The 140,858-nt window shown below is 34.8% G+C and overlaps 5 protein-coding genes and 1 non-coding gene across 8 annotated transcripts; 4 read left to right on the plus strand and 2 right to left on the minus strand.

The window, feature by feature from the left end:
- Nucleotides 1-6,277: 6,277 nt before the first annotated feature.
- On the plus strand, nt 6,278-27,673 carry LOC121410561. Its single transcript, XM_041602731.1, has 2 exons — nt 6,278-7,012; nt 25,402-27,673. The coding sequence occupies exons 1-2, from the start codon at nt 6,954-6,956 to the stop codon at nt 27,671-27,673; spliced, it is 2,331 nt and encodes a 776-aa protein (XP_041458665.1). The 5' UTR covers nt 6,278-6,953.
- A 1,982-nt stretch (nt 27,674-29,655) lies between these two features.
- On the minus strand, nt 29,656-66,969 carry LOC121410562 (pseudouridylate synthase 7 homolog). The gene is made up of 9 exons (XM_041602732.1): nt 66,905-66,969; nt 66,200-66,262; nt 61,631-61,756; nt 40,895-40,956; nt 37,167-37,318; nt 36,814-36,949; nt 36,041-36,157; nt 35,570-35,639; nt 29,656-29,816 (listed from the first exon to the last, which is right to left on the minus strand). The coding sequence occupies exons 3-9, from the start codon at nt 61,753-61,755 to the stop codon at nt 29,753-29,755; spliced, it is 726 nt and encodes a 241-aa protein (XP_041458666.1). The 5' UTR covers nt 61,756; nt 66,200-66,262; nt 66,905-66,969; the 3' UTR covers nt 29,656-29,752.
- A 9,300-nt stretch (nt 66,970-76,269) lies between these two features.
- On the plus strand, nt 76,270-97,240 carry LOC121410563. The gene is made up of 2 exons (XM_041602733.1): nt 76,270-76,768; nt 92,088-97,240. Exon 2 carries the CDS (start codon nt 92,233-92,235, stop codon nt 95,644-95,646), a length of 3,414 nt encoding a protein of 1,137 aa, XP_041458667.1. The 5' UTR covers nt 76,270-76,768; nt 92,088-92,232; the 3' UTR covers nt 95,647-97,240.
- Nucleotides 97,241-107,154: 9,914 nt separating this feature from the next.
- On the minus strand, nt 107,155-131,861 carry LOC121410565 (pseudouridylate synthase 7 homolog). 3 transcript variants are annotated; one of them, XM_041602736.1, is made up of 8 exons: nt 131,515-131,652; nt 129,536-129,724; nt 128,098-128,639; nt 127,723-127,810; nt 125,802-125,900; nt 120,768-120,894; nt 108,632-108,740; nt 107,155-107,427 (listed from the first exon to the last, which is right to left on the minus strand). In XM_041602736.1, the coding sequence occupies exons 3-8, from the start codon at nt 128,637-128,639 to the stop codon at nt 107,328-107,330; spliced, it is 1,065 nt and encodes a 354-aa protein (XP_041458670.1). In that variant the 5' UTR covers nt 129,536-129,724; nt 131,515-131,652; the 3' UTR covers nt 107,155-107,327. The 3 variants fall into 3 exon arrangements, with proteins under 3 accessions (XP_041458670.1, XP_041458671.1, XP_041458669.1); XM_041602737.1 differs by lacking the exons at nt 129,536-129,724; nt 131,515-131,652 and adding an exon at nt 131,825-131,861; XM_041602735.1 differs by lacking the exon at nt 129,536-129,724 and having other exon boundaries at nt 107,310-107,427; nt 131,515-131,650.
- Nucleotides 112,463-120,140, plus strand: LOC121410564 (G-protein coupled receptor 52-like). The gene is made up of 2 exons (XM_041602734.1): nt 112,463-113,064; nt 117,534-120,140. Exon 2 carries the CDS (start codon nt 117,562-117,564, stop codon nt 118,672-118,674), a length of 1,113 nt encoding a protein of 370 aa, XP_041458668.1. The 5' UTR covers nt 112,463-113,064; nt 117,534-117,561; the 3' UTR covers nt 118,675-120,140.
- Nucleotides 131,862-132,106: 245 nt separating the features above from the next.
- Nucleotides 132,107-132,226, plus strand: TRNAL-CAA. The gene is made up of 2 exons: nt 132,107-132,144; nt 132,181-132,226. It is a non-coding gene; the product is annotated as a tRNA-Leu (tRNA).
- Nucleotides 132,227-140,858: the final 8,632 nt, after the last annotated feature.

Raw genomic sequence — 140,858 nt, forward strand, 5'->3', positions numbered from 1 at the left:
TATCACTGTTTTCTAATGTCTGGTGCTTGTGATGGTTGTTGCAATTTCCTTGTTGTCTTTTAACTATTTTTTGTTACTTCAAAAAGGTGAATATGTTTGGAAAAAAACTGCATGTCTCAAGTTGTATTCATAAGTACTTTAAGTGTTGGAAATAGAATTTTTTTCATGAGAAGTATTTTTCAACAGTGTTGTGCCTATTGGGCTAGTTCTGTATTTTACTTTACAAAAAAACAATCAAAGTATCATATTCATATTTTTAGAGACATAAGAAATACAAGCCCTGCTTTTATTTTAGGTTCCACCACTTTGGGTTTTTTTTTGCAGAAACTTCTTCTCCAACTTATGTACTTAGTTACTGAATACTTTTTAAATTTTCTATACATGTTAACTTTTTCAACTTTATATTGTAATCCAGTTATTCTTTGTTTATGATGTATGTATTGTTATGAATAATTATTTTTCTTTGTTTATGATGTTTGTATATTATGGATTGCAAATGAAAACAAGTGGAAAAAAATAAATTCAAATAAACTCAAATCAAGAGTGAAATATGGAGTCAATATTTTATTACAATACATGACATGTATAATATAACATGTAAGTGTGTGTCAAGTTTCTCTTAAGTTCCTAATTGTGTGTGGTATATGACCCTTTCTCCTCTTTTACATCCCCAATATTGCTCTCTATACAATATTTGTATTATATGTGTACATATTTGTTTTCCATATGTTGATCAGAATTTTTTATATATTTGGTTCAAAAACCTGTATTTTATTTGGAAAATTATGATTATCTTTTTTTTTTGAAAATTCAATGTATTTCAAACACATGTGTTTAATATGCATCCTAAAATCTGGTATTCATAGGCAAAATGTACATGTCTAGTCCTGAATCTACAAAGTAATAGAAATATTGAAAATGTATTTTTTTGTCACTATGGATAAAATCACCTTTTTAGGGCAAATAATAAAGTGAAAATTCAGGAGACAGGCTTTGAATAGACCCTTATGATATTTGTAAGATACATATAGATGTCAGAACTCAGAAGGGATTTCATTTTGTAATATGAAAACATCAATGAGACATGGAAGTGGAACTAATCTGATTAATGGAACAAGTTGGATTAAAATAAATAATCACATGAAATAAAACAGTCACTGGCCTCATTTAACCTTTGAAATATTGGAATATTAGAATACATCAATGTAAATTATATTATTTAACTTTTGTAAAGTTACATGTATAAATAGGCACAGAATTTGAGAAATGTGGAATAAAACTAAATTTGAAATGATGCTGAATTTGCAAAATTCAAATGACTTGATTTTATTCTATTGTAAATACTATCTAAAGTAGATTATTTCAAATGACATATGACTAATGAAAGTGACTTAATGATGGGACTTTTATCCTACGAAATAACTTGTGATTGCACAGCATTTAAGCTTGTAATAAAGGCACAATTGTAATATGATCTGTGTCTTATTTTCCACTGTTATCATTAACTTCAGTGAATAAACTTGAATTGTGTAAATAAATGTGTCATACACTTTGATGCAAGAATTAATACAAAATGTGTACATAACTGCAAGTAGTAAGGAAGTAATGGTTAATATCAAACTATACAGAAGTATGAAGAATATATTGTTATAAATCTGGATTTAAGTGTGTGTTCAATAACCTATTTATTAAATGATTGGATTACTTGGTGGTGTTTAATAAACAATATACTTGCTTGACTGGCTTTGCAAAAAAAAATGTCTATATAATAATATTTCATCAGTCATTGGTTTGCTTTCTTTATGTGCATTTACTAGTTCATTATCTTGAAAGAAATATGTATCTCATTTGTGTTTAATTTGATGTAAATACCATCTCTATAAACTGCTTTTGATATAGAATGTCCTGTCTAAGATGTAAAGGCAATTTTGTAGTGCTCTGTACAAGGTTATAAACTGTAAAAAAAATGTATAGTTAAATGTAATGTGTTTTAATCAGAGTAATTAGTCAATGTATTCATGATAATGTGGCATATACCAATATATGAAATCAATAGTCAATTTTTCAGTTTTATCATTCAAGCAAGGGACTTTCATTTGATAAACATGAGAACCAAATCCCTTTGATGAGAGAGAGGATTCAATCATTCCTGTTGAGGTCAGAGTCTTGATCTACCTTAAACATACTGGTTACCTTCATTATCTCATCAAAATATCAGAAGTTGCAAAATGAATGAAATCTTAAATCTCATTTTACTTGAGAAGTGTTTAACACAAATGATATTGCTGGAATCACTTTGTGAAATCAACATCAAATTATGCTATTATCTAACTGGTTTTTATTTTTACTTTTCAAAGCTCAATTCAATAAAGAAACCCTTTTCACTTACAATGTACAGTATGCTTCAAGAGATAGTTTGTGTTTCAGTTTTATCCCACTATTGGTATGGATTTTTATCACAAGACAGTTTTAAAGAGGGGGGGGGGCTAACCCATGCCAAAAACTCTACTTTTTTGTACACTGTTTTGGAAAAAAAAATTGGGGGAGGGGCCTCCAGCACCCCCCCCCCCTTCGGGTCCACTGCCCCTGAAGAACAGTCAATTATGTAAACTAAGCATGTTCTTGGCTATATGTGATATGAGCGATGATAAAAGGGTGCAAAACTCGTCCACTCACCACATGGGCTGCTATCATTTAGTCTAATGCCATTACCTCCATCAAGATTTTATCTAGCACCCATTTGGTCCAATAACTGTTTGGTCCAATCATCAATTTGTCTAATCACCATTTCGTCTATGACTACTTCGTCTCATAACCAGTTGGTGTAATATCAATTTCATTCATTTTGCACAATGAATACTAAGTCCAATTAGACCAAATGGTTATGGCTATTGGACCAACAGGTTATTAGACGAATTGGCAATTAGACCATGTGGACAGTGGACGAACCAATGGTAGACCAAATGATAGTAAACGAGTTGGCAATTGGATGAATTGGCATTACACGAATTAGAAACAAACAGTTAAAAGTAGTTGGTACTTATGATATCCAAAATAGGCTTAGTTTCAAAATATATAAAAAAAAAACATGAAAATCATCTCCATATACTGCATTTCCCTTTGTTTCTCACACCTTCTTTCTGCTCCGTTTTTCCCTTCCCCGGCTATGGAACTTGTGTATTTCATGCCAGAAATTATAAAGTTTGAAATATAAGAAGTAATTTTTTAAAAAGTATCTTGACAAAAAAATTTGCGCTCTTTTGGTCAGAGAAGGTAAACTCTACCACCACTCCCGAATCCGCATAGGCTTTTACTGCTTTTCAGCAAACAGTTTTTAGCAAGTATCTGCTCAAGGGGGCAGGTATTAAATTTGCACCGTGATATATGCAAAATTATACACAATGAAACTTTATTCTACATTGCTCCCATCCATCTCCTCTGTCTTGTTTTGTGTCATTAATTTCAAATTATGAACATTTTCGAAGTTTCTTAATCATACAAAAGAATTGAAGCGCTTATTTTTGTTCCTCCCAAAATAAATCACAGAGGTCTCCATCATTCATGTGCATGGATAGGAAAATTCCCCTTTTCTAGCCTGAATCATCCCTTTGACATTTTGAGCTCCTATTTTCATAATCATTTAATCCAACAAATTAGAGCAGGTTCATGTTTAAAAAAAATTTGGAAATTTCAAAGCATCAATGCCATTTGCGGGAAGGAATATATTTCCTCCCTACATACTCGTCTTTCACTCTGTTCTGCAAATGAAAAGAGGCTAAATCTTTTGCTATCCAATCTGATCTGACCAAGGTAGGCATTTTATACCATTACTGCTCTCAATCTTAATTAAAACAAGGCAAAAGCAATTTTGTGTCTCGCCCACTTATGAAAATAACCAGAGAATTCGTGATTTGCGAGGGCACACAACAGAATTATATCAAAACTTCATTGTGAAATAACTGGGATGGAATAACACTTGTGATAAGATCCTTCATAAAAACTTTCACGTTGACCTGAAAATGACCTATGACCTTACCATGTGACCCCCGACTGCACATAACATGCAGGTCCCCCAAGTCCATCTACCATCCAAGTTTGGTTGAAAAGTGACTTATAGTTGTGGAGTTGTGTCACTAGGTTTGTGACAGACAGACGACGGACGCATAGGCGGATCCAGGGGGTGCCCGAGGGGCCCGGGCCCCCCCTATTGGCGGAGCAAAAAAAAAGAAAAAATGGAAAAAGAAAAGGAAGGGAAAAGAGAGGAGAAAAGAAGAAAGGCAAACATAAGAGGAGGAACATGATTGAATAAAATAGCACGAGGGGAAGACTTTGAAAATAATTTTTTGAAAAATCTATTTGTTAGGATATAAAATTTTTTGCTCGCGCTTCGCGCTCTTATTATCTTTTAGGGGATTTGCATATCTTGCTCAATATGGAGCTTGAAATATCAAACTTTGAAGTCAATATACAAAACATATTTCAGCTGGGAAATTGAACTTTCATTATTTTGTTTGATTTACAAATTGATTTTAAAGAAGTGCTCTGTAAAAATGTCTGTGTTATGGTCTGAATATTATCATTTTCTGCTTGCGCTGCGCGCTCGCAAAATTTGATTTGTCAGGTACCTATTATTTTTCTGTATTCCATAAAGTTCTCAAAAAGTTCCCTATTCAGGTCAGATTGTCAAAACGTATCAGCTAGCGCTGCATGCACGCTAGCAGTTTGATTAGTGAGTTATGTATATCCCAATATTAATTCTAAATCAAACTACTTTGATGACATTTTATCAAAAATTTCGGCTCGCGATTTCCGCTCGCATTGATAGATATTATTTTATGCATAATTACAAAAGTGCTTTAAATGTCCAGTTTTCAGGCCATAATATTAACAGATTTCGCGCTCTCATGCTTAGGAAGAGAAATAGGAAGATAGTCATCATTTTCTTATGATGACATAATGCCCTTAATAAATGTCCCGGTCCTATGTAAAAACTCAAAGTAATAATAATAAAATACATCAGCTCTTTTTTAACTGTCATCCATCACGTATTAAAATTCTCCACAAATTGTTTGCAATACAGAGCTTAAATTGACCCTTTGTTAGATCGGAATATCATATGTTTTTAGCTCGCGCTTTGCGCTCGCTTTATTGATTTTCATGATAAGAAAGGTACTTAGAATACCCAAATTCTTAAGCACACGTTAATTCAGATACGCAGATTGTTCTCTATTTAAATCATCCACTTTCAGATCACAATATCAAAACGTGTCTGCTCACGGATAAATAACTTTTTCATGATTTTCAAAACATGAATAGAGTGTCCAGAATTTTTCCGCTCGTGCTTCGTGCTCGCATCAATAAAGTTTAGTTTATATACTTAGAGTCCTTCGAAGATTACAAAAAGTGCTGAGCATTTTCATTATTCAGGTAAAAAAGGTCAAAATTTTTCAGCTCGCGCTTCGCGCTCGCAATATTTGAATGTTGAAATATGTAACGTCTTCATGGCTAAATGCAAGCAGTCCATAACAGGTACAATTTCGAGCAGTTCAAAACATATACATAAATTTTCTGCTCGCGCTCTGCGCTCGCATTGTTAATGTAAGGAAGATTCCCACTTACTCATCCTTTTCATGATTTACAAAACTAATTGAATGATAGAGTGTCTTGTTCAGTAGGTCTAAATCTTGAAATTTTTTACTCACGCTTCGTGCTTGCATGTTTAATTATATACCTATTCTGTTAAACAAAAAGTGCTAAGAATTTTCATTCCTTAGGTAAAAATGTCAAAAAATTTGGCTCGCGCTTGCATTATTTGATTTTTGAAAATGTGTAACGTCTTCATGGCTTAATTGCAAGCAAGTATTTAACAGTACCTTTTCCATCACTTCATTTCTGCTCACTCTTTACGTTCGTATAAACTTGCATACACATCTTTTTTTCTTCAGGAAGACAAACATTTCCCAGAATGTTCAAAATTTTAGGAAAAAGTACATAAGATTTGCAAAAAATTTAGCTCGCGCTTCGCGCTCGCATTATATAAATAAGGGTTATGGTATTATACATTTATGTTTCATAAGAATAAAGCTAAAAAGTGACCATTAGGACTACCCCTTCAAAGAAACAAAAAATCATATTCGAGCAGCCGATCGGGGAAATATGGCTGAAAAAATTCGGGGCCCCCCTATTGGCGAAGGCTGGATCCGCCCCTGACCTGGACAGACGGCATTTGGATCCCTAAGTCTCGCCTTCACCTCTGAAGGGCGAGACAAAAAAAAATCACACTTAGTGAAGAGAAATTAATTCAAATTCCTCAATCTTTCACATGTTTGGGGTGCTCATAATTTCTTTCAAAAACAACTTTTTAGATCTTTGCATTTCAATCAAATTCACCTTGTTAAGGGTACTCAAAATGCAAGATACCTCTTCTTTTGACATGAATTTGACAAGACATCGAAAACTTTGCGCTTTGTGCAGGAGGTGGGACTCCTCCCTCCCTGCACCCTTTGCAACCCCTAAGGAGCACAGCCCTCTCCAAAAATTAAATCCTAGCTACGTGGTTGGGAGTCACATGAATACATCATATACATGCTGCATTGATTGTATTCCATAACTGATCAATATAGAAAAGAGTTCTAAATATTTGATCATATTTATTGTGCTTTTACATTGACAAAATAGAATAGAGTCTGCATTATTAGACTACAAACAGCCTGGGAATTCCCAGCCACTAGCTGTCTGGAGCATTACAATTTGGGAATCCCCAGTGTTTATGCACATACTGTACTGTCATTTGATAAAAAAAAATGCAGGGTTATCGTAAAACATTCTAGAACGGTGCTTGTCTAGAAGTGTGATATCAAAACAACCATTGACTTGAGGCATTAAACCGTGACTTGACATTGAACAGTTTCAGATAAAGGAAATGAATTCTGCTTCCACAAATCAGCCATGGGATGACTGTTCCATGGATGGAGAAAGAAAACAAGCTCTACAGGAAATTATCCACTGGCAGGTGAGTTTGGGTCATCAAAATAAAAACATGAAAATAGGATTACAAAAATATTGATTCATTTTGTGTTTTTTGTGTTTGTTGTATTTTCCCATCACAAGTAAAATTGGCATATCATCAAGGCTGCCCAGGACTATCATGGTGATCTCATTTTTCACATAAATCACAGATTATATGTCGATTTTCAAATTAAAACAGCATAATGAATCGTGATTGCAAATGCACATAACACAAACACAATCAGCGGTGAACTGTTCAGTGTTCAAAATATAAAGCTTTGGCAGAGATGCCAAGTTCAAAAAAATGTTATGCGTGAGATTTTCATGACTCGACGTCTCTGTGCGCGCGGCCAGTATACCATAGAGTTAATGTTTAGGTTTACTCTATGGCCAGTACTTACACTCGTACGTTGCGAAAAGGCGCGCGCGCAACGCTCGCGCGCATGAGAAATGGGCTTCAAAACTATGCGATGCACGCACGCGATTCATCGTATCACGTATGGTGAGACTACTACATATCGACCACCTCTTGTGCAACCGACCACCTTGCGCGCATTAAAATTATTGCGTATTCCAAACAATACGCGCAGGAGAGTAGGCGCAGTGTCCATAGAAACGTAAACGGTAAGAATCGATTTTACGAGAAAAAAAAGAACAGAAAGTACGGTAAATATTTAGTAGAATTAATCAAAATTGTATTGACCAGACCCAAACCCCGCTGAAAAACCAAGAAATCCGATAGGAAACGTCTTTAGAACAAGTATCCGTCGTCAATCGTCGAATCATGTGCCGGAGCTCGCAATGGAAGTAGTGAGACGATCATTTAGCATGTTGACATCACAGAACTGATTTGGAAGAGTCAAAATACTTCGCCACAGGCACAGCGACAAGAATTAGTGTATCGTGGGTGGTCGGTTTCAAAAGATGGGTGCAAATGAGCAAATGTAAATTCGCTGAATTCGTTGTTCGTCGATACATACGCTGATTGAATCGGAGTCGCCGTGAGAAACATGGGAATCTGATCTGCTCAATTTTCTGCACAAATGAGATGAAAACTGGGTAAAATTGATAAATATTTTCACAGATACAATGCTTAGAAGATTAGGTGGTCGATAAGGGGTAGTTCCAACCATACTAGCTGTGCGCTGACTGCACTCTCGATTCGTCTCGCGTGCCGGCTAGACGCGAAGGCGGTCGGCCAGTCATATAATCTGGCGAACAATGCTACTTTTTCTCTTTTTTTTTCTGTCGGGTCCCGATGCATGAGAAAAATGGGTGCTATGCGTGAGATCGTGAGACGGACCCTGAATGCGCATTGTGCGTGAGACTTGGTAGCTCTGCTTTGGTAATCAACCACCCATGGGTGCATTGCATATCAGCTGTACATAGAAATCACAGACACAATGCACTTACATCGATGGTGGTAATTGATTTAGACCTATGCAAAGGGGTAAAAAAAAATGAATTTATCATATGAATTCATTTGACACTTATCAAATATATAATGACTTTCATTCGAACAGAATGCTCAGTAGTGAGCATATTATTTACTAAGAAGCTATACTTACCTTTACCATCTCATCAAATTGCTATTCGTTACCCTGACTCAAATAGCCCCTGGTAAAAAACTCCCCGAAAGAGGCTAACTGCAATCAGGTAGCCTGGGAAACCCGTCACGGGACAAACCCATAAAACCCCCTCGCCACATATAAGCCTCCTCTTTCGTTGCCAAGGAGGGGCGAGGTCTGCTGGGGAGGATGGGTGGGGAGCTATATATAGCTTGTTAGTAAATAATATGCTCACTACTGAGCATTCTGATTTACTACACTGCGCTATACTTACCTATACCATCTCATCAAATTGCTAGAATAGCACAAAAAAAAAACTGGAGGAGATGCAAAAACAAGACCCTTTCCAGACAAGTTAGCATAACAACGATAAAGAAACTGATTTACTACAAAATGGAGTAGTCTCCCAACTGGAGAAGCTAATCTAGGAATAAAGGGGTAAGAATCATCAACCACATTAATGAAATATATCAACTGGAAATAGCCCAGGAAAAATTAGGACAAGACAGAACCGCCAAGGCAAAACCTGTGTCTTGGCTATTACATCAGATAAGTAATAAGATACAATGGTATTGGAATTGGTCCAATAGGTTGCCTGGAGGATCTCCTCCAAAGAAGTACCCTGAAAAAGCGCCCAAGATGCTGCTATGCCCCATGTATCGTGGGCTCCAAAGGACCCTGATAAAATGGCATTTTCTCCAATAATAATAACATAATAATAACAATATTTATAAAGCGCAACATATCCATCTCTAAGAGATGCTCAAGGCGCATACAAATAACAAATAACAAAAGAAAAATTAACAAACTAAACATAAGAATAAAGAACTAGACTGTAAACTGCTGGTATGATTTAGCAGTATGCATTAAGCATCAGGTGAGTTTTAAGTGCTGCCTTAAATGTAGAAAGAGTATTAGCTGTCTGAATAGATAGCGGTAACCTGTTCCACAAAAAAGGTGCAGCAGATGAAAATGCTCTATCCCCCCAACTTCGTTTAGTAGGTATTTCTTTGAGCCTTACATTATTTGAAGAACGCAAACCAGAACGACCTGAGGAATGGGTTAACAGAAGCGATGAGATGTAATCAGGAGCTAGATTATTTTGTGCACGATAGGTTAAGAGGAGAATTTTGTAGATTACACGCTGTTGAACAGGGAGCCAGTGGAGGGATTTTAGGATAGGAGTGATACGTGAGGATCTTCTTGATTTGGTCACAAGGCGAGCAGCAGTATTTTGGACTTTTTGCAGTCTGTTAACTTGGTTGGCGGGTAAACGAAAGAGTAAAGAATTGCAATTGTCAAGATGTGAGGTAACGAAAGCATGTACTAACTGTTGGGTGGATTGAGGTGAGAGATATTGTCTAATTGTACGGATATTTCGAAGATTACAATTAGCTAGTTTCACACAATTCGAAACGTGAGACTCAAATGACATGGCAGAATCAAATAGTACTCCAAGATTCTTAGCCTGATGTACAGAAGTTACACGGGCAGAGCCAACTTGGACATGAGATATATGAACTTTACTAAGCTGTATTCTGTTACCAAATAAAATGAATTCTGTCTTTGCATCATTTAGTTTTAAGTGACTCTCAATCATCCAGTTCCTTATATCAGCTATACAGTTTTCCAGTTTTTGTACATTTTCATCTATTTCCGTTTGAACTGGTCTGCAAGTGAAATAAAGTTGTAGGTCATCCGCATACATATGATAACTGACACTATGTCTCTGTACAATATGTTGAATGGGTAGTGTGTAAATATTAAAAAGTTGCGGACCGAGAACAGATCCCTGCGGGACCGAAAAATCTATACTTACTGAGGCAGAGTGAGCATCATGTATACAAACTTCTTGTGATCTATGACAAAGATAAGACTCAAACCACCTTAAAACTATACCACTTAGACCTATTTCTTTCAATCTATAAGACAAAATGCGATGATTAACAGTATCAAAGGCACTCCACCCGACCTGATCCCCTGCACTAACCATTGAGTAATTGTAATTGGACTAACAGGGCTGTGAGGTTCTATTGAACTAATGAACAGTTGGTGGGAGGTGCGAATACACCAATCAATCCAATCAATGTACCACTTTAAGGCACGTACGGGACTTCATAACCTATGTTCAGAATCTGACGAGAGATTGTAAAATCATCTTGTTCACCCCAGGACTTGAACCTTGGACTCCAAGGATGCTAGTCAAGTGCGTTATCCATTCAGCCACGATATCCCCCTAATGGCTGGAAGAACAACATCACAGGATTTAGATGTTTCTTTTTTATTCTTAGCTAGGAAATCAGGTCTAGGGATCGAGCGGACTCTGTCCTTCTCCCAACAAATATGACCTGGTCTCACTGTGAGTGCATGAAGCAAACTACGTCTTTGACTTGAAGCTATAGTCAACAAGAAGGCTGTCTTAATGGAAAGATCAAGAAGGGAGCAATTATGTATGGGTTTAAAGGGGGATTTGACTAGGGCCCGAAGGACTCGTGGAAGGTTCCATTTGGGGAAGAGTCTTCGGCTGGGAGGATTTTGTTAAGAAGAGGGATCTTGTTAGTCTGGTAAGGACAACTGAATTGAGGTAGTCTCCCTATTATGGAAGCCTGAATGAATGGCTGCTATGGCTGACCTGTAACCCCTTATAAAAGAGACTGATAAACCTTCGTCAAATAATAGAAGAAATCTGCTATCTAACTTAAAGAGGCAAGGTGGGATCAATCTGTAAACTGCCACACATCTGAAGTATCACTAGAGTCTAGAATCATGAGTGTTCTAATTATGATGTATATTCATGCATTCATTGTTTTCTTGAAAATTCAGTGAGCTTCTCTTTGTTTACAAATGACATTGTGCAAATTTCCTGTAGAAAAATTTATGACATTGATGGATTTCAATATAGTTACGATTAATTGGACGATTGATTGGATCAATCATAACTCTTTGTAAGACAGGGCCCTGGTTTGAGAACAGACCTGTCATATCATCACAAGATATAACCTTTCTGGTGGAATCCCCAACAAATCTAGAATTGTCTTTTCTATCCTTTTCCTACTATAGGATCAACTCTGCCATGTGCTTGTAAAGTGTCTACAAAAAAATCTTCTTTTCTAGTCTAAGTCTTCATACTTCACACTTCATATGTTATGCAGCTAATAGATGCCATCTTTGTGACATCTGTGTTGATATACGCTACTATCAGAATGTAGAAACTTTATGTGTTTTTTGGTTGGATTCCTCATGGGTCTTGCAAGGAACTTCTTACTACAGTCCCACACCTTGGACTTTTTGTGATACTTGGAGCTAAAAATGTTAGTGAAAGTGAAAGTGGATCAATGTGGAGAAATGTCCTTGAGAAGTTATTAGTTAACATTCCATTCCTGTAAACATAGTCTTCGCTTCAAAACAGAGTACTACTCTATCAATGCTCTTGCTGTTCACATAAACCTGTCATGTCACTTGGGTCTTTTCCTCCGCTGCAGACTTCACTCACATTAATTTTCAACAATTTGCTTTTTTGGATTATTCCCACCCATTTCTCATTTTAAACCCATATTTTTTAATATGCCAACAAAAAGGGAATCTGACGACATTGCCCAGCTTGTCATCGACAAGCTCGAGAAAAGTAGTCAACTAAAAAATTTGTAAAAGATGCAGTTACAGAGGCAATGTCTGCAATCATCACCCGGCTAGAGATGCAGGAGGGCCGGATCATGGATCTTGAGGGGAGGATAAAGGCCCAGGAGTCAGAGATTCAACTACATAAGGAGGCAGAAAAGAAATCAGTGGAAAAGATGGCAGTCTTGGAGCAAAGAATTGATGACCTGGAGCAAAAATCCAGGTCACGCAACATCAGGATCCAAGGAGTTCCAGAGATGAAAGATGAGGATCCAGAGGAGGATGTCTTTGACATTGGCAGGAGGATGGGGGTCAACTTGAGTTCATCCGACTTTGTCCGATGTCATCGACTGGGTCCTCCAGTAGACAAATGAGCAAGGAGAAGTTCTCCTCGTCAACTGCTAGTGGAGTTTTCCAGCCTCCGCACCCGAGCTCGTATTATGGGAGCCAGATCAAAGTTGAAGGGCTCAAAAATCTTTGTTCACGACGATCTGACTCCCACAAGACAGAAGCTACTTTTCAATGTTCGTCACTCACCGAAAGTTGAGCGGTCTTGGAGCAACGATGGAAAAATTTTCGCTGGAATTAAGAACACGGGAGGCGGACTTACGAAAAAACTCATCACATGTGATGATGATATTTTGAAGCTTTGAATTATAATTAATGCCTATTGTAGGACATCATGCTGACCTATATGCCCACTTTGAAAAAAAGGTTATTTCCTTGCAAGCCAAATCCCATGATAACCCAAAATTACTTTTCTTTTTCCATTCAACTTTCCTTTGTAATTTCCTTTGTGTTTTTTTTTTCTTTCATTGTTATTTCTATTACAATCTCTAATCATCTTTTTTGTTTATTTTTTTCATTTGCTTTTGTAAGTTATATAATATGTTCATTTTATTTTATATACATTATTGTATGTTTTTCTCTTATATATTATGTGTGCATCTTGACATTCTTCCTTTTCATGCTGACATGTTCTTTATGGCGCAAACAGTTAGATTTCACTTGAAATTGTATACTCAACATCCAAATGATTAGTATAGAAGAAGCCATTTGTAACTCCTTAGAAAATAATTCAAGAATACTAGAGCTTAGTGATACTGATGATTTAGGACATGCTTCTGCAATTAACTGTCAATACTATTCAGAAAATCAGTTTATTCATAGTTTTCATAACAATCTTGAAATTGCTACTGTCTTGCATTTAAATATGAGAAGTATGCCTAGGAACTTTGATGCATTTAGTACACTAATTGACAAATTTGAAGATAGTAAAACAGTGATTGGAGTCACTGAGACGTGGTTCTCGAGTGAGAATGACTCAAATCTTTATCATATTCCTGGTCATAATCTTGTGTCTAATCATAGATATGCTAAAAAAGGAGGTGGAGTCGCTTTATATATTCCAGATTCAGTGGACTTTCAATTAAGGGATGAGCTAAATATGATGGCTGAGCATATGGAATCAATATTTGCAGAGTGCTTCATTCCAGGAAAAAGAAATGTTTTATTTGGAGTTGTGTATAGACCCCCTCAGAGTAACTTAGAGAGTTTTGTGAACGAAATGCATAGTATATTTTCAAACCCACTTTACGTAAACAAAACAATTTTCATAATGGGTGACTATAATATAAACCTCCTTCAGTGTGATGAAAATTATCATTATGATGCATTTCTTAATATGATGCTGTCTTTTTCCTTAATGCCATTAATTATTAAACCAACAAGGGTAACTGAAGCTTCATCTACGCTCATAGATAACATTTTCTGTAATAGACAACCTTTTCCATCCTCAGGGATCATTGTATCAGATATTTCAGATCATTTCCCAATCTTCGCTCGTCTAAACTTGGATAGAGGCTGTAGACAAGAATCCAAATCAATTCGGAAAAACACTTCCGCTAATATCGCAAAGCTGAGGGCAGCATTAATGGAAACTGACTGGAGTGAAGTTCTTAAAGAAAATGATGTTCAAAAGGTTCTTACAAAAATTCATGTCTCTGTATAATAAAAATGTACCAATTGTAAAGCAAAGTAGAAGAAATCGTAAAACTGTTCCTATTATGCCATGGGTTAGTGCTTCTTTGTTGAGATCCATTAACAAGAAAAACAAGCTGTATTATTCGTATAAAGTGCGTGGTACTGAATCTTCACGTAAACGTTATATAAATTATAAAAATACGCTTACTTCAGTTCTTCGTACTGCAAAGAAATCATATTATTGCACTCAATTTCAAGCAACAAGAAACAATATCAAGGGAACTTGGAAAGTGATTAAGAAAGTATTCAAGTCAAAGGAAAAGATATCACATGTAAAGAGTATTGAAATTAACGGTCGTGTGGTGGAAGAAAGGAATATTATAGCAGACAACTTTAATGATTACTTTTGCAGCATTGGTCCAAAACTTTCACGGGCAGTGCCACTTTCTCAGCAGACTTACAGAGATTTTATGAAAGAGCGAAATAGTAAAAGTTTATTTTTCTTACCAGTAGTTCGGGAAGAACTGCTTACCATTGTGAAATCTCTTAAAAACGGGAAAAGTCCCGGTTATGATGGGGTTACTAACAACTTCATTAAAGAAATTATCTTAGGAATTATTCAACCCCTACTTCATGTCTTTAATCTATCAATGTCATGTGGGGAAGTTCCTACTGACATGAAAATTGCGAAGGTCGTACCCATTTTTAAGAAAGGGGACCCTCAATATCTGAATAATTACAGACCTATTTCTCTATTGACTGCATTCTCAAAGATTCTTGAGAAAGTGATCTATGTTAGAACTCTGAAATTTTTCAACAAGAGTAATATATTTTCTAAATTTCAGTTTGGCTTTCGTGAGAAACATACCACCACCCATGCCTTGCTACATTTTATTGATAAAGTATCACAATCCATAGACAAAAAGATGCATACAATTGGTATATTTCTTGATTATTCGAAAGCTTTTGACACAGTAGATCATGATATTTTGATTGGCAAGTTATCACATTATGGTATCAGGGGTACAGCATTGGACTGGTTCAAGAGTTACTTAGCTGACAGGAAACAATTTGTCTCGATAAAGGATGCTGAGTCAGGTTTACAGAATGTCACTTGTGGTGTTCCCCAGGGATCCCTCCTTGGTCCGTTATTATTTATTGTGTATATTAATGATTTTCACTATTCCTCTGATATTTTATCATTCATTTTATTTGCAGATGATTCAAGTTTGTATTATTCCCACAGAAATCCTGAGACCCTTTTAAAAACAGTTAATAGTGAACTGAGGAAAGTCACTTTGTGGATTCAAGCAAATAAATTATCTCTAAATTTGCAGAAAACAAATTACATGCTTTTTAGCAACAGGATTAGAGAAGTTCCAGGTGATGTTATATTTAATGATGTGTTAATAGATAGAGTAAAGACGACCAAATTTCTGGGGTTGCATATAGATGAAAAACTGATTTGGAAAACCCATATAAATCATCTATGTAAGACATTATCAAAAAAATTGTGGTGTAATATACAAATTGAAATCCTTTTTCTCTACTGATATTCTTTGTATGATGTATTCAACACTAATTCTCCCTTATCTCAATTACGGTGTTCTTGCATGGGGTAATTCTCTTAAAACCAATCTAGAAAGGGTGTACTTGATTCAGAAAAGAGCTTTAAGAATTGTTTGTAATGTTAACTATCGCTCGCATACTACCCCACTTTTTTATGAGCATAGAATTCTTAAATTACAAGATATCTATGATTTTCAACTTGGTACTCTAATGTATGCATACAATGCAGGCATCATGCCACCAGCTCTGGTCACAATGTTCATGAAAAATAGTGACATACATAACTATTATACACGAAATGCTTCTGCATTCCACTTACCAAAGTTACATACAAGTTTTGCTTTTAGGACAGTTGTAAATACAGGACCCAGGTTCTGGAACTCTCTCAATTCAAATATTAAAAAATCGGTAAGCATTTATACTTTTCAGCGTGTACTTAAAGGTTATCTTCTTAACTGTTATTTGTGAGTTGCTCTAGGTTAAGATATGCTTTTATATACTATGTTATTTTTTAATTTTGGAGCCTATAAAAAACTGTATATAAGACTGGAGAATGTTATGATATATCAATATTAATTTATCTTGTATCTTGTCTAACTGGTTTCTTCTGCAGAGGGTCAGCCCATGTTTTTTTTTTCCTATTCTTTTCTTGTGTATCTTTTACCTTTGTCATGTTTTGTTTTTTAATTTACTATTTTACATACGATCTTCCTCTTTTTTTCATGCCATGTTATCCATACGTATTTCTTCTTCCATCATATATCCCTTAATTATATCATATTGTTGTTAGTTTATTAGACTTCATAATTGTACATTCAAGCAATGTATTCTTTTTTTTTTTTTAGTGTGTTTTTTGTCATTGATTAGTTTTAGTTTTTCTTTTTCTTGTGTGTTTTATTGTTGTTGCTTTTTTTGTAGTTGTTTTGTTTCTCTTGTATTTTTAAGGATATTACATGTACACACTGAATACTATTTAGTCATGTACTTGAAACAAAGGAGACCCTAGCCTTACAAGCCTTGCTTTTCAGGGGTTCTCCTTGTCTTTCTCTCAATACGTAATTAGTTATTTGCTGTGTTTCTTTTTTTTCTCTACTGTAACAATGATTTATGGTTAATTGATTTTCATTTGTAGAATGTGAAATCACACTTGTAAGATAAATGTATGTGCAGACAGAAAGATGAATAAATATCTTATCTTATCTAATAGTTATTTTGGATGGAATCCTCTTTACAAAACACTTGCTCAACCCTTTTGATAGTTGTTGGATTGCTGCAAGGTCCATAGTGACTTTTTGATATCATACAAAGGATTTCTAGATCAAACATTGAGGACTTCATGATTAAACCAATGACATTTGCAGAGTAATGAATATCGTACAGATGTTGTGGAGCGTTGTGGCCCAGTGGATTAGTCTTCCAACTTTGAAACAGAGGGTCGTGGCTCGAATCCCAGCCATGGCATAATTTCCTTCAGCAAAAAAAAAATTCATCCACATTGCACAGCACTCAATCCAAGTGAGATGAATGGGTACCTGGCAGGACTATTCCTCGAAAACCCAGGGTAACAATATCCAAGTCTTTGGACATAATGTGATATGTGCTATACAAGAACTGCATTATTATCATTAAAGGGGAAGTTCACCCTGAAGAAAACTTTGTTGTAAAAATAGCAGAAAAAAAGGTAAAAAATATTGGTGACGGTTTGAGAAAAATCCATTAAAGAGTAAGAAAGTTATAAGAGTTCAAAGTTTTGGATTTGTGACGTCATAAACGAGCAGCTGCCCCATGTGTTATGTAATATAAAGTGCATGAATTTCATTTTTTTATGGTTCCCGATAACATAATTTTGTTTTCTATTCATGATCGGGTGTGTAATGATTTGTCTATTGATATACAAAAGGTACAGCGAAAACATTCTCAATTTTCTAAGAAAAAAGACATCTCATTGATATTTTACCATTCGCTATGTAGGAATGCTGCTCGCATATGACATCACAGATCAAATAATTGAAATTCTAATAACTTTTTATTTATTTGATAAATTTTTCTCAAACCTTTGGCAATATTTTTTATTATTTTTTCTGCTATTTTTACAATAAACTTTTTCTCAGGGTGAACTTCCCCTTTAACCAATTCCTAAGGAAAGTTGCAGGCAAAATTTATGAGATACCATATTGGCCTTCAATTCGATGTAGGAAAGAATTGACCACCCCTTGTACACTTTCAGAACCAGTTTGTTGGATCAGCTGGTAGAATGTACTTCTCACAACCAGGAGGTGTGTGTGTGGGGGGGTATTTGCTACTACCCTGTTTGGCGTTCAACATTTAGAGGATAGATCCTCATCGATCTGGAGCTGCACAGTGGCTGCCGGCTCACAATCAATAGGGTAAAAAGAATTTTGGAATATTTCTATACTCAGATTTCTATTACAAACAATAAAATATCTTAATCACAATCCCTGATTGAGAACTCTGTGATTGTATGGGGAATCTTTATCATTGGAACACACAGTAGATTATTAAATGTCATAATCATTTCCAAGGAGAAGCTGATATCATTGTGGCAAGTGTGGTAGAATCTGTCTGAGCATTCGAAGACCACTCCCTAAACCACATCTAAACGTTACTTCTGTCATTCCTTTATAAGCCAATAATAGAGTAGATACATACCTCAGATGCCACAAAAAAATCAAGAATATAAAAAATACTAGGTCTACATTCTACACAAGTGACCTCAACTTTGTAAGTAATCCAAGTTTGGCAAGTTTTACCATTATGCCTGTATGATTTGCCTGGTATGATTTTGGCAACCTCATCCATCACCACTATTTCCTCCTTTCTATGTTCTTCTGATATGAAAAAGTTTCTTTTTTTTATTCTTTTTTACTGCACATTAACTTGACCACCTCAATATCACATATTGCTGTGGACTTGGAACAGATTTCAAATAATGAAATGCAATAGCAAAGAAAGTCTTTCCCCTACTGGGACTTGCTGAAGGTGGGGAAGGGCTAGTGTTAGATTGTCAAAAGCCCCGGTTATGAATATGAGTGGGGGCCCTGAATTCGATGCATTGAAAGTAGGCCTGGCAGCCCCATCCCCCACCATGAGGATTCCTATGACTTTCCCCGTGGCCCCTTTCATTCCTGGCGTCACTACCAGAGCGAGGGAAGGAGGGGGATGACCCCTTATGTTCATTATAGGTCTGTGGCTGGGGTATGGAGCTAGAGCTAGCATATGGAGGTCTCTGGGCTTGGCCCTGGACTAGGTCCTGGTGGACTAGGTCTACTCAAGCCTCAAGGAGAGCTTATAAAATGTCTTGTCAGCTGTGGTGCTGGCTGAAATAGACTTGTCCAATACTTCTTGAAAGTATTGGAGAAGTCTGGCTGCCCCTTTCTCAATCATCTTGAGAGCATCTAGAACTTTAGCCCTCCTTGCCCTTGTGCATAGCAATTAGCAGTGTTGATCTTGCTGCTTGCTCATACTGGAAATCAGCGATTTTTGTGAGTGACTTTAACAATAAGTTCTTGTCATTGATAGAGACTCAAGCCCTCACTACGAGCGGTTAACAGGTTCCCCTAGTACATCGCGAATATCATACCGCTCCGGGCGGCCGCGTCCTGCGCTGCAAGCTGATAGTCGGCTGAGCGGTAACCAGTGCCGCGGAGACGGTTACGGCCCGATCTTAACTTCCTCGCTCCCGCATCCCCGACACGGAAAGCAACGTCCGGGACCGAAGGGGTGCACAAAAGATCCTCAGTCTTGAGCGGCAAACCGATAATCCTTTGAGACTTCTTTACTGATCGGTTTAAGCCGAGAGTGTTGCTTATCTAAGTTCGGACGTCCCGAAAGCAGGATTTATACGGAGCGTCCATCTTGATCGCAGGACTGACTTCGTCCGAACAACTAAGGGTCGAATTCAGGCGGAAGATTGACTACTCTCGCGCGCTCAGCTCATTATTTCGCTAAAATGGTACTGTCTTCGGCCCGAATTAGAGGGCAGTATTTAGTCAAGAGCAAGGCTGACTGATGCCTGTTCCCACTAGCCGGAGTATCGCGTTTGAGTAAGCCAGAACTCTCTCGTACCCCTAATGGTGATTCTCCTCGATCGAATCCCACTTGCTGGGCAGCTTGCAGGGAATGCAAGGAGCTGCTATTAGAATTTGATGGGGAGAAATCGCCCCCAATCTCTTCTGCGAGATGAATCGGGTCGGTGGTAGTCGAATTCCGAATCAGATTCTCCCACGATGGAAAACTTTTATCTACGGCTAGTACGAGGCGAGTTATCATTAGCCCCCACTTCGGCCTCTTCCGATTTATCCGTACCCTGGTCTACCTCCCGCCTATGGGGCTGGGTGTCTGATTGTGTAGTGTCATTAGCCGGCGTTGTCTTGGCCAGGTTATAAGTGTTAGAGTTCTTGTTCTTCTTCTTTATCTTGGCCGCCTTATCATCTTTGCTGTTATTATTTCTCGGCTTTGTCTTGACCGAGTTATTCTCCCCTTTATTGAGATCTTTTGGGTTGGGGGAGGCTTGGGAATTATAAATGTATATGTCAGTTATTTCTTCAGACATCGTGATTCATAAAAATTGCGTGGTGGCTAAACGTTTCGAGTGTACTCAACGACGTCGCGGTAACAAAAGAGGAAGCTTATATGTGGCGAGGGGGTTTAATGGGTTCGTCCCATGATGGGTTTCCCAGGCTACCTGATTGCAGTTAGCCTCTTTTGGGGAGTTTTTTACCGGTGGCTATTCGAGTCAGGGTAATGAATAGCAATTTGATGAGATGGTATAGGTAAGTATAGCGCAGTGTAGTAAATATTTAGGACATAAAGTGAAGTTCAATCACAAGATTCCACAGCTCGATGCTTACTTTTCTTGCTCTTCGACTACGTTAAAAGCAATTTTTCATCTAAAGAGGGCACAAGATTTATATTCATATCAAGACACTACAAGGAAAAGGCTAGGCACTGAAACTATTTTACACACAAATCGATGCGAAGCATTACGCGAAGGCCGCAAAGTGCAGTCTTTCCATTGTATAGACTGTGGTGTACCGTTGTTGACAAACAAACAAAGCTTGTACTGGGCTATTCCACGGTTACTCACGTTACATTTGGAGACACCTTGACTCATACTTGGAGCTGTAACTCCATTATTATTGATAGGAACTAAACATCTCCTTATCACAACAAAGTACACAGTCTGACTATCCTTTGTACAAAAACAAAACTTGGGAAACTTTATTATGCTCCTGGCAACTCTTTGGAATGTGTCGGTTACTCACGTAACATGATTTGGACATGCATAAAATGAAAAGACTCCTCATACAAGGCTTTTATGAAAGTTGATTATATCCATTTCAAAGAAGTTTATTAGGGAGACAAACTTTGTATATAATTTTAAAAAATTAAAAAAAAGAACACGTGGTTTTTACTTGGGGTGCAAATAATATGGTTACTCACATTACGGTTACTCACATTACATTTTGTCCATGTATGGATAACAACGCACATGTCATTAAAAATTCAATACTGTGTGTACAATTCATTGCTAGCCATGCTAGGAACATCAAAAAAGAGATTTTATACCAAAAATTGGAACAATTGGAGCTTTATTACGGAGTAGGAGGGGAAAAGTCTGATTTCACTTACTAATTATGCATAAATTAGCATAATCGCTTTATACCAATTTGCATGAAATGAATTACTATATAGTATTGTAGATTATGTCCAAAACAAACTGCGCGCAAATTTTCGGAGTGATCGTGGGGCCAATTGCCGAGATCTCAAGGGGGGCCTGGGAGGCCCCCCCCCCCCCCCCCGGGCCATATTAAGTCCCAAAATACCCCAGCCTAGATAGGGTTACAGGTAAGGACATTCAATGTGTTGTTCGAACACTCTTTAAAGTTTGGTGAAGCGAAACCAAGTCTTACTAATGCACTCTCGCATTGTGAATACTTCTACTAATATTCCTTCTTTTTTTTGGATTGTATGACCACTGATATTTTGATGAACAAAGAGTCACATCAAAGAGGTGTACCCTCATTTTGCTTTTAATTAATAAAAAATAACTTCACAACGCACCATGAGACTTAAAACTTGACATCCCACAGAAAATGTTACCTAACTGAATAATTTTTACAGGTTACTCACATTACATGATGGTTACTCACGTTACAAAATTACTCATGTTAGTTTTTCTTCTTCATTTTTGTCTCACCTGCGAAGCAGAGTGAGACTATAGGCGCCGCTTTTCCGACGGCGGCGGCGACGGCGTCAACATCAAATCTTAACCTGAGGTTAAGTTTTTGAAATGACATCATAACTTAGAAAGTATATGGACCTAGTTCATGAAACTTGGCCATAAGGTTAATCAAGTATTACTGAACATCCTATTAGAGTTTCATGTCACATGACCAAGGTCAAAGGTCATTTAGGGTCAATGAACTTAGACCATGTTGGAGGAATCAACATCGAAATCTTAACCTGAGGTTAAGTTTTTGAAATGTCATCATAACTTGGAAAATATATGGACCTAGTTCATGAAACTTGGACATAAGGTTAATCAAGTATCACTGAATATCCTGCATGAGTTTCACGTCACATGACCAAGGTCAAAGGTCATTTAGGGTCAATGAACTTTGGCCGAATTGGGGATATCTGTTGAATTCCCATCATAACTTTGAAAGTTTATGGATATGATTCATGAAACTTGGACATAATAGTAATCAAGCATCACTGAATATTTTGTGCAAGTTTCAGGTCTCATGATTAAGGTCAAAGGTCATTTAGGGTCAATGAACTTTGGCCGAATCGGGGGTATCTGTTGAATTACCATCATAACTTTGAAAGTTTATTAGTCTAGTTCATTAAACTTGGACATATGAGTAATCAAATATCACTGAACATCCTGTGCGCGTTTCAGGTCACATGACCAAGGTCAAAGGTCAATGAACTTTGGCCGAATTGGGTTTATCTGTTGAATTACCATCAAAACTATGAAAGTTAATGGATTTTATTCATGAAACTTGTACATAAGAGTAATCAAGTATCACTGAACATCCTGTGCGAGTTTCAGGTCACATGATCAAGGTCAAAGGTCATGTATGGTCAATGAACTTTGGCCATGTTGGGGTTTTTTGTTGAATAACCATCATATCTCTGTAAGTTTATTGGTCTCGTTCATAAAAAGTGGACATAAGAGTAACCATGTATCACTGAACATCTTGTGCGAGTTAGAGTAGTATTCAAAGTCAGCACTGCTGCTATATTGAACCGCGTGATGCAGGTGAGACGGCCAGAGGCATTCCACTTGTTATTAAAAAAAATTGTACTTTTTAATGAATTCGATAGTCATCACCGTGTCAAAGATTGTTTGAAGGAAGAGAATTTAAAATCCCACCAATTAACTGAAGAATTTTTCTCTCAGAAAACAAAGTCAGTTTTTTCGGTTACTCACGTTACATCACCTGAGCAGGTTGCAATATTCATTTTTGAAAGAGTACTACAAATTTACTTGAAAAGCTGTTGTGTATTTTAAGTAATTTGACTATTCTAAACTTCAGAAATATATAAAGTGGTATGTTGTTGCAATAACCTAATGGTAAAAAGGTATATTTCATTTTTCACTATTTTTCTTGTATTTTGGTACAGAATGGAATACACAACTTTTAACCATTTTTTTCCAAAGTACACATATGAAAATAAACTTTTTATTTCTTATTCCTGAAACTACCATGTATGAAGGACTTAAAGTATCAAAAATTCAAGAAAATATTGAATTTGAATTTTTAAGCTCATGTCCACCCACCTGTGGAATTGCCCTACTGCTGATTTCCTTCAAGGCATGTTTTTTTATTTTTCTATTTATTTAGAAATTTGTCATTGCTTTAAATGCTTTCCAAAACAGTTTTATCATCACCAAAAATATTCTTAAAGTATGTTTTCGAAGGTATCTCATTTATTGGTGACCATATTTTTACAAGTAATCATATAAATTGCTTTTACATTGAATTTAGACAGTTATAAAATTACCAACGAGCTGAATTTAGGTTGTGATAATTATTAGCGCCACCATCAAGATTCCTTTTATTTCTATGGAAGAGACATGTGAAACCACTTTCCAGGCCGAGGTACGCGATTTTGCTAGTTTCTAATGAATTCTAATTTGTAAATTAAAATATATACAGTCATGTAACTACTCACGAGGAATGGCCCCGGTGAGCTGGAGCAAGTTTCGGCAAACATTACTTCTGTAATGAAGCGATATTTGATGCACTCCGCCATACACCGGGGTACTACAGTACAGCATTGTGCAGTTGTACGGTAATAGTGTACAGTTACATTGTTGTCATGGTGATCACGGTCGTACGATCGGTGCGACAATCATGACAATGAATGGGGACAATGATCACAACGCCTATTTCCTTTCTTTTGATACAATCTAATGCCAATAAGAGTAAACAAATTATGTTATACTTAAGAATTTAAGTATACTTTTCGACAGCTAACTTACACAAAAGATTAGCTTATAGTCCCAAAACTCGCCCTGGTACACACGGTGATGGTGGTGTAGGCTTATTACTCGTCCATCACAGGCACAGCGCAGTTCATGTGCAGCGCATTTGCAATGATATTGCATGAATTTCCAAAAGTGAAGATAGCCATTAGTTTTTGTATAATGATCGAGCAATGTTGGGGGAGAGCTAAAATCAAATTTATGGACTTTGATTCTTGTGATTAACATCAATAATTATAATTAACGTAATACATAATTTTAATGTCATTAAAATGATTTTATAATTTTATTTTCATTCATTTTGTATTTATTTACCGGGTAGTAGACCGGCAAAACGTTAAAATTAAACATAGCTAACTTCGCTTCGGACGTAGCTAGTGTTCGGATTGTGTACACAATCATGTCGGTCGCGGGCGGCTACAAAGGCCTTCTTAAGCCGAAGAAAAATACAAGAAACTTAGCAGGAAGGACAAACTTGATAATGCAAGAGAGAGGGTGGTTTGGAAGTTGGGGGAGGAGAAGATTGAGGAAATTGTGAATACCTTTTCAAAGGCTGACGGCACTGCAAACAAAGCATAAGATCACTAAAAAGAAAAAAAATCTGTACAAAACATTAAAATATACTTGTACACATTTGTTGGTAACCCAGGGAACAGCGCAAAAAATAAAATAAATGATTCAACAAAATGGCGGATTATTATTTGGTACCCCAGGGTACCAAATACTGCATCATTTACTGACTTGTCAGATTTGTTTTCTCTCAAAATTAAGCAATTCATCATTTCACTAAAAAAAAAAACATATTTCACTTTTCTCAAAAATATTTCTTTTTTACAAAGAATCATTTTACTCGTTACATTTTCAATTTAAGAGAAACAAATCATTTTACTTCTGTTGGATAACACATACGGCATGCTGTATAAAATTGTACGTAAAATTCATTAACCAAAATCACTTCCCTTACATATCCTTACAACGCCACCCCCCCCCCTGCTGGAATCAAAACAAATTTGTATGCACTTTGTTTAAAATAAAAAATGTAACAAAATGAATATTTCAACAAATGTTTAACATTAATTTATGGTAATATTAATATTCTAAAGATTGTTACCTTAAATTTTGTATCTTTTCATGTAGGAGATATACTATGGCACATGCTTTTGCATACATCCCAGATCTAGACAATCTCACTCCTGGGCTATTGGATTTACCCCTTGCGTTCAACAAAGGAGACCTGACTGGCAACCAAGAGGCACAGGCCAAACGTAAACTAAACCGACGGATCCCTCTGATAACAAGAGAACTTAAAGACCGTCCAATCCGTCATGGAAACAGAAATTATGTAGGTATGCTGCATTACAGACTACAGGAGAAGGACAAAGCCATTATATGTTGGGAAAAGACAGTTGAAGAGGATCCTACAAACCTCAATGCCATTAAAGATCTATGTACTGCATATGCCAAGCTTGGAGACCACAATGAATCAAGTAAGTGGCACACACATCTTGAAGATATCCAGAGCAAACTATCTGGCAATCCAGATGAGGAAAAGCTAGTGAAAGCTCGGTGCCGATTCGAGCAAGCCTTTGCCACATGCTGGGACCTGCACACACAGACATGGACCAAAGGGATAATGCCAATGGAGCAAACTGTGAAGAAATTAAGGGCAGCTCTGGAGTATGCAGGAAGTGTTATCAGCCAGGATGAGAAAGAGGATTGGTGCTTAGCGATTGGGCAAGCCTATGAACGTCTATCTCACAGACACAAACGTAACAACAACATTCCACAATATATATATTCAATTGATATGGCAGCTAAGTATCTACACTTTTCCATATCTTCCTCAAAGCACACCTTGCACAGGGTAGAGGCATGGGGTGTCCTTGGAAATGCCCTGAAGTACAATCCAACTGATACACGTACTTCTATACCTAGATTTATCAGGAATAAATATAAAAAATATTGGTATGAACCCTCACTGTGTTATGACCAAGCACTTTATCTTGACCCTGGTAATGCATGGGTTTTGGGAAACTATGGTCATCTGTTATATATGCAAAGAGAGTATCCAGCAGCAATCAAGAAACTAAACGAATCCATCATGAAGGACCCGAGTCCTTCATCGTGGTTCTCGTATGACACCCTATCCAAAGTATACAAAGAAATAGCAAGGAACACAGATGACAAATGCCAGAAAGAAAGCTATCAACGTCTAGCAATTGAGAATTCACAGAAGGCAGACAGTTTTAATCCCAATCCTCGGACTAAGTCTCATAGAGGTGAAATAGCCTTTGACATGGCCAAATCTTCCTCTACTGATCAAGAAAAGAAATGCTATTCACTGCAAGCCCTTGGACATTTTACTGAGTCCTTTGAGATCCAAGATGGAATGGACATAAGTGATGCCCACTTCAAGCAGGGTAAATGTCTTTTAGACAGGGACAGGTGGTCAGCAGTACAATCTTTCAAAATGGCAATTAGTACCAGCTGTAGAAGTACTTATCAAGAGAGCATAGTATCTAAGTATTTGCTTCCAAATTACTTAGACCACTATAAAGCTGAACAAAAACCCAAGAACCTTCTTGCAGAGTTGGCCTTCTGGATTACTGATGCTTGTGTACAACAACAATCTGCAACCATCATTTTCGAGAACTTAGGTAAGTTGGCCCGAAGGAAATTTCAAAACGAAATCCTAGATGTGATGGAGTACATAGTATTAAAACAACCAACTGTGAATAGTGTGAGTGGAATGATCACTGCAGGCTTCATCATCTTAAGAAAGACATCTTTCAAGAGAGAGAACTATAAGAGATTACAAAATCTTGAGAGTCAGCATAACAGCAGGATGCATTCTTCAATCTCTGTATGCCCATCCACTTCCCTGCCAGATCATGTGCCTCCAGAAAAAGCACAGAATCCAAACTGTGAATATGACTTCTACGTTATTACACCAAGTGAATGGACTCGATGGGTACAATACAGTCTTCTTGCTGGTATGGAGTGCGATTTCTACTCTCTGAAAGGTTACTATCAAGAAAGGGATACACCAATAGGCAAAATGAGGCTAAAATCTCAAGCAGAAGCCATCAAAATGTCTGCTTACATCCTCATAATACATTCAGAGTCTTTCTCAGACCATAGAGAATGCCAGCATCTCTTTGGGATTGCATGCCAGGCTAAGCCAGCCTCACGCATGGCCCTACTAAAACTCGACAACACAGCAATTGCTCAACACATGGCTCATATTGAACAGATATTCGATTTTAGTGGGTATCAGACGACCTCAAGATGGTTTGATCTTGCTAAATTTCTGATGCCTAGGTCATGTACCACCACTGCCACTACTACGACATCCACTAAAAATATGGCTGCTACTGCTACACCTGTACCTAATTGTGACACAGATTAAAATTAACAAGTTTAACAATTGCAGATAACCAATCTGTATCTGGTGTCATCTCATGGTGGTCATCATAATGTCATAAAAAGTGACTCCAACAGATGGAACTATGATTAGGGTAGCTGAACTATTTTCATAAAATTAATTGATCATTTTATTATACAACATGAAAGGACATACCGCTAATATCTATGCTTGCTTGGCAAATAACACTTGTATTTAATAAGTGTGACTTTTAAGATTAAATTTAATTTTCTGTAATAGATTATCTATATCAGTTCAATCAATTTGACATTCAAAGTTTAGCATGTAATATGATAACTGACAATCTTATATGGTGAGGAGGTCGTACTGTATCATTATGCATAAAACATGTAATTAACACTCAATTGTGTCTATTTCAAATAAACCACCTGGACACCTTCAAAAAATATTGCTCAAGACTGCAGCATAAAATCACAGTTCAAGAGCATTTTTTAATGCTCAACTTCCATGGGCTTAAAAGAGTATTATATACCTCATACTAAGATTTTTGTTTCTGATTTGTCAAAACTGCATCATGTGAAGCAGTGCTATTTTGTCTATCATCGTCTCAGGGGTTTGACTTACTGTCCATTTTTTCTATCAAGCCCTCTGATAGTACTCGTAACCCGTGAGGGCGGCACCACAGTTTGGGTTTCTATGCATGCATCTAGTTTCCTCGATGGCGCACTGGAGCTGGCTGGCCAACTGGTTTTATCAGTTGTCCTGGCGTCAGCAGCAGAGCATGCCCAGGAGTGCAGCTTGTTTAAATTAAAACATGAAGGAAAAATGTGGAGAGGAAATATGGATATCACTATGCCAGCGTGAAGCGCCAGCTTAGCTTTTAATGTAGATTTAGACATAAAAACAAAACATTTGAAGTGATATAACCTTGAACAGGATGGATATTTTAATAAAAAATATATTACTAAATGATGCTAGCATGAACCATGAACTGATTTTTTTTTCTGATATGAAAAATGGATTACCAAGATAAATAAAAGATATTGGATATCCAATGAAACAATGCCAGCTGATTTTTTTTTATTAAGACCTGACAGACTTTAAAAAGGCAACACTATTTTTGCACTTCTTGTAATGATGAAAATGAAGGGTATCATGCTCAACAAATTTTGATATTCAAAACATGAAAAGTAAAACATTTTTCAATAGGTCCAAAGAACAAACTTTGTATCTCAATAGATAATGTGAGTGCAAAGCGCGAGCTGATTTTCATACTGACCCTCTTGGGAACCTTTTAAGCGCTGTCCAAGACATAAGAATATCATGAAGATGATATGGATCTCACTAAATGAATGATGTGAAGTGCGAGCCAAATTTTTTAATGATTTAGAACTACAACCTGGTCATTTTAATCACTGTCGGTAAAAGCGTGCGTGACATTTTAGGTGGTGTACATTATAACATTGGGACATCTAATCAATGTCGGTAGATGAAGCCCTTGGGAACAGCACTGCATAACCCGACATTTACATTCTAATCACTGTCGATACATGAGGCAGTTGGAAAATTCCAGAGTGAACTGACAGTTTATCATTTTCTGACAGGCGTAGATCTAACTAATTAAAGAATGCGAGCGCAAAGCGAGCTGAAAATTTTGGATGATAGACCTAAAATCGGGACATTCTAATCAATGTCGGTAGATGAAGCCCTTAGAACAGCCCTGGGTGACCTGACATTTACATTCTAATCACTTTCGGTACATGAGACAGTTGGAAAATTTCAACGTGACCTGACAGTTTATCATTTTTCTGACAGGTGTCAACCTCACTTAAGTTCCCTACATACTTTAGTGAATCGGTTCCTAAAGTGATAACTTGCTCTTTGGAATGATATTACTGATACACTTAATAAGAGCCATTTCTCTTATTTGGTATTGCTTTTAGCCCCAATTAAATCACCCCCACCATTAGAATATTCAATTTATAAGCATTTTGGTGCTTCAAAACATTTAACTTATCTCAAAATGACAAATAAAATAGATATATGCTTGGCCTGATAAGAGCCCAGTTAAACATGGTATAAAATTGGTTAATATGAATTGACTTACCAGCTGACATCAGTTGGTTTGACAACACATTTCCTGTATGCACCAGATAGAGACAGATCCCTGGATTGATAGAAAAACGAATAAACCTCTCAAAGAGAATATATCAGGCTGAATGCATGAAAATAAGCAATTGCTTGCAGGCTTTTGCTTTTAAAACAAAGGCATAAGAAAGAGCTTTTGCTTTACAATTAACATGCAATCACGGATAAGTAATTGCTCTCAAGTTGTATCTAAAGTAATTAGCATGCATAACATCATGATTCTATTTTGTCAATTTATAATTCATGTCAGCTGTATTATTTGTGAAACCTGGAACATTGTATTTGGCAACAATAAAGCTAAAATTATGAGTCCATGAAAATTCAAGATAAAAAAGAGCAAATGAATTGAGAAGTGGTTAATCTGGCCTGAAAATAGTTGGCTTCAAGAAGGATGTTTAACTCTATTCTAAACAGAAACTTGCTATACATCTCAGTAGAAAATGGGCCAATTACAAATGTATATATAGCAATTACATTTTTTTTCTAGCCACCTGCTAGCCCTTTGCTTACAAAATGGGAAATTTCTGCAATTATATCATTTGCTTGCTTTGTGCTAACATTTAGTTTTTCATTCAACTGTAGTAGTCATGCTGGTATGAACAACACAGTGCATATAAATCATCTAATCCTGGCCTAACCATGGTCGAACCCTGAGCAATCAAGCAAAGTGCTAGCTTGCAAAAGGCTAGAAAAAGCATTTTCTATGTATTACCATTTGAACAATTGTCTACAGAAAAAAAACAGTATTAATGCACAATACATAAGTATTCTCTAATTCATACTGGATTTCAAACAGTTTAATAAAATTACCAGTTGGTATTCAATAAAAAAAACTTCCAGTACATGATTGTCAAAGAAATAAGAAGCACATAGAAAGGTAAGGATTGCTCTATCACACCCAAAATGAGCATGATTTTTCTGCAAAACATTACATGTATGTTTTGATACCATTCTGTAAACTATGTATATAGTACCAATTGTAGCCTGTTGCTGATCTAGATGAGGATGGGTTTGGTGGATATGTGATCCCTTTTATACCCTAGATTGAGCATGGACACTTTGTTTATCTTATTTTTTTCTATCTAATTACGTTTTAATTTCTATTTTTTTTGGTTATCTTGTTGATGAGTATAGGGTTTACTGTTCTATCTTGTCAGAAAATCATAACCTTGTGTTCCCTCTCTTTCATGAAATCCTGGGGCAGTATTCTGAATGTAGTTTTTTTCAATTATTTCATCTTTTTTCCAATATTTTATCTTTTCTCAGAGATGTAACAGAATTGGTATTCTGTTGGATGCCATAACATTTGTCATCAAAATTGTCATAAATTATAGCGCACAAAATAATAAGCGAATTTATCAACGCAAATAATCCCATTCCAAGCAAAATTATGATAATATTTATGACAGAGTCTAGCGGTCATAAATCATTTTTCTTAGTACCATAATATCCTGATACCATGCTGACCATATGCCACGTACCTAACAACATTGCTTAGATTAGATTGTTGTATAAGTTTTACTCACCATCCATGACTATTTAAAAAAACATATGCCTGACTAACAATCCCTCTTTTCTCAGCCTTCTGTCTCTTCTTTTAAAATAATACGTGCAGTCGCATAAAGTCAGCTTCTGCACTGAGGATACATCCTATGTTTTTTGGGCCTTCCTACTGATTAGATGGGCCCCCACTTGGAGCTAACAGTGATTTTGATTGGTTTGTGTGAAAAGATGGACAGGAACTTACAGAGATATAACAGAGAAAAAAAATACAATTTTCATATCACATGATCGTGACAATCATAGCAGTGTCACATCTTCCACAGAAATGAGAATATTTATGACACTTTCCAGAATACAATAACTGGATATGCCCATGAGATGAGCAGTAAGGTTTTGGATACTTTTTTTAATTTGCATTGTTTGTTGTATGCAGATGACACTATCATTCTATTATTTTAACCATAAATACTAGCAAGACTAAAATCGTTATATTTTCTCTAGGGTTGGTGAGAAAAATACAAATTTTCAACTTTAGTGGTGATGTTTTGGAGGTTGTGGATGATTTTTTCTATTTGGGAGTTAGATTTAAGTATAATGGTACGTTCAAATTAACAGTCACAAAGCAGGTATCCCAGGCAAGGAAAGCTTTGTACATTTTATTAGCAAAAGCAAAAAGATTACAACTGTCAATTGATACACAGCGTGAATTATTTGATAGAATGATTTCTGACATATGGGTGTGAAGTATGGGGCTATGAAGATATTGCTCAAATTGAAATTTTTAACAGAAAGTTTTTGAGAACAAATTAATGGATAAATAAGTTTACTCCAGATGCCATGGCATATAGAGAAACTGGGTGCTCCACTTTATTAAGTCATATCAGTTGTAGATTGTGACAGGTGAGGAGGACAAGTGTACTTTCTTGATTTATAGCTTGGTTTTTAATATGCACCAAAATCCAACTATGCAGTTCACGTCAAAATGGATGAGTTGCATTGAAGATATACTACAGAAAGCAGGTTTTGGTGACATATTCTCATCACAAGGGAAGGGAATTGGGACTGATTGGTTTCTAAAAGCCTTGAAGTTGCGTTTAAAGGATATGTCCAAACAAGATTGGCATGCAACAACATGGTCTAATCATATTTGTTTGAATTAAAAGATGAAAAAAGGAATTGGGGTTTGAGACATATTTCCTAATCTTAAGAGACACTGATAAAATTCAGATGCAGGTCTCATAGGTTATACCCGTCAATGACAATCAATTTTCTTGAGAATCAGTGAATGATGATTTATGTCCTTTATGCTTGCTGAAGGAATTTGGAGATGAGTTCCATTATTTATTTGTGTGTCCTTTCTTTAGTAAAGAAAGACAGATTTATATGCACAAAGAATATTTTATAAGACCATCGAAATGTTGCCCATTGACTGTGTGACACAGACAGCCAAGCTCCACACAGCTCAGGGCAGCGATTTGGAGACCGCTGATTGGTTCATCGCGCAGATGTCATGATCACATGGTCACAAATATGATTTGGCTGAAAGGTATGCAAAAGTATTGTAGCGATAACGATATCCAGCCATATTTTCTACACTTAAAATGGTCTTGGTTCGTGAACAGATGTTCAAGTATCAATAAACAATTATCAAGATTTGGCAATTTTGTGCATATCCATGCAGCGCTCCAAAACCCTGCACTCCATCGACTTTGTACACGTTGCGATAGATTATGTAAACTCTGACGAATACCATGTGACACTGGCGCTATTCTGTATGATTTTGACAGAAAAGCAAGAAGTAATCAAAATATGCTTACATGTGCGATATTGATAAGAAAATAGATCATCCAAAACTGCCTTTCCTTTAAATAAGCAAAAGTGAAATTCTATTCTTGGTAGGAGGTGATGGAGAATTGCAAACTTGTTTTGATGCCATGTTGTGCTGGACACTGGGATGCTTACAATTTGAATGCTTACTAAATTTTCATTCATAAATTGGCCTGCGATTGTGGCTGGACGTATTGTGTATTCGGCAAACATTATGTTATTTGTGTATTCTATATGTGCTGGCGACCTGTGGGTAGAAAAAATGTCATCCACAATATATGCAAGGCTGGCACAAAACAATGTAACAGGGCCTTTACTATGCAACTTGAGTGATGAAAAATAATGTCAATGTGAGCGATGGAATACTAGTATATATATATATATATATAGACCCATTCTGAGTAAATGGTAATGTTGCTTTCTGGTAATAAAGTAGAAATCATAGTATGTTACATTTTATACAAATAATAACCTGATGTATATAGCATATGATTCAGATATATGCAAGCAGATTGTATTCAGCACATTATTGACATGTTGGTATTAAATAGAGGAGTTGAAGTCCTAAATAAGGATGTAAAAAATACATACTGAACAGTCTACTAATGTATTTCATCTTACTACCTCTCATAAGTCATATAACAAACGAAAGTTAAATTCTATATCAATCTGAGATGATAAAAATTGTAGCCTTGTTTTGATAGAAGGCTGTAATGGGCACAGGGAGGCTTGCACTGTGCATGCTTATTATATATTCATTCATACTTTGGCTTGTGACTGTGGCTGGATGACTTCACTTAAAGCAAAGTGTATGTCGACTGCTGCGGCGACTGCTTTCCTATCTGTTGGTGTAATAGATCGTTGTGAACTATATGCAGGACTAATGACCCATTCTTGTGCTATATGAGATTCTCACTGATCTGTATTCCCACCAGCTTAAATTGAAATCCAAACTTTTTCAATTGAAATTTTTGTTGTAAAAAAACATTTGAATGCAAATTTAATTATTTGTCAAGATTTGATCATTATAGAAATTTCTCTCCCGATATTGAAAATATGTGGGTTACATCATCTAGCACAAGAAATGATCACTAGTCATGTATAATACAAACAGCTTTATAAAATAGCCCTAATCAAGGCATGTGGTATGTGAAATATTTAATTTTGATAAAGAATCATTGACTACAATCAATGCCTATAGGAATATTACTGCAATTACTTGAGCATGGATTGAGCAATTCAAGTAGAACAGAGTGGAGGGGCTGGTAAGCATTACATACCCAGTACAAATTAATTTTTATTGCAAGAACAATATTGGTAGTTATGGTTATCTTTTGCCTCCTTTAGATTTCAAGATACATGTTCATGTACCTATTACTCAGAATTATTTGTATCTTATCTAGAAATTGAAATAAATCAATCATTTCAAACACTATTCGTATATTCGTAAAAATTACTGAAGTGTTTTGTCATTTATTAATTTATTCATTCATTCATTCGTTTGTTCCTTCATTCATTCAGTCAGTCAACTTTGCTTGTATTTTTCTCTGTCTTTCATGTTATCCATTCATAATTTCTTTTTCTCACTGATAAATTTTGTCACAATGCTAAAATGCAATAGCCCCATCTATCATTCACTAATTGTATGACTAAGTTCAATCTGTGAATATAAACAGCAGTATACTGATGACAGATCACTTTCAAAAAGACTAAGTTCATAGCTTGAATTAATTGGTAAATTGTGCATACTGTAGGATATGTTCCAATCGAAATGCCTTTCAATCTTAAATTACTGGCCCACACTTACAAAGATGGAATATTTATACAAATTTTTTAAGACAGAATATTTATACAAATTTTTAGATTAAATAAATGGGGTAACTATGGGTAGTAAAATGTGACACCATTTTTCAACATGGTCCGTACTAAAACTGTCTGGTAATGAGAAGCACAGCAGTTTTCTTTTTACATTTAATCCCCAGACCAACGTCCTAGAATGAAAAGGTTAGCAAGCAATCACAAGATGGCGATGACTACATACATAAGATCATCATCATCATGGCATGTTCACATTGCTCAATGTACCCACTATTAACAACAGAATCAACAATCAAAATTTCATCTTTCTCTTTGGTCTCATCCCACATTGTCTTATCCTACTATGTCCACAACCATATCATCATCTGGGGAGCGGTTCATCATGAAAGGACTTGTCAGACATTTTATTTGACAAGTGATGTTTTATTCAACAGTTACTATGGTAACAGTACCTCTTAGCCAATCATAATCAAGGAAAATGAATTTGCTGATGAAACACTCCCCTGGTCTACAATATTTTTCCTGGTGTTTTAAACAAGTTGGACTGAATTTTACATAGCACACTCAACCTGGATACAAACACCTATAGGGAGCATTAATCGTTTAATCATTGATTTAGCCTACCTATTGGAATTTTTCAGCATCTCCACTGTCAGACCATCTTTGGCAAGCTCTTCAGTAAACCATTTTCCAGCTATATAGTCATATCAAAATGAAAAAATGGAAAAGGGAAGAAATCACAAATCATCTGATTTTTTCAATGAATAGTGCGTGCATCAAGTATACATCCATCTATAGGCAAAAATAACAATGTCATAATAACGACAGCATCATTAGATATAATGCAACAATGCTCAGCAACAATTGACATGGTCCTTACATGGTGAGAAGAATAGCATCCCTTATGCTAAGAAATACCCAAATATTCCTTCAAGTCTATAAGAAAAGAAAGAAATAGTTTAAGACTGTGAAGACAAAAACCATGATGATTTTATTATGATTTCAGGATTTACCAATCTATAGAAAGCGTTTACCTAATGTGTATGTATTTTTCTCTCTCTTACTCCATCTTCTAATCCTATATCTGTCTCTTACCTTGATGTACAGGGTATTTGACACCATGTCCCGGTAGAGGTAAGACCACATCATAAATAGTAAAATCATTTTCATTCTCTTCTGTTACATACTCCACCCTGGGTAAAGCAAGAACTTCTAAAAATGAAAAGAATATCAAATGTGTATTTAAATCTTGCTGCTTATCACATGTCAGACATTTCAGAGAGGGGTACCAACTGAAGTCCAAACAATTCTCATACTGCAATATCTGATATTCACATGCTAGGGACAACATACTTTTGTAAATATTTGTGAAGCATTACATCAATATAAATTTTTGTGCATTTATGAACATTTTTGTGAGAAGAAAGAGTTTTTCACATGTTCTCATGCATCAGTATTTTAGTAGGCCTTAATATCTTTATACTGAATTTCAGAAAAGGGACAAGAAGACGCTATTTACCTATTCCAACAAAAATACAGGTTATCATAGCTCCTGCTACTCCATGCAACAGTAAGTCTATATTGGAACATAATTCATATAATTTCTTTGAATGCATTCGTCAGACTAAACAATGACACCTATCCTCATGAATTCATGTCATTGCCAATCAGAATCAACAATCAAAATTTCATAACTTTCTGTTTGGTCTCATCCCACATGATCTTATAATACTATGTCCACAATCAATGCCAAAATTTACATTTTGTATACACATTCATGTAACCATATTTTAAAAATTACTTACTTAAACCAGCCTTAAAAAAAGGACAAGTGTTAGTGTAAGCTAATAAGAAGGAAAAATTATAACCATTTTCAACGCTTTTTTGGACTAGATCCCCAACAGCCGCTTTGAAGCCATCCCTCTGTAGCCTTTGTGTGACAATGACATTCCAAATATAACTCTGATAACTGTGCAGGTAGATGAGACGTGTATTGCGAGGAATCTGTATACACACACAACAAAAAAAAAATGAGAGGGAGGACAGACAGACAGACAGACAGAGAAACTATTATTTAAACACTACAAAATCTGACTGCATTAAAACAACAAATGTTCCCGTAAAAGTAACAATTCTAACATTTGTATTGAGTGAAAACAGAGGTAAATTGCGAATGCAGACATGCTATCAGTAAAAATATATTTTTAAAAGTTTTACTCACTGAATAAAATGATGCCTGGTAATCATTCCTTGACTTGAGTAAGCCTCTTAACAGCTGCTGCTCAACAGAGCTTTTCTTATGGTGAGGAAGCATCTCTAATGTACTCTTAGCATCCCTGGTATTCATCCAATGCTCTCTCCACCTGTTGTCATCTTGAATTGAAACGGAGATAAAGCAGACATTCCGGCTCTTAATATGAATTATGGCAACCATCACAGAATGAATTCAAACAGAAAACAAATGGGGCAGATAAGAGATTTGTGTTCAATTTAAAATCATGCATTAGTCCTTTGAGTAAACATATTAAATTTGTTATTGATTTGCATTCAATTGCAACTCAACAATCCTGCAATGTGTTACTTGTTCATACTTGGACTTCTGTTTGATTTGAAATATCAACATGGACTTGTGTTTGATTTGAAATATCAACATGGACTCGTGTTTGTTGGAAAGTAATTTTCTTGCAACATCAAATTACATGCACTTATGAACATGAAATGAAATGTGGCAAATGACCATGATTCAATATGAGTATGGTTATTGTTCAGTATAGCAAAAAATAAGGCATTTATTATTAGACATTTATTTTCTGTAAGCTAAATGCCACGATATAATACATGCACACACATACATGTTTATTTAAGAGACTTTCAATTTTTTCATTTTTAACCAGTCTCTATCATTTCATGTGATATTTGCTTAAATTGTCAAACCTTCCTACAGCGATATGAATTAAGAATTCAGTTTGAATTTATTTCATATTAAACATGAAAGGTAGAATTTGAAAATTATTACAAAAAAATTACTTGATAAACTTGGAATGATCTATGGAATAAAACCTTCTTAAAATGGTTTAACACAATAACTAATACCTGTAATTCCCAGGGCTTTATACACATTCCATCTAGTTACATTAGACAAGAAGCTAATTTAATCTATAATCTATAACTTTTTACAATAAACATGAGACATAAGCCTAAAGAATAAATAAAACATTAAAATTTTTCTATTCTTTTAAGCTGTGACATGGCAATTTTTCACACTACTTGGAAATCCAGGGGAGTGTTAAACAAAGGTGAACATTATGAAATCATAAACACTTGTCAATATCATGTGAGTAACATCGTCTCACATCATTGCTGACCAGTATAGGATGCTGGAGCCTTGTTACAAGAGGTGCAGAGATGATGTAATCATGATGGCAGACTGCCAAACATTCCCCATCCCAAGGTGCCTTAATTGAAACCAAATGCCATCAACTGGTATAACCTGTGCCCTGTTTCATAAGCATCACTCTATGGTTATAAGCTCCTGAAACCATAACATTTATTCACAGAGAATTCATTTTTTTGAAATCCATCTCTTTAAAACTAGATTAATAAAGCTCAGCCAAGATGATTTAGGATAGCCAAGAACCTTAAAAAGAATCCCACATTTATTTGATTCTAATGAAATTGAGATGTTGCAGCATTCTTCCAAATAATGATTCATTGATATATGGCACAACAAAGCTGAGCAACAATTTTACGTCCACAGCCAATGGGATATGGGGCATCAAATGTTGTAGAGGCAACAACTTTCATTCTGGAGCATGGCAAGAAAAATCTGCACATGGATCAAATTCTATCCAAATTAAATGCTAAAGATATACACAAAATGCTCAATTTAATGTGTGTGTTCTGCATGAAAAACAACTATGAATCTTGCAACTATGTAAACCCCTCAAAAAAAGTTTTGCAACTCAGTTTTGGGGATGATATCTGTTTGGTTAATGAAGTATAAAAGATTAAACTGGTTTCATTGGAAAGCTGAATTATTCCTCTTTACAATGACATGCCATTTGCTGTGATTATGTAATCATGGAATATGCAGTCACCATGAACATTGAGAAAAGTCAGAAGTGAAATGTTGCAAAGTGCATTGATTTCTAACAAGAGTCTCCATTTCTATAGAATTTCCACCATGCAGGCCGGCCGGTGACAGTGAATGCACTCGGTCCATCCTCGAAACAATCGGAAATTCGCTATTGGAAACGACGCATTTTGCAACATTTCATTTCTAACATTGCTGCGTATTATCATGTCTGTGTATTTCATGATAACACTAGCATTACAAATGACGCATGATTGTAAAGGAGAATAATCAGGCTTTCTAAAGATATCACTTTTACACATGATGATGGCACATTAAGAAATTTATTGGCACTCAAACTTGCAGTTTGAGTTGCAGAACTCAAACATGAGATGGCAACGAATTTTACAACATTTCATTTTTGACATTGCTGCATATTTATCATGTCTGTGTATTTCATGATAACACAAGCATTACAAATGACACATGGTTGTAAATAGGAATAATCATACTTTCCAATGGTACAACTTTTACATATGATGATGGCTCACTAAGAAATTTATAAGCACTCAAACTTGAGTTGCAGAACTTTTTTTGAAGGGTTTATATTTAGCATTTATAAGACCCTGTTATATTAATATTCATTATCTATAAGGATCAATATTAATCTCTCAGCTGTTAAGTGAACACACCTGCTATTAAAAACTCTGAAATGTCCATCCCTTCCAATTACCTGCAAGGGGTAAACTAATTAATATGATCAGGCCAAAGCATCTATCAATCAGCCCTACCATACAAACCCAGGTTGTTCATGGGTTAGTATACAAATAATACACGTAAGCGCGTGCATGCAGGGCCAAATAATGAACGATGTGCGAGAAGAGCCAATGGATATACCGCACCGAGGTCCGCAGGACCGAGTGCGGTATATCCATTTGGCGAGTGGAGCACAGAGGTAATTTTTTAGGTCCTCTATGCACAAGAATGCATGCATTGTTTGTTTTATACAACCCCCCATGCTACTGAGTTGCCCCAAATGCTATATTTTATCTAAATTCTAGATAATTCAGGTAATTCCAGACCTCGCACTATCCTGACGTCAGAGTGCAGGATAGTACTTACCGTATGACGTCAGAGTGCAGGATAGTGCGATTCGGATGCAATAGTGCAATTCGCTGAATATCATGTGATCCAATTACAGAACATTCTTTGGAGCTATTCTAACACCATTTGTGAAGGGATATCAACATTATGAAATAATTTGCAGCCCCAAGGGGAGGGGAATCTCCTGACTTATATCATGATGCCTATGTTCTGTGATGACGTTGAAAATAAGGGGCTCTTGAACTAAATCCAGGTCTTAAAATGGGGGGTCTATATGGGGGGGTGTGCATGTTTAATGAGTGGAAAGTGTTCATCTAATTGTGTACTACACTATGTCACAAAAGTTCTTCATCTCAAAACTGTGAAGTGTCGCAAAAACAGAAGAATTGGAAGGATTCTAGCATCAAAATTTCTGTGGCTTACAGGTAGTACTGATTTGGAATTGAAAACTAGGCCTGAAAATGTGGGTGTTTGAATACACAATTATAGCAATATTTCATCAACATTTAGAAAAACTTATCCGAAGAGTGACTTTTTAAAGTCATTTACTAAGGTTAATTCTACTTCATATAAATCTGAATTTGAAGTATTTTTTGAGCTCACATTAAATTTTTAATTCTTAGTTGTTGTTTTTTTCACTTACATATACATTTTTAAGAGGCAGGCTAAGTAAGAACGATATTCAATAATTTTTTTTCACCAACATACATTTGTAAGAGGCATGTTGAATGAAGAACGATATTCAATAAATTGACAATTTCATATCATCTTACCTCCTTCTCTTGGTTTTAGGATCAGGTCTACTGCTGTCTCCCATTGATTCAGTAGTAAGGCTCTATATAGGTAAAGAGTCCATAAGAAAAGGACAATATCAAAAGGAGACCAAAAAAACACAACATCAACAGGGCATAGAGAGAGGATGATTGGAAAATGAGATTGATAGAGGAAAGAAAGAGAGATAAATGTAGAGAAACATCAAAAGAGGTGGTGATAGATGTGTCCAAGTTTCATGAACTAGATCCATAAACTTCTAAAGTTATGATGACAATTCCTCAAATAATCCCAACATGGCCAAAGTTTGACCCTAAGTGACCTTTGACCTAAATCATGTGAAGCGAACCTCAGGCAGGATATTCAGTGATACACTATTACCCTCATGTCTAAATTTTATGAACTAGGTCCATATACTTTTGAAGTTATTACAACATTTCAAAAACTTAACCTTGGTTAAGATTTCGATATTGATTCCCCCAATATGATCTAAGTTCATTGACCCTAAATGACCTTTGACCTTGGTCATGTGAACTGAAACTAAGGCAGGATGTTCAGTAATACTTCCCTACCCTTATGTCCAAGTTTCATGAACTAGGTCTCTATACTTTCTAAGTTATGATGACTTTCAAAAACTTAACCAAGGTTAAGATTTCAATGTTGACGACGCCGCCGTCAGAAAAGCGGCACTTATACAAAAAAAACCTAGACAAAAATCCATTAGCCATGAATATAAGTAAATAAAAGAACTGATATCATTTGTCATTAAGTACTTTCACCTTAAGTTATTTTTACCTCCAGATCAAATGACTGAGGGCTGAGAGATTAAAACTAGCACATCAATGATGTGGAGCTCATCCGGCATCTCACAACAAAATTTAACACAATTTTAATTTCAGCCCAGTTGACACTGTAGTGAATTATATTGGTGGTTATAAATTGAAGATATAGAATTGAAATTGATAAAGAAATGACATAGAAGTATTCTTTTGTGATCTATGAATAAATTTCATATGAATTAAGTATTAATAATTATCTAATCAAGTTTCTGAACTCTGTGTAGAACCTTGGTGAACCAAATGTAGCTCTTAGATGGAACAAAATAACCAAGGTCAATCAACAAATAAATAATATTTGTGAGTTTTGAAAATATATGAATAAAATTAGCATATTTATTGAGTTTCAAAATTCTATGTTGAAATTTTGTATCACCACCTCGAGCTATTAAAGCAAACACAATTGAAATTGATCAACAAATGAAGAAGAAAAAACATCTCTTTGTAATTTTGTGTAGAAGTTTGGTGAACCTCATAAAGTTCTACAAAATGTAAGAAAAAAAGCAAAAATCGGTCAACAATTAAAGAAGAAAAAGCATTTTATGTGAATTTTTAAAAATATGAATGAATTAATTTCCCATAAACTAGCATAACAATTGTTCTAGTTAAAATTTCGATATTCAGTGAAGAAGATTGGTGAACCTCATGAAGCTCTACCAGATGGAAGAAAAAAAAAGAAGCATTTTATGTGAATTTTTCAAAATTTGCATAAATTAATTTCGCATAAATTAGCATAGAAATTGTTCTGGACAAAATTTCAAAAATTCTGTGTAGAAGTTTTGTGTGAACCTCATGAAGCTCTACCAGATGGAAGCAAAAAATTCAAAATAGGTCAACAAATAAAGAAGAAGCATTTTTTGTGAATTTTGAAAAATGCGCATAAATTAGCATATTTAATGAATTTCAAAATTCTGTGTAGAAGTTTTGGATCCCCCACCTAGTGCTATCATATAAAGCAAACAGAATTGAAATCGGACTTGAAATGGCAAAGAAGTGGCATTTTGAAATTGTGGACAAACGACGGACGCTGCGCCACGGCATAAGCTCATCTTGCCCTTCGGGCCAGATGAGCTAAAAACAGTACATTTTATTATTCATGTATCAACCACCTGGTTAGAAAACAATGAAATAGGGATTATCTCTGTCCTGGGGACATAGAATCAAAGTTTATGGGTGTTGTAGTAAACATTCTACAACTTTTTTTGTCAAACCCTACATGATTAATTTCACTGACCTGGGGTCATTCCATAAAGCTGATTATAAGATACATACAAATTTATACAACTTTAATACAGAGACAAATTTATAGACTTATGCCAATATGTGGAAATATGATTGAAAAATTAGGTTAAGGAACATGTGCAAGGCAGCCAACTGTTCATGTGTTTAGTTTGTTCATCAAATTGTGGTCACTTTTGCGGAAGTTTCATGTAATTACAGACCAATTAGTTAGAAGTTTCTCGTAGAGAATCCACCTTATTAAAATCAAGAGATAATCCATGCAGAAAAGGTAAATTAAAGAGCCTCATGATCTCACTATTTAAAGCAAGATACACTGAACAATGTAGAAGATCACTCACTGTTCACACTTCTTCTAGATCTCATTCACATTCATTTAAAGAGTGTACTCCTTATCATGTCTGCATCATGATATTCAGTGAGAGCTACCAAAAACTTGTTACCATTTTTAATCATTGACATAAAGCCTCTAAAAAAATTTTTTTTTAAGGTTATCTTCTCAGCCAGCTTACGTAATTACAGCTATTGCAATTGGCATTTGTAACATACTCTTTTTCTCAATAATTTTGTTTTATGTCACATCGTTGATTATCACAAATCAATGCTAAAATTTAATCCTTATTGTGTTTTGAATATATCTTATTATGTTGGCAAAGGCAGAAACCATGATTGGGGAAATGATGACTAGATGTAATAAGCACTATATCATCATGTTGTAAACACTGTGAAAGCGAGTCGACATGGACCCGCATCAACATGTCATAAAAAGGGGTCTATAAAGCCTAAGTCGAGGTTTTAAAGCTTACTTGAGAAGTTTGAAGTATCAATCCACAAAAATTGGTGCAAATTAAAAGTTTACTCAGCTTAGCAGCGCATTAAATTAATAAAAGATGCAAAAGAAAATCAGTGCAAGGCCCTAGCTATCGCAGACGCTCGTTGGATGCGCATTTTGTATACTGTAACATACATGCATGCACAGATCACTGCGAAATTAAGTGTAACTGAAGTTATCGATTAATTTTATTATTTTGTTGCCAATTTGAGGAGCTTTTGTTTGTAGGCTTGTAGCACATGTGAACGAGCGTATAACACATAAGTTGTAGCAATTATCGCTGTCGCAATTGGTGATTCTCAAATTGGCTCTGAGCGTGATTGAGCAATGCTTTCGAGCTTTAGAGACCGGAGCACACCCATGTCGTGTTACAAAAACTTAAGTCTCTAGAATGAACATGGATTAAATTTTGGAAGTGAACTCACTCTAGATTAATTGAAATATATTGACATATTAGTAATTAAAACATGTGCAGTGTCTGAGAATTAAGATTTTAATGTGAGGTTGTGAGCTTGTTCACTGACTTTGTAGTCCCATGCAAGCTTTATGCAGATGCTACCTGTACACGGTGATGGAATTTCGTACACGTGCACTGACTTGACCGTGCGTGTACATGTGTACCCGAAACGGGCTTACCTAAGAGTAATGCGGATAATTCAATAAAATTTGCGTTCACAAACTCCGAAAATAAGCCGCATTATTTTTACGAGCGCCCGTCCTGAAAAAGGTGGATAATCGTCATGACAACTGGACACGCCCCCTTCATTGCGGTTGTGTTGGAAAAGGGTGACTTTGTGACCGCACCATGGCAATTATCCGCATTATTTGGAAATGCGTTCATAAATTAAAAATCTTGTCCCGATGCAGATAATAGCAGCATCAAAATAATGCGGATAACTCTGGTCCTCCTCCAATTTTACGACCAAATAATGCTGCTATTAGCCGCATAATTGGGTTTATGAAAGGGGTATTAGAGTCCCAAAGGAGATTATCCTTGATCAATCAGAATATACAACATGAAAACCCATTGCTTATAGGAATCACAGATTGAGTCAAAGACTATATATAAACATTTAAACCAAAAGTGTAGACCACTGTCTATCGACTGGACATTAAATCTGCATCATCTCAAATCAAGACAAAAGTAAGATTTAACAGATTTTTACTGATTTACCAACAGAATGCAAAAGGATATTTTACCCTCCAGGAACATTTAAATACCCTTTAAGAACTCTCTGATATTCCATCAACAAATAAAGGAAATTGTTTTCTTTGGAGGAAAGTGGAAAACAATGAAAGACAAGTGGGGACTGAAACTGAATGCAACTTTAAAGTTTACACACGAAGAAAATTCACGAAAGTGATTATAGACAAATTATATATGGATGGAAATGTATTGTCTTTCTATACACAAATATGTCACTAAAAAGTCTTATAGATGTCGTGGAAATGCAAGAAATGAAATTATTAGACACCCTTCTCAGCCCCCCAGACCGACAATCACGCAGCCGACTAACGGTCGAGAATAATGACGTCACACAATCGACGAGCTCATCATCTCTCTGTGCATCATGCATTGAATCACCTTACTGACCTGTTCAATATCTTCTGAATTTACCGTTTTCTTCATGTAATGTGATATTCAATTTCTATTTTCGACAACTTCAGACCAAACGTGAATCAGAACTGTGTTCCTTTGCCCATTTTTATTGAATTGTAGACTGTAAAGACCCAATTTTGTCCACTGCAGTCGTCATTGTGTTGCTGACAGTTGCTCCACTCCAGTCAGTGAGTCGCTGCCCAAATAATATATAGAGAATCTCATCAAGAACTTGAAAATCAAAAGCAGTAATTAAGAAGTAAGGTTTAATAAATACAGGACTGAATAGAATCTCACATGAAATAAAAAGAGGAAAAAGAGCTGGTAGGAACGGGGAAGGAATATAATTTTTAAAAAAACATCCCGAACCCCCAAAAAATCAAAGAGTTTCGAACCAGGATCCCCGCACTCATGAAAAATCAACGTGCGTACAGATTTGTCCATAGACCATGTCTCTAACTCCGCTGGGTTCATAATGATATATAAACAAAGTGCGTTCGCTGCTGTTGCCTCGCAATGCTTCGGCAATCCAACTGCAATTCCAATCATTTCGCGATGGATATTGCCGTGTTTTTTGTGGTTTCTGAACTTGCTACGTAATTAAATTTCATAATTTTTATTCAGTCGTGAAGATGAATGTCTATGCTTTATATTGATAATAATATCAATGTGGTGCAAGCATGATTTCTAAGTGAAAATATGCTTTGTTTATTCGCGTATATTTCTTGAAAACAAATAATTTTTTCAAAGCTAAATATCGGTTACCAAAATATGTTAAATGTGCATTTCATTTTACTGTTGTTCAGAAAATTCAAACTTTTATCTATGTAATAAGACCAATCTTGAGAGGAATAAACAATTCTAAGAGCAAAAAACACTGATTGGAAAGATCGTCTTCAATGGGCTGCTGTCAGCTCAGCTGCTCACTGCTCTTGGTGTGACGTCACTCAGCTAGAGCTCGCCAGAGGACGGACGAAGGCAGAAATATGCCATGAAAATAAGTCATTTTTGAGAGCTGATTTCTGCAAACTCTCATCACTATTTCAAAAAGTGAAGTTATATATCTGATTAGTTATACTTCCCCTTTACAATGATGACCACAAAAAGTCATTATAAAATACTTTTGATTCTTCGGTTGTCTACTTTAAGACTGTTCAGAAAACAAGTGGAACCCTCTGGCTGTCTCTCCGGCAATATAGGATTTGATATAACAGAAGAAACGTGCGTACAGAAAAGTGAAGAGATGTAAATCTGCAACTGGAAATCCTGCTGTAATCGAAAAAAAATAAGAGACTCTGGACTAAATATCAAGAGATTTCTCGAGAAGTGAAGCGCGTATGTAAATTTTCCTACAATGACTATGTACACAACCTTGCCATAAATGCCAACAATGATCCAAAACGGTTTTGGTCGTTCGTTAAGGCGAAACGTCGAACTTCTAATGTCAACAACTTTGTTTATAATGGTAACTCGTATGATTCTGCTGATATGATCGCAAAGGCATTTAATGTGTTTTTCTGTAGCATGCAGAGAAGGCAGAATCCGGCCGTGTTTTGCTGCCCTCTACGTTCGGTCATAATATAATGATCACGGTGATTCATCAAATCCAAAATGGCGGATATTCGGAAGTCGTCGACTGCACAAAACGATGTCCGAAAAGTCCCCAAATCAGCGATAAAATCCCATTTAACAATAAAATAATGCTAACAATATGAAAGGTGAGAATATATTCATGATGATTGTTTCCCTAAATATTTTATGAGCTCGAATCTCTTCGATTAATATGGATTTTAAAGCAGCGCTAGCATTTTGATATCGCTACTCGTTGCGTATTGGTTTTCTATGTAAACGGAATTGTCAATTTTTCTTGTACACAAAGTCTATGGGGAAACAGAATTTCCGTTTTCAGACATGCTGAAACGGAATTTGAGATTTTCTGAAACGGAAAAGGCAATTTTTAGAAACGGAAAATCACTGTCCCTAGGTATGCAGGCGGGACAAAAATGATCTGTAAATCTCTATTCTACTTTGGCTCTCGAGATGAAAATACATGTTAACATGATATATTAAAGATGCCTTCAACCATCTGAAAAATCTGATTTGATTACATCATACCTTAAGCCCTTTTCACAATTGATGTACGACCATTTGCGACCTTTTTTTCGTGCAACAGGCTGCAACAGGCATTAATCGCTAGTCATCTCATAAGATCGCACAGAGGCTTTCACAGTTGCAATAGCTGTCGTACAACAAAAACAACCAGTAAACCCTGTTGCACAAGTAAGTCGCATATGCTCTTATTGTGCTCGTGCGATCACGTGCAAGTGTTGCATGAGGGATTGCGAGTGGAACGGTCGCATACATGTGAATGAAACGGTAGTGCAATGTTGTAAGCCGTTGCGATCAGTCTTGCAACAATCTTTTTGGCCCATATATTATCGCACCCAGTCGCAAGACAGGTCTCTGTACATGTAGGTCGCTAGCACATGTGCAAGTGTTGTACGACCTCCAGTCAAGTAAATGTGACTACTTAGTTGTGCCACCTCTTGCACCAAGTCGTACAACGTTGAACAACACTCGCACGATGATCACAAGAACCGATGGTACGACCCCGGGTAAGGCCTGATGCAAGTGAATCGATCATATTTGATCGCGTTCGGATTTTGAACATGTTCAAAGTTCAGATGTGACCAGTCACGACCACCTCGAGTTCGTGGGACCGTCTACAACGACTGCGAGTGCTTGCAAGACACCAAGGGATCGATCGTGCAACAACAAGAAAAACTGTTGCAGGCGGTCATAAACTGGTCGGACGTCAATTTTGAAAAGGGCTGAACGGTCGCATACATGCGAATGCAATGATAGTGGAATGTTGCAAGCCGTAATTTTGATCGGTCTTACAACAGTCTTATATTATTGCACCCAGTTGCAAGACTGGTCTCTGTAGGTCTCTAGCACATGTGCAAGTGTTGTACGACCTCCAGTCGACCAAATGCGTCTATACTTACTTGTGCCACCTCTCGCACCAAGTCGTACAATGTTGAACAACACTGACACGATGATCGCCCGACCGATAGTACGACCCGATGCGAGTGAATCAATCGTATTTGATCGCGTTTGGATTTTGAACATGTTCAAAGTTCAGATGCGACCAGTCAGGACCACCTCCGACCACCTCGAGTTCATGCAATCGTCTACAACGACTGCGAGTGTTTGCAAGACACCAAGGGATCGATCGTGCAACAACAAGAAAAAACTGTTGCAGGCGGTCGTAAACAGGTCGTACGTCAATTGTGAAAGGGGTTATTCATGTAGATAAGCAGTAAGCAGTCCAGCATTCATAATAGTATCAAATATGATGACTTGCATGACTCATGCATGAATGAAGAATCTGTTACATATTATACCAGATAAAAGAGCTCTACAATTAATGTGATTTGTCTATAATATTTGTTAAGTTATGATAAATTATCAATACCTCTTGGTTTTGTTTTCTGGGACGTACTGTATGAGGGTAGAAGTATTAGACCAAATGTCAATTCACTCCAACCAAGAAACAATAAAGGAGGTGAGTAAGCCTTTCAAACATACTTCTCAACTTGTCATAGAGTCTGTATAATGATTTATCAACTTATACTGCCATTTCCCCAATCAGAAAAGAAATGACGCAGATAAAACTTTATCGAATAAATATGCAAAATTGAACCTTTACTAACGGATAATTTCATCACAGCTTGCAGTTAGTCATCTCAACAGCCTATTTCAGATCCTATTACACACAACATTCTCTCTCACCCCTTTACAGAGAAGTCAAAGATGGTGTCAGTCAGACTACTATAAATATGATAAAATGTTTTAGTGATAAATTGATCAAAGATATCAACAAGTTATACATGGTCAGACCTTTCTGAATTGATAAGATAATTTGTTCGGTGAATGCAACCCTTGGACGTACACTTTATCCTATATGTATGTTGCATGACAGTTTATGACTGTTTTTATTCATTGAAGAATTACAACTACTGGTAATTAATGTGGTAATATTACTCAGCACCCTACCAAAATTCAGCTTTCACAAAATTTACTATTTATAATCAATTACAAAATTAAAATGTAACAAGATCCAGGTGCACTCAATGGCTGGATATTCCTAAACAACCCTACTTATTGATTGGAGGTCATATTGAGTCAAATAAAGGAAGGAATGCACATTAGACAAAAAAATGGAGGAATAAAATGAATAATTTTGGGACTATCATTCTAGTGATCATTCTCCTACTTGGTGAGGTATGTCCAAGGCGAATACTTTGTCAGATTGATTTCATACTTGTTACCATGGCACTTTTGTTCTTCCCTGGATAGATAGGGGGCACCCCTAACCCTCTTCCTCTCATCTTGGACCTCCAGGGGGCTCTATGATGATTCACCTGATGAATCATGCGACAGGGAAATACAGCTTGTCCTATAAAATCACAATCATGGCTTGTAATGTGTATCTGATGACGAACAAATGAAAAAAAGACATGAGGTAAATGCCAAATCTCTCCTCGTAATATAGAGAGGTTGACCCTGAATTTATAGTCATAAAACTATGATCTAATTGATAATAGTTTTTTTGCAATTTGGCCAAAATGGGGAAAGGGTGGAGAGTGCCAGGTTATTCTGACTAATTGGGGCAAAGACAACCTTTAACTTTATAATCTACACAATGACTTCATACATCTCTTGATATTACAATACAAAATAAAAGTTAGAGAAAAAATGGCTAAAATAAAGACCGTGACAGATAGAGGAGTGGGTTGAAAAGTGTTAAAAGGTGATTAAAGCATCTACGCTACCAAAAAAGTTACCAAATTTTACTTTCCAAAAAAATTGTTCACAAAAAAATAACTATAGGGCACCACCTATATAGATGACTTCATGCATTTTCTTTATTTCTTTTATTTTTTCTTTATTTCTAACAATTTGTTAACCCACTGAGCATTGAAATAGTAATACAGACAGTTCCTGTAGCTGAAGGTTTAACAGAAATAATCAAACCAAAAATTGTATCTAAATTCAGTTGTTTTTTAAGTTTTACTTTATTAATGTCGCACCAGCAAACACTAGCTAAAACGCTATTAAGGAGGTTCATGATTACTCTACATTATGTATTCTATGAAATTGTTCATTCTCTTAAGATGTCATGTCATATCAACATAAATCAGGCAACAAGTAAAATATTACGGTATACATCCTAATCCCACAAGGAACTTGCAAGTGTATTTTCATTACCAATCCTTACATTTCACCAAAGAGAAAACAAAGGGGAATGCAGGAAAAGTAGCTTTTGAAAGATGCATTATAGTAATACATTGTAGAATCCGGCTAAAAGATGATGTACAGACATTTGAAAAGGTACGTTTCAAGACTAGCTGAGTTTCAGTTATCCCTCCATGCACAAGGCTAAACCCTCTAGCATAAAGAGGGAGGAAAGGTGGAGGAAATAAGGAGCTGACAGTCTCTTGATGATAATATCAGCTGGATCTAAACCCTGTTTCAAGAAAGTTGAAATTAATCTCTGGTTTCAAGCTATTATTTAAGATACTAAAGCCAAGCCATTTCATTGAAATCAAACTTGCAATAGAATTTGTAGCAATTGCTATCAATATTAAGTGATGTGAAACATGACACTGGAACACAAATATCTTCACCTTTCTCCCCAGCATGATCCCCATCCTGTACATTGTTCTCTCACCTTCAGATTGAGGTAGACAGATGTAACTGTAATAATGTCTTTGGTTAATGTACATTTATTTATATCAAAACATGTAATGATTCGCTTTCAGCTGTTCAAAAAAATACAGTGAAAATACAAAGGAGAATTTAAATTACAAATATAATGAAAGGATGAACTGTTGGTAGCTTTCGATACATTAAAGAAATATGCATTCAAGCAAAAAAAAATGAAATATGCCAAGAAGAAGATATTTTTCAAAGATTTCCCAATCCCAAGAAAGACTAATTTTATATGTAATTTTTTTAAGTGGAGTTACTTTATATGATAATGATGTAGTTCAAGCTCTATAATAAAATGAGACTAAAGCATTTAGATCAACACATCTAAGCCACGACACTTATTAGAGACAGGGGGGCATGAGAAAGGAAAGGATATTCTTCTATTAAACAAAAATATATGACCATCAGAATAATGTTTTGTTTTGTTTTGAAATACAAAAGTACAGTGAGGAGGAATGCCTTCTGAACATGAACATGCATGAAATATTACACATCTTGAAGCAATATTCTTACACTGATATTTCCCCTTATTTCAAGGGGATCTCCTGGTATTGGGCCAGTCCTGGTATATGTCATACAACGGATTGACGTGTAATGAAGTTATTACATGCAGATCATACAATAATTGCCTTGTTAGAGTATCAAAGGGGCTAAAGGGTGGGAATGAAACAGCTGCAGTTAAATATCAAAAGAGCATGTAAAGGACAGCACTCACAGACCTGAGGAGATTTGCTCTGAAAAAAACCCACAGGCTTTTAACTACCAAATCCTACAGTTCAATGAAATGAAAAAAATACAAATGATGCCTAAAGCATAACATTAAAAAAAGTTTATACAGACAAACGCTCTTTATTATAAAATTTATCAAACTGTTTTTTTTTCTTTACAAAAATATTCTAAGATCAAAATCGCTCTTGATTTTAATTTTGAGATCAAAACTTGGTTCTTCATCACATATCTTTATTTCGAAAATATGAAAAACTAGACATTTAATGGATGATATTAAAAAAAACAAAAACAAAATAAATAAATAAGTGCCCCAAATAGGTGTCCCTCCATAAATGCTGGTCATTTGTCAAGAATATTTAAGATATCTCTCGAAATACTTAATTTATCAGAAAACAATTAGAATGATGAGCACAATCATTTTCATGAAAATTTGAGCAAAACACATTTACATATTTTGAACATTTTCTTATATTTGGCTTTCTTCTTTCTACAAATAAATCACATTAAAACAAACCTTGTGAATATAAATGCAAATTTACTACTACATGCTTTATTACTATATTGTAAAATTCTCAAATCAATCTTCAATAAAATATACTAACACAGAAACATCATTTCAACAGAATCTTGCAGCATCCTTGGAATCAAACATTTCATCAGGAGAGATCAAGTCATTTTGAAAACTGGACAGGACTGGTGGAAGATTCAAGTGGGCGGATTAAGTGAAGGAAGCTGAAGAAATGACAATTTCCCAAGTTTGATCCGCTCTGTGTGAATGGATCAACCTAAAAATGTCCTGGCGTTGCAGCGATAAATCCATCTGCTAATCCAAGCTTAATCTTCTAACCTCGATCTCTTGCCAGTCTCAACAGATGCAAGTCCAATTTCTTACTCCACAGAGATAGAAAAACAGGTCAGGAGAATCTTAAAATTACATGGGCTGTCCCAGATTCTATCATACTTGCCTCTTGTCTGGTCAAATTCTGTGGAAATCATCAGCATTGATTTTGTTGTATTTAACTAAAAGTTCAGTTCCTATTAAATGTCTTTACAAACCCTCCCAAACAAAATCTTATATCCCACTTTGTTATGAATACATGTATTACATGTTAGTAGACCGGCCAAACCTCAAAAAGTGTTCTAGATAAGAATTCGACGGCAAAATTTGTTAATGCTTGGCATTCCAGCTAATAGTCTTGCAAAAATACCCAGGAATAGCGTACGGCCGGATGCCAAGCGCAGTTTTGCGTGAAAGTGTCATTTTTAGCGTAAAATCTGAAAGACTGTCGAAAATCACGCATTTTGATATTTTGACGGATTATCATCATATTTTTGATTATCTTTGATATGAAATCATTTTTATTCAGAATTTCAAATTATAAGTCTACTAAATATGCATTTCAAATTTGAATATTACACACACATATATAGCACAGGGAAACATAAAACCGCGATTTCCTCGAAATAAAAGTTTGTGAAAACTATCAATAGTTTGAAGTTTTTTTACGCAACATAAATTCTTCGATTTAATTGCGTTTATCCATCGAATGTATAGTAAATGTCCTAGTGCCACAAATATTAAAAGAATTTTCAAGTAAGATGGTAGATATCTCAATTTATGTTATCCGAAGAGAGACAATGTACGTTTTACCAGGTGCGCATTTTGAGAGAAAAATTAAAAATACCGTACATTATGTACATAATTACATGTATAAGTACATACTAAAGCGAGTTTTTATTTACATGTATATAAGTCCATAATAAAGCGAGTTTTTAATTGGATAGCACAATTTGTCAATTCCTTGCATCCCAGCTAAAAGTCTTGCGGAAATACTGAAGAATAGCGTACGGGTGGATGCCAAGTGCACTTTTGCGTGAAAGTATCATTTTTAGCGTAAAATCTGAAAGACTGTCGAAAATCACGCATTTTAATATTTTGACGGATTATCATCATATTTTTGATTATCTTTGATATGGAATTGTTTTTATTCAGAGTTTCAAATTATAAGTCTACTAAATATGCATTTCAATTTGAAATATTACACACACATATATGGCAATATGACACAAAAAATCGTGATTTACTCGAAATAAAAGTTTGTGAACACTATCAATAGCTCTTAGTTTTTTTACAACTCGAATTCTTCGATTTAAATAAGTTCATATATAGAATATCGATCGTTTCTAATGTCACAAATATCAAAATAATTTTTAAGTAAGGTGGAAGAGATATTTTCCGAAACGGGACATGCAAAATCTATCGGGGGGGGGGGGGGCATTTTGAGTATAAAATTGAAGATACTGTAAATTATAAACATAATTACATGAATAAGTACTTTAAAGGACAAGCCTACCCCAACAAAATCTTGATTTGAATAAAAAGAGAAAAATTCAACAAGCATAAAACTGAAAAATTCATCAAAATCGGATGTAAAATAAGAAAGTTATGACATTTAAAAATTTCGCTTCATTTCACAAAACAGTTATATGCACATCTCGGTCATTATGCAAATGAGGGAACTGATGACATCACTCACTCACTATTTCGTTTGTTTATTATATATGAAATATGAAATATTTTGATTTTCTCGTCATTGTCATGCGAAATGAAGTTTCATTCCTCCCTGAACCTGTGTAATTCCATTATCTTAACATTTTGTGGTTCAGGCAAGGAGGACCTAATCGTCAAATTCGTAGAAATTGAAATATTGTATGATGTAAACAATAGAAAACAAAAGAAATAGTGAGTGAGTGACATCATCAACTCTCTCATTTGGATGTAACTGGCTCGTTCATATAACTATTTTGTTGAAAATAAGCGAAACTTTGAAATGTCATAACTTTCTTATTTTACATTCGATTTTGATGAAATTTATAGCATTGTGTTTGTCTATTTTTTCTCTATTGAATCAAATCAACATTTTTCTGAGGTGGACTTGACCTTTAAAAGCGAATTACAAAATTTCTGGCCGCAACTGCCTCTGCCCCCTCCCTCCCCCGCTGTCTAAGGTCATGTATAGTGTCCGAAAGGATCCCGCTTTTGCGCTAACGGTTTTGTTTAGTAAGATATTCATCTTTTCCACATTAAAAACATGTTCAAAATCATTCATTCAATTCGAAATTTTCAGTTCAAGCTTCGCGCTCGCATCAAATGCTATAATTAAATACTGATCACTGTTCATGATTTGGCGATTTTTATTTTACCTCATTTGCTCAGAAAGCGTGAATGCTTCTAAGCTAGCAACTAGAGGAGCGATAGCATAAGGTACTCTCTGAGGGACCTATAATGAGGATTAAAATACCTTACTACCATTACTAGTATAAGGCATTTAAATGCCTTACTTGGCACTAGCGCACCAAGTGGGAATCGAACCCAGGCCACCGGAATTCGAAACCCCCTCACTACTGATTGAGCTATCGCGCAATGTTTCGTTTCTAATTGAAAAAAAACGACTAGGCTTGTACTGGATTCTCTTTAAACAGATATATAATATTGTTTATTTCAAAACTTCATCAAAATGTCCATAACAAATGCAAAAAATTTTGATGAAGTAAAATGAATTGAATGAAAATTATAATTTGCAATGCAAAAGACCAAATAACATTTATTATTCATATTTTAACATAATAATTATAGCAGCAGGACATTGGAAACAACTGAAATTAATAATTCAAAAAAACGCCATCCATAGCTCATCGAACCAAAATAACGTATGACTTTGATCATGTGAACTGAAATTTATGCAAAATGATCGATGATACTTAATACCCTTATGTTCAAGTGTAATCTTTAACTGGATCAATAAAAATAAAAAGTTATGATGATATTAAAAAAATACCCCCATATGACCGAAGTTCAGTGACTCTAAATGACTTTTGACCTTAATCATGTGATCTAAAACTTGTGCAAGACGATCAGTAATACATGAATATTAAAGTGTCATTAATTTTTTTTTCTATACGTTCAAAATTATAATGAAATTTTGAAAAATGTAACTTTGGTTAAGATTTCAAGGTTGATATGACGCTGTTATATCAAAACTAACGTCACCTCCACCGGAGAAGTGGCTCCTTTATTCCTGCTCTGCTATGCCGGCGAGACAAAAAATAGGTACTGCCGTGCAACGGCCATTTTTTTAATATACTTTGATAATCAAATAACTGAAGTAAAATGTAGATTGACAGAGTGGTTTAAAAATGCTAATTCAATCGCTTTATTCATACATGTATGTTTTCTATGATTTTGGATATAGATATTCCTGTAAAATTAATGCTACCATGGTAACGGCAAATCAAATATCAGACCTATTTCTGAATATCGCCACAGGTAGATTTAAGTTCAGCACCAATTCATTCGTGGAAATAGCAAGAAGATCGAACTCTACAAAAGCAAACATAATCCTATATAATATGACGAGTATCGCACTGATATAAGATATGTGCAATATCGATGTAATATTGTGCGCTGTTTATTTTTTTATCAGAAATGCGCATCTGATAAAATAATGTGCATTGTTATATTTCGCATATATAACATAAAATGATATATATCTTGCATCTTATTTCAGTATTTGTTTTCACTATATGTGACATGACAACAATTATTAAGTATTTATTCGGTTAGCACTAAATCTTGACGAAATTGAGATGCGGAACACAAACATTATACCATTAATAATTTTTACAAACCTTTATTTTGAGTAAATCGCGGTTTTATGTTTCCCTGTGCCATATATGTGTGTGTAATATTCAAATTTGAAATGCATATTTAGTAGACTTATAATTTGAAACTCTGAATAAAAACAATTCCATATCAAAGATAATCAAAAATATGATGATAATCCGTCAAAATATTAAAATGCGTGATTTTCGACAGTCTTTCAGATTTTACGCTAAAAATGATACTTTCACGCAAAAGTGCACTTGGCATCCGCCCGTACGCTATTCCTTAGTATTTTTGCAAGACTTTTAGCTGGGATGCAAGGAATTGACAAATTGTGCTATCCAATTAAAAACTCGCTTTATTATGGACTTATACATGTAAATAAAAACTCGCTTTAGTATGTACTTATACATATAATTATGTACATAATGTACGGTATTTTCAATTTTTCTTTCAAAATGCGCACCTGGTAAAATGCACATTGTCTCTCTTCGGATAACATAAAATGAGATATCTACCATCTTACTTGAAAATTCTTTTAATATTTGTGGCACTAGGACATTTACTATACATTCGATGGATAAACGCATTTATCGAAGAATTTATGTTGCGTAAAAAAAATTCAAACTATTGATAGTTTTCACAAACTTTTATTTTGAGGAAATCGCGGTTTTATGTTTCCCTGTGCCATATGTTTGTGTGTAATATTCAAATTTGAAATGCATATTTAGCAGACTTATGATTTGAAATTCTGAATAAAAATGATTTCATATCAAAGATAATAAGAAATATGGTCTTAATCCGTCAAAATATCAAAATGCGTGATTTTCGACAGTCTTTCAGATTTTACGCTGAAAATAACGCTTTCACGCAAAATTGCGCTTGGCATCCGGCCGTAAGCTATTCCTGGGCATTTTTGCAAGACTTTTAGCTGGGATGCCAAGCATTAGCAAGCATTAACAAATCTTGCCGTCCGAAGTATAAAAAATCGTTTTGGCCGGTCTACTATGTTGAGTCTTCTTATAATTTGCTAATGATTAAACCATGGGAGTGATTTACTGTGATATCATTCCTAAAAGCAATTTCTGGGCTTGATATTCATCCCAACCTAATTCAAATCCCAACATGTTAAAACTGCTTTTGGCAGGGATTGATTTACTATAACAAAAAATATAAGCAAACTTAAATCAATGCACTCCAATTTTGACCAAGATTTCATATTTCAAATATTTTGGTTGTAATTTTTTAGTAGGTTATATGTTAGTTGTTATAGATTTAAAATTTCACTGAATACAGGAAAAGTAACACCTAATATCTGAATTTCTGTCAGAGTCAGTCGACTGGTATAATTGCTATATTTGGAGTAAAATCAAATTTTCATCCTGGCTTTGAGATTTACTCTCACTGCTCACAAAAGGCCAGCCTGGTATACACATTCAGACATAGCCTCAGCTGTGCAAAGGTATGTTCTGGTAGAAATGAGGTGCAGTGACCATTTGTGACAAGTTGAAATTGGTTCAGATCACTTCTATCCTTCACAGGGATTGATCCCTACAACCTTTTGTGAATCAGTTCATGAAATTTATTTTGCTTTCAGGTTTAATACACAGATTAAGAATTATTTTGTTACTTGTTATCAATTATAGCCTTCAGTGATTAACCCCCATTCAACCTATGGGTCAGAAAAAAATGGTAATTTAAAATTAAAATACACAGATAAGGAAAATGTTATTTTTCAGACAATATCAGAGCGATTCTTTCCAGGGATAATTATCAAATTCAATATCTGTGTACCGTACGAGGTCTTTTTTTTCAGCCAAAAAGAAGGAAAGTGGTAGCAAGTGGTATGAAAAAAATTTAATAATTGCACATGTATGCAATAGGCTATGGCCTAATATCCCCCTAATTACATTTATAAGGAATATTATCTCTTTTCATATGGAAATAGAACAATTTTTTTCATAACATTTTTTCTGCATGTTTCCTTGACAACGCTACTTGAAATCTCTCTGGTATTAATCATTTCTTCCACACCCATTCCCCGAAGGCAAGGTCTCCGGTTACAACTCAAACACCTTGTTACTCATACACCTAGTTGCACATGGATCACCTAGCTGAACTTCAATGAAATGAAAAAAATACAAATGATGCCTAAAGCATAACATTAAAAAAAGTTTATACAGACAAATGCTCTTTATTATAAAATTTATCAAACTTATTTTTTTTCTTTACAAAAATATTCTAAGATCAAAATCGCTCTTGATTTTAATTTTGAGATCAAAACTTGGTTCTTCATCACATATCTTTATTTCGAAAATATGAAAAACTAGACATTTAATGGATGATATTAAAAAAAACAAAAAAAAAATAAATAAATAAGTGCCCCAAATAGGTGTCCCTCCATAAATGCTGGTCATTTGTCAAGAATATTTAAGATATCTCTCAAAATACTTAATTTATCAGAAAACAATTAGAATGATGAGCACAATCATTTTCATGAAAATTTGAGCAAAACACATTTACATATTTTGAACATTTTCTTAGATTTGGCTTTCTTGTTTCTACAAATAAATCACATTAAAACAAACCTTGTGAATATAAATGCAAATTTACTACTACATGCTTTATTACTATATTGTAAAATTCTCAAATCAATCAATAAAATACACAGATAAGGAAAATGTTATTTTTCAGACAATATCAGAGCGATTCTTTCCAGGGATAATTATCAAATTCAATATCTGTGTACCGTACGAGGTCTTTTTTTTTCAGCCAAAAAGAAGGAAAATGGTAGCAAGTGGTATGAAAAAAATTTAATAATTGCACATGTATGCAATAGGCTATGGCCTAATATCCCCTAATTACATTTATAAGGAATATTATCTCTTTTCACACGGAAATAGAACAATTTTTTTCATAACATTTTTTCTGCATGTTTCCTTGACAACGCTACTTGAAATCTCTCTGGTATTAATCATTTCTTCCACACCCATTCCCCGAAGGCAAGGTCTCCGGTTACAACTCAAACACCTTGTTACTCATACACCTAGTTGCACATGGATCACCTAGCTGAACTTTTTAAAATTATTTAATGACTGGGTTTTAAAAAGATTATGTTTATACCTATATTGCATGAACTTTTTGAATTATTCAATAATTGGCTAAAAGATTATCAGTTACATTCATATTAGTATGATATTTATACCTATATTGGATGAACCCTTTCTTTGATTACATATTTACAATCTCTGACCCAATTATGCATAATCTTCATTCTGACTGGAAAATCTTATCTTGACTGATCCTGTTGAGGTAGGCAAGTCAAAATGTAAATTCACATTTATTTTTATGAAAACAGTTTTGGTCACATCAAATAACATTATCACCAAAATTTCCTGCTGGTATTGAGCCATGATTTTTACATGTTAGCATTTATAACTCCACCTACATCCTAGTAATACAAAGTAAAAGGAGGTCAATATGCACAGTGCCAAGTAAAGCTATGCATTTTCAGGTTCTTAATATCTGCAAGGCCTATATTTTGAGACATCAGGCGAAATTGATTGAGCATTTATAAGATATGGAAGCTAGCCATTACAAGCTGATAAGGGCTAGTTGGAATGAGGTGGGGGTCAAATGAGTTTCAAGGGTTACCAATAGTGCCCTTTGAAGGAAAGCAAAGTATTCACGACAAACTTAATTGTGTACCATCTGCGCCAAACTTAATTCTGTACCAACTATTTTGGGGGCTTGCTTCTTGGAACCATCCTGATTAAACAAATAATTATGAGTCCACCTCAGCTAGGGTATAACTCGATGATCAAATCATGAACAGCAAAGAAGATGAAATTTATCTAAAATGTATGTTTTCTCTTGCGATAATGGAAAAGAAAATATTCATAATTTTAGAAAGATCTTAATGGTTTGAGTGCCGGATGCGCCGACTGACTAAATATCTACAAGCAGAGATTTATGTTGGAAGTGGCTTCCAATAGTTAAACCTCTTGTTCGGACCATAGTTTCAGTTTAACCAGAGGTCAGAATACATGCCAAAGTCTGCAATTGTAACCAGAGGAATGCCGATGTTCCTTATACTCACTGTTGGTATTATGAATCCTACCATTGCCTAACGTCCTTTGGCAAGGCATCCATCCACACCCAGGTATTAAATGGGTACCCGGTGGGATGCAAAAGCCTGTAGTATGCCTAGCTATGGAGTCTTTGAACTCTTGTTGGAATGCTCCCCAGGGAGTGGAGAAAGGGTATACATTGTATGCGGGCATGCAAGGATCCGATGACCGGTGTAATAATATATCCGTACAGCGCTTTGTAGAGACGTTGTTCGGATGTATGAAGCGCTATATAGAAGTGGATTATTATTATTTAGTAACATGATCCTGCACTAGGTTTTTCAACGTTAGCCCTTGTTCAATTACTATGGAGTAAAAAGCATGTCATGAAAGCTTCACCCTTTCAATATGTGATTGATTCAAATCAATCTCATCTATGAAAAGCAAGCATGACTATATTATCATCAACGTGTGCATTCTAGCTTCAATAGTGATCACAGGAGATACCATATGGTCATGCCTTGATCATCATCTTGATATTTTTTTTTTACAAAATAACCAGGTACACATCTGTTCCATGATGAACAATGGCACCTGTGGCTTTCCATACTTGATATCACTTGAAATCCACACGGCTTATAAGACATGTATGTACATGTAAAAGTAAGCGAAGTGTAAGAAACTGTAATAGAGATAGTTATGGCCCGTATTCTGAAGTCGGGTTTAAAGTTGTGGTTTAAGGTTTAAGTATGGACAGCCAATTGTTACATAATTTCTAACAGTAGAGATATCATACTTCAGCTCATTCGGCTCTCAAATCATTCATAATTGTGTAGGAAGTATAAATAGATTCGCCATCGTTGAATCATGAAAAACCATAGTAAACGTAAGAAACATACAACTTAATAAAAATTTTGATACTTTTGGCTTCCCATACTTAAACCAGAGTTTAAGTTAAACTCTACTTCAGAATACAGGCCTTTGACTTTACCTTCCTACATGGTATGTAGAGATGAGTGAGTTACCAAATCGCTGCATACCAAAGTAATTGATGAATCCAACATCTCTCAGGGATGTCATTGCCCTATTGATCTGCTCTCTACTCCCCTGCATCATTCTGAAAAAAAAATACAATTCAAAAGTTATTGTTTTCTTCAATGTTTATGATAGATGCCAGTTGCTAGCTAATTTGCAGTGTAGGATTGGGTAAGGGTTACAACACAGAAATGTCCAGATTCACAAGAGATGGTTTTGATTCTGTGGTTTGGTTTGAAACCATGGTGTGGGAGTATTCTCATTCATTGATTACACTTAATTTGATGCATATATAAAGAGTCTACTAATTATTCATGCATTTGTCACAAGACACTTAATTTTACTTCTTGAAAAATGAGGCAGTTTCACTCCTGTCCCCTACCCCTATGAAACTGCCATGTTTCACTGTTGTCCCTATCCCTTGGAACTGCCCATGTTTGTTTATCTCCATTATCCCTCTATCATTCACCATTTTAATTGTTTTGATTTCATTAGTCCCCCCCCCCCTCCACCTCCTCCTCCTGCTCCTACTGCCCATCCCTCTCTCTTTCTACCCTGTACACTTTATGTCATGTCAAGTTCAATAGTTATATTTGACAGATAGGAAGGAACTGTGGATGAGTGAATCATCCTGTGTGGCTTTTATTTTAGGATTTATCCCTCCAATCATCATACATGTAAAAAACCTACACATTACTGTACATCACTACTATCACCTTGATAGTAAACTATATCCCTGTTTCACAATTTGTTTTGTTTATATGTCTTTGTAAACGAAGTATTTTTCTTAATATAACTTTTTTTGTACAGTATTTTGATTTGATAGATTTCATAGTTTCTGTAATACATAAAAGAATGTATGGTACTGTATTCATGTGAAAGGGTAAAAAAATGCATGTTCAGGTGATAATGACTAGACTTGTTTTATAAAGAGACCTTTGAAATTAAACTTTGCCTTAAATCTTCTGATGAAAACTCTATTCTTATAAGTTACAAGTCTTCATGGCATCTATATCTCAATCTGGAAACAAAATGTTAACAGCTTTATTCATTATGAGAAGTCACATGTCCTGTTCTTACCAAACTGTCTTACAGTTCAAGCATTTTCCACTTTCTCTCCTTCTTTGGCATGACACCTTGGAGCAGGAAGTTCAAGGCACTTTGAAATAGATCTACATTTCTCCTATTTCCATCAAATTGATGCTACTTTTACCTGAATGACAATGGTTGCAGACAGACAAGCCGGATTGTAATTTGTAGAAAGAATAAAATAACCCCACATTAGTCAATAATAATTTTAAGACAGTGACTAAGGTGTTCCCTCATACCATAAATACCCAATTTATTCTCCAAATGTTATTTTTGAATACCAAATAGCTTCTTTGATGGTGTGAGTCATTGAAAAGCAAAAGGAGGCATAATCTACGGTGTCATATTTCAACTAAATAAAGCCTCTAATATTACATGATTATGAGAGCATATCTCATATCTTTCAAGCATGAGCTAAAAAGGTATCATTAATAAAGCTCTTGAGAATGTTCTGTCTGCATTTTAAGAGCAGAATAAATACCATCCCTGTCTAGTATGACAGAGAAATAATGGTAAAACAGTGAATTCAATGAACTATACAATGAAAGGTAAACTGCACAACCAAATAAACTAATTATTCTAATCAAAATTAATCTATTTAGACATTCTTTCACTATAGCCTCACTCGAAAAAAAAAAAAGATTTCGCCAAGATCTGTTTGAAATGATAAAAGAGGCAAACAAATATTTTCTCCAAAAAAGAGAGCTTCAATTCAAAGCAATCATGTAGCAGAAAATTATGAATTATCAATATCAGTTAACAATTATTTATGCATACTCAAAATATTCACGAGAACCTGCAAGCTTGTCAACACCTTGGCCTTCATCCTTCTGTTTCAATCGACTTTATGATTCTTTGATTCATCAAAATTATGTTTACTGTATATATGGAAAATGTTATTATTTCCTCAGTTTCCATAATCATATAAAATGATCTTTCTCGCCTTATTTTAAAAAAAAGAAAACTTAAGATAAAAACCCCAACAAATCTCATTTTAAGAAACTAATTTAATTGCCAGTGTTTATTTCTATCTCTTCGATAATTATTTGAATACTGCCCCAAAAATATAATCTTCTTTTCTGTAATAGGCCTATGCACTCTTCAAAAAAATTATTGCCTTAATCGATCCACACATATGATATAAAAAGAACAGTATCCTTCCCTATGACAATCATAAATATGTCAGAAAAAAAAAATCTTAAATTTTTAAGGGAATCAAGTGCAATAATTGTTTCTTTGATCATTCTAATACACGTTTTCTTATTTTCCATTTCCCTTTATGTATTTCAACATGAATTATAACAGGCAAATCACTACTTCCCTCCAAACTTTCTGCCAATTAGAAATAGAGAATAATTTGATTGACGAGCATGTTTTATTCTCTGCTAAAAATAGGAGAGCCCCAGTCTGGCTTTTAATAGAGGCATTGTCTTTTAAATGCTTCATTAATAATGACTGATGAAGCAGAGTCAATATAGGAATCAACAGCAAGCAACAGTCATCAAGAAGACTTACTCTCAGCAACAAGAATTCATCATGATTCACTTTTACAATTTGACTTCCAAACAGATGTATGTAGATGTTTTGTCATCTTTGTAAAGATGAAATCATACAATATGTATTGTTCTTGAAGGGTATCATGAAGATCACCCATAGTTATATTTCATGCCAAGAAAAAAATCCTTAGATTTTAAAACGAAAATGTCATATCATTCATTTCTATATAGATTCATTTATCTAATAATTCATTATTTTCATTTAATTCATTGTTTCTGCAACTTTTTCATAAATATACAGAGTAACAAAGAAAATACATAATGTGAACAAGGTCATATTGTCTATAACAAAGATTTTAAAAAGGTTGCAAGGGTTGCCACTATAAAGTTAGCTTGACTTTGTGGCAACTCGGGAAATCAATTACAAATCATATCTAACAATACCATCTTAATGTATAAGAGTGCAGGTGCAGAGTGAAGGGGGGGGGGGCGAGGAGGGAAATAAAAGCATGATCCTTACGATGTATTTTCATATTTTATATCATGTTTTCTTCTGGCTTAAAAAGTATGTGTTTCAGTTGACAAAGAGAAATAATATTGTGACCTATTTATTGATTTGTTTATAAATTAGTCATATATTCAATTCTCAATTGATTTATTCATTCATCCTGTGAATTATATGGTCATTCATACATTTCTCTGCTTTTTTGAATTTCTCTCTCTATTCAACAACATATCTAACCATAATTCATCTCATTTGTTTCATTTGATTGTTTAACCTTTCTACTAATTGGTATATTTCATCATAATATATCAATTATTCATTTATTCATTCATGTTATGTCTAATTTTAAAGTACAAGAACATTCTGAAAATGTAAATTTCTTACATGCAGTCATATTGATAGGATGTCTTGATCATTTCATCTTTCCCATTACATGGATCTCGAGTCAGTGATGATGAAAGCGGATATATAGTCACATTTATTAAATACCAGAAATATACTGACAATCAACTGTCCTGGAAATGAATTCAGGAAGTCACATCTTGCCGGACACAGGAAATACCTAGTCTCCCTGTACAGATGGGGGGGGGGGGTCTCTATCATCCTCGTTTACTGTCATCATAGTTCATACATACACTACAATGATGTACATTGTACTGCATACAACACTCTATAATAGCCCCTACCCCCTCTCTTTTTAACCCCAAGTCAATTTTAATAAGAAATCAATATTCAATGATTTGCATTCATTAAAAAGTTGTTTGTTAAGTTATGCATGAACTTACAAAAGTCTGGAATAAAGCAAGCGGCATGTGTGTCTAATTTGGAATAGATGACATTGAATTATGTGATTTATGTGCAATTTTGAATAACATGTAAATTCCCATTTTCAATATAAAAAGGAAATTATTTGAAAATTAGGCAGAGCTTATATGCATTGTAATAACCATAAGGCTCACATTTTAGCACTTTATATTCCAATTGTTTATAAAATCATGCATAATTTTAAAAACAGCTTTATGAAACAGCTCCCTGGTACTTACATTGCGACCAATGATCAAGTATTTTTCACAATGAAATCCATCTTATACCAATTTACCCCACCTTGGTAGAGTATACATGCAAACGTAGGTTGTCTTACCAAAGGTACATAGTAGGATTTAAACCCTATACTAGGTTTGTCCACTAAACCACAGCACTTCTACATTTATAAAAGATGCTGCCAAAAGAACATAAACTCTTCAGCCTTTAATGCACTCAGATAAAAACTTTCAGTAAATTTGCTGATTTTCAAATAATCAGCATTATACATTCCAAGCAAATTATTACCACCAGAGAGCTCTCAAGAAATAGATATCTGTTCAAAGCTCATATCATCATTGAGGAGTCTCATCAGCCACGAAATGATTTTTTCCCGGTTTCCATAAAAGCTTACCTTAATATGATTATGAAATGATTGCCAGACAATTCTCCTAGGTTGAGTGGCTTATGGGCATATCTAAAAGGAAGAAATCAATGATAATAATTAAAGAAAACCATTACAAAAGGACCAAGTGTTTTCATTGAAATCAAGTCAAGTCACAACTTATATACCAGCAATTCTTATTGAATGATTTGTCTCAGTCTACAGATCTGTTAAAATACTGCAAAAGTCAAGTACCCTAAAAAAAAGAATCAATATTTTCTTTTTAAATACTAAGAAAAATTCAAATGATTCATAAAAATATGAATAACCTTCATAGCTACTTGTAAGCTTAAGATTTATGTTTATACTCTCATGCATAATGGGACCCGAGTACCTACACACATACTTGTACAAAGTGAGAAAAGGGGAAATCAAATTAAGAGTGAAGGGATCGGCAGTGGCCAAACACCTGTTGATGGTTAGCTCATTGCTTAACTCATTTACAGACAATCTTGTAAAAATTGAGTTCTCAATCCAATATACCTTGTATACACATACCAAATATAAACATACAACAGATCATAGTGTATACCAAGGAATTTCTGTAATTGCAATAGACCTTATTCCAAAAATTGCAAAATGTAAAATATATATTGTTTGCCTCAAAGTTGTAAGCTACCTATTTGTATGATTGTGAGTACCATAATATATTTCAAGAAATATGAATATTATCACCTGAAATTGCCTAATCGAATGCATCTTAAGACTTTGTTGAGCTGTGCCAGTCTCTCCCCATCAATTCTGGAGTAAAAAATAAGAAAGAAGAGGAAAATTTAATGTTATAATAAACTTGTGCAATTAAAAAAATCAATTTTCTTAAGCCAAGAACAAAACAAAGGGATTTACCTATCACCTCAGGGAAATTCAAGCAATATAATCTCCATTTTACTAATTTGTCTGGTGGAATACTACTACCCAAGACAGAAGGAATAAAATAATGATTAACTTATCAAAATTGCTAACAAATATTTCCGTTATAATATCCATGGTATGCAAAACCTGGAAAACATACTATAGGCCTACCAACATTCTTTAACTGAAAACTACATTAGATTTTTCTTCACATTTATCACAACGAATTATGAAGGATATCAAACAGATATGAAACACTGTTACAAATAAAGGAATGTGACATCATCATCCTGCTCAAATTACACACATCTTGTTATGATACTTAGTAATCAGCGATCAAATAAAGAAAAAAAAAACACCATCCCAAATGATATTGGGGAAAGCTCATCATTTCAATGATGACTACGTGCTGATACATCTTACATGAGATGTACGTCTCTGATGAGGAACAGATTTATCAAGAATTAGGGAGCAATTGGAAGCAAGGTTTCCAGAGGAAGAGGTCTGATCTATTTTAGGGCTGGTGAGCCAATGTATAAAGATCCTGAGAGATGTGTTTATAAGGTAGGAATATGTAGGTTTCAGATTGCACTTGAGATAAAAGAGTTCACAAGGTTCATAGGTCTAAATTTGCCAGAACTTGAAAACTTGACAGTGTCAGACTGATCTCATGATTCTTGAAAAATAGACTGGGCAGTGAGTGAAGCTCATATCTCTAGTATTTAGCCAATCTTATATGAATTCATGTTCATACATATTCTTAATACATTTAGCCTTGTTTAAGTATGAGTTAAAATCATGCTCAACTATATAGAAACGAGCAAAGTCTAAGCCTCCAAGGGTTAACAGATGGTGGTGAAATTGCCAGTCCATGAAACAAACTATGTAACGGCATGAATAAAACTTCCAATGAATGTCAAGTAACAAATTATCTAAAAGCCTTCCCTTTAATGTGATGCATTACATACATGTATATAATTTGTTATATGTTTGTTATTACGAACTGCAATAAAGTCCAGCTTTAGCATCCACATCCTTTGACATGATGTCAACGTAGATTTGCCACCTTCCTCCAAGATCTCACATTTATAGTAGCCTTGTACATAAGGGGTGGGGGGTAAATTGGAGTATCTTGACTTGAGTATCTCCCTTGGTGAATAAGTAGAATTACCTCCTCCTACATGTTACAATTATCACCATTAACATCATTATCATCACCATCATTCATCATCTCCAACATCATCATCACCATCATTCATCATCTCCAACATCATTATCATCACCATCATTCATCATCAGTTCATCTCCAACATCATTATCATCTCCATCATTCATCATCTCCAACATCATTATTATCATCACCATCATTCATCATCTCCAACATCATTATTATCATCACCATCATTCATCATCTCCAACATCATTATTATCATCACCATCATTCATCATCTCCAACATCATCATCATCATCATTATCATCATCATCATCAACATCACCATCATCATCATCATCATCATCATCATCATCATCACCACCACCATCACCACCACCATCACCACCACCATCACCACCATACCATCATTATAATCATTACCACCATCATTAACACCATCAGCATCATAACCAATCATCTTTATCTTTATGATTACCATTCATCATCATCATTAAATTCTAAAATATGTTCATGGAATTCATGGTGCGATGATCATGACCACTTGGTCAATCATCCAATTACAAGCCCAAGGGGCGTTTCACACAGATTTAAGTATGACTTAGTCACACTTAAATGCTGACATGTACATGATATGCAATGCGGAAGCTTATTGATCAATATGCAGTAATGAGTGTCCACTTGCCATGATCTGACCAATGCCGTGATGCTTTCAATACAAATAGGCTTTTAAGTGCGACTTGAGTCATACTTGAATCTTTGTGAAACACCCCCTGTTACTGTTTGGACCAAGGAGAGGATAGTGGTAATTGCATATAAACATCATACACTAGTATGAAGGTTCTCAATCTTGAGATTCTACATTGAAAGCCAGAGATACAAGAAACCCATGCTCCACAAGCCAAATTTATACTATTCACACCATGGACCTAGTTCACACTAATTTAAAGAGAAATACCAGTAGTTGCAGTAAACACTGATTTCATGAGAAAGTCTGTAAAACCAGGCTTAATTGTCACTATATCATCGAGGATCTAGATCTGGTACAGTTACATAAACTGAACTTTGTGAAATCTTGAAATCTTCGCTGAAAAACGTTCACACTGAAGATCACCAACACAGATAGGCACACGTGGGACAGTGTATAATTATTGCTGGAATAAAGACCCGACGGAAGTGACCGAATCCGTGCTTATTTTGCTTATTTCTCAGCAATTACACAATTTCTTCCAGAATCCTTTGGCACATATTTTTTATTCATACAAACAAACACTTGGGTGGTAATTATATTAGATTCTGTAAAAAGTCATTTTGAGATCGTTACCAAAACTGGAATTTATCTTTAACCTGGAATGCATCAATGGCCACATAGCAAATCCTCAACAAATACTATGCACCGACTTTATGATTTAGGCATGTGCTGGTTTGTACAACAGATCAATAATCCAGAGTCAAAACATAGGTGTCTCCACCTACAAATTAGCTAGGTGATCATCAAACTATAGTAGCAAGCTATTTTGCAAAAATAAATCAAATTGGGATTGTCCTATGATGAAATCAAACTAAAAGCCCACTAATTTCATCTTCATCACAAATATTCTCAAAATCGTTCTTACCAGGATAATTCGAAAAAAACTTGTCCTGACAGAGTTTGTTATTTTGACTTAAATACTTGCTCCAAGCAAAAAGATTTGGATGTATACTGTATATACATGCAAGTCACATTCATTTGGAAACATATAGGCAAGGATTATTAGAGGACCTCAAATGGCAAACAGCCAAGAAGACTCTTTATTGTTCTTGCATAATGGAAAATTGTTCACTAATCCATTATCATTTCTAATTATGGTCATTATTATATGACTATTCTTTCATTCTACTTAAAGGTCAAGTCCACCTCAGAAAAATGTTGATTTGAATCAGTAGAGAAAAATCGGACAAGCACAATGCTGAAAATTTCATCAAAATCGGATGTAAAATAAGAAAGTTATGACATTTCAAAGTTTTGCCTATTTTTAACAAAATAGTTATATGAAAGAGTCAGTTACATCTAAATGAGAGAGTCGATGATGTCACTCACTCACTATTTCTTTTGCTTTTTATTGTTTGAATTATACAATATTTCAATTTTTACGAATTTGACGATTAGGACCTCCTTGCCTTAAGCACAAAATGTTAAAATAATGGAATTCCACGTGTTCAGGCAGGAATGAAACTTCATTTCACATGACAATGATGACAAAATAAAAATATTTCATATTTCATATAATAAAATACAAAAGAAATAGTGAGTGAGTGACGTCATCGATTCTCTCATTTGGATGTCACTGGCTCGTTCATATAACTATTTTGTTGAAAGTGAGCAAAACTTTAAAATGCCATAACTTTCTTATTTTACATCCGATTTTGATGAAATTTTCAGTGTTTCAGAGTTTCATGCTTGTTGAATTTTTCTCTTTTTATTCAAATCAAGTTTTTGTTGGGGTGGACTTGTCCTTTAAGTCTTGCCTGTTTTACAGGACAGGATTTGTCTTAGGATTGTAATTTTCTGACATGAAATTTTGGCAATTGACAATTTTCACACTCAATACTATTTCATTATACTAAGGATATAATTCTAACTATAAAATAAAAATTTTGTCTTAACATTACACAAAAATCTTTCAAATATCACAATATCTGCCCTACTCACACATACACCCACAATTTATATCTAACTCATTCTCATTGATTTTATATTATTCATAGTACTTTTGAAGATCAAATCACTTAGTTCATGACTAATTGTAGATATTTTAAGTCCAACATCTAGGCCATGAAGGATAAATACTAGACAAATACAACACAAGTCTTTGCAGCCAAATAAACATTGGGGACAAGTCACAACCTTCACCCATATTTCGTCATTTTGAGAATGTTGCATGGCAGACCTCACTAGACAGCTATTGTGTATTATCACAAATTTTTAGTTTCCCATGACCAAATTGAAACATAAGAACTCAGAAAATCTACATAGTGATGCACAGATATTGAAAACTTGTCCGTCATTTTACAAATTGGCACAAACCTCGGCTGGTCTTTATAACACAATTTTAAGATGATCGCGTTCAAAGTTTGGACGTTTTTCATACGCTCATAACTTCCGGCTTTGAAAGAATACAAAGAAATTATTTATACCAATATGAAGCATACATTTTATCCTCTTATTATATGCAAAATTTTGTTCACAGTTCAATTTTATTCTTTAAAATTTGAAATGAAGCTCAGGTATGCATTTCAGAAACTTTATTTTTACGAAATTCAGGGGGTTTCTGCCACTTTGTAAAATCACCCGTATCATGTGCATAGCTTTTTTCCAAGTTTTTAGCAACTAAAAAAACCAAGGTTTGTACCAGTTTGTCAAATAATTCAATGCATACACATTGTATAGTGCAACATCTAGGTTAGGTTAATACCTCTGAATGCTATTCTGGAGACTGTTAAAGTACACAAAGAAAAATATTATGCCACTTCTTAAAATCTAAGGAGGAGGATGTGCCACTTTGTACAATATAAAAATATGCCCTTATTCTTTAAATGATAGGAATTTTGATCTGAAATTTTGTAATTCTATAATTATTGACAGGCTTTCAGAATATGGAAACACTCAATTTAAAAAATTTGACCAAAACCTAGGTTTGTGCCAGTTTGTAAAATTACTGTTTAATCCAGGGGTAATTAAGAACGTTAATAATCTTTTATTCTTAGAAATATTTCCAATAATGATAATAAGCATTAATTTGTATAGCACAGCTTTTATATAAAAAAATCTATTTGGATTCAAATCTTCAAAAAGTATTCAATATCTTAAAAAAATACATAAAAACATTACATTACTCCAGAACAATCAAAGTACAAATATTTAAAAAAAAATTGTTTATATTATCAAGGTGAAGAAATCAATATGTAAATATGCTTTGGAATAAAAATTGAGGATTATGATTGAGAAGTAAAGTATAAGAATTCCATGAAATATATCATTGGTGAACTTTGAGAAACAGTTAGCCTTTAAAAGTATCATTTGTTGTACTAAAACAAAATAAAAATGATACCCTAGTTGGTTTATTTTAGAAAGTGATGAAGTCAATGACACAAAAATCTTCATGATCTTGAACTTCAAACAAACCTATATAATACTTTGAAGCAGAGAGATGACACTACGACCTTGAGTCTTTCTTCTATAATAGTGCCTCAAAAAAAAACTGTCTCAAACATATCCCTACTTATTCTCAAAGATTTAATGACAAGAAGGGATGAAGATGAACAGAGGGTACTGATTGATTTATAAAGCAAAAATGAGGCTATAAATAAGCCATGTTCCCCTGACATTAGACTTCCTCTTATGGGGAAGCTGTATACACTGGAGGAGCTAGGATGTTGGTTACGGAAACTCGGCCTCCATTTCACTCGTTCCTCTTTACCATATTCAGATGAATGACATGATTTCCATTCAGGACACTTGCTAACAGCCATTTTGTTTTTATTCACTTGTAAAATATTTATAAAATCATTACAAGGGAAACATGTAGAAAAGAACATCATATCAACAACTCACTTCTTACTTGAGATTCAAAATTACTGCAAGTGATACTCAGGTAGTAAGTCCCTGGGTCTTTGTTTTTATTCAAAATCTATAGGCTTCCTGGGAACCATGCAAGTATCATGCACACCAAATTACATGAGCCTAGGTTAAGTTAAACTAAAGTGATAGTTTACAAGGTTTGTAGAAGGGTAGATGAAAACATGTCAGTAGGTGGTTTCAGACCGCCTCGAAGTTCGCCAGTTCAAGGTATTCTCTGACCAGGAAATTTACCCCGATCAGAAAATACCAGGTATTTTGGTAATGTGAAAGCAAACTACGCGAAATTTCCCCGAAAGAAAATACCCGCTAAATAGTAGGTACTTGGCGAAATTACGAGAACTTTCGTGGGGATTTTTCCAAGGTCGCAGGTATTTTGGCAATGTGAAAGCAAATTACGGGAACTTTTAGCCCAGCATGTCGTTGGGCGCGGCAGCGTGGGTGGCTGCTGGGCTAGTGAATTTGAATCTCGCGCCTTGCCTTCTTATCAGACCATACTGCCCATGCTCGTAACTTCGGGAACTTATCCCGAAGGGTATGTCGCGGGGCGGTGTGAATGCAGGAATAATTAATGGGTATTTTTTAGCCAAAAAAAGTTCTCGTAATTTAACGGGGATTCTTGTGATCGAGGCGGTTTGAAACCACCTAGTCACAGTCAGTGTGATCTTGACCTTTAACCTCAAAATGAATTGGCTTCTTTGGGACCATGCAAGTATCATGCCCACCAAATTATATGAGCCTAGGTTAAACTGAAGTTATCGCGTTTACAAGGAAAAGTTAACGAACAGACGGACCGGACAGACACTGAGCTGATGCCATATTACTAGAAGTCTTGAAGGGCATATAAAAAGCATTTACTCTTGATCCAATGGACTTAAAAACCCTACAGAATGTGAGTTAGAGCTGGCAGGATATTGGAGTAATGTTGGTTTTATGTCCCTTGAGAATTATGATTCAGCTATCAATTTACATTTTAGAAATATCGAGGTTAATATAAACCCTAGCACTGGATCAGAGGAAAAGGATTCATCTAATTTCTTTTAGCTCACTTCATCATTCTGAATATTTATGTATAGTTTTACAGAAGGGAAGAAATCATACATTTGATACAAATGCTATGAAATTGTTACAAAACAATCATCTATTTCATCATAAGTAAAAATATGATGGAAATCATTCCATGAGGCATCTCCTGGTACTTCAAAATAGCTTTGGAAATCACTATCATGACCTTAGTGCCGGGGGGGGCACTTACATTGGCGAGTGGATACCATGCGCGACCAAAAAACGTAAAAAGGATGTCTTTTTCACTATAGGGCACGTTACGTACGTAACGTGATAAGGGTGTCAAAAACACAAAAATAATGAAAAAAGGGCATCTATTTTGCTAGGAAAGTTACATGTTTAGGGTCAAATTTGCGGGGATGATAAAACAAAATTAAAATGTTTTATAAAGGATGTCCTTTTTGCCCCAAAACTACGTGTTTAGAGTCCGATTTCCGCGAGGTGTGGAAGGTAGGGTCGTACTAAACCTAATGATGTGTAAAGGTAAAACCGACGAGCGATGGACCCGTGACATAGGCCTACTATTCCTGTACTTGTTTAGGGGTTCATTTTAGGGACTGTTTGCCAAGAGTATCGTTTTGTTTCCAATACTTGTTAAGGGAAGGGTTTCACATGCCAATACTTGTTAAGGGGAGCATTTTCAGAATATGGAAATTACGTGTTTAGGGTGCTTTTCGAGACCCATGGTCGCGCATGGCATCCACTCGTCAATGGAAGTGCCCCCCCCCCCCCCCCGCCCCCCGGGCCTTAGTGCTGGCACCCATAATCAATTTATCTTCTTATTTCCCACTTTTCCCACTAATTCTCACTTAGTCTTAACTTGTACTTGGGCTTGAAGCATAGAGGGTCTACAATGTGGATTATATTAATTGATTTCCCATATACTGTACACCAAATTTTCACATGATCAAATCACTTTCATGGCTCACTTGTCCTGGTAACTTTTGTATGACAGTAAACTTGGACTCGTACATAATCACTTGTCTATACAGAAAATCACATGAAATAGTTTTATTCAAAACTGCATAAATACCCCTGAACTATAAATCATTTTTTTAAGAAAAAGTACATCAATCATCATAGCATTGAAATATTTCACAATTTTTACACATATTTTTCTATATCTTTCTTGAAAATTGGTATGTCAGATGTTCCATGAAATAAATATGTACTACATACTGAAAATAAAGTATGTATGAAATGTGAATTTTAAAAAAAATGCTCAAAAATGATCCAAAGGAAAACATTATTTGAAATAAAGAATATATCAATGCACCAGACTTTACAACCAAAAAGTAAGGTCCAATGCATGAGCTTCATACAAAAATATAAGATTCCTCTCTTGAGCATTGTGGCCCAGTGAATTAGTCTTCTGACTCTAAACAGAGAATCGTGGGTTTGAATCCCAGTCATGGTGAAATTTCCTTCAGCAAGAAATTTATCCACATTTTGCTGCACTCTACCCAAGTGAGGTAAATGGATACCTGGCAGGAATGTATTCCTTGAAATGCTACCACCCTTAAAAAGGCTGCGGGGCTAAAGCCAGGGTAATAATATCCATTTGAGCGCATAGGGATGCACTGGCAGTGACATGCGATAAGTATGTTGGTATCATTATTATTAGACAAACCATATAGTCTAAAATGATGACTTATAATGACAAAGATTATAAACTTCTTGTTTAAATCACATCCAACCCATTCCACCAAATTGAGTAAGACAAATGGTATTTATACTTGTATTTACTCATTCTGAGTCGAGAGGGCACAATGCAATGACAGGGAGCTCGAAAGTATTAAAAAGTTCATTCCTATTATCCAAGTGAGTAAAAATGGATCTGGGATGATAGATTGTTTTGTCATTCTCCTTGCACTTGTGGCAGTAGGGATGGTGTACAGATGAGTTTTATATGCGGATGAAAAAAATCATTAAGACTATGATGGCAATTAATAAGGACAGGTAGGTGTTTCTATAGAGCTTTTTAAAAGTTACAAGCAACTTTACAAAGGTACCAGATCAACATCAATGAAATTTTGGTTATATCACCACAAGAATCACCAGTCATCCTTAAAGTTGCTTGTGACTTAAAAACATCTTTATTATAAACCCACCAAGTTCTTTACCTTGGGGTGAACTAGTTCTTCTTAGAATCTGATCATCAATCTTTACATAAATAGATTCTATAAGGAACATTAACAGACTATCATATGGTGAAGGGAACTTGCATGTTCCTGCAACCTCATTTATTTTCAATGAGCAAGGACAAAAAAGGTACAATTTAGGACTCATTGGGATGCTTAATGCAGATGACTATCTTCCTTCCACCTACCCCTTAAGTACAGCCAAACCTCTGAATACTATCTCTCCCTTAAGCAGCATTTGCATAAAGCATGTGTCATACTTTTATTCCACAACCCAGGGTTCATAAGCAACACGGCGCTAGAGAGTGTGAGCAGGAAGCTCCTGGCATGACTTCGAGTCATCGAATCCCTTCTCTCTATCCAGAGCACACAAAGCTCCAAGAACACTGAGTAGCAAGTATCACTCTTTGCGAGACTTGCCAACAAGCGATCAACTTGCTTTAAGCCTCCTTGCTTTGGTCTAAACCTCTATAGTATAAAGCCCTTGCAGAAGGTCTGACCAAACGAACAGGCTTCTTTGCAACCATTTCCGTGGTCTTTGGACTGGTTTGGTGTGTTAATTGCATTGGCATTCATATACTTTTTATTGGCATTCATATAACTGTTAATTTGGTGAATTGGAAGCCGGTGAGAATATACTTTACCGTGGATAAAACAATTTTATTTGCTTTGGAAATCTTACTAAAACAAGGTAAGGAGATTATGTTCTATTTTTTTTTGTTAAGTATAAAGTTGACTAGAGTTCATATCATGTTCAAGGCTTCTTGTGCACCATCTGTTTTTAATATATTTGATTCAGTACAGTATGAAAGCTAACCCAGAAATAGAAGATCATTGTATTCTCTATGAATTTATAATTTCATTCAATTCTATAACAGATTTTAACAGAATCATGCAATTACATCAGTTGTTTTTTTTTTTAAGTTGATCTACAAAAGATAAACTTAAATCACATATAGGTTGTTTGTAGCCAAATGATTAATACATAGGATTTGTTTACTCTTCAGCTTTCCAAAGTTCATCCATCTAGGCAGAAAGACATTAATCAATTCTTTACTGACAAGCACGTTCTCTGGCATACATGTCATTGCCTGCACTGGATAAGCCACAGATAAAGGTGCTTGAATAATCAAAGGAAGTTCTTAATTTCACATCGGTATTCTTCAGCCAAATTTTACAAATCATATTTTCCTTGTTGGAAGGGTAAACCCCCATTGTAAATGTCTTCCTTTGACTTGGTACCAAATATATCTTGACAGGATATGGGTGGGATTACACAAAAAGTGATGTTTTTCAAGAGAGCTGTACACATGTGGCTGATCATGCATCAGATATGAGAGGGAATATTAGCAGTGATGAGAGTATTCTTTGGATTAGGTTATTAGTAGGATCCTGTTCTCTGCAAAACAAATCTTTCGAATGAAATTAATAAGCATGTGAAAGATCAATAATAGATCAGAGGAAAAATTGAGAGAAGGAAACATATTGCCTGAAAAGGCAATTTAGTGTAAAGTAATACACTTTGCAAGTTGCTTATACCAGAATTATGAAACAGCTTCAAATTTTAAATACAATGATGCAAAACTTCTTGTCGATAACAAATAATGAAGTCAACTCTTGCAGGTTGTCTTTAAATTGAATAAATCTTGAATAATTCACTTTTTATCAAGTAAATAAACTAACTCAATATCAATTATAAGATCTGTGCAAAGTCACAACAATGTTTCTAAAGGAAAGTGAGAAATATTTCTAATTACATCCAAAGCAATATTTATTTCAAGAAACCTAATGTACCCCTCTCATTATAAGCTTTTCTACCATCTAGCAAATTATTATCTGTAAATTGTAATGTATATAATTGGTCTATTTCTTAAGTAAGTCTATATCTACTATAGATTATATCCGCCAGTGAATTTCCATGATTGTCATAAAAACCAAAGCATTGTTACAAAAAGTACTTTCTGAAATTATTAACCAATGATAAACCATAACAATCATCACAATAATTAAAAAAAACTTCTGGAGACCCCTAGGTAATAGTAGCACCAAAAATCATTGTTTTAGCAATATTTCTCATGACCGACCCTGTGCAACCTTGAATGGCCATGTGGGTTTAGTAAAATCCCTGTGAATCATGATCAGGGCTTCCAATGAATCAGTCATGCCATTTTGACCATTAAAGTAAAAATCATAATTTGGCAGCTTGATCTTAAGACAGTTTAGTCAAACTCTAGACTCAGTGTTAAACTGCTAAAGGATATTCCAGTAGTTCAAGGAGGTATGTGTAACCCAAGCTCTGAAACAAAGGTCTTAACATACTTTATATTAACCTTTTCAAAACAGTTTATTAGAAGTTTGTGGTCATTTGAATGGAATTTCTTCATTCATTTTGATAAATAATAATTTTCTCTTCAATATAGTTTGAGAGTGACAGCTTTCCTTCAATATTTATCTTCAGCCATTTGTAACAAGCTTTAATGATATGTTCAAGTACGCCTACATCTTTACATATTAAAGGCCACTGAAATATAAAGATTTTCATCTTATATCATACCATCATTAAAATCTGAATTTGTGAAGGGGAAAATGAGTAAAGCTTCCTTTAACGACACTATGACAACCATTTGGGAATAATCCTGGAAATGAATTGTGATGCTTGTGCAACGGAAACCTTCTTGGGACCTAACTCACCTATATTTGTCCATTATGGAGGAAGGGTGACTATGCGAAGAATTCTGGTTAGAATTGTTATTGTTAATTTGATTAGTAATACAGCCACAGTTTATGAATTGATAGATTTAGATTCTAACAGTTCATGTTAAAGGATAGGTTTAAAAAGTATTGAAAGTCACAGCATTGGTCTATTTAACTATTTTAACTGTGTTTATCCAAAAGGGTCAATTTTAGCAAGCCCTGGCTTCTGTTTGGTTCTTGCCATTTTATTTAATATTTATTTGAATTCACTGTGAAGATGAAGACAAAGAAGAAGAAATAGTAGTAGTAGTAGTAGTAGTTGTAGTAGTAGTAGTAGTAGTAGTAGTAGTAGTAGTAGTAGTAGTAGTAGTAGTAGTAGTAATAGTAGTAGTAGTAGAAGTAGTAGTGGTAGAAGAAGAGGAAGAAGAAGAAGAGGAAGAAGAAAAAGAAGAACAAGAAGAACAAGAAGAAGAATGTCATTGTTGTTCATATTTCTGTAGTTGTAGTAAAACTTTTATGACAATTATCATTATCCTCATTTTCCCATCATTTCAGCAAAAATTGGTAAAAATGGCTATATCAATGTAAAAGAGACATCACACTCTTTAATTGACATCACAACATCCATTATCCTCTTTCAAATTCAATTCAATCCAAGGCCTGCCAAAGCTCATCAGTCACATGTCTTTAATAGTTAGCAAGAAACAGAACCTTTCAAATAATTACTGCTAATTAAATGCATTGTAAACACTATAACCTGTCTAGACAATATAATAACAGTGGTTCAAGAGGAAGTATTCAATGAAAAAAAAACTACTTTGACTATACCACACCACACCCATATTACACACAAAAGGCCTAGGTAAAACAATTTCAACAAGCTAAATTTAATTAAATAGTGTTATTGTTGAAGAAAAATAACACTTTAAATTAGGAGAGATGAAAGGAAAATGAGAAACACACTTAAAAAATACATATAGTATCTAAATTTGAGTAACAGAATCAAGATTGATTTAAGATTGATTTCAAATTTCTTTTTAATTTGATTCAAATTTAGATTACAGCAGCCACTTCAAACTTTGATGATCTTAATATCAAGAGGAATTAAACTATTTTCCATCCAGTTACTCATTACGCATATTTTATCTTCTTGCAATCCATGCGTCTCACACTCCATTTTATCCTGACTGGCATTGAGGTTCGATTATATCAGTTATCACTTGTGAAAAAATCTTTCTTTTTTTAGCTCACTGGGATATGGTTATTCCTACCCTACCTTATTGGTTGAAAGCTAGTTAACCTACCGTACATTGTAAAACACCAAATTGATTTCAGATCAGGGGATCTGTGAAGAGAGAGACAACTAGGTGTGCTATGTAAAACACATCTTCCTAATCACTTTGATGAAGTCATTAGCTGTCCACTTTTTAAAAACAGGAGCCTGTTTTGAATTCAATAAAATTGGAATTTATTTGAGTTCTTTTACATTTGATCTTCTCATCTGTCAGCTAAGTTGTTTGGTCATATGTAAATCATTTACATTATATATTTTTAATGAGGCACCACAGTCTTTCATTTATATTTCAATTGGGGAAAAAATGGTTTATCTAAATGTAGATATCGCTGTCCGTTAACTTTTATCTCATTTCCCTCTAAAAATTGCCCACATAATTAAATTTCAGTGTTCATCTTGTAACTTGCCATATGCCAACAACCCTTCAAGGTCACAACTAAAATTTGGCATAACAGACAGCCTAGACCAACAATAGGATTTGCATTTGGTTTCCTGCTTAAGACTTCACTTACAGTAGCCAAATTTATGATCAAATATTCAATTTTGATACTATTTCTGTAGTCATGTGCACTTTTCCAAATGATTTTTGTCTCCTTAAAAAATATGGGGTTTTTTTGGTTGGGGGGACCTTACCTCACTTAAGTTAATGATATTCACATAACAGCTAAACATTCAATAAAATGTCATCAGATTGAAAATCACCAACTGACAACAGATACAAATCAAGACAGCTCAAGTATTAATCATCAGTATTTTGTTGGTATTAAATAGATCCATAATCCAATCCATTGCAATCCAAACGTCTTTTGATAGAGTGCCTTTTCCTTTTGGTTAGAATGCACTGCCACATACTACTCCATGATTGGGCCACTAAAACAATAATTAAACACCTCAGAATGGTTAGCTTACTCCATGCAATTCATTGTACTTTTTAGTAAAAGAGATGATATTCAATGGCTTTCTTGAATCGCTAAAGAGAGGAGGCTGTCTACACAATTCATACCTAAAATGACTGTCATATGATAGAATTTATGTATGAAAAAGTTGTCTTATATCAATCATTATCATGACTTGTGTCTCTGTCCCCAGCAGGAATGAATTTTATTCCAAATCTTTTGTCACAGTCTACCTCCTGATGACAAATGCAAAATACCAACCTACCGGTATTCAATTTAGTAACCAACAGGGAAAAATTTAGATCTATTTGATAAAGAATTTGACAAATATATAGATATAAATCACATCTTACTTAGTATGAGAATACTTTTACAGTTGTACCCAGATTTGCTAGGACATCAATATATGGCCTTGAGCAAAGAAGAATCTAGCCATTACTTCAACAACTGTTATCTTGTAGTCATTGTTTTTCTCTCCATCATCTTTCTGTATAACTTAATCAAATCTAAATCAAGTTACCTACACCACATAAAGGGAGAGTCATGAAGATGGTTCAAGCAGTTGTTCCAAGCAGTGCATCACTAATTGATAGTCATTTAGAAGATTTGTCTTTATATAGTGTAGAAAGGCCACTTTTAATATCCTGAATTCCTGATTCAAAGTTTGAATTGTAGTGTGACTCTTTAATTAGTCAGGTTAGGTATACTTATCTTTCCTTCACTCTTGCCAATGTCACATATAGGTCAAAATTTGAAGTAGTACTTGTTATTTTTGTTATTTGTTTGAACTGTAAAAGCAAAGTCAGAAGTGCAATGAGCAAAGAAGTTCCCCCATTTCAAATTACTACATTCTCAATAATTGTTACCCATAATTTCACATTAAACTACTAAATAAGATTTGAATACCTACTTCATTGAAGAATATTCCTGTGGTAATATTTCATTTAAGCTAAATATGTATTTCTAAATTCCTTTTACGTAAACAAATTTTATGAAACAAAACAAATTGATATCTTTATTTTCAAAGAGAGCTTCATGCAGCTTTCCTCAGCCAACTAAACTCTCAATTAATATCATTTATCTTCTGTCTCTCCAAAAGTACTATTGATCTTTAAATACAATCAAATGTTTACTGTAGTTTTATAGATGTTTGATGTCACCTTGTTATTACACTTTAAGTACAATGGATCACCATGCAATATGAAACTCAATCAAAAGTACAGCTTCAAGCTTACGGTGAGATTTTTTTATCAAATCTGTCTTAAAGTCAAACGGAAACCCATCAATCGCTGCCTAAGGATACAGGGTAAAGTATTCACTCGAGAGCCAAAGCATACAAACTGTTTTATCAGCGACATGTGTACGCAAATTTTGTTATCGGCCTAAGACAGAGATTAACAGATCTGGACAGCAAGATCTTTACCCAGGCATGGGGAGTTTATTGGAAGTGGATAGGTTTAGGATGTTTCCCTTAAAGTGGAAGGCTTAAAGTGACCTACTGTAAGGGAAGGACTGACATCTTGATGACAGACAAGGTATTTTCTCCCATTGAGTCATACTACAGTATGGGTCAACATGGAGGAGTTCTCAAGTTCACAGAAATTGAAATAAAATTGCTGTGCTAAAAACTGCACCTCAATCTGTGTTTCACATTCTTGGTACCCAGTAGGAGACAAAGGTGATTCAGTTGGCTTCAAACTGAAGCGGCTTACATTCTTACATTGTCAAGCCAACTACATTAGGCTGAAAGCCCAATGGGTCGTGTTAAAATTACTTCTCAAGGAGTAAATTGTCTGATGACGGTTGCAATAATGTATCATAATTCATATCATAAAAGTTCTTGCAGATATCAATGATGTATCAAACACAATATCAGAATTATTTCAATAGTATTCATCCATCTTGAATCAGGTTCATGTACTGTCAGACCATTGCCTGTGATTCAAATTCTTATGGATCTACTACAAAAAAAATAAGATTTTGTTCTCACTACTGTCCTAAAACTAGTTTACTGGAGACTAGTTTGGTAGAAACTAGTTTAACGTGTAATGAGAATGGTCAAAGTGGTCTTGGAGGAAGCGATCTCCCAAACCAGTTCAGAAAACCACCTCGCGGTGTAGTTTTGAAGATTGTTTTTCATTGTTAAACTGGTATTAGCACGAGGACACAACCATTTTTCAAGAAACGATCCTCGCACATTTTCAGCATGCTACTCCACACACTGTATGTGGAAAGCCTACGCTGCGTTTTCAAATTTCGCGCAACACATGTCACCCCACTGAGAGTGTTCACATAGCAACAAGACCCCTTTATGTGAAGTGGTTTTAAAAACCACTTTCGTGTGATCAAATGAGAATGCTCACAAAGTGATCTTCCAAACCGGTGTCCAGTAAACCAGTTTTAGAAAGTATAATGACAACGGTGTCTTAGTCTCTTGAAAAATCTGTTTATGGCCATATATTCCCTTCTCCAGCATCCCTTGAACAGCTCTGCTAGCTTTAAACCGATAGAACAGAAACCAAAAGTTTATGGTATGACGTCAAAGGATATAGAGTGACCCATGGGATGCCAAATGAGAACTTGATGAATTACTTGAATTGAGCCCCAAACCAGAAATTCTCATTCATTATAAATATCTGATGAAGTCAGATGAACTAAAATCTTGGAAGAACTCTTCTTCTCTTCTATCTTCATGAAGAGTATATGGCACAGTTCGATCAAAATCTGTACTTCTTTTCTATTTTCCATACAAAAATAGAAATAGATTTCAAATCTGATGTATTTTTTTCAGATGGGTCAAAACTTTTGTAGGCTATGTTTGTTCCATCTGTAGCATACAAAGCAATGCTAAAAATCCATTTAAATATAAAATAATTTAAACAATTTTTGCTTGAATAATAAAAGCTTACTGAACTGTTCATCTAATTAAATTGCCAACAAACACAGAAAGAACCTTTACACCTGGTTACAAAGATCAATTTGAAACAGCATTTTGCCCCAATCAAACAAAAGACAGTGTTTTTCTACACTCATAATTTTTTCTCTAGAACCCGATGAGTAAACAAATTCAGACTGAGACACTTTAAGAAAAGACAACTGACAGACTACAACAAATTACTTTACACAGGTTTGCCAAGAATCGTCTAGAATATCAGTTTGAGGAAAGTAGCAAATATATACACCAAGCGAAAAGGACCTGGATTGTTACCAACAAAAACTACAACTGTAGAGGAAATTCTGTGGTTTGTTTTCAACCAACTGAGTATATTTAATCCACACATTGAACCAAGCTAAAATCCTGATCATGACTTGCAGTAAATACACAGAGGACCTAGCTGGGCATGTCAATATTTTACATTGGACTAGGATAGGATATACCCAATCACATGTTTAGGGCGTGCCCACCTTAAAAAAAAGTGGCATATATTCACCCACTCAAAATTTGATTTACTACCTGCCGCAAATGATATAAAAGTCTAAAAACTGGATAACTATTAAGAAGGAGTAAGAGAGTCCAATCTGATTTACTGTCAGCTTTTGAAGAGCTGGGAGAGGAAAGTTAACCAGACTGACCTGCCTGATGCATATACACCTACACAAAATTTAAGAAGAAACGTAACACGAGTCTATACCTTGATAAATATGCCTACATTTTAGAAACAAGCACAGACAACCGAATCCTTCTTATTCAACTTTTCAAGCCATCTCCAACAGTCTAGATAGTTCTAGTTTCATGGGTTTATGTAAGGCTCTCTAAACCTATTAGCATCAACCGGAATCTGATCCTTTACTGTAAACTAGTTAACAAATTAACAGTAAAAAGATACTAATGTTAATATCCTCTATCAAAATGAGGACAAACAGAACAGGAAAGTGCAGTATTAAGTGCGCATGCACCATATACAAGTCACTCTACTGGATAAATAAAATGTGACTGCATGATGACATGTCTGGTAGTCACCCGATCCTGGACCGTCCTCTGTCTAGAATGAGATCTTTCAACTAGCAATTTAGACTCATCCTCATTGGCTCCCAATTACCACAATCAAAATTACAATCATGTCCTTGTAATGGTGTATACATAGGTCTATACATAGAACTAGTCGCAAGTTTGAAGGGAATTTCCTTCCTGCTCTTTGTGTACTTCAAGTGATGCGAAGTGTCAGACAGGACAATCTCAAGATAAATGGGACTCATGCACACCCAAAAAATAAATCCTTGTAGTCACTTAATGGAAAAAAAATGATTACAATTTCTGGTAACAGTTGTGTAAGCAGTGACAAGAATATTTTCATGTGCTAAAAAGTAGTTATTATTATTGGAACTAATGGTTATTCTACATCTAAATGCTTGCATTTTCAGTGTATTTTCTTTATATCATGATTGCTCACAACGCTTTTGATGTTAAAATCTTTTATATAAGACAAGATAATGTAAGCCCAAGATACACATACGTCAAAAGGAGGATTGAGGCTACCCTGTAGGTGACTTGACGCATATGTATATGCTCACATATTTTTGATTGCTGGACGAGACTGAATACATCTAAAAGACGGCTTGACCACTGAACTAGAAATAGGTATCATAGCGAACAATAGTTATTGCAAATGAAAAATAGAAAATGTTGATGTGAAAAGACAGGCACACATGTCACTTAAATAGTTGTCATGGATAAAGAATCTCAAAGCAGTTTTACTCAGAGTTTTATCCAAGATGAATATATAATTTCTTCATTTCCCTTTTAAAACTTAAGAAAAGGGCATTACATTTTAATGCATTCTGAATTCAAACTTAAACAAAAATAAATAGGGCCTATCTCTATTCCATTTTGCAACTCTCTACCTGACAGAAATTTAATATGACTTACCAATTACAGTTTGTTTCCACTTAAATTCAATATTCAAAATTTCTAGTATTTTCTATCAAGATGTTTCTAACTTAATTGACCAGACAGCCGGATAAAATGAAATAAGGATATTTTCTGATGTAGAACCAAATATTCAATTATTTTTTAGTATTGTACATGTTGAAAACTGAAACTGAAGATTAGGCAATCTAGATACATCCTGTCTCTGTTTTTACAACTTTATTCCTCCAATAATAATTTATTTAATTTCATTCTCTGCTTGAACTTTGTCTGTATTGTAGATATCTTCCACACTACTATCCAGACACCGCAATCTCCTCCCATCCTTGCAAGATCTATCCTGAATTCCTGTCTGGATGAATTTGTCTTACCCCATTAAGAATCTTGGATCCCCTTAACAGATACTTCCCCTGCAATGACTTTTGTGTTCTTCCCTTCTAAAGGTCATTGCTTGGTGCTGGTTGCACTTGTTCAACACCCACAAGCTCTCAAGTTCACACACCCATCAGCTAGGCACACATGCAAATAGAAAGGAATTACAGCCACACAGCATCTCACTGATCCTTGTCAAAATGGAGACACTTGTATGGAAACAAAATCTCTATATTCATCTCCACCACCCCTTCTCTCTCTTTCCATCTCTCTATCTCCCTTTAAGCATGTACCTCTACCTCTTCCTCTCTCCCTCTCTATGCTCATCATTACCCTGCAAACTATCAATTTACTATATTTACTGTAAGATAAAAATGTAAAGATCTCAACATGTAAATGTGTCTCAATGTCACGATTGATGTTTTTCTCCTTTTATATGGGGGGGTGTTACATTTATGTTTTATAGCATACTCTAATGTGGGCATTAATTCACTCTTTTCCAGCTGCAATGAGAATGCTTTGATCAGTGCAAATCTCAGCATTTAAAAATTGTATGTTGAGATTACAGATTACCATGTGGAAGGTTAAGAAATCCAACTATTCACGATACAAAATTATTTCAAATATTTCAATATCTGAACTATTCAATCTTCTCAATGTCCATATACTGTGCATGTATTGTATTACAATATTGGTACATCCTCCTGTCCCTTCCACCCACGACTAATGAAACATGACATCATGACACCTGAAATAATTTCCATGGTAACCGGTCAACGTGAATATCTATTAACTGTACCAGGAGAAATTATGCTACTATCTCTGTACCTCAATCAAATGCATTGCCTTAAATGATAATTTGTTTTAATTCCATGCTAAAACCTATCAGTTCAATCTGACTTAAGAGTTTGTCCCTTTTTTAATAAAGCAATTTGAGGTATTTCCTCTTCATGGATTTGGGATGCCGCTTTCAATTATCACCTACATATAGAATTCAGAGCAACAATACAGCCCCATACATCGGAAGTCATGTCAAGTTTTCAAGGTCAGCCATGCACCAATCTAAAAAAAAAAAACGGAATTCAGAACAAAATTATAGGCATGAGATATGTAAGTTTTTTTGTTTTTTTTACTTATATGGTACAAGCAATTCTACTTTGCATGAATGCATCTCAATAAACATTTCAATAAGAAGGAATCACCATATTCATGTTTCATTGATATTATCCTGTAATAAATATGACTGTCCACCATGCTACTATAAAAATTAAATGACTACCTATTAGAGAAAATAAATTAAGATACAGGCACTGGTTACAATATGGATTAATGAGTTGGATGTATTACAGTTGCTAAAGAATCTTAAATTGATGTTAAAATACAATTTATCCTTATTTATCAAATATATAAACAAATATATGTTGATCAAATCTTTAATTTTTATTTTTGTTATAGTATGTGTTTTAGCCTAGATGTATTCAATTGATGATGAATTCATAATGAATAACTCCAAGATACACATCCCCCTTCAAAAATGAATAAATAAATAAACTTCAATAATGAAAATTTAAAAAAGAAAGAAAAGAACAAAACAGTTACAGTTTATTCATAATAAAATATTAGGATGTCTTTGAAATGAGACATGCAAAACATAATTTTTTGCACATTGTGGAGAGTGTGGATGAAAAAAAATCAAATAACACAGCACTTGTAATTCGATTATACTAGATGAGTGATCACCCTAGTTACTACATAATTCCAATGTGTTATGCTCACCACAATGATCACTTTATACCACAATGTGGCAAGAATTAGAGAGGCTTTAAAGGAGAATTAAATCATTTTCAGTGAACTTCTACTCTTCTATGTCAATATGTGGTTGCACAAATGCTAACGTATTGCAATGCTACACACATCAAATTCAATATGCACACATCATGCCAGAAAAAAATGTCTTTCACTACCAGTGTGTCAGATAATGGTTGACTGTAAGAAGCACATGAAGTAATTGTCAAAACAATAAGATAGCATGAAACTTTGCAGAAAAGGGACAGAAAAAAAACTAGTTTTTTAAATAAATCTTATCTCTTCTAATTTTTTTTTTCAATGATCGAGCTTCTGAACTACAGAATAGTAATGACAAAATTCATGTAAAGTCTACATAAAAAGTAAAATATTATTTCAGAGAATCACTGGGAATGTTTGCTTTTTTTTCATCATTAAGCACAATATAAATTCAGAAAAAATACAATCCTTGTCAACTTATTTTAGATGTTGTCAATGAATTATACATTGACTAAATGAAATGATAACAAATGATTTTCATCTCTTGACTATCCTTAGCATATTGTTTATATTTCTATTTCTATGTTTTGGGTTTATGCCAAATGAAATACTGAAAATGGAAATCATTCTTGTTTGTTAAAGTTTGTTTCTAGTTCAATATCTTTAAGAAGGAAAAGCATAGGATTTCCTGAGAATTACTATATCAATTCCATCAATGTAGTCAGAGGGAGATAGGAGCAATCAGGTCAACAATCCTAATTATCTTATTATGAAGGATTGGGAATGAACTAGTCAATTTAGTCAATTATAATTGAATATTTAAGAGTAAGGATGTAAAAAAAACTTCATTAAACAAATGACTGATAACATTAACTCTGGGAGATAATAAGGAATACATCTAAATATGCCTTCAGTGTTCACATTTGCCAATCATAACTCTTTTTCCTATAAATTTTCTCCAAATTTTATGTCACATATATTTAGTGATATTGAAGTGGAAATAAAGGTTTAGATATTACAATTAAATAAAGAAAAATATATCCAGGCCTCTACAATTTATTTTCATCACTTGCCAATAGAAGAAACTGCTTGGCCAATTTGTTTTATTATTTTCTTTGTTTTTTCATTATTTTTTAATGACAGTACTACTGTTATTTCTAAAAGTCATACAAAATAACAATTAAGAATCTGTACAGTAAAGAACACACACATTTAAAAGTTTATTTTCAGCAAAGTAGGCCCAAGTCATTACGTATATTTTGAATTTTCTTTTTACTATTTATAAATGGGTGTTTAAGGTTTAAAAATAAACCTTCACCAAAAATTGTGAAAATTTAATATTCTGCATCCTTTAATCCATGAAATGGTCATCTGTAACCCATATGTTCTTGGAATTGTTTAGATTTAGTTAGAAACTATGAAGAAAATAAAGAATATTCAGCTTTCTTGACTCTGAAAAAGATCATTTTATGATGTTACAAAAAAAATCAAGCCTCAAGGCTTCACCAAAAGTGGAGTGGCTAAAATTTCACATTTTGCATCTTTAAATCCATGAAATGGCCATTTATTTTCCATATTGGTTTTGATTTATTTGTTTTAATATATTCACCCCTCTCTTGTCTTTTCTTCATCGTTTTATGATGTTACACTTGGTCAATAATTTTTGCATTGTAGTCCCACATGTAGACTTTCATGGTGTTGCAACACTAACTGATGATTGTTGATCGTCGTTTTACACTTGGGCAACACCATGGAAGTCTACATGTGGGACTACAATAATAAAAAAAAGTTTACCGAGTGTAACATCATCTTAAATGAGAGTCAAGAAAGAGCCGCATATTCTTCTTATTTTGGTAGTTTCCAACTAAATAAAAACGATTTCAAGGTAATATGGAAAATAGATGGCCATTTCATGAATTTGAAAATGCAAAATGTAAAATTTTAGCCACTTTTGGTGTGTTTTTTTTTCAATTGGCGAATTTTGCAAGATAGTAGCACATGCGCACAAAGAACGTAAGATGAAGCACCTTCCTTTCCCAATAGCTGTTTTCACAAAACAAAAAATTCTAATTACCGGTATGAAATGAAAATATGATTTTGATCATAAGTACTCAAGTTTTGTCTTATCCTAAAAGATTGGTGAACAGGTGAAAATCCATGGGGGTCTTTTACAAATAGTTAAGTGTGACTTAGTTATGCTGAAATGCCAAAGGGTACATGATATGTAATAACACACAATCTTATTGATTAATATGCAGTAGCCCGCATCCTCTTAGCATGATTTGGCCAAGCAGTGCTAAGTCTTTTATACTGCAAGCATGTAGGTCCATGCTGCAAGCATATGAAGAGTTTAAGTACGACTCTAAGTCATACTTAACTCTTTGTGAAACACATCCGGGTATGGTAGGAGCTATAAGGTTAGTCTCAAACTTGGATTTTTATACATTTAACCAATTATATGCTTGAAATGCATACAAAACCAACTTTGGGTTTAAATTTCATCCCTTATTTTGAAATTTAAAAAAAAAGGTGACAAAATTATGTAATGCTCAACTATTTTTTTTTGAGGGGTCAGTTGAATGAAAAAACATAGTCAACAACTCCTACCTTAGAGGCGTCTAATTTCTCTGATTCTTCATGGCTTTGTGACAGCACATCAACATGATTTCCCATCTCGTTTCTGTAGAGTTTATTTTCTATTTTTTCTGGATGATTGTGATCAGCTGACAAATAGCCTCAGGAAAGGTCATTCCAATTCTCTTCACACTCTCCTTTTCTTTCCGGTCAGGAAAAGAAGCACTAAAACTTGGTCTTAATTTAGCCTTCCAAATGAACTTCTTATTTGGCAATGTTGTCTCAAGGCTCTGAATGCTTAGCTGTCTTGTCATTGACATTCTTATGGGGATGTTTTTTTCTGCTAAGAATGAATCCACAATATTTTGTGTGCCAACAATGGCTCATATAGAAATTCTGTATATAATGTCAAAAATAAAACCTAAGACTATTCCTAATCATTATTTCCAAGTTGTTTTAAACCAAACCCTGACATGCAAATAACTTCTTATTTACATCTGGTTTCATGAAACTTTCAGTGTTATTTCGGTTTGATTTTTCTTCTTCTATTTATTCACATCAACTTTTTGATGGAGTGGACTTGACCTTTAAGAAAGGAGCAATTGCCATAAAATCAAATGTTCAGTCAAGGTGCATAATCTAGTCTGCATTCATACTGGATTTCAAATTTCACGCAGACTGCTAAGGAGTGGCCATCCTGCAGACCCCCCCCCCCCAAAAAAAAAGACATCAAACATACAACAAAGACATCCAAACTTGTTTGATAAATGAATTAAAACTATAAAATATTATGATGAAGTAACAGTTGATTCAATAAACAATATGAATTTTACTAACTTTTAAGATGAAATGAAATGACGCTGGATAAGTATCAATCAGAATAAACTGGATTTTAGTGAGATAGTGATTTCAGCTCCATGGCTTTAAGGATGAGAACGGCAAATCTTGGCCTCCATATCCTGCTTATGAATGTCTCTATAGGCCTCTAACTGAAGTTTTTTTTTATATGGTTTGACTTTGAGTGTCAGTAAATGTAGTGAGTCATAATGCAGTATCCCTCACATCAGGAACTATGACTGTTTAACTTATAGTGATGGGCCCTTAGCCACATCAGGTGATACTATTCTTAATATAAAGTACTGCTATAATTTGATGAAAGCATGTAATTTGATTGGCCAAAAGCAAATTTTATCGCATATTTCTAGAATTTGATAAATGATAACAATTTCCATAAAGGAGAGTCCAGTTCAAGATACCATTCATGGGCAACAGAGTGTTTAAGAAATGTTGCAGCAATATTATTGGCCACTAATATAATCTAAATGTGGTGAAATACATTATGTTAAATCAAATTTATTCTCATGCACACTGCAGAAAAGCATATTTTCAACTTCTTAAGCAAAAATGAAATATTGAATAAAACCAAAGAATTAGTACCACAAAACAAATAATACCCATTTTTATATTAGATAAAGCAGAAATGATTCATTTTCATTCATTATTTTCATTTTTATTTATTTGTTTACAGAAACTTGGCTAGTGAAGAGAAATAGACATCAAGCCATGAAGAACGAAAACCGTCATTGACAGCACAACTTCACATATATAGAGACTGGATGTGCGAACAGTAAAGCATATGAGGATTTATCAGTTATGATTTATGTGAATACACCATGAATAGGATCAGTTTGAATATACTGCTTGCAGCTGGTATCATCATTAGTCTTCTGAGCTGTGTCTTCTGCCAGGGCTGGATACCAGCTTGTCCAAAGCCATGTCGCTGTTCATTAGATCGTAGCCCTCAACAGACTTATAGTCTTGGACCAGGAGCTTACAAGCAGGTTGACTGTCGCTACGGAAACCTATTCAATATACCCCCAAACCTTCCACCAGATACTCAAGTGTTACTTCTCTCCAACAATTTTATAAATGCAATTACTCCCCTTGAGTTAGAGCAGGTTCCCCACCTGAAAAAGCTGGACCTGTCCCACAATTACATCACAGAGATTGCACCAGAGACTTTCAAATTCAATGTAGATTTAAAGATGTTAAATCTTGGATGGAACCAGATTGTTGCAATAGCTAACAGTGCATTTGATGGATTAAGCGCCCTCTCTAGACTTTTGCTGTCATCTAACCAGCTTGTTGATGTTCCAAATGCTATACAGAATTTAATATCTTTAGTATTATTGGAGCTTTCTCGCAACCAGATTGTGACAGTAAATCAGAATTCATTTGCAGGTCTCGGACAATTGCAATTCTTAAATCTTCGAAGCAACCAACTAGAAACTGTTGCTCCACTCACTTTTAATGACTTAAGATCACTAGTAAATCTTCATCTGACAGCAAACAAATTGAAGGTTTTGCCTGCCAATGTGTTCAGAAACTTGAACAACTTGGCTGATATTTCACTCGGTATGAATGACCTTGAGCAGATTCCTCCATACATTTTCTACGGATTAGGATCTGTCAGACACATTGACCTTCATAACAACAAGCTAACTCATCTTCCATCCACTCTTTTTCAAGGAATGCCAGCACTGCAGGAGATTGACCTTAATGGAAACAATATTTTAAGAGTTCCTCCAACCCTTTTCAGGGGCCTTGTAAATCTCCGTTCAATTGAATTCACTGGCAATGATCTCCTTGAACCCTTACCTGTAAGTCTATTATACGGTCTTCAATCTCTCCAAAGTGTCGAACTCCACTTGGTGCAGAATATACCAACAGCAATGTTCAGGTCTGTACCACAACTCACCAGTTTAGAAATTACAGAAAGCGATATACCCGTCCTGCCATATCAAATATTTCAAAACTTGCCAAATTTACAGACTCTTATTCTTCGAGATAATGGCATAGGAATTATTCCGTCAGGTACGCTAAATGGACTAACAAGTCTAAGAAGTTTAGATCTGTCACTAAATGCACTTACATCTCTAAATGAATCAACATTTGGTGCCATGCACTCTATTAGAGAACTATTCTTACAGGATAACCTGATCACTTCTGTCTCACGTGGAGCATTCAGTAGTATGACACAGCTGCAGACCCTGAGACTTGATGTTAACCTTTTAAGAGAGTTGCGTGCTGATGCAATGCCTGAGAATGCTGCCCTCACGACACTACAGTTAGCTGATAACCCACTGGAGCGTGTTGATGGTGCAATGTTTTCAAGACTCCCCAATCTCGCTCATATGACCATGGATAGCAGAAGATTAATCTGTGATTGTCACATGTCAGAATTTGCTAAATGGATGCAGAGGAATCAAAATACAATTGATACAACTAGTGAGCTTGTTTGTGGAACACCATCAGGATTCAGGAACAGACCTCTATTGAATCTCATCTCAAATCCTCGAAATCCATTTCGGTGTGCATATCCAGCTATTACCACATTGCCCAAAACACAACATAAAGCAGTGTCAACTGGAGCTACATTCACTCTCCCATGTAAACTAACTGCCCAGGCAGCTGCAAGGACAAGGTGGCAACTCCCAAACCGTCCAGGTATGTCAGTTCCATCTTACCGACAGGAGGCCACTTATGATCCTATTGGACATTTGAAAGTCAATGGTGATGGCTCTCTAGTAGTATACAATGCAAGTGCCGAAGACAGTGGGTTGTATCACTGCAACACCAGGAATTCTATGGGCTCTGACAATATTACTTATGCTGTTGCCGTTCTTGCACCAAATGCTCCAACAGCACCCGGCATTCTCCCAAAAATTCCTCCTGTAGAATCTACAGCACAAGGAAATACAACATTCTCAATTCCAAAGCCACAACAACCCACTCGTGGCATGCCACCTACTAGGAGAACCCATATTGGACCAGTTCAACCAACAATTACCTCTCAAAGAAATGATACTCCAAATGTTCATCCTTCATTTGGGGCAACTGTTAAGGCAATGGGTCCAGGTCAAGGAGCTCAAAAAACAACACTGCACCCACTGACTGTCAATTCAAAAACAGGAGAGCCTAAAATGGCTGACAGAACATTGGTCCCAACATTTGCATCTTGGACAACAAGAAGTCCAGGACAAAAAGTCCCATGGGGAACTGCAATGCCTCCACTGTTTGAAGGGTCCACAGATACACCTTTAGGAACGATTGTTCCAAACTTAAAATGTATCCCAAATCCCTGTCAAAATGGTGGTACATGCAATATGGTACCAAATGAAAGCATTGAGTCAGAAAGTGAAAACTTGAGCTCTGAAAAGTCATTGTTTGCTGTCTTCAATGATGCATTCCGATCACGAAAGCCTAGATCTGCAGAAAATGCAATGAAAAAAGCATTAGCTCCAAGCAGACAGATCCGCTGCTCATGTCTGAAAAAGTATGGAGGGCCCTTATGCCAAATCCTTAAGCCAGGTAATCCTACCAAAGTAGCCGTTGTGGAATCTACCAATGATGTGATTACTCTCAGTTGGTCACAAGCTGTCAAGGGTGAAGTTGCTGGGTACAGGGTGTTCTACAGCCTCGTTGGGGATCGCACAGTAGTAAAGAGTATTCCGATTCATCCAGATGTTAACCTCTTCTCTATGAACAAGCTCAAAAAGGATTCCACATATCGCATCTGTGTGATAGCATTCAACAAAGGGGGTGAAAGCTCTATTGGAGAGGAAAATTGCATTTGGGCAGAAACAGTTACACAAAACAGGAGCACTAGTCCAATCTTTAGCACTCAGTTCATTGCTATTGCAGCTGGAATTGTCTCGTTGTTTGCTGTAGCTTTGTTTAGTGCTTATTGTTATCTGCGGACAAAGAAAAAGCGAGACAGCTTTGATGAAGCAGTGGTTGTGCAAAGACCAGCACCGAGGCCAGCATCAGCTGCTGCAGAAGTGTTTAGAAGAAGCCTTAGGAGGCCAATGGGTTCATACTATTCCAATATGGATGACTTAATGCTCATAGACATGAATCAACAAACAAACAGGCAAATGTACATGAATCCATTTGATGCACGGCATTCTGCAATGCTTCATGACATGGAGTCCAGAAGACCAACACAGAGTCAAAGTGCTCCGAAAATATTTACAAAACCGAATCAAAGACGAACTCTTCGCATTCAAGAGGATACTGTCTTATGATAAGCAGACAGATTTACAGTCCTATGAGCCTTTTTTCTCAAAAAAAAGGAAATTAACTTGTTATATGTATTCATGCATTGATGTTTGTGTCTGTGAATGACTTGTCAAGATGATCTAACATATTGTGAAAAATAAATTTATGATTAATATTGTATAATTCTTATATTCACTATCAATTCATTCACATAAGTTATGTACAAAGTACACTGGAATCCAGTTTGTACTATCATTGATTGTACAGACACTGTTTCGACTGCAGGTATGAAAATCTAATTTCGATAGGAAATGATAAAAATCAATCCTTCAGAGGTCATCATAAGCCAAAATTCTTTAGAACAGTGAAGTTTCATTAAACAACTCAGGCTTGATTGAAATTACATTCAATTTACTACATGATTTTCTTGCTGATGTGGTTTTCTTGGTGTTGCTAACACAGGAAACAACATGTGGGACCACACGATAAACAAATTTTTCAATAATTTGTTTGATCTTCATTTTGCAGATATCATTTATTTATTTCATATATAATTCTGCATAATTATTGTTCAATTCTGTGAACATTTCATTGTCTGTTGTTACCGTTACAAGGACCAGAGTTTTCCTTGAATTTTGAGAGACATTCAAGTGAGCATGTTATCTTTTTTAAACTTGATAGACACATACTACTATCTAACAAAACAATTACTTCCATACACCTTTCCAGTATTCTCAATACTGTTGACAATATTGCTACAATATGTCTGCTAAAAAAAGTATAGTGCTAAAATGTGTAATGGTTTGTTGTTATCATTAGTGTTAAAAGGATCAAAAATAAATTTTAAAAATGTCAGGGGCAATATTTCATTTAGCCCATCATAACTTTTTTTTAAAAAATCATTGCAGATGGTTGGCTGTAAGAAGATTTGTGTAAGTGGTTGATAATGGTATCAAGCTTATGAAACAAGGCCCTAACAGATCAAGTAGTGTTAGTCCAAGGTAGTGACAAGATATACCAAATGCACGATAAAAGACCAAGGGAATAAAATGGATGTACAATGTCAATTATAATGAGTTTTGAACATGATCCCAGCCATGCCAAAACATAGATGCCTCAAAAATAACTTCCCTGACTCAACATTTGGCTGGGGTGCACATCCTGCTGAGAGGTGAGTGAAGACTCCCCTGAAACCACATCTCTCTCAGGGTTTCCCTCATCTCTTCTTCCTGTGGTTAAATGGATCACAACAGAATTACCTGGGCCCTACAAATGCTCCCTTGCTTTCCTCTCAGGAAAGAAATCAAATCAGAAGGGAGGTTAACTAATCAAAGTGAAAAGAACAATGGAATAAAACAGGTTTCGGAAAAGAAAACTGTATAATTGATTTCAGCTAATAGCTTCTTCTCCTTTTCCTTATTATTTTCCTTCACATTTTCTTCCTTCTTCTTATGATGCTCATTATTAGCATTATCTATATACACTTTATCCATCTTCTATTATCCTGAACCCACCAGTTCACAGATAGGCAAAACTTATCAAGCAAATTGCTGATGCTAATACTACTACTATCACTACTACCACTACGTACTACTGCTGCTGCTGCTGCTGCTGCTACTGCTACTTCTACTTCTACTAATAATAGTAATAATAATAATATACTTCTTTTTCCTCTACTACCACTTATACTACTACTTTTACTACTAATACTAATAAAACTACTACTGGTGGCATTTCCCATGTTTTCGACAGGCATCGACTTTGCAAGACTTTAAAAAAAATTCTTTGAAGTGCCTCTGACAAACTTGAAAATATCTAGTTTACATTATCTGCTTATCAATAATTAAATAATGCAGTTTTTGCCTAATCAACCTTTAAATGCTTAACTGCTTCCTGCAGACAGAAAGTGTCCTGAAAATCCCCATCATACTTTGAAATTTTAACAAACTCTCTTGCATTTTATCTGATCAAAGAAAATTTTTAAACAGAAATACTCAACTTCCTCTACATACTTCAATCTAAAAGACAATCCAAAATCATAGGCGACTGAGAGTCTTCATCTCAAGCTGCATCAAATTAATCCTCTGATATTGTTTCATTCATTTGATAGATATAACAGATCTTGGGTATGGAAATCAAGTCTATTCTAATGATATTTTATGAACTTCCTTATCAGGATGTTCCTGCATCACTTTGATTTATAATGGGATTGGAATTCTTTCACTCTACAAGGAGCTAAATTTGACTAAAAAGCAACTCATAAATGTATATTTATGAATGGAACCCTACATGTTTATATCTTCCATATAAAATTGTATGTGTCCCCTTTCGGTAATTCTTTGTTTCTTGTAGGTGCGAAAATAGTCTATATATTTGCTTTCAGCCATTCATAGCAGACAACACTTATGTTTTACATAGACCCTTTCAAAAAATCAACCTGAGAGGGAGCGAACTGCCATGGTAAATGCACATGCCTACATCAGGCCAACGGAAAGCACTAGCAAAGTTCAGTTATGTATGCGTGCTATTTGGCCATGCAAAGAATTTTGGACTGGACTTTAATAGCATTGTTCCTATTCACTAATTCTCCAGGCTCCACCTGGTGCTTGTTAAAGCAGCACCAAATGAGCATTTATATCTTTTTGCCCCTACACTTTCAGTTATTAAAAATTTCGTGATTTTGGGCAGGCCAGGTGCAGAGCAAGCATTGACCAGCAAATTTGCTGAATGGGATGTTAGTGTGCGCAACAAAGTATCTTTGAATAGGTTTTAACAAGCAAAGTATCTTTGAATAGGTGTTAACAAGCAAAGTATCTTTGAATAGATGTTATACTTTGGACTACTGCAAAATGGCTCATATATAGTGTGATCAATCTGAAGAAATTAGCTAAACTGCAACTGCTATGACAGGAAAAGAAGGTACTTGTGTTAGTAAAGAGCAACACATATGACGTGCAAGTTTTCATTATTTCTTTATTTGGGAATAAAGGAGCAGAGACTAGCTGCTGTAAGTCAAAAAAGAGTGATGATACATGGCTGTGTCATTTACAAATGTTAAACAAACTATTATTTTAATGCTAAACCTTGAACAACTGTTTGATTTGGCAAAGTGCCTCAATGAAGATTCTGTATTCTGAATCTTTTCTTTAATTTCCATTATTCTTAAACAAAAGAGAGAGAACGGGAGAATGACTATGTGTCACATGCCATGTAAGGAACATCATGTATATTTAGACTGCGTTAATCAAGAGATGACATGTCTGGAAACAGTGAACAGGATGTGTAGGAACTTCAAGAAATTTTCAAGAAGGGCTTAAGAGTCGATCAACGGACAAATTCAAGGATACATAGATATTTCATATACATGGTACCAAAATCAGCAAGAGGGTGATTCTGTCCATAAATTTTTCAGAATGAGAGCTTCTGAAATGTGGATGTTTGTCAATATGATACATCAATTATATTTTCTTCCAAGCAGGTTAAGTAATTTAGATGTATTATATTTTTCATACAGATAATGATTAACAACTGTCTCTTTTTTCAGTTGAATACTGAAATTAAATATAGATTAAAAATCATGAATCATCTTATAGCTAGGAGTAATTAATCTCTTAGGGGCTGATACTCATGAAAAGCACTGTATAAGACAAAGTTAATTTTATTATCACTAAATTAGGAAAGTGTATCCTCCAAAAGATATATAGTTATAACAATGATATATTATACAATGTTCTAAGGCGAACATATTGTATGAAGTAAAGCATGAAGTATTTACTTCATACAATATGTTCGCCTTAGAACATTGTATGAAGTAAATAATGAAAAAAAGCCTACAATATTTAAGACATATATCATGTGATAAAGCTTCCTTCCACTTCATTGTTAAATTCAAGAATTACATACAAAGAGCACAAATTGCAGATGCTCTTCAAACCTTTAAGAGCGGAATTCAACATATGAGGCCCACAAGCCAGACTGCCAAAGACAAATTTCCTTGAAGATATTTTTAAAACCTTAGTCTGTCTTGACATTGGACTTGATTAAGGGGATAGATAGTTATATGGTGTGGGGGAAAGGGCGATTTAAAAACCTACTGATTGCTTTTAAACTCTTAAAAAAAGAAAATCTAAAAGATTTAAAAACATACTGATTGCTTTTTAAACTACAAAATTTCATAAGTTGTTTTTTTCTAACAATCATTTTCTTGTGTTTTTTTTTTCTTATTAAGTAAATTTCATATCTGGATAAGAAGTGATCAATGTATTTATCACTTGTTATTGTTTGCTCCAAGCAACAGAAATTGGAAAATTGAAATTTGCTCCAGAATTGCTTTTGATGGCCTATTTTTCCTCAGCAACATATGGAAGGTTCAAAACCAGAATAATTTGTTATCAAATGCCCATCAAATAATAAGATGCCAAAGAAGTCTTGTCAAAAATTGGTGAACTGGGACAACTATTTCATCATAGATTCATGGAGGATGCAAAATATCAAGCATGATGTTTGCCTTGAATAAGGGACAAAATTGTTTTCTCAGTTCGTCAATTTTTGACAGACTCCTACATGTCCGTTGTCATTTGAAGGGCATTGGAAAATAAAGTCTTCTGTTCTCTGGACATCACTGAGTGAGGACTCGAAAAATAAAAGGTTACAAGAAAGTACCCTCTCCCAACATCACCCTATTTCATCAATACTTTTCAAACAAATTGAATATTATATAAAGGGGAAGTTTTGGTGAACTGGGATAGCAATTTGTTTATACTATCCCCCCCAAAAAAAAAAAAAGTTAAACAAACCTCTAGAATTTCTGAATATGTATATTTCATGAGATGACCCTTTTTTATCACTTTGGTTGATGTGACTTTTTTTTACATGATTCAGCTTGTAAATAATGAAGCGTGTATACATGGCTACAACATGATGAAAATACATTAATGCATAATACATGTATGATCTGATATTACAAGCATCTTATTACACATTTTATATGATCAAGGTATTCCATCTTTGCTCATGTATTAAATATTTTTGTACCTAAAAGCACAATGTACATGGTTACAACATAAACCTTGAAATAATAAGGTGATATGCTGTTCAAGTTTCTGTATGTAAATATTGTAATGTATGCATAATACTAATCTCTCAATGTATATTACAATTGAATATGTAATCTATATGGCATTGTTTACTGCCATTTTCTTCATGCTGGCATATTTTGATTAAATAAAGATTGTATCTAAAAACACCAATCCATGTAATTAATTTTGTTTATTTTTCAATGTTTTAACATATTTTTGACCCAGAATTTAGGAAATGGGGGAGGGTGCATAATGTCTTTCGACTAGAATTCAGATGTACATGTACTTATACATGTAGCTGAAAAATCAGAGGAGTCTTGGATTGTGTGATTTGCAAATGACTCTCTTAAAATAAACATCACAACTTACTAGATTACCTATATCTCATTGGCAGAAAATCATTGACTAGACTTTTCATGTAATTCTCCCTTATTATATTTTTAATATCTTTTTAGATAATTGATTTAAAAACACCAGTGAGTATAGAAAAGATATATAAAGTTCATAATCAATATACAAGCATGGATACAAAAAATATTGAGTGATGTAATCACAGGAATAGAAGTACACTTACCCCCAAAACACTTCATATCCTGATATTTATTACAAAGTAAATCTTATCTAATTTCATATTCAGAGGTAGAAAAATTATTATTATTCAGCTTGAAATGTTGTTTCCGGGCTTAATTAATTGAAGGAATAACCCAACTGATTTACCTTACCTGGGTTGAGTGAAGGATATTGTGAATACGTTTCTTGCTATAAAGCTCCATGCCCAAGATTTGAGCCAACAAATTCTGTTTAAAGGCAACAGTCAGAAGCATCAAACCTTGATGCTTCTAAAATAAGTTTGAAAAAAAGGGCAATCATTTTGTTTGCTTGGATATATCTGGCTCCATTCTGATGTATGGAAAGGGATTATATTATCAGGGCTCAAACATGGAGCTATTACAGAAGAAGGACTGGCTCTATCGAACGCTTTGCCCCATGCGCGGCACCGCTAATCCCCTCACAGCAGGGTGGTCTATCACAGGCACTTTCAGTTCACACTTACAGGTGCCCATAAATCAGCCCTAAATCAGATAGGGAAAGTTAATCGAATGCAATTTAAAATGTCGTCATTCGGACCCAAGGGGTAATTATTAACATGAATAAAAATTTATAGATCATAATCAACAAAATATCATAAAAGTTAAGTCTAGATTTAACTCTTCAAATGCGTCAATTCTAATATTTTTCCAAAACAGTCCGGAGCTGAGGCCTGTACCGTGTGAATGAGCGCACGCGCTCAGAGCTCAGGCATCACACTCACATTCAACTTACACAAAAAGGAGTCCGTGGGGCACCAGAGGATACTTGACGTTACAACAATCGACGTAGAAATGCCCTTACCATTGACATCAAGCTTGATGTATGCTTTTTCCCCTTATTGTAATTTTTAAGACAGGAGAGCACAGGAATGTTTAAATAAAGCAAGAAAGAGAGACATACATAATTGACTAATATCCAACTTTCTCTGTAAGTACTGTGGTTGGGTTGAATCAGAATGTAACATCTTTGATATGTATGCAAAGGGGATCATCTAAGAAGTTATACCATACATCAAAGATGTGCATCACAAATCCATACGAAGAGATATGGATGTTGGAAGATCAATTAGTCATGTTTCGATTTAAAAAAAACACCAGAGCTCAAAGGGAAGTTATGTGGAAGAACGTTGTTTACGGAGGTGCATCGCAGGGACTTTCAAAAAATCACTGACCTCAGATGTTACGAGCAGGCTTATCACGTTATGTAAGTGGGCTTTTACTTTCGCCTGGCGGCTCACCGATTAATATTAGATATCGTTCCTTCACCCGAGGGAAGCGATAACAAAGGGTTAACAGAGAAATTGGAAGAAGGATTTTCTTCTGTGTATAATAGCTCCACGGTTCAAATTTTGCAAACATAATTCTCATGGATTTTTTTTCATGTGATCTCATGGACCTCACACATGAATTTTAGGCACAGTATATGTTCAAGTAATTTTACATGTCACCCTGATATACAAGCAAAGGCTGAGTGTATGGATTCATCATAAAATTAAATCAAATTTAGACACTTCCTTTTAGCCCCATGATCAGTTTCTCTTATCAGACATTCCATCAATTCTAGTTCCTTCCTAAAACAGCTCTAATTTAGTTACATTTCATTTTTTTTCCTTATTTTTACCCCTATCCAAAATACCTCAAATCCATAAAATCAAAGAGAGTATTAGAAGTTAATGTTACAAGCTACTGAAATACTATTCAGGATTTGATTGGCTGAAGGTAAGTTAGTCATGACATTATAACATTTGTTATTAATGATAGCAAAATTTATTAAATTTAAGGCCCTGGAAATAGTACATCTCCTTAACATAAGATCTATACTGAACAAAGATTTAAAGTGTAGCATAGCAGTACAAGTGACATAGACAAATTTGAATTTTCACAGCATGAAAATCATCTTTAGATATTCAACATTTTCTTTTTACAGCATCACTAAAAATAACTTTTCTGTATTTTTTTCATTTTTTACTTCAAAGGCATTATATGATGTTAAACCACAGTAAAACCATTCATTTAATCAGAAATAAGTCCTACACTTTATTTAGTTCACTATCAAGAATCAGCGTAATAAAATGTCTGTATCACTGCCCCCTCAAAAATACATGAAAACAAATGAATGATTAAATAAATAAATAAAACAAAATTACAATTGGTTCACAAGTACTTTACTTCACAAGCCTTTAAGAGTAACTTGTGTTAATACCAGGAGTTAGTTTGACATAACAGGTGAAAGAGAATCTGTCATAGATATTAGACAGATTTCCCCCTGCCCTAATCCACCAGAAGATTAAGTCCCACAGATCAGCTAATCGCCATTAATCTCAATATCAATTTTGCTTACCACAGACTTGCATTAGTCATGATCCATTCTTATTTCCTCTGAGCCCTGCAATGTCTGTGTAGACATTACAACAGATTTTTTTTTTGGGTGGAAAGGTTTTAGGATCCAGAAATAAATAACAAAGAAACTGCAAAAAAAAATATTTTAAGTTTGAGAATACTTTTAAAAGATATAAAAGCAGAGGTGACAGCAGAATGGATACTTCACGTTGCGTAAACACTTAACTGTTAGAATTCTGTTTAGTTCTGCAGCGGAATAACTCAGAGTTGCAAACAAAACAAAATGGTCGCCCTCATGCAAAGAGATTACCCCGGGGGGGCACTCGACCAAAAAAGTGGTGGGGTGTGCCGCGGGCGAGACAAAAAATGGGGGCCTTGGAGCGGGCTAATTGTAAAAAGGAGGGTCCTCGGAACGGGCTTCGGAACTACAAATGTTTGTGAATACGGGGGTCCTTGGAACGGGTCGCCTGCATGTGAGTGCGTATATGCATCCCTATGGAACGGGCATACGTGCATGCAGCTAGCCTGGCAGCACGGGCACCGGGTGCGCTAGCACATCGGCAATGGTCGGACATCGCTCAGCGGCCGCTTTTCACCAAAATTGCGGGTCATTGTAGCAGATCAATGCGACCGGAACGGCGTAACGGAAAATATGCGAAGCTTTGGAGCAGATTTCTTTCTTCCCTTTTCACGATAAGAAGAAAATTAATGCTATGCCTTGGAGCGGCTTTCTCTGTTCTTTTTCTCAATAAGACAAAAATGCTATGCCTTGGAACGGAAATTTGAGTGGGAAAATGGGGGTCCCTTCCGCGGCACATACCCACTATGCATTATACTGAGTGCCCCCCCGGGGAGATTACATAAAGCAAATGAGTTCAACAATGAAATTAAGAAAAACCTGCTCGTTACTCCTATTTCTATAGTTTTACTTGGTTGATTAAAGATTTGAAATATAGTATACAAATAACGAATAGGCACCATTGCATGAATAAAAATATTCGCTATTTGTGTTGAACAACACCTCAGAATTTAGCGAAGATATGAAAAAGAACAAGAGTTTTTCCCTGCAGTAATCTATGAAAAGGGAGCAAAAAAAACTGAAAGCAAAAAGCATAATCCCACAAGCGCACATTACCTTGGGCAGCTTTGCACATGGGGCACATGCAGGCCTGTGAGTGGGGTTTCAAAAAAATAGCGGAAAAATCTGAAAATTTACCTTACTATTTACTATCGCCAAGCCGCTGCATTTGCCCATCACGATTCACGGTGTATTCAAGACCAAAAGTTTCAGTCTCTGTATTTTGGTTGTTCCGCTGAACTGCGTTGGCTCACTCACCAATACATAGACTGAAGAGCTTGGAGGCCCGTACGTACAGACAACGTATTTTAGCAGTAACGTTAGATCTAACAGTGGAAGCCCGATTTTTCCGATTCGTTTTTTTGTACATAAAATGTCACATTATGAAAAAGAAATCACATCCATATTTACGAAAAAATGTTTAAAATTAAAAAATATCGTACCTTAGACCGCAGTTACCGCTAATTCCTTTGAAATAATGATAGAAACATCGTCATCTTCGATCCTTTCGTTGATCAAGGTAAGTTGCCATCTTGGATGACGTCATCATCCTTACAGATGTATTTACCAGTCGCAAAATATCGCGATTTGAGCCGCTGCTTTGCGCTTGTATGCCAACAACGGCAACGGTGCACGGTGTGATCCGCAGCAGTTTCATAGAGTTACATATACTAAAAATTTGAAACTTTGCAAAGGCAAAAAAAAAGGCCCCGTAACGTGTATATTCACAACACACACATTCTGCTCGCATCCATTTACCTAGACTTGTTTTCCAGACGTTTTGGATAAAATAGCGGAATTTTGACTAAGAAAAAACGGAAATGGAACACAGGAAAAAAGCGGAAATTGTAATCGGGCTTAAAAATGAAAATAGCGGATTTCCGCTAAATAGCGGAGATTTCACAGGCCTGCAAATGAGACTCGAGAAGAGGTTCATAGCAGGTAAAATGGCACCTCAGTGTTGTATTAATGATGTAGGAAAATGAAGAACAATAAATATCATTGCATCAAATGGATATAAAGAAAGATGGATACTTACACTTGGAAAGAATTAAGTTAATATAAAGAACCAAGATCAAAAAAAAACTTAATGATGACATTTTTAACAGACCAATAAAGTCATGGAGAGGGTAAGAAAATATTCGGAGCTGTTATAACAAAGAATCACTGTATTCAAATGCAATAATCAGATATTTTTATGATTACTTTTCTTCTTGAAGAAAATATAATGATCAAAGGCCTGTTTGTATGTCATTTTCACGAAATTTTGCAGTTACTTTATAAGCACCTGAATATATGCAAAAAATAACATGTGTTCATGTGCTTGATTTCTCGGTATCAAATTGGAAGTTCTCAAGAATTGCGTATTCAAAAGAATTTGGCATTTTTAAACCCCACAAGATCACAACATTGAGTTTGAACCTCTATTCCTAAGTCAAAATCAATCAAATGTTACAGTACAGTTCAGAATTGTATACTGAAGATGGAGAATTCATTCATACTGCACTTTATTGGCCCATTTAAGGGTATCAACACCTAATTTCATTCAAATGGTGTGAAAGATAACAAAAACATAATGTCAAAAAGTTGAAATTTCTATAAAATATCTAAGAAGTACAATTAATACCGCACTTCATTTAAAATTTGTTGTCATTTTCACAAAAATTTGCAATCTTGTATAGGAAGTTGTTCTTCAAGGACAAGTCCACCCCACCAAAAACTTGATATGAATAAAAAGAGAAAAATTCAACAAGCATAACACTGAAAATTTCATCAAAATCAGATGTAAAATAAGAAAGTTATGACATTTTAAAGTTCCGCTTCATTTCACAAAACAGTTATATGCACATCTCGGTCAGTATGCAAATGAGGGAACTGATGACATCACTCACTCACTATTTCTTTTTTATTTTATTATATGAAATATCTTGATTTTCTTGTCACTGTCATGTGAAATGAAGTTCCATTCCTCCCTGAACACATGGAATTCCATTATTTTCACATTTTGTGCTTCAGGCAAGGAGGTCCTAATCGTCAAATTCGTAAAAATTGAAATATTGTATAATTCAAACAATAAAAAAAAAAATAGTGAGTGACATCATCAACTCTCTCATATGGATGTAACTGGCTCGTCATATGACTATTTTGTTAAAATAAGCGAAACTTTGAAATGTCCTAACTTTCTTATTTTACATTTGATTTTGATGAAATTTTCAGCATTGTGCTCTTCTGATTTTTCTCTATTGATTCCAATCAACATTTTTCTGAGGTGGACTTGACCTTTAAACGGTGTAAACATTAAAAAAATAGGGGTTCATTGCTTGTTTTAAAGCCACTTTTGTTGGAGCAAGTTTGTTATTTAAAACATCAAAAAAATGTGCAAAAGAAGAAAAATTCCTAACCTCTCCTATTCATTCTATTCGAGGTCATATTTTTGGACAATGGATTATTTTTAGCTAATTTGCTTTATAAAATAACACATTGGAACTGCAGTTAGAATGCACATCATGTGAAAAATCAGCTGATACCTAAAGCTCATTAATCACCTGTTAATCCATTGTTCATCACTAGATTCTGCAACTCCTCATAGAGTCTGTACAGATACTATCTTTTGCCTATATTCAATGTGCTAATTTCACTGACCTGTGAGCAGTTACTTCTTGAACTGTGACTCCTCTTTTATCCTTTGACCCTGCATATTGGAAGTGATGAGGTCCAATGCTGAAATTCAACAAAATAACAGATAAAATTAATTTATCACAGCTCTCTACAAAACTTTGTAAGAGGATTTAGATCTACTATCATATTCCCTGAACTGAATGTGCTATAATGTGATGAAACTTTAACATTTATCCATCTTTTGCAAATAAAGATCCAATTTAACGGCAATGTTCATAATAATATGAATTACATACAACCAATTCTATTGAATGATTATTATTAATTCATGCAACCAAATCTTCACACAAGAGAAAGAGATATATTTACTTTCAACTTTGAAAATATTATCTACAGATCAAATCATCTGACATACAAAAATTCAGCTGACTTTCATAAGAGTCTTGCATGTAAACTCTATCGTTGACCTGAAAATGACCTTTGACCTTACCATGTGACCTCCAACTGCAGCATAACATGCAGGTCCCCAAAGTCCATCTACCATCCAAGTTTGGTTGAAAAGCGACTTACGGTTGCACAGTTAGGTGTCATAAGAGTCTTGCATGTAAACTTTAACGTTGACCTGAAAATGACCTTTGACCTTTGAATACCATGTGACCTCCGACTGCAGCATAACACTCAGGTCCCTGAAGTCCAAATTCGGTTGAAAAGCGACTTAGGGTTGTGGAGTTATGTGTTTGTGACGGACGGAATTTGGATCCTTAAGTCTCGCCTTCACCTCTATTGGGCGAGACAACATATGCATAAATTCATTTAACATAAATTGGCATAAAAATTTTGCTAGTCAAAATTTTAAAATTCTGTGTACAACTTTGGTGAACCTCATGAAGCTCTACCAGATGGAAGCAAAAAAAATCAAAATCGGTCAACAAATAAAGAGACGAATTATTTGTGAACTTTGTAAAATGCGCATAAATTAGCATATTTAATGAGTTTCAAAATTCTGTGTAGAAGTTTTGAATCACCCACCTAGTGCTATCATATAAAGCAAACAGAACTGAAATCGGACTTGAAAGGACGAAGAAGAAGCATTTTGAAATTGTGGATGGACGACAGACGACGGACGCCACGGCATAAGCTCATCTGGCCCTTTGCGCCAGATGAGCTAAAAATGAATCAGAATGCTAAACTGAGCTTGCAGTCTTGATAACTTATAATCTGAATGAATCACTTTCATGAACTTTTCTTTTCGACAATGTAATTTATTCTGTAGAAGCAACGTAAAACAGATTCCAATCTAACTTACTGGAGGTACTTGGCAAGTATATTGAGTGCCTCATTAAGGTCCATGTTCTCCTTGTACAGCACAAAGCGACAATATTTGGGTGTCTCTTTCGGCCATCTTCCTCGTTTCCCTGTTGAGAGTAAAGAAGAAAGTGAGCAAAATCCAAATTGAAATAGTGGCAGCTTGTGAAGCTCACCAAAAAGCAAAATTAAGTTTCAAATATCAATAGAACAAATCCTTAATAATGTACAACAGTGAATAACCCAAGGTTATAAATACTTAACTTCTCACCCCATCCCTTCCCCTCCTTTAAGGACGTTCCACGTTTAGAATGAAATCCATGTCATTTTCACCAAAGTTTTAAGAGTTTTTGAATATTTCAGAGCACCTGAATATTTCAAATATGCAGAAAACAAAATAGGTTCATGTGCTTGATTTTTTGCTATTGATCTTTAAAGTTCACCCAATTGGAAGTTCTCAAGAATTACACATTTCAAGAGAATTTGGCATATTTAAACCCCAAGAGATCACTCCGTTGAGGTTTTAACCATTATTACCAGGTCTAAATTAATGTAAATTTCATCAAATTTTATGGTATACTTCAAAATTGTATACTGAAGATGGAGAATTCATTCATATCGGTATAGTATCCCTTTTCAAGGCTAGCAGCACCTTCATTTCTTTCAAATATTGTAAAATATGACAAAAACACGAAATTCATTTGACAAATTGAGAAGTACAGTAAATGCTGCACAAAATCCATGTAATTTTCACCGGAATTTGCAAGCTTTTAGAGGAACTTGAGCAGTGTAAACATCATAAAATAAGAGTTCATTGCTTGTTTTCAAACTATCAGCACTTTTGTTGGAGCAAGTTTGCTATTTTTAACATCATAGCACGAGAGGCTATGTATCTTTGTGAAAAAAATTCCAAACCTCTCTACCATCGAGGTCATATCTGTAATACTTTGCAGCACTTCAGAGTTAAGCATTCAGAAATTGTAGTGGTATTTAGAAAACATTGATCCATGGATTATTTGAGCAATTAGCTTTATGAATAACACATCGGATCTGCAGTTAGAATGCAGATCAGGTGAAAAAGTAGCTGATACCTACATATAGAGCTAATTAATCACCTGTTCATCCATAGTGACATTAATGCACAGAGCGTAAAATACATGTATGTGCAGATCATGTTGCGCACAAACATAACTGTGGAACGTCCTTAATATGAATATATAAATAGATGGAGAAGTAAAAAAAGGTACTGTGAAGCTCCTACAATCCGACGAGATTTAACTACCAATAATGATGTTTAAAAAATTGGTATATCTTAAAAAAATAATATCATTTGCCTTACATAGAATTTCAATGCAAATATGTATACCTATCTTGAAAACCCCAAGTCTCTTATTGTTTATAAATTGTATGAAAAATAAAGTTTGTTATATAGCTGTTTCTTGCTTTTATGAACAACGTACAAAAAATCCAGCTTTATCATTGAAAAAAATTGGTTTCATTAGAAACAAAAGTAAAAGTGCAGGTCAATAATTAAGGGTCAGCACTTAATTTTCCTAACTATATGAGTTTCGATTATTCCCTCTTCTTCTAAATATAATTCACAAATATTCCAAGCACTCCTCATCTACACTATATTAAAATTTATTACCACCCACATGCCCCCTTCTCTCCCATCCACTGAGCATAACATTTGAAACTGAATGCACATCTTTATCCTCTTTATCTTCCCTCCCTCCTTCTTTCCTTCATTCCCCAATCCCTCATCCCCTCCCTTCTTCGCTCCCTCTATCCCATCTTCTGCCCTTGTCCTTTTATTGCCTTTCTTTCCCTTTTATTTATTCAATTCCATTTTATATCATCCTTACTTTTCACTCAATTTATCTTCCTTGCTTTATCATCTACTAAATTAGCAGCTTATTCAATCAAGTGTTTCATGACTTACAGTCCTCTTCATATCACCCATCTCGTCTGAAATCAGGATATGATTTGTTTACTAAGGGGCATCCCTTGTATCAACAGACCACTGTCATATTAATCTAGGAGATGATATTCTACTTTCAAGGAAAAAAAAATCATCTTTGAAATAAAATATATTATCAATATTCATGCACTATTGATAGTTTGGGTGTTGGTTCATTGCTCATAAAATGCTATTCTTTCTGCAAGAGTGAAATTGTGACCAATTCACATTACCAAACTCTGATTTATTTAGAATTTTCATACAGGTCATTTGTAGGAGAAATAATTACATTTCTGGAAACACTTCACATTTCCTTTAAAAAAAACAGTGACTTTTGCTACAAGACTTACTGTAAGCAATCATTTTTATTATTTTTTCTAAATCAAAACTTCACATTATCTGGACTTTCAGACTTTATCACAATTGACACTGGTACAGTTAGGATTTTCCTTCATTTTCTAGGGATGTCCTCCTTGCTGCACACCTAAATAAGGCCTGAAAATAAATATTCTAGAACATGTTTTCAAATAAAAGTTAAATCAAAATAGCAAATATTTAAATTAGATGTGACATTCATACAATACTTCACAAATATTTTAACTAAGTTCATAAAATTAGTGAAGAATTTTACTTGAAATAAGGCAGGTCTATGGGAGACTAAGCATTATCGAAATATATTTTGAGTCATGATTGATAAGCAAAATAGGAGGTATAGGTTTGTATGAATAATCCTACGCTGTTTATATTTGTAATTTAGCACTTTTGGTGTTTGATATGCACTTTAAAAATACACCAGGATTTGAATTCAGTAAATCCAATATTCAGCCTCAAAGTGATCACCCCTGCTCTCTGTTTTATATATTTCAGGATGTTTATGGTCATTTTGATATATTTCAGGATATTGCCAATTTATCAAATTTGTTAGATATACTTTGGTCATCACATGAGGATACTAGTCAATATTCCTATTTTGGATGAAACATCATTTTGCATATCTTCTCAAGTAACTACAACTATGAAAACATCACATATTGGCGCTAAGGCCAAATTAGCTTCAAGTCATAGCAGATCGTAACACTGATAGATCACTTTGATTACAAACTGAATTTGCATTTACATCTTCGAGGAGGAATACAATTTTGCCATAAATCCCCACTTTTTTAGATTCATGTTCAATGTTAACATCAAGTTTTGTGATATTATATTTCAAATTCGGGTCACAGATTAATGCTAGGTTTACACTGGTCATTAGAGATGCCAAATATATTTTTATCTATTACATATGCATACCAATTGATAAATATCATAACATATTTTTACCTATGACATATACATATGAAAAGGGGATTTTTCTTTCTCTTTAATAGATAATAATAATCAGTAATACAATAAAACACAATTCCTTTCCCAACTACCAGTAATTTCATTTATTACTAGCATGGTTAAGTCAAAATTTTCTCAATTAAACCATCAAACAAGTACTAAGCAAAATCACTTGAAAGCCACACTTGGATGTGAAATCAAACACTACTTTATGAAAAGAAACTGGTATCAAATAAGACAGATCAGTGTAATAGGATAAGACAGGATCCTAGCTACCTATTAATTAGGCTAATATAAAGTGTAAATATCAACTGGAAATGTCCGGGCTTGTCAATTGATGCTGTTTTTTCACCTTGTTTTGTTCAATTTAGTTTTTTTGTACTGTGCGTGGTTTTTTGCAAAGTGCTTCATTGCAGATACAGAATAAATGATTGATTGCTGTAAGCATCAAGTTGACAAATTTAAGTTGGAAAAATATAATGGAAGGTTAGGGATATAAAATCTGGATTTTTTTGAGGGGGGGGGCAAAATAATATATTTGTGGTTGATATAGACAAAAAATATGAAGGGAAATCCTTGTGGAACTCACCAAATCTTACACATAATTGAACTACATATATGACACAGCGAGTACGGATGAAATAAATATGCATGAATAAATCAGGAACCATACCATTTGGGAACACCTTATTTAGCTAGATATGCCAGCATTTTTCTTCTTTTTTTGGGGGGGATAAAGAGATCTGCTCTGGCCTAAGGGAGTTTCTTAGCAATTGACCAAATTCACCCCATGTCCATGTCCATTCCTTTTACAAGCAACCAGTTCCGGCTATGAAACCAAATAGGGAGAAATAGGATGCGTCATACTCATAAAACATAATCACCCTCACCCATCATGTAGCATCGGTGATAGTGGAGTATCTGGTTAAACGAGTAAAATGACCCTGCCGGATCCTCATTGGAAAATGGTTGAATAAAAGGGAAGGAAGTACTGACACTTGTTCATTTCTATAATGATCAGAGCAGGCACCACCTTCTCCCTCTTCAACAAAAAGCAAAGAATTTGTTTAATTCTGTGATTTGTAACTGCTAAGTCAGATAGATTCATCTGTTCGTTTCTGATTTTGGGAAAGCATTCACATATTTGTTCTGTAAGTATTATTTTCATTTATCTTATATTTACTATTAATTTCCTCCTCTCGTTAAAAATTTGATGAAAAATTTGATATGCATTCAACCTTTTTCTGGAAACAGATTTTCTTTATTTCTTTAATCTTGAATTGCTAATTATCATTGCTTCTCAGTTTAAAAGAAGTTCTACCCTAAACAATACTAATTCTGAAGGATATTATACTCTTTATCTTTTAAAACAACAAATCATTTTCTTTTAATCTGATTCATATGAAAGGTCATTCTAAGGTATTCTTAAAATTTGATTTATCGATTCAACCTTGATATTACATGATTCAGCACCAAACTGTAGGACTGGTAAAATAATTTGTTATTGTGGTTTTTACCCAGAAAGCAACCTCAACCTCCCCTCAAAAAAGGCCAAATGAATAAGGGTCTCCTCCCCTACATAGGCTACCCCTCCCTTGGATCTCATGCAGTCATGCAGTTCTATTGATTTCTATTCTGGTCAGTGCAAACAATGCTTGTTCATATCTGTTGGATTTCAATTTTCTTCATACTTTGTTTAAGAATTATCTTTGCTAATTTCTTTTTTAAGCAATCAACAAAAATAAACTCCAGCTTCTAAACTGAAATTGAGCTATTTGTAAATTAGAAAAAGACACAGCTTTAGTAGATCCATGCAACATTGATCAGAGCTGTCAAATTTCACTTTTTATACTTGTAAACCAAAAACAAAAATTGTATCACAAGTTAACAAACATTAACGCACTAAATAATATTTTACATTTGCTCTGTATTACTACTTTAAGGACTACCAAAAAAAAAAGAGAAGCAGGTACATGTCAGCATTCTAAAGAAATATAAAATCTCATATCTTCAGTTATTAACTATACAGAAAGAAATATCTCTTAATTGCCTGAGGTGTTCCAGACACATCATGAACAAAGAACAGAATCAGAATAAAATTCTCATACTTTCAGAAATCATCTTAATTTTTACACTAATTGCCATAATTTTGAAGTCAAGTTTAACACTTTGGCCATGGCCTAACTGTCTCCTAAAATTATGGAAAGTTGAAAATGTCAACAAAATTATAATCTCATGCATGTTTCTAATGTTTACAGTATTTTCTCATTATTCTGTCATGCTTCAATAGTGAAGAAAAATGTTTTAGTAATTATTCACAAATAATTATGTATGATTTCACTTCAGTGTCAAATGAGCTGATAAACTGAACCTCTTCCTTTACAGAATTGGCCACCTACAAAATCAAACCCAAACTTCAAACAAGAGTCTTCAAATTAAACCACACTTCAGAATTTGGGCCATCATATTAATATTTCTTCATTTTTAATTGTCTGTGGTATTAACGAGCTGATAAAAATCATTTGTTGAGTAGCCTACAGATGACCCATTCTAAATATTTTCCTCTGGGTTATTCTTAAACACCCTTGAAATCAGTACATACTGTATTTTACATATTGATATAGCATTGATTATCCTTTGTAGTGCAGAACTCTGGTGAATCACAAGATAAACAAAGGGACTTTAGGTTATATTTCATCTATTCTGGTATCTAGTCATAGTGTCATTGAGGTATTAACTACTTTATTATATAGGGATAGGCATCACAAACAAAAATAATAATATAAAAAAGATCATGTTGGAAGGGGAATAACTTTTGATATGTATAACAGTGGCAAAAATGTTTTAAAAAATAAATGCAAACTTCAGTCTAAGTGGATGAAGCACATATTCAAACATGGCAGAAAAAAAATGGTTCCAGTAGGTAACAGGTTTATAGTGATTTGAATCACTTACAATACTTAGTACTAGAGAATTTCCATCCTTTCGTGGAAAGACAGAATACCTACATAGCTTAACTGCTAATTGCCACTTCAGCAATTATCTCAGACAAATACTGGCCAGTAATCATCATTCCCTAGACCTGAATGATGCCACCCAAACACATGACGTTAATTATACACATACATCTACAATTAGACATAGATTACTTTCAAAGAACTGCATGTGTAATGGCTACATGTAGCTAAAAAGCTATTAGCTCAATTATGAATCCTTTTCATTGCTCATCATGCTGGGGAAAGAAATCTCAGTGAGTCGTTGCGTCCTCTCATGTCCTGTCTGTCTTGCTCTATTGTATAATTTATGTTTTTCCTCTATTATGACCAACCATATTAATATCAACATTTTTAATGTTTAAAAATACAAAAAATGAAGAGTAATTTATGAAAATAGAACAAAACAAACATTTGCATCTCAAATATACAAGTTAATTGCAGTTATGGCTCCTATCTAAGCATGAAAAACCATGCATTGATAACAGAAATAAAAATATAACTTCTTTGCCGAGTGTCCACTTTTCTTATTTCCTGCAAAAGACCAAACCTGATATATATACTTCTGCATAAGAAGAACAAGTTCATGTTAAGAATCTCACATCTGATATGATTTATGTTGTTTACAGATGTTGATACCGCTTGTCAAGCCATGTACATTAAATCAACTCAAGATACTCATTCTTACTGGAATCATGAAAACGGAAGTGTTGTAATGCTGGTATCAAATATGACAACACTTCTACAACAAAATACAAGAGTGATTTCTTCATACTATATAATCAACAATATCTCCTGAAGTCCTGATTTTACTGTTTATCACTGACATTTTCATGTTTTTGGGAAGTTCCTTAAAACACACTTTACCTATGAAATATGCATGTTAGATGTAGAAATAATTAGCAATCCAAACTCAATTTCTGAAGCTAACTTTTCATAAGATCAGCAATGTGTTTGTTGAATTGAAGTCGGGTAAATTTTAAAAGATAAAGTACAAATAAATGTGTAAAAACTCAATCTTAAAGGACAAGTCCATCCCAATAAAAAGTTTATTTGAATAAAAAGAAAATCAATCTTTAATAGGCTGAACACAGAAAATGTCATTTAAGTTGGATGTAAAATAAAACGGTGACATTTTAAAATTTGACTTATCACAAATAGTTATACCCACAACACAGTGATATGCAAATAAGGGAATGAGGGAACACTCTCACTATTTATTGTATTTTATTATGCAATATGGAATCATTGTCACATGAAACTAAGTTTGATTTATCTTTAACAATGTGGACCTCTCCTTGTTGTAACCCAAAGTGATTCAATGAAGAGCATCCTTATTGTAAAATCTGCAAAAATTACAATACCCAGTAATGTATAATTTGTAAAATAATATACACAAGAAATGGTGATATGACCTCATCGACACAAAATGGTTATATGTGCATATAACCATTTTGTTGAAAATAAGTATAATTTCAAAAAGCCATATCTTTCTAATTTTACATTTGATTTTAATAAATTTTCCCCAATTATGCTTGTCTGAATTTTCTTTATATTCACATTGACATTTTTTATGATTGGGCAAGTAATTATACCTTTTTACTAAGTCATCTTCAATTTACGAAAATGTTGAAAGACAAATACTATGAAAGAGGAAATTGTGTTGAAAGACAAAAATAAGGATCAAAGAAGCATATAGGTGAAAGCTTGAACAAATTCAGAGAAATTTTAAGAAAGTTAAGAATTTTCAAATGATGTAAAAACTTTCACCTGTAATATCCATTGTGAGTTCAAATTGGCAACATACAGGTAACATGGTTAATCTCCTGCAATTTCTCTACAATACAAAAATATCAATATGTCAACTTAAAAAAAAGAATTGCTTAAAGATAAATGCCAGTTGTGGTAGCAATCTCAAAATGACTTTTTACAGAATCCAATATAATGACCACCCAAGCATCTGTTTGTATGAATAAAAAATATGTGCCGAAGGATTCTGGAAGAAATTGTGTAATTGCTGAGAAATAAGCAAAACAAGCGCAGATTTGGGCACTTCAATCAGGTCTTTATTCCAGCGATATAATATACACTGTCCCGCGTGTGCCTATCTGTGTTGGCGATCTTCAGCATGATTGTTTTTTAGCTTAGATTTTATGATTTCACAGAGTTCAGTTTATGTAACTGTACTGGATCGAGATCGATGATGATATAGTAATACTTAACCTTAGTTTTACAGACTTTCTCTAGAAATCAGTGTTTTACTGCAACTACTGTCATTTAGCTTTACATTTAAAGTGGTACTTTTCTCAATATAGAGACATACTGTACCCTCTATGTTATATTACATTTACAATAAATAAGGTACAAAAAAGAAGAAAATCAAACAGTCCAGATATTTAAATACCTAAAATGCACCCCCAAAAAATGAAAGTTGTCCCTAACACTCACCACAATACCTCTTAAATTGCCAATTTTAGAATTACATAGTCTATGTGATCTTTTTTTTTTTCAAACAGCCACAACATTCCTTGTCTGACATCTCTCAAACTTTAGCATTCTGATTTTCAGACTCTGTTTCTCCTTCTATGATTTCATGACTAATATTATATTCCCCTTTTTTTCAACAGAAAATCTGCCTACCAATTTGCACCAGTCATGGAGGACACCAATCTCACTTCATCAGATTTTAATGTAACAGGCAATGGCAGTCAACCAGGATATCAATATGTCATCTCAACCTCTCAAGTATCTTTTCTTGTTGTAATGGCAATAGTTATCATTGCATGCAACCTTACTGTTCTACTGGTGCATCATTTGACCCCAGCACTCCATGTACCAATCAGTGTATTCATCAAGTCTCTGGCTTATGCTGACCTCTGGGTGGGGGTCAACTGTGCACTCAATATTGGAGTAACATTTGCAAGAGGATGGCCATATGGACTTTTGACCTGTAAGCTGATTGGTTATTTACTTTTAGTGGTAGTCTTGGTAAGCATCACAACCCTCACTTGCATTGGCATTGAACGCTACACAGCCATTCAAAATCCGATCAACTATCGTTCCTTTGTTACCTACAAACGGGCTCGCATCTGTGTCATCCTCATCTGGGTGCTATGTGGACTTGTCTTTTTGCCAGCATTCTTCAACTGGGGCATGGATGTTGACATCCATGGAAGTTGCCCTCTCTTCTGGCGATACAACATCTCTTTTGGATTTTTCCTCATCTCCATCCTCATCATTCCAAACCTCCTTATATCCATTATTTGCTACATCCGCATCATTCATACCTTGGTTGCTAGGCAACGGTGGCTGCAAACCACTGGAAGTACATTCAATGGCCCTCAACAGCAGAATGCTTGCCAGAAGCAACATGAGAAACTCATGGCAAAAATTGGCCTTGCCATCATGAGTGCCTTCTACATCACATGGTTGCCCTATGTAGCATCTAGCTTTATCCGCTACCTTGACCTTGCCAATATCCCTCAAGATCTCTACAATGGAACTTTGTATCTTGGAATAAGTAACAGCTTCCTCAACTGTGTCATTTACAGCATCTCACACCAGGCTTTCAGGGATGGCTTTAAGAACTTAGTGAAGAGATGCTGTTGCTCAAAGCAGACTAAATCATATGAATCAGGCTCTCCTGGCTGGAGCAGGAAAACAACAGGAAGCAACAGCCCGTCTACAATTCATGACACTTCCATACGGATTCAGAAACTTGATAAGAATCAGATTGAAAGCCAACCCTTGAAAATGACCAACCATTAGTTGACCAAATAAAACTCATTTGACAATAAAAGTCAATACCATAACTCATAAGCTTGATGAAATATTCATGATTAACATAACTACATAAGTTAATACCATACTCTAAATAAAATTGCATAGATTACTGTCTGCCTTTATTCAATTAATGCATATAATGAAAAACTAAACATATTTCATTTCTTTTTAATTTGTAAATACAGAAATGAAGTATATCAATGTCAGTTGAGTTATACTCTCAACAAACAGAAAAAAGTAAAATTTAAATGCCATTAGAGTGCATGAATATAGTACTGAAGTAACTTCCATTGTCACCTTGATCATGTATTATGGGACAATGAACACTTTTGCATGTTTCGCTTGTGTACTATATCTGTTGTGTCATTGCTTAAACACAAACATACCTGCTTGGATGCAGGTTAATCTGTTAAAACAAAGTAAACACAGGCTAAATACTTAGTAATAGGCCTGTTATACTTGCTCTCAAATTCTAAATATTGTTAAAACTACCACAATAACACCAGGGTTAAATTGCCTCTATATTAAAAATGTATAGCTGTGTTTGGAGTTACCATGCTTGAGCTTGTTTCCATAACTGTGTGTGTTATTGCTCACACATTAATAGTTGGTATAAGTAAGAGCAATGTAATTGCCACTTATTAACTTGTGAGTCCAGTTATGAGGGGGGATGCTATTGAGGCGGACATGCTCATTTACAAAAGCAAAAGCCCATAAAAATGGTTGTTTTTGCGGTCTGGTGATGTATCAAATTGCCAGAATCAGTCCAGTGTGTATCATAAAACAAGAATATTTCAGACATTAATTAGGGTAGAGAAAACTTCTTTAGTGTACTCTGTGATCAAAATATCATTTTGAAAGTCCATGTACGAGCATGGTGTTCATCTTGTAAAAACAGTAATAACAATATGCCCCGCCCCTCAGGGATCCTCCATCTTATACACATTCATGTATATGCAAGCTCCTTATGGACTGGATCACAATAGTGTGATTGCTGTTCTAAAATATTTTGTGCATTCTTGGTAAGGGCTCAGTATAAATATTTGCTCCATTCACCTTACAAATATAATTAAAATCGTGAAATATTATGAATTTATCATACATCTGTTGACCATAAAATAGAGCTGCATTCTGTAAATATATCTGATATAGACAAAAGATATATACATGTATATAGCAATATTTATTAGATGTAATAGATGCACTTTTAGAATGATAATGTGATATCGCAATGGCACTAATGGAGAAGTTTGGCATGAATTTGGACAAGTGAAAATTGAATCAAATAAGACTAACTATAAGTAAATTTCTTTGTCATGAAAATTTCCTTTCCAGCCCTGACCTTCAACTTTCCTCATGTCAAATATCTGGTGGTTTTTTTATAAAGCTGTTTGTAAGTTAAGCGTGACTTTAAGAATGACTGGTGAACCTTTCTTTATGTGCATAATAATCACCAATGAACATTGAATGGTCAATATCATTTACCACAAGAAAGGATCACCAGTTGTTCTTAAAGTTGTTCTTAAATTACAAGCAACTTTATGAAACGGCCCCCTGATGATAATAATAATAATAATCCGCTTTTATATAGCGCTTAATCCATCGGAACGACGTTTCTAAGCGCTTTACAGATATATTATTACCCCGGTCATCGGATTCAATCAGTCATTCCCGCACACAATGTGTGCACATCCTCCACTCCCTGGGGAGTATTCCAGTCAGTCGCCTGTGAGGCGCACACAATACTGGACAAGCTACAATGACTTTCACATCCTACCGGGTACCCATTTAGCACCTGGGTCGAGAGTGGCAAAGTGTGGATTAACGCCTTGCCAAAGGACACCAGACCGCGGTGGGATTCGAACACACGACCCTCTGTTTACAAGGCGAGAGTCAGAACCACTACACCAGACTAAATGTGAACAGATTGGATTACCTCCACTACGCTTGAAAAACCTTAACCATCTTCCTGCCATTTACTTTTACCATAATGCTATCAAGCTTTGAGAACAAATGTCTGTTGCCCTGGTAAAAGGTTAGCCAAGTATTGAAATCCTGAATATGATAGAATAACTTACCTCCACTACCCTTGACAACCTTAACCATCTTCTTGCCTCCTTCTTCCACTGTACTGCTATCAAGCTTTGGGAATAGATGTCTGATGGCCTGGTGAACTTTAGTGCGCTGCTCTTTATCATCTGTGACCTGGAAAAATTATGTAACATTCAATTTAAGAATTATTAAATCTGTCATGCAAACCTTCACCTTGTTAAACAGCATTGAAAGTATTCCATATGCTGTTTGCGATAATAAAAAAATATATATTTTACTATTCCTGCAATTATGAAGTAATCAGATGAAAAAAATATAAACAGGTGCTATTTTGCTTAATGTTAATTTCAAATGGCATTTTGTATTGGGTTGAAATAGATTACAACAATGGCAATTCCACATTTTCATTGGGAATCAAAATGTGTTAAGGAAAATTTGAATTATTTCATACAACTGAAAAAGAAAGTGCTTAGAATATGTACAAATTCTCATTTTCAAGCTCACACTCGTCCTTTATTTTTTAGATTACGAACACTTACGATTTATGATATATATACATTCCAAATTGCCATAATGATGTTTAATGTTAATAATAGTATTGCACCTAAAATAATTTGTCAAATGTTTACTCTTAATAAATCTATCCATTCCCATAATACCCAATCATGTATAAAATACCATTACCCAAAGGTTTCGTCTCAGTCCTTACTCAACTCTTTTAGACACAACGGTCCCCGTATTTGGAACAATCTACCCAATAATTTTATGTCATGCACAACATTGTTATCTTTTAAGGTCTTATTGAAGAGACAGCTCATCTCTTCCTATTCATTGTAACTTTCTATTCATTGTACCTACATGTATGTATCATGCATGTCATGATGTTTGTGTGTGTGTAAAGGTGTGTGTACGTGTGTTTGTATTATATTGTAACATGTTCAACCATGCGTTTCTTTTTCCTGTTTTGGGGGACTATGACTTACAAGGGTTTTTTTACTTTCATATTAGTCTCCAATGTCATTTATTAGATTGAATCTCGATTGTTTCATGTTACTTTGCATATATATATTTTATGATTTTATGATTGAAATAAAATTGAATTGAATTGAAAAAAAACATAAGAAATAGTCAGTGGGTGATGCCATCAATTCTGTCATTGTGCAGATATTTGGGTGTTTTTTAAAATCAAAAGAAAATTTCAACCTCTGTTTTCAATGAATTTACCCATTAAAATCGTATGATTTTCTCTATACACTCAGTTCCTTTGGTGTTAGGGTTTAGGCATATGAATGGTTTCAGTCTTATCTTTCCTGTCACTCACAGATTGTCTGTATTAATGACTGCAAATCTACCAGTATGCCACTCATTCACAGTGTACTGCAGGGTTCCATGGGAGGGCCCACTTTATTTTCGATATACCGGTACTTAATATCACTTATCACATCTATGCCGATGACAACCAACTCTATCTCTCCTTCAAACAACCAGGCTGATGCAATAAATGCAATCACCCTTCTGGAGAATTGTGTATTTGACATTCATTCCTGTTTGGATCATCATTCATTGAAATTAAATTCCTCTAAAACTGAGTTCCTTCTATTTGGTTCACAGGCTATACTAAGAAAGGTCAAATTGTCATCCGTCTCTTTTTCAGGATGTACCTTAAATGTGTCCCAGACATGTCGTTACCAAGAGGTCATGTTTGATTGTGAAATGTCTATGTCAAATCAAATAACCAACATCTGTTGATCTGTAAGGTATCAGCTCCGCAATATTGGGTTCATCAGGAAATACTTGTCAAAATCTGCAACTAAAAAAAAAATCCTGTACTGATTTTTTCACGACTTGATTCCGGGAATGCCTTGCTATACAATGTACCCAACACCCAGTTGTCTAAACTCCATCAGCTCCATAGTCACCCTTTCCAAAAAACATATTCATATCACATCAATTCTGAAATCTCTTTATTGATTAAAGGTCAATGATCGCATCATCCTCAAAATCCTTCTCCTTGTATTCCATGCAATTAACGGTTTTGCTCCACAATACAATACTAATTTAATTAACGAATACACTCCTGTCACGTCCCTTCGTTCATCCAACTCTGGTTCCTTAGTTACTCCCAAATCTGCTGGACATGGGGGCCACAGGCTTTTGCTCACACTAGCCCTGTTCGCTGGAATGACCTTCCCCTGATTATCCATGACTGCACTTTCATTGACACATTTAAACACTTCTTAATAGTTCCGTAATTTATCCAGGAACGTCTCACGTCCCTGATTTATCTTTGTATTTATACTGTTCTTTCTCTCTCTTTCTTTCACTGCGCCTTGGGCACTCTGCAGAGTGTATTTGGCACAAAACAAATCACATTTATCATTTTTTTTTATTATTAAAACAACCTTTGATTGAATTCAATCTGGCCTTTCAGAAAATTTGTCAATGATGTTGAAATTTACTTAAGCTTGGTCAACACTATTAAACAAGTGGAGCGCCTCTGGCAGTCTCAACTGCATCGCGCAATTCAATATAGCAGCAGTGCTGATTTTGAAAACTACTATATAATACTTATTCATAAAAAAACACCGTTCATATACGTTCATTGACAATAAATGACATTGAACTTGATCATGTGACCCAAGACTTGTCAGTGATACTCGATTACCCCTATATCCACATTTTATAAACTATATCTGTGAACTTTGAAAGTTATGACAGCAATCTAATAATTACCTCCATAATGGCCAGAGTTCAATGACCTTAAATGACCTTTGACTTTGGTCATGTGACCTGAAACTTGCACAGAATGTTCAATGAAACTCGATTACTCTTACGTCCAAGTTTCTTGAACTAGGTCCATATATTTTTTTTCAAGTTATGATGACATTTCAAAAACTTAACCTTAGATTATGATTTGATGTTGATTCCCCCAACATGGTCTAAGTTCATTGACCCTAAATGACCTTTGACCTTGGTCATGAGACCCAAAACTCAGGCAGGATGTTCAGTAATACTTCATGATCCTTTTGAAGAATACAGTGTATATTTAATTCAAAATCTCACAAAGATATACATTCACATTTCAAATTTGGTCACTTTGTCTAGAATATTACATGTATATAACTATTAGTGCAACTTCACTGGGCAGGTCTTATACTTCAAGATATAAATATTAAAGGGGAGTCCAACCTTTGAACTAAAAAGTTGTGTTGGAATAGAGGAAAATAAGAAAAACAGAATGGTGAAAGTTTGAAATATATCAGACAAGCAATAAGTAAGTTATGGCTGCTTTAAAATTGTTATCCCTAGGACTGTGTAAATTTCAAATTAGCAACTGGGTAAGTAAATTATTACAAGGGGCAAGGACAACTTTCCCACAGGCCATGTATTATTAGGATTTTGTGGTTTAAAACCATAAGTACCTATTCCCCTGGGGTAGTAATCAAAATATAACCCAGGTAGCATATTGGTTTATGTCCTCATAAAAGAAAAGTCTCATTTGAAGTAAATCTTTTGAAGAAAAACAAGGCAAACACCAAGCATTGTCTCGCCTGCATATTGCAGTCATGAAGAGACTGCATGTCAAAACTACAGGGGAGCGTTTCATGAAAGGACTTGTCGGACGTTTTATCCGACAAGTCCCATTTTATCTGACAGTTACCATAATAACAGTGCCTCACAGCCAATCAGAGTCAGAGAAAGATGTCAGATCTGACAACTTGTCAGACAAAAATGTTGATGAAACACTCCCCAGGTCATGTCATTAGTGGAACAAACATATAAGATCATGCCATTAGTGGAACAAACAGATGCAAAAAGCATCCGAACAAACAGTAGAAGCTATAAAAAGTTATTGTGTGTACAACAAAGCACAGTGCCAGTCATTGAAAGTTCATTGAACTTTGACCTTAATCAAATTCAACTCACATTCAAACTTGACATGCACCTTCTAGAGATGGACCTCTTGTATGAATTTTGCAATCCTACCTCGAAGATATAAAAAGTTATTATGTGTACAACACAGCACAGTGCCAGTCATGGAAAGTTCATTGACCTTTGACCTTAATCAAATTCAACTCACATTCGAACTTGACCTGCACCTTCAAGAGATGGAAATCTAGTATGAATTTGGCAATCCTACCTCGAAGATATAGAAAGTTATTATGTGTACAGCACAGCAGAGTGCCAATCATGGAAAGTTCATTGACCTTTGACCTTATTCAAATTTGGCTTACATTTGAACTTGACCTGCACCTTCAAGAGATGGACCTCTGTTATGAATTTGGCGCTCTCACCTCGAAGCTATAGAAAGTTATTGGGTGTACAACACAATTGTGCCAGTCATGGAAAGTTCATTGACCTTTGACCTTATTCAAATTCAACTCATATTCGAACTTGACCTGTGCCTTCAGGAGATGGACCTCTGGTATGAATTTGTTGATCCCACCTCGAAGCTATAGAAAGTTATTGGGTGTACAACACAATTGTGCCAGTCATGGAAAGTTCAATTCGAATCATATTCGAACTTGACCTGTGACTTCATGAGATGGACCTCTGGTATGAATTCGGTGATCCCATCTCGAAGCTATAGAAAGTTATTGGGTGTACAACACAATTGTGCCAGTCATGGAAAGTTCAATTAGAATCATATTCGAACTTGACCTGTGCCTTCAGGAGATGGACCTCTGGTATGAATTTGGTGATCCCACCTCCAAGCTATAGAAAGTTATTGGGTGTACAACACAATTGTTGACGACGACGCCGGAAATAGTGATACCTATGTCTCACTCCGCTACACAGGCGAGACAAAAAATGAAATTTTTAGCAATTTTAGCAAAAGAAGTGGAACTTTAGTCCTTGTCTTGCATCACTACGACATCACAAATGCAGTCTTCATTGGTATAGTGCTTACCAATGTTTACATTTTTTTTTTAATTCATAACTTTCTTATTGTTTGTCTGATATTGATCAAACTTTCAACAATCAACTTGTCTTATTTTCCTTTTTCCTCTAAAATCAATTTTTATTTGAATTGGATTCCCCTTTAATGATTGCCTCACCTGGAAAGCATATTCAGCTTTCTTGTCTTGATCTACATTCAGTGCAGACAGTTTCTCTTGGTCTTCTTTGCTCAACACTTCATTATGGTCAAATGGGAGCTAAACAGAAATGGAAAATACACATACCGGTAATAAAAAAATTGTCTTAAAAATCAAATGGTTTTACAAATACTTTAATCATATATGACTTGAAAGGTTTGTGTTATTTTTTTAATGCAAAAGTATGAAATGACAAACAATCAGATTAAAATGATTTGTAAGCATCTACAGTATCAACGTGTTGAATTTGCCATGACAAAAAATAAGACTGATTAATTAAACATTGAAAGTTTCAATTTGAAACGAAATAAGAAATTAAACAAAACATTTATTAACTCTATCTAAGCCAGTGTATTTTGGGAGTTCATATGGCGGGGGGGGCCTCCAAGGCCCCCCCTTGAGATCTTGGCCATTGACCGAGCGATCGCACCGAAAATTGGCACACAGGTTGCCTGGGATATAATCTACAAAATGGTATAGTAATTTATTTCATGCAAATCATTATTACATAATTATGCTAATTTATGCGTAATTAGTATGCGAAATCATACTTTTTCCTCTAACTCCATAAATTAAAGCTCCAAATGTTCTAATATTTGGCATAGAAAATCTTTGTGATGTTCATAGCAAGTGTACATGAAAAAAATTGTGATATCAGATCAATTTCTTATGTATTATATTGTTTTTGCAATTTTTTAATGTATTTCTTTGTTTTTTGGACCTTTGGTTTTTCATTGTTTTTTCAATGAAATTCGTTGGGGACTCTTCTAAGATCATAAACAGCATAAAATACATACATTTAGGCCAGCAAAACTAAATATAATCGTACATTAATGATTTTTGGTTGAAAACACAATTTACATTGACTTTGTACACGAATTCACATTTTTGAGCAATTTTTTGTCTGACATGCACTTACATAACATTGCCTAACTTCGGAACCACATACCCAGGTGATGCAAAATTGGTCTCAAAAGTTGGGCAAGACTTGAAAGTAAGAAGAGTGAGCGGTGCGATAAAAAAAATCGCGCCACTCGTTGAGGGGGGCCTCCGAGGCCCCCCCCACCTAGATAGGGTTAACAGGCATATACGCACAGGTTGAATGTCCCTGCCAGTCTACTCTGCATTCCACAATATAGGGGCAGTGCTGACTGAATAATTTTCCAAAATGAGGACAAAAAAATAATTTGATATAAAACCCTAAGTTCTTAAATGACCTTTCCCAGTGATCTTAAATTACATGTGTCCCTTTTTCCGATACTTGATAATCATCATATGAAAGTTACAAGAAATATGGAATTATAATTGCAAAATTATGTTGAAAATTCAAAATATTAATGATTTTTATATTGATACCACAACATGAGAAAAGTTTGACCCTAAATTAGTTGACCTTGATTCTGTGACCTGCAACTCATATCAGATGGTCAGTGATACTTGAATACCCTCATGTCTTCTAAGTTTCATGAAATAGGTCCTTATACTTTTAAATTTATAATGACATTTCAGAAAACTTCACCTCGGTTAAGATTTTGATGTTGATACCCTAAAATTGTCAAAGTTCACTACCCTTAAATGACCTCTGACCTTTACCATGTGACCCGAAATTAATGCAAGAAAGCAACATATTTGTAATACTTGTCAACCTTTATGTCTAAATTACATTAATTACAAAGTTATGATGACACTTCAAAAACTAAATCTTGATTACGATTTTAATAATGATGATGCCCCAGTTGAAAACTGGCACCTTTAGTCTCCTGCTATGCAGGCAAGACAAAAATTGATAAAATGACAAATGAAGTATCACGTGTAGAAATAAAAAAAAACATTAGTTTTAGAAGGAAGTGGAGAAAATGGAGATCACTTATGCCCAACTTACAATTGATTTTTTCTCTGGGCATTTCATATCAGTAAGTCGAATAACCTGACCCTGCTCATCAATCTCGTTTACAAGGAAATCCCGGTACCTGTAAAACAAAGATATGTTTATGGAAATACCATGATAATAATAATTGCTGAGCTGATAAGGCGGTGGTCTAGCAATCACCAAGGCATTTCTCATTACCACGTCTCTCACAAAGGACATACATTTGTAAAACCAAAAATTAACTGATAGCTTTATATTACTTATTCAGAGGTTCTTAACAAACAGTAAAAAACTAAATGCTGTTTTTAAAACACAAGCAGTTGAGATTTAAACAACAAAGAAGAATCATGGCTCAATTTCTTAAATACACCTGCTTTCATAGCTCACCTCTGCTTCAGAATTCCAGGGACGCCTTCATGATCAGACATATACTCTACAATGCCTACATCAGTCTCTTTCAGTCCGACAAGAACTTGTGTCTTCTGTGACCTTTCACTTGATACGTCCTGTCTGTCTCCTGCATCTTCAGTTTGGTCTTCACAAGGTAATTTTACAACTCCTTCTTCTTTTCCTTCTCGGCAAATAGCTTCTTGCAAGCTCTCACTTTTACCTACCTCTTCAGTGTGAAGAGTCACCGTTGCAAGGCAACCTTCAGGCTTCAAACCTAAAGAGGGCATGGAACTGGATGATGCTTCATGCTGTAAAATGCTTACAGATGTAACCGACTGGGATGAAGAGGATGCGACCTTACAAGTAACTTCACAGTCTGGCCTTGGCATAACAAGCCCTGAAACAGAATCAATGCAACTGCTGCTGACATGATCATCTGACCTAGGTTTCTTCTTTGAGGCCAAGGTCTCTATTTCTTCAGATTCCTCTTCAAGTTCTGCAATATACCAATCCCGTTTACCAGTAGTGGAATCTGCCATCTTTTGAAAGAAAGAAAATTGAAAATCATGTTCACTGGAAACGATGATATATGAAATATAACTTGATTAATTTTGTTTCTCTTTATATTCCACTAGGGGAGTCTTAAGCTTGTATGCATATCATACATCCATCCATGAGCATTAAGAAAATATTAATAGGCTTCCGTTTGTCCTATATATTTCAATCATAGAAGTGACAATACATATTGTCAAACAAAAATTTTGAATTTTCAGCCATTTTTGTCAGAGATAAACGATTTGTTTTCTGTTACTCACGTGACATGACACTACTGAAGATTCCTTACCTTACTGTATTTGACTGGAATTTCCTAAGAACCCATTCATCAGAGTTGGATAAAAAATTCTGTTGATTATTTTGAAACATCTGGAAATATTATATTAAAATTTCATTCACTCCTGACTTTTTATTTTGAGTCAATTTTGTCATTTTGGACTACAAGTTGAGCCAATTATCATTTTATACTTTAAAGGCCAAATTATATCCAAACAAGCTACAAGACTCATATATCCTCTGATATGTGTCTCGTAGCTTGGCAAAGGACAATGAGAACAAGATGGCGATGGGAATATCGGCACGTGTTTTCCTCCGTCTTCTCAAAATGTTTTTCTTGTTTTTTTAATGAATTTTTGTTTAAAAAATGAAATCAATATCGTATAAATGTCAGAAATGAAGTTGTATCCCTTTTACATGATTTAGGGCTAACGTTCGTTACTTAGGCCTAACGTTTGATCTTTTTAGAAGGAAAGTTTGAAATCTTGGAGGCGAAAATTTCAGTTTTATTGTGGTAGAGGTAGATCTTCCACTACAAGCACATGAATGGGTTGCAATCCCTGGCTCTGCAAAGAGTAAGCATACGTTAGTGAATGGTTTTTACCTTTTAACTCTAAGGAATATCTTGGCTAGTCCAGAGCTCAAGAGGGGGAAATAATTTTGCAGCCGGGTGGGGGGGTGCCTTGGTGTGGGCCAGGCTAGACCAAAAGCTTCAGTCTCTGTTATGTTGGTTGATTCGCTGAACTCCGTTGGCTCCACTCACCATTTACAGAGAGCAAAGTTCTAACTAGATCTGTACAGGGACTCAATGGTGGCCATAAGTTTCTGTGTTAAGTTCGGATAAACCAGGGAAGTGGGAATTGTGCGACAGCCGAAGTCACTTTTTTTTCCTTTTCCTTTTTAAATATTTTTCTGTTTTGGTGCGATTCAGGCCAAGACAGAATAATAATCTTTAATTTGGTCCAGTTCTTTTTATATATTTTCATGATAAAGAAAAAAAAATTGATGAGCCCCGTCGTGGGGATTTTGCATTGTTAACCCACTAATGGCAGCTGCACAATTGCGAGCCGTCTGTGTATGAGGAGAATTTTTAAAAAGATAAAAATGTTTAAAAAACTCCTCTAAAGATACGGATGTCAGCTGTCTAGGGCCAGGCCAGTCTAGTAGGAGTTAGCAACAAGTGATGTTTGTGCAGGCTCCACTCCACTTCACTACCACTACACTACGCTCCACCTACCTGAACCTCAAGGTCCAAACTCGCTCTGATACTCCGAGTGGCAAAGGTGGGAAAAATGCATATTTATTGTAAAAATTCTTCACCAAAACTAGCTTATAAAGAATTAGAAGCTTAATTTCTTACTTTTCATTCTAATTTCACTCCATACCCATCCTCCACTTAACCTCAAAATTGGTTATTTAGAACAAACATCGAGTTCCTCACACATATCGCTGCCGATTTCAAAACATCGCATGCGCAGGAGTCTTGGCTCGGACCCTCGCGAATACAAATGCGATGTTTTGAATTCGGCAGCGAATGATTAAACGTGTGATTAACTTGATGTTGGCTCTAAATCATCAATTTAAATTTGAGGCTAACCAGAGGATGGAAATTAGGATGAAAAGAAATTAATAAGGCTGCTTTTTGGCCTTTTATTTTTCATTCTTCTTATGCTATGCCTGCCATAGCCCACTGCTACCAATTCTGCCTGTGGAGAATATATAAATATATATATATATATTCATTATAACCTTGTTCATGGAATGAGTGGACAAGTCTAAGTATGGTATGAATATGCTGTATTGAGAATATGAGCACACACTTTAAAAACTCATTCAAATGTCACTTTTATGACCAAAATTATCATTAATTTCCATACAGTTGCAATTCAATTTTCATTAGTAACTTAAAATAATTTTTGTATTGACCAGAGTGCTCAAAAACTTGAAATTTGGGCATATTTTCGTGTACGCCCTCTATTGGAGAGCAGATCGATGAACAGGCTTAGCTACAACATCATTGCCATTGGAGTAAACTACACTGAACTAACTAAACTATTGGTGAAAAGAAATTTTTCATTATTCAATTTCTGTTTTTAATAAAGAAAAAATAATTTAAAGAATCAAATTTACTAAGGTCTAAGAGCCAAGTTATTTATATTGAAAAGCTAAGTGTATTGGACATGTTGGAGTTGGAAACTGACACTGCAGTGACAGTCATGACAGTGTAAAAAAAATCAAGCATTTGTCCAAAAGAAAAAGAGAAAATAATCCGAACATTGTCAACCTTATTTTGCCACACATAGAGTCTTAGAGAGATGAGAACAAGGTTATATCATAACCTTGTTCGTTGAATGAGTGAGCATTGAGGGAGGAATGAGTGTATCTAACAATTAAAACTAGTCAGTAGGCCTAGTACTTCAAGCCTAGTACTAGTAACTCACTTAACTTACACCATACTGAGTGTATGGGGCTACTACTAATAATAGAACAAGAAAAATGTCAATGAATGATGTTGATGATACAAACTTAGAAATCCTATCAACTTTCAAAACGTTAGAACTCTTGTCGAATTTGCCACAATACCTCGAAATAACTGATTGAAAGTTCAATCCTCTTCAGCTCTTGTTAAAATTACTTGCCTCCGCTCCGTATACGGACTATTGGTCACACACATGCACACTCTAATTGACCATTGGTTGCACGAGCAGTCGAGCACACACGTGCGCTCTTCGATAGTGTTGTGTTTACGTTTTAATTTGTCAACTACATTATTCCATAAGGGATAATTATCATTATGTATTTTTCCTTGATATTATACTACGAATTTTACATTGAAATTTTACCATCTTATACATTTTTAATTTAATTTCATATATCAAAAAGAAACGAGTACCGTAAGGAAATGTCCTGAGGCTCAACGTTTGATTCATCGAGATCGTTTTGCTCACTGGAATGTATATTTTTTACCCATAAAAAAATCAACTATTCCATTTTTTCAAAGTTAATAACTACTAGTAATTAATTTCGAGTCTTTAAGATATGATTACGTATTGACAGACAGACAAATAATGGAACTAAATCATTAAAATCTAAAGAAGTATCGGCTTAGTAAAAGAAAATGAAATTACGGTAAGAAAATATATATATTTATTAAATTTCATGGCAGGGCCGTGTTGTCAGGGTGGCCGAGCGGTCTAAGGCGCCAGACTCAAGAAATATTTCTTCTCTCGCAATCGAGAGTTGTGGGTGTTCTGGTCTCCGAATGGAGGCGTGGGTTCGAATCCCACTCCTGACACATGTTTTTACAGTCAGAGGGGAGACATCACAATTAGCTCTGCAAATAGGTAATACTGATAAGCTTGTGTTTAAAACATTTATCCTCTTCACAATTTTCCTACGTTAAAATGTTTTATAAATCGAATTTATTATTGCAATGTATACCCAGTTGTTGTGTATCCGGACGGGTTGTGTGTCCGGACGATCAATTTTAGAATGTCATTTGAAAAAAATTACCAGTGAAGTTTCATCAATTTTTAGTACAAAATGTTAGGAAATATAAAGAACAAAATAGAAAATGATAACAAGTAATGGATTCACATTTTTAGTGTAACCCACAGACAAAAAAGAAGGCTTCAAAAAGATAAAGTGTCCGGACCCCCGACCCCCCATCCTACCACTTTGAACTGAATGATTACTAAAATAATAATAATAATACATAAGATTTATATAGCGCACTTTCCATCTTGATTAGATGCTCAAAGCGCTTCAGAGAAGAACAAAAAAAACTATTTACATATACATGTAATACATGTCTGAACAATAAGTCAATGTCATATCATATGACATTGAAATGCCGGTATTACTACAAAACAAAGTATCAGTGTAAAAATTTTTAGCTCGCATATTGTGCCGCTTATTGATTGTTTAAAATCATGCACACGCTCGTTCTTTATGTCAGATGAGAGCCCGCCCTTTGCACTCTTATTATTTACAAAAGTACATGTAGACATAATTATATACCAATCATTTTTCATGTTTACATAAAGTTTATAGAATGTCACATTTTAATCTAAAAAATATTTGCAACAGCATGACGCAGAAGAAAAGAAAGCCGTCCATTCCCTCACCCGGTCTGTACGTCCAATGGCTTGCAAAAATACTGCAAATTGATTTAACATATAGGCCTACTCTTCCTCTCACTTCCCCGTTCTCTTAAATTTCTTCTTCTCCTCCTCATTCTTCATTGTTGTTGTTCTTCTTCTTCTTCGCTGACTCAGCTGACTTCCTTCTTCTTACTTTTCTTCTGACTCTCTACTTCAACTCCCGAGATCTTGCGGATCTCTATTTCTCTATTTCCTCCTCCCCCTCATTCCTTTTTTCTTTAAAAAAAAACAAGTCCATCCCACAAAAATGTTTAGCATTAAATAAATGAGAGAAAAATCAAACTAGCCTAATTGCTGAAAATTTCATCAAAATCGGATTTGAAATAGGAAAAATTATAACTCTTTAAAGTTTCACTTTTTCACAAAACAGTGATGCAAAATAATGAGAAAGAGGATGATGTTCCCTCATTCACAATTTCTTTAGTTTTTTATGCATTATTTATACAATATTTATTTTGTTTTTAAGCAGATTTAACAATTGATACCAACTTGACTGAACCATATAATTCCACGTGTTCAGGGGAGAATTAATCTTTGTTTCAATTGACAATGAGGAGAAAATTAGAATTTCATATAAGATTTTAAAAAAGAGTGAGTGGATGACATATCACAGTCTCCTCATATACCGACCAGGGGTGGTATTCTGAGGTCATTTTATCTTTAAAATATTTTATTTTATCTCTTAAAATGAAATTGGTATTCTGAGATGAGATTTTATCTCTCAGATAAAATTTTAGATTTTATCTTGCGTATAAATTTTATCTTGCGTATCTACAGATGATACGCAACAGAACAATGCCTGCGTTCACCTACCCATCGCGTATCTGGCCGTTGCAACGCAGATGATGTGCTTGCGCCCATGTTACTTTGAAGAAAAAATAAAATAAACTTAAAAGAGGGTAGAGGCTATTTTATCTCTGCGACGTTTATTTCACCAATATTTCTAGGTGAATTAACACCAAATGGTGACATAAAAATGAAGAAAAATTATATTTTTATTGAGAATAACACCTTAACGTTGTTCCTGTACAATCAGAGAGTATTTCATAAAACTTTTCTTGACTAATATTGTCTTTGAAATGATGCTTGAAAAGATGCGATAAAGACTTCGAAAAAAGATGAGATTATTGTCCTTTTTGTTAAAATGAAATCTCGGTAAAGACGCGTAAGCGTATAGTGCAAGCGTATTTGAAGTCAATAAATTGACGCAATCTCACCCCTTTGCCACACCTCCTGGCGGAATGGATTTTAATTGGTTGAGTGATATGAGAGAGCTATAAAAGCGTGTTTCTAATTGGATATTGATTAAAAAATAGGTGTGTCTTACAGAGATAAAATGAAGATAAAATGGTTCTCAGAATACCAATTCGGAGAGATTTTAAGGGTATTTTATCTTACTGATTTTAACAGAGATAAAATATTTTATTTTATCTGAGATAAAATGGATCTCAGAATACCACCCCAGGGGACTGTTTCATCAACATTTTTGTCTGACAAGTTGTCAGATCTGACATCTTTCCTTGATTCTGATTGGCTGAGAGGCACTGTTAGTATAGTAACTGTCGGATAAAATGGGACTTGTCGGATAAAACGACTGGTTTGTGAAATATAAGTGAAATTTCAAAATGTCATAACTTTCTTATTTTACATCCGATTTTGATGAAATTTTTAGTTATGCTTGTTGGATTTTTCTTTTTTACTCAAATCAAATTTTTTATTGGGTTTGACAGGCGGGGTGGACTCGTCCTTAAGTTGTTGTTCCGTTTGCTGAGTCTTCCCATTTCGGATTCTGGGGCGGTATTCTGAGGTCATTTTATCTTTAAAATATTTTATTTTATCTCTTAAAATGAAATTGGTATTCTGAGATGAAATTTTATCTCTCAGATAAAATCTAAAATTTTATCTTGCTATGAATTTTATCTCTCAGATAAAATCTAAAATTTTATCTTGCTATGAATTTTATCTTGCGTATCTATGATGATACGCAACAGAGCAGTGACTGCGTAGACATACCCATCGCGTATCTGGCCATGATTGCAACGCGGGTGATGTGCTTGCGCCCAAGTTACTTTGAAGAAAAAAATAAACTTAAAAGAGGGTAGGGGCTATTTTATCTCCGCGACGTTGATTTCGTCAATATTTCTAGGTGAATATACTCCAAATGTTGGCATGAAAATTAAGAAAAATTATATATTCATTGAGAACAACACCTTAAAGTTAATCCTGTGCAATCAGGAAGCATTTCATAAGACTTTTCTTGACTAATATTGTCTTTGAAATGATGCTTGGAAAGATGTGACATATAGACTTCGAAAAAAAGATGAGAGTATTGCCAGTTTTTTTTAAGAAATCTCTGTAAAGACGCGCAAGCGTATTATATAGTGCAAGCGTGTTGAAGTCAATAAATTGACGCAATCTCTCTCCTTCGCCACACCTCCTAGCGGAATGGATTTCCATTGGTATGAGAGAGCTATAAAAGCAAGTTTCTAATTGGATATTGATTAAAAAATAGGTGTGTCTTACAGAGATAAAGCGAAGATAAAATTGTTCTCAGAATACCAATTCGTAGAAATTTTAAGGGTATTTTATCTCACTGATTTTAACGGAGATACATGTATGATGGGGGGACCTAAAGCTACGCACTTTGTTTACAAACGATAGAAACTATGCCAATTTTAATATTTGAACAAATTATCTGTCGCTAACTTGTGGCAAATATTCTAAAGATCATTAAGCAAGAACAAAATATCACAAAACTCACTAATACGAAAATCCCGCCGTGTTTTCCGAACACCTCTTGAATTCGCCGCCCGATGTTAGAAGGGGTCCTAAAGCTACGCACTCGATTTATCATGCAGAAAAATAGAATTTCCTGTGCCTCAATTTCTAAAATATGTTCATACTATTATAGGATAATATGAAATTAAAGAGAATATAGCTCAAAAATTCAAAACAGTTGTGGGTGTTCTCTGCATTTAGAGATTTACTGCAGCCTCTGTAGAAAAAATTGAATAGGAATCGTTCGTCACTCTGCAGTCACAATTCCACACAAAGTGCGCATTTGCCATTAAAAACTGCATGCGCGATGAGTGGTGCGTAGCTTTAGGACCCGCGCAGCTTTAGGACCCCCTACCAAATATTTTATGTTATCTGAGATCTCAGAATGAAACCCCCGGGGTGGTATTCTGAAAACGTTCTTATCTTTGTTCTTATCTTTTATCTTTTCTCACTGAGATAAGAAGACGCTAAAATCATTGCAAATCGGTATTCTGAAAATCTTCTTAACGCGTTCTTATCTCTGTAAGGACTGCCCCCTTCTTATCTCCAACACGCCCATTTTTTAAGATTTTACCAATCAAAATGCGCGTTATATGGGCAGTTTAACCAATAGAAGCGTACCTTAAAAATTGTGAAGAGAATATCATGGGCGCTGCGCGTACACTGTTTCTGGCGCATTGCGCGAAATAGGCATTTTATACGCAATGACTGATTTCATTATTTCGAGACGTCCACCACGTGCACAAAATAAAGAAAGAAAAAAGTAAATAAAGCAGGTACGAATAAAGAATAAAATATAAAGAAAGTAAGTAGGTATTAAAGTAAGAAGACAGAAAAGGGTCAGAATGAAGCAGAAAAAAAGATGAAAGGAACAAAGCAGAAAATGATGAAAAATAAAGAGTAAACGAAAGAAAGCAAGCAAAAAAGACTTAAAAATAAAAAAGAAAGAAAAATAGAATAAATAAAAGAAGGAAAAGGATGAAAGAAATAAAACAATTATCAATGATAAAGTGAAGGAACAAAAAGAAAAAGAAAAGAAAGAAACTAAAAGGAACACACACACAAAAAGAAAAAGGTCGAACTAAAAAGATTTAAAAAAGTAACATGGAACCGAAAAAGAAAATAGTCTAAAAGCGAATAAAAGAAAGTTAGAAAGAAAAAAAAGAAGGATAAAAAGGGAATAAAATGTAAAAAGTGAAGGAAGAGAAAAAAAAGGGAAATGAAACAAAGAAATAAAATTGAGAGAGAAAAAATGAAAGGAAAATTAACGCAAACATGAAGACTACAAAAAGATAAAGGAAAGAAAGGTAAATTCAAAGAAAGAAAGAAAGAAAGAAAGAGAAAAAAAACGAAAAGGAAAAATAAAGAGTTAAGAGAAGAAAGACAGAGAGAAGAAACAAAGTAAAGAAAAAGGGTAAATAAAGAATGAACGAAAAAAGAATGAGCGACGAAATAAAGAAAAAAAAGAAAGTAAAAAAAGACACAAAAATTTCAGAAAGCAGAAATAAAATAAATTTAGAAAGAAAAATTAAGAATTATTAAAGGGAAGGAAGCAAAAGGGGGAAAAATAAAATGAATGATTAAAAAAAGGAAAAGCATGTATAAAAACGAAAGAATTGAAGAAAAAATAAGGAAGAAAAATAAAAAGATTACAAAAAAGTGAAGGAAGAAAGAAACAAAAAGGAAAAGCATATATAAAAACGAAAGAATGGACGAAAAAATAAGGAAGAAAAATAGAAAGATGACAAAAAAGTGAAGGAAGAAAGAAAGAAAAGGAAGAGAAAAGGGGGAAAATAAGAAATAAAGACTCAGTAGCTATAAAGAAATAAGAAAGGGATAAAACGAAAAGGGAAAATAAAAATGGAAGAAAGATGAAGTATAAATGAAACAAAGCAAAAGAAAAAAATTAAAAGATTTAAACAGAACAAAAGAAAAGATATAAATGAAGAATTAAATAAAAGAAAGACATGCAGATAGAAAGGAAGAAAGACAGACAAATAGAAAGGAAGAAAAAAAGAAAAAGGGATAGAAAAAATAGACGGGCAAAATAAAGGGTGAATGAAAGAAATGGTGGGAGTAATACTTGTGGGTACTTATTACTACTAGTGGCCATCGATTTTGAGCAAGAAAAAACGCAGACATCGTGAGATGTGATAACCCTCTAGCTATCTTAAATATTATCTTAAATACCGTGAAAGATAAGAAAGAAAAAAGATAAGAACGTTTTCAGAATACCACTTATCTTGATTTTGTTCTTATCTTTTTAGCGCACTTTTGTATTATATGCGCGAGTGGTAAATTTACGCGCTCAGCATTGGGGGTGGAGAGCAAGATAAGAACAAAGATAAGAACAAAAGATAAGAACGTTTTCAGAATACCAATTTAAGAAAGTGACGTAGATAAGAACAAAATTAAGATAAGAACGTTTTCAGAATACCGCTCCTGGGGTGGTATTCTGAAAACGTTCTTATCTTTGTTCTTATCTTTTATCTTATCTCACTGAGATAAGAAGACGCTAAAATCATTGCAAATCGGTATTCTGAAAATCTTCTTAACGCGTTCTTATCTTTGTAAGGACTGCCCCCTTCTTATCTCCAACACGCCCATTTTTAAGATTTTGCCAATCAAAATGCGCTTTATATTGGCAGTTTAACCAATAGAAGCGTTCCTTATGTGAAGAGAATATCATGGGCGCTGCGCGTTCACCGTTTCTGGCGCATTGCGCGAAATAGGCATTTTATACGCACTGACTGATTTTATTATTTCGAGACGTCCACGTGCAAAAAAAGTAAGAAAAGTAAATAAAGCAGGTACGAATAAAGAACAAAATATGAAGAAAGAAAGTAAGTAGGTATGAAAGAATGAAGACAGAAAAGAGTCAGAATGAAGCAGAAAAAAAAAGATGAAAGGGACAAAGCAGAAAATAAATGAAAAAAATAAGGAGTAAACGAAAGAAAGCAAGCAAAAAGAATTCAAAAATAAAAAAGAAAGAAAATAGAATGAATAAAAGAAGGAAAAGGAAGAAAGAAAATAGAACAATTATCCATGATAAAGTGAAGGAACAAAAATGAAGAAAAAAAGAAATTAACTAAAAGGAATACACACAAAAATAGAAAAAGGTCAAACTAATATAAGATAAAATAAATTAACAAGGAACCGAAAAAGAAAAAAAAGTCTAAAAAAAAGACTGAAAGAAAGTTAGAAAGAAATAAAAAGAAAGAGAAAAAAGGGAATAAAAATGTAAAAAGTGAAGGAAGAGAGAAAAAAAAGAAAATTAAACAAAGAAATAAGGATGAAAGAAAAAAAATGAAAGGAAATTTTACGCAAATATAAAGACTACAAAAAGATAAAGAAAGAAAGGTAAATTCATAGAAAAAAGAAATAAGGAAAGAAAGAAAGAAAAAAAGAAAGAAAGAAGGAAAGAAAGAAAGAAAGAAAGAGAAAACGAAAGGGAAAATAAAAAGTTGGGGAAAAAAACCCGAAAAAAATATCAATGGAAAGAATAAAGAAAAAGTTAATAGAAGAAAGACAGAGAGAAGAAAGAAAGTAAAGAAAAAGAGTAAATAAAGAAAGAACGAAAAAAGAATGAGCAAAATAAAGAAAAAAAAGAAAGAAAGTAAAAAAAGACACAAAAGTGTCAGAAAGCAGAAATAAAAAAACAAGAAAATTTAAGAATTATTAAAGGGAAGGAAGAAAAAGGGGGAAAATGAAATGAATGATTAAAAAAGGAAAAGCATGTATAAAAACGAAAGAATGGAAGAAAAATAAAGATTACAAACAAGTGAAGGAAGAAAGAAAGAAAAAAGAAAAAGAAAGAAAAGGAAAAGAAACGGGGGGAAAGCAGAAAAAAGACTCAGTAAAGAAAAAAAAGGGATAAAACGAAAAGGGAAAATAAAAAGGAAGAAAGATGAAGTATGAATGAAACAAAGCAAAAGAAAAAAAATTAAAAGATTCAAACAGAACAAAAGTAAAGACATAAATGAAGAATGAAACAGATAGGAAGAAAGACAGACAGATAGAAAGGAAGAAAGACAAACAGATAGAAAGGAAGAAAGACAGAAAGACAGACAGATAGAAAGGAAGAAAGACACAGATAGAAAGGAAGAAAGACAGACAGATAGAAAGGAAGAAAGAAAGACAGATAGAAAGGAAGAAAGACAGACAGATAGAAAGGACAAAAGACAGACAGATAGAAAGGAAGAAAGACAGACAGATAGAAAGGAATAAAAAATGGAAAAGAAAGAAGGGATAGAAAAAAGAGACGGGCAAAACAAAGGGTGAATGAAACAAATGGTGGGAGGAATACTTGTGGGCACTTGTTACTACTAGAGGCCATCGATTTTGAGCAAGAAAAAACGCGGACATCGTGAGATGTGATAACCTTCTAGCTATCTTAAATATTATCTTAAATATCGTGAAAGATAAGAAAGAAAAAAGATAAGAACGTTTTCAGAATACCACTTATCTACATTCTGTTCTTATCTTTTAGCGCGCTTTGGTATTATATGCGCGAGTTGTAAATTTACGCGCTCAGCATTGGGGGTGGAGAGCAAGATAAGAACAAAGATAAGAACAAAAGATAAGAAAAAGATAAGAACGTTTTCAGAATACCAATTTAAGAAAGTGACGTAGATAAGAACAAAATTAAGATAAGAACGTTTTCAGAATACCGCCCCATCTTTTTCTTATCTTTTGTTCTTATCTTTGTTCTTATCTTGATCTCCACCCCCAATGCTGAGCGCGTAAATTTACAACTCGCGCATATAATACCAAAGCGCGCCAAAAGATAAGAACAGAATGTAGATAAGTGGTATTCTGAAAACGTTCTTATCTTTTTTCTTTCTTATCTTTCACGATATTTAAGATAATATTTAAGATAGCTAGAGGGTTATCACATCTCACGATGTCCGCGTTTTTTCTTGCTCAAAATCGATGGCCTCTAGTAGTAACAAGTACCCACAAGTATTCCTCCCACCATTTGTTTCA

Source organism: Lytechinus variegatus, chromosome 3, assembly GCF_018143015.1.
Source record: "Lytechinus variegatus isolate NC3 chromosome 3, Lvar_3.0, whole genome shotgun sequence".
Lineage (NCBI taxonomy): Eukaryota > Metazoa > Echinodermata > Echinoidea > Temnopleuroida > Toxopneustidae > Lytechinus > Lytechinus variegatus.

Bases quoted from the DNA above. Each gene is read 5' to 3' on its own strand.
- LOC121410561 (XM_041602731.1), top strand. From the start codon at position 6,954: ATGACTGTTCCATGGATGGAGAAAGAAAACAAGCTCTACAGGAAATTA. The intron at 7,013-25,401 runs GTGAGTTTGGGT...CTTTTCATGTAG, and splicing joins AGGAAATTATCCACTGGCAG to GAGATATACTATGGCACATG.
- LOC121410562 (XM_041602732.1), bottom strand. From the start codon at position 61,755: ATGATGCAGGGGAGTAGAGAGCAGATCAATAGGGCAATGACATCCCTG. The intron at 36,158-36,813 runs GTTATAATTTTT...TTTCATTTTTAG, and splicing joins CCAAAAAAGCGTTGAAAATG to AAGTTCTTGCTTTACCCAGG. The intron at 29,817-35,569 runs GTAGGCTAAATC...CTATCAATCCAG, and splicing joins ATGCTGAAAAATTCCAATAG to GGATCTGTCTCTATCTGGTG.
- LOC121410563 (XM_041602733.1), top strand. From the start codon at position 92,233: ATGAATAGGATCAGTTTGAATATACTGCTTGCAGCTGGTATCATCATT.
- LOC121410564 (XM_041602734.1), top strand. From the start codon at position 117,562: ATGGAGGACACCAATCTCACTTCATCAGATTTTAATGTAACAGGCAAT.
- LOC121410565 (XM_041602737.1), bottom strand. From the start codon at position 128,639: ATGGCAGATTCCACTACTGGTAAACGGGATTGGTATATTGCAGAACTT. The intron at 127,811-128,097 runs GTGAGCTATGAA...TTTGTTTTACAG, and splicing joins CCTGGAATTCTGAAGCAGAG to GTACCGGGATTTCCTTGTAA. The intron at 107,428-108,631 runs GTAAGTTAGATT...GTTGAATTTCAG, and splicing joins ATACTTGCCAAGTACCTCCA to CATTGGACCTCATCACTTCC.